The following is a 140,386-nucleotide window of genomic DNA, read 5'->3' as shown; positions in this document are numbered from 1 at the left end:
CCTCTGGTGCTTTCCACGTGGCTAGACTTAGACATTTTCATTCGTACAGTACTAGTTCGAGCGCTGTGTTCGAGCATTGAGTTGAATATAGCTGTCCCAGCGTTTTTTGGGTAAAGGCCTTCTCTTAACCTTTTCATTTATTCCCCCTAGAATTTCTAAATGGCTACTCTGGGCCCCCAGTGTTGGGATCAAGGGCTTGTGTAAGGACAGGGCGGCAGGGCAGTGATGCAGAGTCGTGTGGAGGAGTCCAGGGAGGGAAACCGGTGACACGCACCTCTGCTCCCAACTTGGTGCCCGTCACAGCTTCCTCCGATTTCACCTGTGACCCAGGGGAAAGGCAATCACAGAATGGGATTTCAAGAGTTCAGAGACAGTCCCCCTCATCCATCAGGACCTCAAAGTCATGAAGGACGGCGGCCTCCAGAACCCCTGATGGAATCACAGGATGTCAGAGCCAAAGGGCACCTCTACGATCCTCCCTTCCTCATCCTGCCAGGGAGGAAACTGAGGCAAGGGGGGATTACGACTTGCCCAAGGCCACCCAGGGGTGCCAGGAGAGAAGGCCAGGTTTTCCTGAAACAGCCTGGGATGGAGGTTCTGGAGACAGGGATGCTCAAGGGAAGAGACAGACCTCTGGATGCAGCCGAGGGGCTGTCTTGGTTTGAGGGCCGCCAGGCACTTCGGGCTCAGCTGAAGTGCATCTCGCCAGGTGTCCCAGTGCAAGGTGCTGCCCGAAACAGAGAGCCACACAGGTTGCGGGAGGCCTGGACAAAGGCACTGAAATGGCCGGGCACAGGGGAGGGTCAGGGAGGGAAAGGACCTGCCATGAGCCCTTGCCAGTGAATGAGCAGACAGGAGCATCCTGCCCTGGCTGTCAGGGCACCGTCCCAAGGGAGAGCCAGTGACCCCTGTGATGGGGACCTAGAGCTGGTGTATTAAATTAAGAACATGCAGATTGTGAACCATTGGCTGAGGGGGCATGAGCTACCCCCACAGTATCTGAGCTCCCACTTTGGGGAAGGGAGAACCCCGGGCTTGTTTGGATTGAAGGCACAGTTCCAATTCACTCACAAAGGAAGTCAAGTCACAGATTAATGACCTACGCATCCCAGAAACCGGGCGGGGTGCGTGGGCCACTCACAGCGGGAAGGCCAGTCCTCCGCCCCAGGTCAGCAGCAAGCAGGGGATGGAGAGCAGGGAAGCAAACACCTACTACTTAATGAGGGCGTTGGGGTGAAAGTCACTAACTTTTCATGGACTCACTCTGAGTGGTCATTGTAAAGGTGCCCCCAGAAAAGCAAAGGGGGAACCTGGGGTGAGAATCCTAAGTCCAGGTTCCTATCTAAATGCCCAGACTCTCGGGGCGCCTGGGTGGCTCAGTCAGTTAACTGTTGGACTCTTGGTTTCCGCTCAGGTCATGGTCTCCCAGGTTGGGGAGTCCCCTGCGTGGGATTCTCTCCCCTCCCTCCCCCTTCCCCTCTGCTCCTCACCCTGCTCGTGCTCTCTCTGTCCCTCTCCAAAATAAGTAAGTAAAATCTTAAAAAAAAATGTCCAGACTCTGCATGCTTGCAAAGTTGTCATACTGTCAAATGCCAAGGCGGCTCTCAAAATGGCTGTTTTCTCATCACACTGCCCAGGGATCAGCTCTGTGACTCCCTGAGCCTCAGCAAGTGGGAGCGCAGCTCATTGGGTCTCTCTCGTCCCGTCACTGCTAGGCCTTCAGCCTAATCCAGTGCCGGCATAAAACTCAGTCCATATTTGTTGAGTGAATGAACGAGACATGTCTCCGTACACACAATCACACATGGCCTCACAATGACAATCAGGTTCTGCGACCACAGGAGAACCCCCACCCTCTCCGGGCTTCAGCATCCTCATCTCTAAAACAAGAGGCTCTGCAAACTCCCTTCCACCTCAAATATTCTCAGATTCCGTGAAGTTGTGCACATTTAAAATCATTTCCCATCTAGTAAGACCAAATGCAGACATCCACAGAGATCCATATTTCAGCATGAAGAGCTTCAAATGTGTCTGAACTTAAGCTGTGGAGCGTTCTGTTTAACCTTTCAACATAGGTTTGATTTGGCGTCGAATCCAGCGCAAGGTGAAAGGCGCCCTGGAGTGACCAGGCAGCCCTGAGCGAGGACAGGAGTCCAGGCCAGGCCAGGCGGAGGGTGTGGGAAGCCAGCCACCTCCTCAAAGGCATTTCGGAGGAAAGGGAGCAGGCAGCAGAGTAGGGTGAAAAAAAGAGCAAAGCAACAAGAGGAAAAACACAAGTGAGAAGGAGCAGAAGGAAAGCAAAGTGAAGGGTAGGGCAGTTTTCGGGGCCAGAGAATGTGAGCGATTTCACCTGTAGAGGTCACTCCAGTCATACTCAGGGGCCTCCTGAGCCTACCTCAGGCACGGCCCCGGGCGGAGGGCATCTCGGTGGCACTGGGCACCCGCGCTCCAGGTGGCCTACTGAGCAGGAAAAACCTAGAGGCCACAGGAAAAAGTGAAAAGCGGTATGAGTTAGTCCAGACGCGTAACGAAATGTGGCCACACAGTGGAAAACTATGCAGCCCTTAAAAAGAAGGGGGCCACCCCAGGTAGTGCAATATGCATACAAGCTCCCCAAGATACAGTAAGTGAGATACAAGGATGATGAAGAACAGCACTGATGGGAGGCTTTCGCCTGGGTAATAAAACAAGGGAGTAGAGCTATTCGAGAGAGCCACGCAGAGAAAATGTCTGGAAAGACACAAGGGAATTCTTAACTAGGCTGCCCTCAGGGAAGGGAACAAGGAACTGGAGAGGAGGAAGGGGTTTAGCTTCTCATTGTCTGCACATCCTTTTATGCAGTTTTAATTCTTTAATGTGAGGATGTCTTACTATTAATTACTAGTTAATTGCTACGAAGCCCAGCATTCTTAGGCTCTTCTTTGGTTGCCTGGGTTTTCCCTGCACCTGTCTCCTGGAGTCTCAGTCATCTCCTGGCAGGACCTTGATGAAGGACTCATGTCGGTGCCAGTGTGAAGCTGGTCAAGACGGCTCTCTTTCTTTCTGGTTGTTCCGTATTTACCCTTCCTGTGAGCCTGTCGACGGCTTCCCAGCTCTTCTCCCGTCGGTCATTCAGCACTGCTCTGCCGGCTGGCAGACCCACCTTCCTGCTGGCACGTGGGTCCCCGGGACAGCCCCAGACCTGCCATCAGGGCAATCTCTCAGAAGACCTAGGAAGAAAAAATTGGTCCCAGCTCTCCTTTGTTGGTTCTTTCCTTTCTCACTCTCTCTTTTTTTAAGTTGTAATAACATATAGAACATAATTTTACCACGTTAAGCATTTTAATTTTACGGTGGCATCAAGTACACTCACGCCGTTGTGAAGCCATCCCCACCATCCATCTCCAGAACCTTGTCATCTTACCAAACTGAAATTCGGCACTCACTAAACACTAACTCTCCATTCCCCCCTCCTCCCAGCCCTTGCTGGTCTCCATTCTACTCTGTTTCTATGAATTGGACGACTCTAGGTTCCTCATAGGGGTGGAATCATACCATATTCATCCTTTTGCATCTGGCTGATTTCACCTTGCATAATGTCATCAAGTTTTATCCTAATTGTACCATGTCAAAATTCTCTTCCTTTTTAAGGCTGAACAATATCACGTTGTATGTACGTAACACACTTGTTTGTCCATTCACCCATCAGTGGACACTTGGGCGGCTTCCACTTTTTGCCTATTGTGAATAATGCTGCTATGAACAGAGGTGTACAGACAGCTCTTGTTTTGTTTTTAAATCAGATTTAATCAGATATAATCTATATACAACAAAATTTACCCATTTTACATATGCAGTTTGATCAGTATTGTCTAGATATGGAACATTTCCATCACCTAAAGTAGTCCCTTGTGACTCTGGGTGGTCAATTCCTCCCCCGCCCCACCCTGAGGCGACCACTGGTCTGCTTTCTGTCACTAGAGGTTAGTTTTTTACTTTTATGTGTACATAGAATGATACAAAAAGTACTCTTTTGAATCTGGCTTCTTTTGCTCGGCATCACGTTCTTGAGATTCATTTTGTTGTCAATAATATGTCAGGAGATTTTCTCTTTATTGCAAAACAAGTATCCCATTGTATGGTTATACCGCATTTGTTTATCCACCCAACAGTTGATGAACACTGGGTTCATTTGTGATTCAAGCTGCTATGAATAGTTATGTACAAATCTTTGGGTGGACAGATGTTTCCATTTCTCTTGGATACATAACTAGGAGTGGGCTCGCGGGGAAGTACGTGGTAAGTTTGTGTTTAACTTGATAAAAAACTGTCAAACTCTTTCTCAAAGTGGTTGTACCATTTTCCATTCCCACTAACAGTGTATGAGAGTTCAAATTGCTCCATGTCTTTATCAACATGCAGTAAGGTCAGTCTTTTCCATTCTAGTTGTGTGAGGTGGTATCTCAGTGTGGTTTCAATTTACATTTCCTCAATGACTAATAATGTTGAACATCTATTCACACTTTATATTGGTCATTTGTATATCTTCTTTGTTGAAGTGTCTGCTCAAGTCTCTTGCCTAGTTTTTAAAAATTGGGTTGTTTGTCTTATTGTGTTGTAAGCATTATTTATATATTCTGGGTACAAGTCCTTTGTCAGATTATGTATTGCAAATATGTATATCTCCTGGCCTGTGACCAAACTTTTCATGTTTTAATGGTGAAGAGAAGATTTTTATTTTGATAAAATCCAATTTATCAATTATTTTATGGTTCATGTCTTTGTGTCCTATGTATTTTTTTGTTTGCCTTCTTTGGCTCATCATTATTCCTAAAATTCATTCATTGCATGCAACTCTAGTCCTTTCATTTTCACTAGTGTATAGAATTCCTTTGTATGTACATACTGCAAATTATTTGTCCATTTTATTATTGAGGATATGTGGATTGTTTTCGGCCATTACAATGGGATACATATACAAGTATATGTATCCCAGGGCATATGTGCATGTACTTCTCTAGGTTTACAACACAGTGGAATTGCTGGGTGACAGGATAAATAAATAAATAAATATATATATATATATATATATATAGAGAGAGAGAGAGAGAGAGAGAGAGAGAAAGAGAATAAATAGAGAATATATATATATATATATATACATATAAATATAGAAATTCAACTGTACTAGAAAATACTGAGATGTTTCCAAAAGTAGTTGAACTAATTTACACTCCCATCAGTAGTTTATGAATTCCAGGTACTTCACATTCTTGCCAATAGTTTATATTTTTTTCATGTTTATTTATCTGGTGGGTGCATAGTGGCCATTCATTTTTCAGTCCTTTTAAAATATATGTATTTATTTATTATTATTATTTTAAAGATTTATTTATTTTAGAGAGAGAGCACAGGAGGGGGGAGGGGAGAAGAGGAGGAGAGAGAGAGAGAGAGAGAGAGAGAATCTCAAGCAGACTCCCTGTCAAGCATGGAGCCTGACACAGGGCTCAATCCAATGACCCTGAGATCATGACCTGAGCTGAAATCAGGAGTTGGACGCCCAAATGACTGAGCCACTCAAGTGCCCTAAAATATATGTATTTTAATTAAGGCCATACATTTTTTGCAAAATACTTCTTTGCATGTAGTGATTTTTAAAAACACTTTTATCTTGAAAAAATTTTAAATGTATTCAAATGTGTAGAGAATAGTATCATGAACTCCCGGGTACTCATTAGCCAGTTTCAACAATTGTCAACTCACTGCTAATATTATTTTATTTATATCAATGCTGGATTATTTTGAAGCAAACCCCAGACAGCATACCCTTTCATTTATACATATTTTAGCATTTAACTCTAAAAGAAAATGATCTTCTAAAAAAGAGGCACAATATATTATATCATAAAGCATAATATAACACACTTAAATAATACCAAATTCCTAGTATCATCAAATATGCAGTGTTCAAATTTCCAATTACCATAAGTAGATTTCTAAATTAATTGCTTAGAATCAGGATTCAAACAAGGTCCATACATTCCATTTCATTCACATGTCTCTTAAATCTCTTAATCTGTAAATTCCCAACACATTCTTGCTTCCCTTACCTCCTATCTTTTATTATTCCTTGCAATTTATCTGTAGAAAAAACTTGGGGCATTCATCTGGTAACATTTCTCATATCCTAGATTGTGTTGATTGCATCACTGTGGTGGTATTTAACATGTTCTATCTCTTGCATTTCCTGTTAACTGACAGATTGAGGTTTATTCAAAATCAGGTTGATCTTCTGGTAAGAATATTTTCATAGGTGATGTAAAAACACATGATGTCCTGGATGTCTCTTTTTGTGACGCTAGCAGCACTTGTTGATCTTTTTTTTAAATTAATTTATTTACTTGAGAGAGAGAGAGAAGGCGCACAAGGTTGGGGGGGAGGGGCAGAGGGAGAGAAGCAGACTCCCTGCTGAGCATTGAGCCCGACACGGGACTTGATCCCACGACCCGGAGATCATGAACTCCGTCCAAATCAAGAGTCAGATGCTTAACCCACTGAGCCACCCAGGTGCCCTGATCTTTGTTTAGATTCACTATTTCATATGAATTGCAAATAATCCCGCTCAAAATACTTTCCAATTTTTATTTTTCCCTGGCCCATGAATTACATAAAAGCATATTTTTAAATTTCTAAAAATATGTGGATTTTCTAGTTTGTTGTTGTTACAGATTTCTAGCATAATCACATAGTAGTCAGACTTACTTGGTGTGATTTCAGTCCTTTGGTATTTGTTGAAGCATGCTTTATTGCTTAGTATGTGCAATTTTTAAAGATAATGTATATTCTGCTATTTTTGCATGCTGTGTTTTATATGTGTTTATTAGGACAATTTTGTTAATCTTGTTCAATTATTTTATATCATGACTGGTAGATCTGTCTTTATAGTATGACTGGTAGAACTGCTTGCTAGTTCTGTCATTTACTTTATTTTTTTTTTAAGATTTTATTTATTTATTTGACAGAGAGAGAGACAGCGAGAGAGGGAACATAAGCAGGGGGGGAGTGGGAGAGGGAGAAGCAGGCTTCCCTCTGAGCAGGGAACCCGATGTGGGGTTCGATCCCAGGACCCTGGGATCATGACTGGAGCTGAAGGCAGACGATTAATGACTGAGCCACCCAGGCACCCCTCTGTCATTTACTTTAAAAAGTCTTTTAAAATCTACCACTCTGAGCTTTCCTATATACCAGCAAAGAACAAGTGGAATTTAAAATTAAAAACACACTACCATTTACATTAGCAACCCCCAAAATTAAATACTTGGGTATAAATTCAACAAAACATGTATAAGATCTGTATGAGGAAAACTACAAAACTCTGAGGAAAGATATGAAAGACAACTAAATAAATGAAGAGATAGCCCATGTTCATGGATAGAAGTCTCAATATAGTCAACATGTCCATTCTTCCCAACTTGATCTATAGAGTCAGTGCAATAAAAATAAAAATCTCAGCAAGCTATTTTGGGAATATCAACAAAATGATTTGAAAGTTTATATTGAGAGGCAAAAACCCAAACCAAAAATAACAAAAAAACCCAGAGAAGCCAACTTAATATTAAAGAACAGGGGTGCCTGGGTGGCTCAGTTGGTTAAGCGACTGCCTTCGGCTCAGGTCATGATCCTGGAGTACCGGGATCGAGTCCCACATCGGGCTCCCTGCTCGGTGGGGAGTCTGCTTCTCCCTCTGACCCTCCTCCCTCTCATGCTCTCTGTCTGTCATTCTTTCTCTCGCAAAAAAAAACAAAAAAAAAGAACAAAGTCAGAGGACTGACACTGCCTAGCTTCAAGACTTACTATAAAACTACAAAATAATCAAGACAATGTGTTATTGGCAAAAACAAAACCAAAAACAAACAAGCAAAAGAAATAGATTAGTGCAACAGAAATAGTACCACATAAATATAAACCACTGATCTTTGACAAAGAAGCAAAGGCAGTTATAATAAAGAAAAAAATCATCTTTTCAACAAATGATGTTGGAACAATTGGACATTCACATTCCAAAAAGATGAATCAGGACACAGATCTTATACCTTTCACAAAAGTTAACTCAAAATGGATCTTAAGCCTAAATGTAAGATGCAAAACTTTAAAACTCCCAGAAGATAACATAAAAGAAAACCAAGAAGATCTTGGGTATGGCTATGAGTTTTTAGATACAAAATCAAAGACACAATCCATGAAAGAAATAATCTATAAGCTTGGCTTCATTAAAAATTGAAAATTCTGTTTGTGAAAGACAATGTTAAGAGAATAATAAGGCAAGCAAGAATGGGAGATAATATTTGCAAAAGATGTATCTGAGAAAGGACTATTATCCAAAATATATAAAGAACTCTTAAAACTCAACAATAAGAAAATGAACAATAATTAAGAAATGAGTAAAAGAGTTGAACAGACATCTCACCAAAGAAAACATACAGATGGCAAATAAGCATATGAAAAGATGTTTAACATGTCATTAGGGAATTGCATATTAATACAAGATAGTATTGGAATATCCAGAATTCAAAATAGTGATCACACTAAATGCTGGTGAGGATGTGGAACAACAGGAATTCTCATTTTTTGTTGGTAGGAATGCAAAATGTACATTCACTTTGGAAGATAATTTGGCAGTTTCTTACAAAAACTAAACATTCTCTTAATGCAATCCCTATCAAAATACTACCAGCGTTTTTCACAGAGATAGAACATGGAACCACAAAAGACCCTGAAAAGCCAAAGCAATCCTGAAAAAGAAAAGAAAAGCTGGAGACATCACAATTCTGGACTTCAATAAACACATCATTTCTCATAGTTCCCAGAGTCAGGAACAAGTTCTGTTACAAAGCTGTCATCATCAAGACAGTATGGTACTGGCACAAAAACAGACACATAGATCAATGGAACAGAAGAGAGAGCCCAGATATGGACCCTCAACTCTATGGTCAACTAATCTTTGACAAAGCAGGAAAGAATATACAATGGAATAAAGACAGTTTTTTAAACAAATGGTGTTGGGAAAACTGGACAGCAGCATGCAGAAGAATGAAACTGGACCACTGTCTTACACCATACACAAAAATAAATTCAAAATAGATGAAAGATCTCAATGTGAGACAGGAATCCATCAAAATCCTAGAGGAGAATAACCTCTTTGACCTTGGCCACAGCAACTTCTTGCTAGACACATCTCCAAAGGCAAGGGGAACAAAAGCAAAAATGAACTATTGGGACTTCATCAAGATAAAAAGCTTCTGCACAGCGAAGGAAACAATCAACAAAACTAAAAGTCAGCCTACAGAAGGGAAGAAGATATTTGCAAATGATATATCAGATAAAGGATTAGTATCCAAATCTATAAAATTATCAAACTCAATGCCCAAAAAACAAATAATTAAGAAATGGGCAGAAGACATGAATAGACATTTTTCCAAAGAAGACATACAAATGGCTAACAGACACATGAAAAGATGCTCAACATCACTCATTATCAGGGAAATACAAATCAAAACAATGATGAGATACCACCTCACACCTGACAGGCCAAAATTAACAACTCAGGAAGCAGACGTTGGCAAGAATGTGGAGAAAGGGAAATTCTCTTTTACTGTTGGTGGGAATGCAGGCTGGTGCCGCCACTCTGGAGAACAGTATGGAGGTTCCTCAAAAAGTTAAAAATAGAACCACCCTGCAATCCAGCAACTACACTACTAGGTATTTACCCAAAGAACAATTGGGTACATGCACCCCAATGTTTATAGCAGCAATGTCCACAATAGCTAAACTATGGAAAGAGCCCAGATGTCCATCAACAGATGAATGGATAAAGAAGAGGTGATACACACACACACACACACACAGACACACACACACACATACACACACACTGGAATATTACTCGGCCATCAAAAAAATGAAATCTTGACACTTGCCACGAGGTGGATGGAGCTAGAGAGTACGATGCTAAACAAAATAAGTCAGTCAGAGAAAGACAGATACCATATGATCTCACTTGTATGTGGAATTTAGGAAACAAAACAGATGAACATATGTGAAGGGGAAAACAAAGCGAGAGGGAAACAAAGCATAGAGACTCTTAATGATAGAGAATAAACTGAGGGTTGATGGAGGGAGGTGGGTGGGGGATGGGCTAGATGAATGATGGGTATTAAGGAGGGCACTTGTGATGAGCACTGGGTGTTATACGTAAGTGATGAATCTCTAAATTCTACTCCTAAAACCGGTATTACACTATATGTTAACTAGAATTTAAATAAAAATTTGGAAAAAAAAACCCAAAACTAAACTAAACTTTCTCTTATTATATGAGCCAGCAATCACACTCCTTGGATTTACTCAAATGAATTAAAAACTTACGTCAAATCACTGTACTGTACACCTAAACTAATATTATACCGTATGTTAACTAACAGGAATTCAAGTAAAAACTCAAAAGAAAACCCAACTTACGTTGACACAAAAACCTACACATGGATGTTTATAATAGCTTTATTCATAATTGCCAAAACTTGGAAGCAACAGAGACGTCCTTCAGTAGAAGAATGGATAAACTGTGGTACATCCAGACAATGAAATATTATTCAACATTAAAAATAATTTTCAAGCCATGAAAAGACATGGAGGAAACTTAAATGTACATTATAAGTGAAAGGACCCCATATGAAATGGCTACAGATTGTATGATTCTAACTATATGGCATTCTGGAAAAGCAAAACTATGAAGACAGTAAAAATATCAGTGGTTGGCAGGAGTTAAGGGAGAGAGAAAATGAACAGGGAGAGCACAGAGGATTTTTAGGGCAGTGAATTATGTATACTACTACAAAGGTGGAACATGTCAAAACCCATAGGATGTATAACACTGAAAGGGAACCTTAATGTAAACTATGAAATGTGGGTGATTATGATGTGTCAGTGTAGGTTCATCAGTTGTAAAAAAATGTACCACTGTGGTAGAGAATGTCAGTAGTGGGGGGAGGTATGCATGTGTGGGGACAGGGATTGTATGGGAAATTTCTGTACCTTCTGCTCAATTTTACTGTGACCCTAAAACTGCTCTAATAAATAAAGTTGATTAATTTTCAAAAATCTGCCACTATGAAGAGTTTTTCAATTTATTATAGTTCTGCCCTTTTTTGCTTTACATATTTTGGAATTGTTAATAAGTGTATGTGAATTTAGAATTTTTATATCTTACTAGTCAATTAAAACTTTACCATTAAGTAACCCTCTTTATCTTACTAATCCCTCTTCTTAAATTCTATTTTGCCTCATATTAATATAGCTATAGTAGCTTTCTTTTGGTTAGTAATTTCCTGACATGTCTTTTTCTATTTTTTTATTTAAAAAATTTTTGGTACTCTTACATTTTTTTCTGTTTCTCTTATAAGAAATATTCATATTATGAAATTTTAGGGTTTTTTTCCAACAATCTTTGTCTTCCTAATGGAATATTTAGTCCATTTAGAAATCATTTGATTGTGGACACATTTGGGTTTTAAGTCTATTTGTTGTGAGTTTTCCACTTAATCTACTTGTCTGTATTTTTTCTCTCCTTTGTTCCCTTCTTGGGGATTTATTATTATTTTCTATCATCTCATTTTCCCCACATACTATTTTGGAAGTTACACACTCTGTTTCTATTCCTTTAGTGATTCCCCTGGAAATTAAAATACACATTCTAAATTTTCTGATAGCTAATATTAGGACAATGTAAGGACATTTGTTTAACCCAATTTATCCTCTTCTAACTCATATGAAATTGTCATCTTGTATTTTAATTATATACATATGTGTGTGTATAATTGCTTAGATTTACCCATATATTTCCCCAAATATTGGTTTAACATTAGAAAATCAATCAACATTTGGGCACATTGACAGATTATAGGAGAAAAAAATTGTAAGAATTCTCAAGAGATGTAGAAAAAGCATTTCATAAAATTCAGCATCCACTCATGATAAAACTATTTAAAAACTAGGAATTAAATGACTCTTCCTTCGTCTATGAAGAGTATGCCTGCTTTTACCACTTCTCTTCAACATTGTGCTGAAGATATAACCCAGTGCTGAAAAAGGAAAAAAAGTATAAAAATTGGAAAAGAAATAAAACATTTTTAAAGATGATGTGACAGTATAGATAAATAAGCCAAGAAACTGCAGGTAAATTATTAGAATTATTAAATGAGTTAATAAGGTTATAGGATACAAAGTCAAAATACAAAAATTACTGCTATTTCTGTACACCAATAAACAGAAAATAAATTTTTTAAAAGTTAATTTTTTAGGGGCACCTGGATGGCTCAGTCGGTTGAGCATCCTGCTCCTGGTTTTGGCTCAGGTCATGATCTCAAGGGTCGTGGGATTGAACCCCGAGTGGGACTCCGCACTCAGTGGGGAGTCTGCTTGAAGATTCTCTCCCTCTGCCCCTCCCCCTGCTCTCTCTCTCTTTCTCTCTCTAAAATAAATAAGTCTTTTTAAAAAGTTAATATTTTTAATAGTTTCAAAATATTCAAAAATATTAAATACCCAAGAATAAAGTAACAAAGCACAGAACCTCTGCACAGAAATTACTAAAAAATTTTGATAGAAATTGAAGAATTCTTATACAAATATATCATGTTCAATGAATGGGACTGTCAATACTTTTAAGATACGAATTTTTGCCAAATTGATTTTGAGGATCAATGCAATCACAATAAAATGTCAAAGGATCAGGCACCTGGGTGGCTCAGTTGGTTAAGCTTCTGCCTTCGGGCCTGAGCTTCTGCTCAGGTCATGATCCTGGAGTCCCGGGATTGAGCCCCATGTCAGAGTCTGCTTCTCCCTCTCATCCTCCCCAGCTTGTGCTCGCTCTTTCTCTCACTCTCTCTCAAATAGATGAATAAAATCTATTTAAAAAATGATCAATGATGATTTAAAGTGATTTAAATGATTTTAAAAATGTCAGTAGGATCTTTTTAGGAATCTGGCAAGGTGATTCTAACAAGATATGGACATACAAAAGGCCTGGAAGGGTTAATCACTCTTGAGGAAGAAAAGCAACTTGGGAGGATTTGTTGCATTTAATAGCAAGACATCTCATAAAGCTACAGTAATTAAGACAGGATAGATATACAGCCAGTGCATAAATATTTCAGGAGAGATACACAGACCAGAATAGTCCCAAGACAGATCTACGCATCTAGATGCATGATGTCGAGCAGGGGTGGAGGAATAAATGGTGTTGGAATTGTATATTTATACGAGAAGAAAATGACACTGTTCCCCTGACTCATGCTATAAATGCAAATCATTCCAGGTATAGTAAAGAATTAACTATGTAAGCAAAACAATGAAGCTGTTAAAAATTGCTCTACAGAGAATACTATGATAATCTCAGGGTAGGAAAAGACTTCTTAACCCAGGCAGAAAAAGCACTCCCCATAAAGGGAGATATTATTGAACTGGATCACATTAAGAACTCTGTTCATCAAAAGACACCATTAAGAAAGCAAAAGGGCAAGTTACAGAATGGGCGGAGATATGTGTAGTACATGTAACTGACAGAAGATGCATCCAAAATGCATAAAGTACTCCTACAAGTCGGTAAGAAAAAGACAACTCTGTAGTAATACAGGGAAAAGGCTTGAACAGACACTTTGCAAAAAGAGGAATTTCAGATAGCCAATAAACACATGAAAAGGTGCTCAACATAATTAATAATTCAGTAAAATGCAAAATAGAACCACAAAGAGATTCCACTACACATCCACTGGATTGACAAAAGTTTAAAATAATTGAAAATATCAAATACTGAGGAGAATGTGTATAAGAGGAGCTCCCATATACTGCTGATGGGAGAAAAAAATGGTATTTTTCTTTAAGATTTTATTTATTTATTTGACAGAGAGAGAGAGAGAGAGAGAGAGCTCACAAGTAGGCAGACAGGCAGGCAGAGGGAGAGGGAGAAGAAGGCTTCCTGCTGAGCAGAGAGCCTGATGCAGGGCTTGATCCCAGGATGCTGGGATCATGATCTGAGCCGAAGGCTTAACCGACTGAGCCACCCAGGCACCCCTAGTATGGTTATTTTTGAAAACTTTTTGGCAGTATTTAGTCAGTTGAATTTACATTCTATCATCTAGCACTTCCCCTTCTAGGAGTATACTAAGAGAAATGTCTGCAAATGTGTGCAGGAGACCTACGCAGGGTTAAATATAGCCACATTTCTAATAACCCCAACTAGAAACAACCTAAATCTATGTCAACTTTAGAAGGTATAAATACACTTTGTACAGTCCCATAATAGAATATTACACAGCCATGAAAATAAATGAATCATAGTGACATGCAACATCGGGAACAAACCTCACAAACATGTTGAGGGAAACCAGATGCAAAATGCAGAATTCCATTTTTTTTTAAGATTTAGTACATGTATTTTTAGGTTTGTAAAATTGTCAAATATTTTTAGACCATCTCAACTTCTAGAAAATTATTCCATTTGTGTTACAGGCTTTTTTAAAATTCATGATCCAATTTTATTCCTGAAATAGATTTTTAAACTTCAGGAGATAGCTATGAGGTCTTAAGTAAAATTTTAGGTACTGTAAACTTAGTGAAAATGCGTTCTTTAAAAAAAATTTATTATTGAAATATAGTTGACATACAATGTTATATTAGTTTCAGGGGTACTACATAGGGATTGGACAATTCTATACATTACACAGTGCTCACCATGGTAAGTGTGGTCACATCCGTCACCATACAGACATTATTACAATATTATTGACTATATTCCCGATGCTGTACATGATTCCATTTGTATAAAGTTCAAAACCAGGCAAAACGAAACTATGGTGTTTAAGAGTGCATACCAAAGTAGTAAAATATTTTTTAAAAATTTAAGAAAGTACCTATCACGAGTCTGGTGATTATCTTTGGTTGGGAGAGAGGATTGCAATCAGATTTCTGGGCTGCTGTACCATTTTCTGAACTGATTTAGTTGTACCGAGGTATTCACTTTAAACAGATGCATGAAGCTGTACATGTTTTATGGACTCTGTATATACTCTATTTTCACAATAAAAACAGGCATAAAAAGATGCTGAGAACCAAGTCTCTCTTCTTCTCTGGGCATATTCACATTTTCATGGGATGCCTGGAACGGCAGAGGAGGCTGCTTGGGGAGGAGCCAACTGAAGACTAAGCTGACGTATCAAGGAGGATGGAACAGACTGATGGAGCCGTCCCATAGCTAGGGAGCCCTAACGAAGTAACTCAACAAAGATAAGCTATAATGGCTTGGTTTGGCTCTGTATTGTTTTGTTTTCCTTTGTAATTTTAGTAGAATTACTTCCTTGGCCCTGTGAAGTTGTTCTTGAAATATTCCATGTTACTCAGTTTTCAGATTTACAACTTTCAATCAAGAGTCCTTTGAGGCTGTCAAGTTAGGGGTTCTAGTCAATTTTAGTTACTTTCCTTAAATAGGAGCTAGACAAACTTTTTAAAAACGGAGTAATTATTCTATTTTGCAAGAGGTCCTTGTGTTTAGTAAAGCCTCCATCACTGCCTCCTACTCAATATATAACTGTTTTCATTTTCTCTGGAAAACTATGATCAAATTCAATCATTTTGACATAACTGACTACAACTGCTGTTCTAACTTTCTTTTTTGTTGTTGTTCTTTCTTTTAAAAAGAACATTACACCAATCAACTCTATTAAAAGCAATACATCAATTAAACAATTAAACAATTAGAACTTGTACGTGGGGCAGAGCCTTAGTCCCAGCAAAGAAGTTTTACGTATGAATGTTTTTCTTTACTTTGTTCATAAGAAACTTCAAACTTAGGGTACCAATTTCAAGGTTTTATATGAAGTTTCCAAAAATAGGAGATTCTGGGACTCAAAAAGCTAAGGCCAACTCAAGTAACTTGAGAAGTGATCTGAATGGCACGTGTCTCCCAACGTTGTCCAGATGTCAGCTTTTCAATGCGAGTCGCAGAAACGCCGCCGTCCCAGCACTGCAGTGCCAGGCGCTAAGTACAGGCGACGAGTCGATGTCAGTCAGCCCCTTGTCTTAGTTTGCTCATCTTTGTACATGTACAAACTAAAAATGGTTGGTTAAAAATAAACATCTCAGAGAATGTTTAAATTTTTTTGAATGTCGCTTAAATGTGGCTTTCAGAGATGTCTGTGTAGTAGAGTTAAATGCTAGAACATTTTTTTCCTATGACAAGAATATATTCTCACACTTGAAGTTTATTCACAGAAATCACCGGAAAACAATTCGCTGAGACTTCTCTCTGCCTAGTGTTTTCAAAGATCTCAAAAAGCCAAAGCCCATCATACCCCAAGGGTTTTCCTTATTTCAGGCAGAAATTACACCTGCCACCTTTTTGAGGCTTTATATAATTGGCATACCGATATTTAGACTCCTCATTAATATAGCAAGGAATCTCATTAAGCCCAATTTGTAGCTGTCACTTTGGAAAGAAAATCCACGGGTCTGTGCTGCATTAGGTAACCACACCAACTTATATAACAAACCCATCCTGCCCCTTAACAGAAATGTATTAACAAATGAGTTGAGTTTTGTTGTGGGGATTGCCAGCTTTCAATTGGATGACCATGCTCAAGAATTCCAGACGTATGTCAACATAAGAAATGTTACTCTATGTGGTCTTCTGAGTTCATTGACAGAAATGTGTCACTTGAATTTTTAGTTTTCTTGAAAGCCACGTGTCATAATAACCTTGCTTCCTCTGTTCTGCCAAGCAGTTTTTGTTTTTCACTATGTATTTCCATTTTCATCGTTGACCTATGTCTTGCACATTAAGAGGAAGGACAAAAACCATCATACACTGCCCCAGCCCTAACAGCGAGAACCTGGAACAGCAGTGGTCACCCGCAGAGCTCCAGTCATCTAGCTGACAAGACTACGGCTCTCCCGGAGTACACATGGTCACCATGCTACAGGGGAAGCTGGGCACCACCTGAGATGCTCAGAGAGGCACAATAGGAATAGATGTCCTGGAACCCTAGTTACTGAGTGTGGGGCAATAGATTCTAACACCAAGGCTGAGGCCAAGGCTCTCAGCAACATACATGAATTAAGTGTATTATCATTTTCCTCCCACATCTACCTTCTGACATAGAGTGAAAATGTCAGAAGGTGGACCATAAAGAAAGGAGAGCACCTCCTCTACTGAGATCATTCATGAGTTGGCTATAAATGGAATTTCATTATTTATATTTTAAATGTAATTTAAATATAGTGGGGATGTTAACACTTTAAAAAGTCTATCATACATTCTTTGGGTCACATGTCCTTTGGAGAAAAATCAGAATTGGGGGCGCCGGGGTGGCTCAGTCAGTTAAGTGTCTGCCTTCAGCTCAGGTCATGATCTCGGAGTCCTGGGATTGAGCCCCGCATCGGGCTCCCCGCTCAGCGGGAAGCCTGCTTCTCCCTCTGCCTCTCCCCCTGGCTTGTGCTCTCTCTCTCAAATAAATAAAATCATAAAAAAAAAAATCAGAATTGCTTTATTTTGAATTCACTTAAAGCAGGTAGTGTGCAGTAGCAAAGACAAGAAGTTGTTTTGGAGTCAGCCCACTAATGATCGCATAGTACAAGCTGACAGTCTTCGGGTCCAAATCATGGTTACTTAAGCAAGCAAAAGACATCAAGGGAAACAAATCATTTCTTTTCTGGAGATGACCTGACCTGACTATATGGCCTAAAACCTGAATGGCATGAGACTGAGAACAAATATCTGCTATCGATACTATTCATGAACACTTCGTAAATTCCTAACTCAGGAAAGAGTGGCAGCTAAAACTTGTACCTACCTTACCTCCCCACCCCCAGCTGTCAGTTTCCCAAAGCTAAATCTAATTTTCTGGAGTCTGCCTCGTATCCAAAATTCTAAATGAAGAGAGGCCAAGTACAACTCAGAAAACATCAAAAAAGATCATTTATGTTCAGGACCTTGATTTCTGGCAAATCTTCCTCGATAACATAATCGGGTAAGCTGAGATGAGAAAACTGCTTTGTTCCAATTCTAGGAACTCCGTGTATTGCAACTGCATTTCCGTTTTTTGGTTGAGTGAGTCCCTTTAGGTTTTCAAATGGATTTCCCTCAGAAATCCAAAGTGAGGTTATGATACCAAAATTTTCATTGAAGAGGAAAAACTATCTACATTGTCAGCATTTAAACCCACGTATGAGTGAAGACTGGCACTTCAAAGTAAAGGCCACAAACTGATACTTGCTGTATAAAGAGGAATGTGAAAAAGGCTAATATTTATAAACAACTGGAGAGTGTGAAATATTTGGGAGAAAAATTCCACATGCAAGACAGACATCCAAAATGGCTCAACATAATTTATTTTTTTTATGTTAAAATGTACAGAGTTCTTTTGAAAGTACTTGCTAGAAAGGGGAAAAAAAAGTGATATTACATACAAGGAGAGGAAGGGAGACCAACTGGCCCAGGAGCGCATGACATGGAGAAATACAAAGGCATCTAGGCACCCCTTCCCCGTAGCTTACAAGTCACCATGAACAAAGTACAAAGAGGTTACAAAACAGGAAAAGCAAATATAAACAGACAGGAATAGACTTAGCTTCATTTGTACATGCGGCTTTTAGAGGCATCTGGAGCTCTATTCACACACTCTAGAGATCTCTTTAAAGAGAATTTTTATCTTTCTTAAAATAGTTTTTAATATTCTACAACAAAGATAAAAAATTTTAAAGATGGAATGAAATGAAAAAGCTCTTATTTTAAAAGGCATCAAAGTCACTAACAGTGAGTTTTTAAATTTCTTTTTTAGAAGATTACCCAAGTTATCTTGCTAAAAATACATTTTTTTTTAAACAGAAGTGAAAAAATGACAGGTACCAATATTACTGTGTTGGATAATTTCTTTTATAATATAGAAAAGAACATTTTCTCTACAATAGTTCTACAGTCACAAAAAGGCTTGTGGAAAAAGGGAGCTGCCCGATTGAATTTTTTTTTTTTTAAAGAAACAAATGAAACCAAACACAACCGCAAACCAACAGAAACTGAATTCACGGCCCTCATTTCAACAGCTTCTCCTTCTGCCTTGACCCACCCTCCACCCAAGATACCTCCCTCCCGACCCACCCCATCCCCACCCCAACCAGGAAGCAATGACATAGCTGAAGATGTAGGGAGAGGGCAGCACAGTGCACTTTCTACATAGATGATTGGGAACTGGAAGAGTATATACAGAGAAACTGGGTCCTACACAGCCTTGCACATGCTCAGAATTGATAGCGGTTAAGATGTGGAATTCTGCCGTTTTCTACCTAACACATTTAATTGAGAAAGTCAATTAAAGTGTATAAAAAAAACAACAAACCTGTGCATTTGAAAAAATTTAATGCCTAATTAGTACTTCAAAAATTTATCTATATAAAATGTACAAATAAAGGAGAGAATTTAATGCTTACAGGTATTTCTTTAAGCAGTTCTTCCCCCTTTTGGATATTTGACTGCACATACCAAGTGGTATAATAGTTTCCATCTTCTAATGATGGAACATATATATAGATATATATATAGATATATATATATTTTTTACCTATCCCTGGAGCAAGTAATAGGAAGAGAATGGGCGAACTGGCTGCACGAGAGAAAAGACAATGGGAGTTGGGAGCAACATAGGAACCTGCTAAAACCCTGCTGTCCAGATTTGCCCTACTATGCTGGTGGTTGGTTTATCCCTCTTCTCTTTTAACCACTCACAGGAGAGGGGCTGGTGCACTCTGATTCACAGGGAATGAACTCAGGATCTCAAGACAAATGAAAACTAGAGGTATGTATCATTTAAGTAGCTATAAAACTCAGACCATGATCTCCCTTACGTCATCTCTTCCAACATAAAATAAACAGTGTCAAATGTTTGTCAGGTATTTTTCAAATCACTGAAATGTACAGTCATCCATCAACACTTTATGTAAGAATGTAAGAGGCTAATCATTGGGGACTGCTGTTTGAGTTTAGTCAGAGTCAAAGGCTCGAGAATCAAGACCCTTAGCATCTCAAAGTACATACTAAAAACAAGAGGCTGTGTGGAGTATGTGCGTTATGGCTGATTCACCAGGTGGTAAAAAACAAGAGGTAAAACTCCTCTTTTCTGATTGTTAATTGACCATCTCTATTCCTCCAAGGCTGGATTAGGATTGCAAACAGCTTTCCTCTGAGATTCTGCTGTTAATTGAGACTTACAGTATTTTTGTGTCTCTGAGTGCTGAGTGGGAATAGTAAACAAAAAACAAAACAAAAAAAACAAACAGAAAAAAAGAAAAAAATTATATTACACTTGATTTAAAGAAAAACAAACATTTCAATGAAGTCCATCTTAAAGAAACATTCTTGGGGAAAGGTTTCAAGAGGTGTGTGTGTGTGTGTGTGTGTGTGTGTGTGTGTGTGTGTGTAGGGAGTGGAGGGGATTTTAAAAGGAGAAGCATTTTCCTGCCTCACTTTATTAATAATAATAATAATAATATTAACAATAATAATAAGTTTAAGGAGCTTGGGTTGTTCTCCATGTCCCCGTCCGAGTCTCCCGTAAGTGCCTCCTGCTGGAATGAAGTAGGAAATGAAAGGTTGGGTTTGGAGGAAAGGGTCTGGTTAACCCCAGAGATGTATATATAACATTTAAAAATGACAACACTGGGAGCTGCAAACAGTGAGGGGAAACATACATCTTAAAATAAAATAAAGATAGTTCACTTTTACACAAATTCTGTCCATGTGGTGTGTAAAGAAAGTAAGGCTCTTTTTAATTATGAAAAGGTTTTTGTGCATGTTTCCCCTATCCCCAAATCCATTTTTAGATGAGTTCTATTGTAAAATGTTCAAGATTGTGAAGAAAACCAAAACCCAGAACAAAATGAACCCAAAAAAAGAGACCAGGTTTTCTAAAAAATAAAATAAAACCAAAGAAAAATTCCTCTAAATCTACAGCAATATTTTAACTGGAAAAAGGTCCATTTTTCTCTGGTTTGTCAGTATAAAAGGTTCCTTTATTTATATATATTTAAGTTTTAATTGCAAGTTCATCTTGCTCATCTTCTCATGTAAGGTCCATTGAGTGACTGCTTGGGCACGCCAGCAGCATTCATGTAGCTGTGATGGGTGGGGCCAGTGTACATCATGTTTCCATGAGGGTTTGGCTGCATAGGCTGCTGGGTATAGGCCTGGCTCCCCATCATCCCCATCTGCATCTGCATAGGATACTGTGCTGTCTGGTTCATGTAGGCAGGGTTACTATGGTAACTGCTGTTCATCATGGGCTGGGTCATTCGATAGCTGTTCATGGCGTTCAAGGTGTTCATATTCATGGAATTGACATTATAGGCGGGGGTCGGCATCAAGTTGACCCCCATGTTCATGCCACGCTGCACAGCCAATGCGCGAGGGCCGGCCTGCATGGCAACCGCTGGTGGGCTGCGGCCGTACAGCTGCTGCTGGTGGGCAGCCGCGGAGGGCAGCGGCGCCGACTTGGAGCGGATGGAAATGTGCCCCTTGACCGGCATCTGCCCTTGCAACCTCTGCGTGTGAGGGATGCCAATGTTGGCGGCAGACATGTTGCACTGCAGCAGAGGGGACGTGAGGTTCATGGTGGTGGATGCCAGGTTCGGCGGCGGCGTCATGGTGGCTTGTGCTTGAGGGGTCCCAGCTAATGGATGAGACGGAGCTAGCTGAGCCAGTCCTGTGTTAGACAAAGAAACACTGGTTGCATAGGAAGTCACAGCAGGAGAATGGCTATAAGGCATGGCATGAGGGTCCATAATGGTGTTAGTCAGCTGCTGCAACTTGGCTAAGCTGAAGGTGGCCGACGGCTGCGAGTAGCTGCCGGCACCGAAGTCCCCTGGAATCCTCTCATAAATACTTATGTTCCCGGTGCCGCCCGATTCCGGGATCTCCATGATCATGGGCGCTGGAGTGAAACTGTTGTTCATGCTGCACTGCGACAGCGGGGGCTGCTGCTGCGGCGGCGGCGGCGGCGGGGGCGGGGGCGGGGGCTGCTGGGGCTGCGGCGGCGGCGGCGCGGGCGGCGGCGGCTGCGGCGGCGGCGGCTGCGGCTGCTGGGGCGGCGGTGGCGGCTGCGGGGCCGCTTGCGGCGGCGGCGGCGGCTGCGGCTGCGGGGGCGGCGGCTGCGGGGGTGGCGGCGGCGGCTGCTGAGGGGGCGGCGGCGGCGGCTGCTGCTGGTTACTCGGAGGCCTCTCCACCACACAACTCTGAGGTGACTTGATGCTGCAGTTGGCCGCGGCGGGCTGCACGCCGTTCTGCGGCAGCATGCTGCAGCTGTTGCCCATGCCGGCCATTTGCTGAGTGACAACACAGCTGTTCTGGGTGAGGCTGCTGGAGGATGACAGGCCGCCGTAGGAGCAGCTGCTCTGCGAAGAGCTGTTCCCACAGATGCTGCCGCCCATGGTAGAATCGTAACTGCTGGGGTTCTCGTAGTTCTCTGTGGTGCTCTCGATGCTGCCCAGGTCACTGAAGCCACTGTCCACCACCTGCTGAGAGTGGTCTGATACGGAAGGCACATCCATCATGGGGCTGGTCTCCATGTTCTGCATAGAGGGTGCGGACAGGGATCCTTGCTCCGGGCTGATCTGGGTGTAACCACTTTCGAGGGCAGGCACGGTGGGACTACTGACTGAACGGACCGACTGGCTGGGATGAGACTGAACAGAAGATATTGGACTATTATGTTCCGAAGCATGGCAGTCTTCAACCATTGACATCTGAGGGTCTTCATCAGCCTGGGTGTAACTCTGCAGGGTCTGACACGCTGCCAGAGTTTCTTCACAGTCCTGGTAGGCTCCCTCGTGCTCGTTACTTTCCTCTTGAGTCAAAGACTGCACTGCTTGCACGGTTTCCAGATCCAGTTCACTATGAGGAATCTCTTCTTCCTCTTTCAGCTCAATTAATTCTTCCTTAGAGTTTGAATCTTCTTCATGATCATCCTCAGACCCCGGCATATGCTCTGATACCATGGACGTTTCATGGGAAGTCTGTTCCTCTTCAGAATCTGGTTCCATTTCCTCTTTATCCTTTATATTCTCCCTACTGCTCTGCATATTAGTATCTAAAAAAGACTCCTGACCACCGGGCTCCTCCTTGACATCTTCTCCAACGAGCTGCTCCTCTAGCTCTTTTTTCTTGGTAGATTCCAGATGACCATCATCTTCATCATCTGCATCATGGTCTTCATTCTGGTTTGTCTCTATAGCCACTTCATCCTCTTCCTCTTGCTCCTGTTCTTCTAGTTCTTGTTGCTCCTCTTCTGATTGCCTCTGCTCTTCTAAGACACGGGGCTTCTCCTCCTCCTCTTCTATCTCGGGTTCTTTCGTTTCTGTCTCGGGACTGTTGCTATCCACTGGAGATGCTGCTCTAACTTCACTGCTGGTTGTGTCTTCTTCTTCTCCCTCTTCAACCTCTTCTGCTTCCACGTGCATCTCCTCCTCTTCCTTCCTTTCTTCAGTTAAAGGCAAGTCTTCTTTTGGTTCAACAGTTTCTTCGTTCTCCTGAAGTTTGGCTTTACGTCCCGCTTTAGGAATGGGGACAATGGGCTCAACAATGCATTCTTGAGTAGAAACGGGTATGATTTCCCGATTCAACTTAAATCCTGGTTTGCGACCAGGTCTTTTCTTCCAGTGGATTGGTTTGCGGCTTTTGCCTTTGGGCCATCCCTTCTTCTTTTTCATAGGTGTGGATGTATCTGGCTCAAGTTGAGAATCCTTCACATCACATTTTCTCAAGAGAGATACTGGCTTGAGGACAGGAGTGTCTATACAGGAGGGATAAAAACAAAACAAAACAACACATTAAAAAAAAGTTACAAGATTTTCTACTTGTACCAGTGCCTTTTTCTGAGACCACATGTGCAACAGAAATAGTTTTATTAATCATCACAAACTCCAGATTACCTTCACTTTCAAGTTAAGAATCTAAAGGAGAGACCTAATAATGACCTCTTCTAAAGTCACGCAGTGAGCTGGCAGAACAAGGAAAGAATCCTGGTCAATACTCTGCTGCCCCCCACTACTTAAAACCAGTTCAGGTTTATCATCACCAACTGCACGGCTTTAGGAAGTTAGTCTACAGGTCCGTTTTCTCCTCTAGAAAATGGAGCTAAGCCGCGTAAAGATGCAAATGCTCAGCAGTGATTACAACTACTTCAGACAAGCGGTCTTTACTGTGTAAGTCACAAATCAGCTCATTTCTTCTTTTTTCTTTTTCCTGTTTGCAATTTATATTCTCTCTCTGGTTTTCTTGGTTTCCATAAAATCATTACTTCAGGTAATATCATGAGTTAATTACCCCAGGCCATGACTGAGCAATCTTACATGAATAACTGCTCAATCGATGTTGTATTTGTATGGGAACAGCCGCAAGGCCTTTAGTCCTAGACAAATACTGACCTGAAGAAAAAGTGAAAGCACCAATGACAATGATTTATTAGAAATAAATTTGACATTAGCATTATTTTCTCCCCATTACTTTTTTCTATTTTTAAAGATTGTAGTAAACTATGCATAGCAGAAAATGTACCATTTCAACCATGTTTAGGTGTCCAGTGTGGTGCAGCATTAAGTACATTCATATCTCCCATTAATTTTTCTTTCATTAATCCCATTAGTTTTTAAAGGGAAGAACACCAAGGCAAGAACAGGATTTTGAGGGGGAAGCTACAAAGGCACAACTGGCAATAATACCGTGAAAATAAAGAAAGGAAATGGCCACATCACAGAAAATCTGTCCTAGTCAACAAGAATTTAAACAAGGGATATTATTTTAGTCTACAATGATCCAAGAGAGAATTTTACTGAAGGGCCAAATTTACACAATAAATCTCTGGTTTCCTAGTTATATACCTCAAAGCATAACACAACAAAACTGCAGAAAATCATTCACAGCAAAGCACTCAGTCATCTTGTCACTATATTAAAAGTATTTCTTATATAAAAATATGAGAATGGAGAAAATGCAAGTTTCTACTAGATATGAAATTGAGCAAATTTATTTTTTAAAGAATAAAAGCTCAATTAATAAATAAATGCTATAATTCCACCAAGAGTGGACAACTGGATTCCCCCAAATTCACCCAGCAAAGTAAAAAAAAAGCTGACTTTGACCACCACCACCCTCCCCCCCTTTTAGGCAAACACTGCAGACGCAGGCAGCATAATGCCCTGGCAGAAACTTTAGGGTAGGATGTAAATGACCTGGTCTGTGACCCAGCTCATATATGAGCCCCAGTTTCTTTACTTCTAAACAGCAAGGCTATTTTAAAAGTAAATCACTGGATTTTACACTATGCCATAAAATTTAACCTACCCTGAGGCATTGTTACCATTTTTATTAGAAATTCACTACTCACAGAGAAAGGCACATTAGAGATATGATTCAGAAGGATTCCTGAACAGATGTGAAGCAAGTCCAATTTACATGAATCTGATCTTATTTAAGAACCATCTTCCTAGCATGTATCCATTTAGCAATATTTACCGAGTGCCTATTTTAAGCACTCAGCATACAACAATTAGCAAAACAGGTAGGTCCACAGAGTGTACTTTCTAGTAAAGGGTTATTACTTCAATGTCTTCCTGATGCTAAGTCCAATCCACCCATTAACTAAAGATTCAGATAATGGCTGAGAAAGGATTAGGCAAAAAAGAACAATATCCTAATAGCAAGATATTTTCTGCAGAGGCAAAAATAGGTCCCCTGAAGGGGAAACTAGGAAAAAAAAAACTTTTTAAAAGGACAGAGAGCTCAATGAGAAAATAGGGATGAATATACTCGACGCAAATTTTGAGAGGTTACCAAGTTGGTCGTCCTTTACTGGCTTAGTGGGGAGTGTCGCTTTTTCAGCCTTTTGATGGAAGGGTTTGCAGCTATCACTTGCAGCCTGTTTCTTTAAAAACAAGAAAACTACCATAAGCAACAGTTCTCTAAAACATACCATCGGCATCATCTGACTCTTCATCGTCCTCTTCATCTTTAGATTTCCTCTTAGAAGAGGATCGACACCTGAGCACATCCTGTGAGGAGAGGCGATGGAAGTACCCTCTAGAGAAGAGTTCACTTTCATCCTCTTCCTCTTCCTCTTCATCAATCTCAAACGTGGGTTCTAATCTTGGCATTGGCCTCTCGGAGTCAGAGTCTTCAAAAGGTTCATCTAACACCTCTGTAGTCTCAGAAATAGTTTCTGTGACCACACTGCTATTGTGGTGTTTGCGCTTTCGAACTCTCCTCCTTCGGTGAAGAATTGGTTTCTATTTAAAAGAGGAAGGAAGTATTTTATTTACAGTAATGAATGCTATCACTTCTATTAATAACATAATGAACAGTGTCTGAACCTAATAGAATTAGCACATATAAAATGGGTACACTGTTTGCCAAGAGACATTTTGAGTATTATTTCAAAATACTACAGTAAGATACTACACATAAAGTTATCACAGAAAGATGTTGGATGATTGAATACAACTTTATAAAAGGCATGCCCAAAGAGCAGATATTATAATTCCCTTATTAATACTTCAGTTACATTTAACACTCTAGGGAAATGCCTATTTCAATACTGAAATGACAGAGAAGCTACTCCTTTAACATCTCTTTACCTGAAGAGAAAAAAAAAATAAAACACTTTGTTTGTCTCATAGCTCATAATAGAGACAACAAAATGATAAAGCGATGCACCAGAAATGATCTAATCCAATGCCCTCTATGGCGAGAAAGGTTACAGGGCTTGCTTAAGGTCACATACCCAGTCAGCACAGAAACGGTTGTAAAATATAGTCTCTTGACTACCAGTCAAGAGAATTTAAGAACTTCAAGTATTTTGTGCATGATCTCACTGCCTGTTATAATATTCTCTTGTTTACACAGGGAAATAGCATAATTTTATCTTATAAATAGGCAATATAAGCCTGGAATGGCAAAGATACATTCTTCATGATTGCATAATGAATGGCAGAGTTAGCTAGTGTTGAGTTTTTCTCCACTTCAAATTTAAATTTACTAGTCCTTTTAGTTGAGAGTACAATTTTCAAACCAGGTTCAACACATTTGGCTCTGCTCTTTGGAAAAATGGCGGACTCTAGGATTGGGACATGAAATATACAAGATGAACCTAGAATATCCTGTAGTACTAGAAAGTAAGGAAGTGCTCAAAACAAAACAAAAAACCTTACACTGATGACAGTACGTATTACGTTAAAGGGACGTGGGAGCAAAACTTAAAAACTCCTAATGGCCAAAGCTGGAACATTTGAGCAACAAATTAAATCAAGTGGTACTGCTGGGTTGTAACTCAAAGTGTAAAGTAAATATCCGAGTCTACGCCAGTATTAATAAATGCTTGAATAAGTAAACTACGCCGGTATTAGTAAATGCTTGAATACGAAAACAGATGGGTGGGAATGAATAAAACTCCAAGCAGAATTCCAAATAATTAACACAGATATTCTGCTCCTAAGGAACAGAGTATAACTCTCCATATCACTGCTGGCAGTAACTACCTTCCAAAGAGTACAGCATGGGGAAGGGGAAAAAAGGAGTGACTAATTTACAGTGGAGAAATCTGACAAACACAACCTCAAACCGGGTGATCTAGGGTGATATCAATAGTGAAAAGTCATACTGACAGTAATACTCTTGTGTTTGGTGTGTATGTGTGTGTACATACATATTTATCAGGTACCTTTTATATGATAAGAATGACACTTTACCTCTGTGGTCTTCTTCCCAAAAACATATTACCCCATTCTAGTATCATGAGGGACGTTCTAAAATACCTAGCCAGTACTCGTCAAACTGTCAAGGTCATCAAAAACAAGGAGTCTGAGAAACTGTCACAATCAAGAGGGGCCAAAGAGGCATGACTACTAAGTGTAATGTGGTGTGCTGGATGAGGTCCTGGAACAGAAAAAGGACATACAGGAAAACTGAGGAGATCTAAATAAAGTATGGAGTCTAGTTAATAAAATACTAGTTCACTATTTGTGACAAATGTACTATACCAACATAAGAGGTTAACAATAGGGGAAACTGCCTATAAGGAATACAGGAACTCTCTGTACTTTCTCTGCAATAATTGCATAAATCTAAAACTGTTCTAAAATTAAAAACTTATGTTTTTATATATTGCCCTGCCCCCCCCCATAAGGTTCTGCTAAGGAAAGGAACAATTTCACTGCTTTGGATGAAAGCTGTCACCCCACTACTACAGGGTGGCTCATCCAGGGGGCTGAGCTCAGTCTGGCTGGCTTGCGGCAATGCTTAAAGTTCACTGCACAGCCTGGGACAGTTCTGGTATACGGTTTGCCAGAATTCATTATCAGCATCACAACACATTTATAAACTGGCTGTCATTCAAACTTTGCAAGATGACGAGACAAAGTTGAGAAAATACTTTTAAAACCAGGTTAAGTCAAACCACTGAAAGAAAGAAGGGAGAGATGGAGATGGGAGAAGAGAGCACAGGGAAAAAGGCCCACCCCCACCTAAGACGAACGGCCTCTCTGAGCACCCCAACATAGGGCACCGCTGTCCATCAAGCCGTCCGATACTTTTCTCCTTTTCTAACATAAACATTTCTAATCTATACATACTTTTAAAATACTTGACAAATCCCTAAAAGTCATGATTACACCATCAAACCAGCAAGCTGAAAAACAGTTTGTCAGTCCTTAAATAAGCTTATGACATCTATGTTCATTCCCACGAACCACAGAAGCCATATCCACATTTCAAATGTTCACTGGGAAGATCATAAGCTACAATACACTGAGGCATAAAGTCTAAAAAAATAACACACTAACAATTTCTATATTTACTTTTTCAGAACTCTAGGACAGATGTATATAATAAGCTGCAATTCGGAAAAGAACAGACAAGTCAAAAGAAACAAGTCAAAAGAAAAGCCTTACTTTTCTCTTCAATGTGGGCTTTGTAAGAACTGGTGGGGAGCTGGACCGAGGACTTTCTGGCTCTTCTTCCTCCTCACTACTCTCACTGAAGCCTCTGAGGAGAGCCCTGTCACCATCACTATAGCGACGGGGCAGTCTATCAGTGCCTTCTGGTAATCTACACTTCAGTGCCTCGGGGCTCTTCTTTAGCTGTCCTCGCCAGAGCTCAACCCCCTCACTTAGTCTTCTTTTGGGGATGTCTGGCTTCCCATCCTGGCTTGGCTGCTCCTGAGAAGCTGCCAACTGCTCCTCACTTTCAGTATATTGTTCTTGGGAGGTTTCTGATTTTTCCTCACATTCTCCATATTGTTCCTGAGGAGCTGAAGTCTCTTCCAAGAGCAGTTTAGAATCTTTATCACCAAAACGTTCCTGGGTTTTTCTGTTCTTCCTCCCCCAGCGGCCTCTCCGGGATGGCTGGTTATTTGCAGGAAGACTATCACGGGAAAGGACTTGTTTGTGCAGACGCGTAGAACTGGCTGGTGCCGTAACTTCTGGTTTCTTTTCACTTTCTACTGAGGAGTAAGAATCTTGTTCTTTGTTCTCCCGAGATGCAGACTTTCCCACCTGATTTTGGAAAATAAAACCATGCTGATTAATTTTTCAGTCTTATTTTTATACCTCCTATCTGACCTCTTAAATAGAGATAAGAAAACAGAGCTTTAAAAAGAAAAGTATTATTTAATAGCTATGAGGAATATTTCTCATGTGTTAGGCACTGCTTTAAATGCTTAATAAGATTCATTTAATCCTTACAACAATTGTATGAAGTGTTATTATTATATCCTCATTTTACAAACGAGGTAACTGAGGCACAAAAAATACAAGTAACTCGCCCTAGGACATGCAAGAGCAAATGTGGAAGCTGGGATCTAAACCCAGGCAGTCTGACCCAAGAGCTAGTGCTCTTAGCCACTATGCAATCCCACCTTCAATAAACAAAGTGAACAGCATTGTTCTTATAAATGTTAAATGATATAATTTACCAAATTTCTCAGCAATAAAATTTATAAACAGAGAGGAGATGGGCTCTGGAGCATGGGCAAGAAAAAGGGGGTGTTTGAAAAAAATGAAAGAAAATGTCTGTAATTATTTTGATTTATTTTTATTCTGAATATTTAATTTCATTTTGAAAATTAAATTACATTAAATGGGCGTGAAACTGCTTACGTTTATCAAAGGAGGACATAGATTTTTAAAGGATGAAAGCACAGCTTAAAAAAAAAGAACAGAGAAAGATACGCATCACATGAAGAAAAATACTGAACACTATACAATGTTGTACAGTCCCTCATTAACCCTTTAATGGCTTAAAGACATTCGTGTACCCACTGAATTATTTAGTGCTCTATTAGAAAACATACACATGTTCACATTATTTCCTTAATGTTTTATTTTAAGGAAAAGGGATCTTCATTTCATTTTTAACAATGGTCAGAATTAAATTAAATTCAGATTCCTCAATTACTACCACACAGCTTAAACTTTAGCTGTTTATCAGGACCCTGGTAAGGAATTCTTAGTTCTAAGTAACACACTGTAACAAATCTGAAGGTCTCCTAATGATCCAAGGCTTAAAAATATACAAATAAGTAAACAAAACCCAGTCTTCCTAAAATTTCTATCACTGAAATCAACTCTGAAATGCTAATGTGAACTGTGTGGGCTTAAGATATCGTAACACGTATCACAATACTCATGAACCAAAAACAGAGCCTTCCGTCATCAAAAATAGAGACTAGTCATGCCCTTACACTCGTCTCTAATTCTCTTTCCTGGCACTGCGGCTCTTCGTTTTCGCCTTCCTCAGCCTCCTCTTCTTCCTCCTCTGAGACAACAGAATTGGAGACTATGACAGGAGTCCAGCGCAAACATTCTGGATCTACATCTACAGGTCGCAAATTCAGTTGAAGCTTTGCCATGTGATCCTGGATAAGTTTTTCCCGGCGGATTATCACAAATCTGGAACCAGAGCAAAGTTTATAGCAATCAACGATGTACAAGGAGTACCTAACAATGAATATGGAGCTACAACCCCCAGAAAACCATGGAGGTGATGACAAATGCTTCAAAAACTGCCCACTCGGGAGCATGAAATACAGAAATAACAACAGCCACCATATGAGATAGCTAAGAAATACGAAGTTGGACAGCTACTTCACACTCAATGAGAACAATGGATGAAGTGATTTTAACCATTCACTGTCCCACAGTTCCCACCTCTGGCATTGCTGCTACTCTCCTGTACCCTATCTCCTATCCTCCATCTTTCTAGCCCAATGCCTCCTTCCTTTCTCTGTGATCTCTTCCCAACCCCTCTAGATAAGGGTGAGCTGACCTTCCTTTGACCTACATTTTACTTTGTACCACTTAATATGGAAATAAATCATGGGAATATTTTATTAGACATTATTTCTAGAGTTGTTACCCCTTGTATTAAAGGTGCTGCCAACATTAGAAAAGAAAAGCTTCAATAGCTTAGGTCCGAAAGTTAGAAGGAAGACCAGAAAATACAGTTTAAAAAAAAAAATGCAGTCAATGGTATCAAATATCACAGAAACGAAAATGGTGTCTCAGGATCACCAATGTACTACTTGTATTAGTTTATGCCCTTTCACTGATAATCTGGCTGCCTCATCCAAACACTTCCACCTAATTGTCTTTGGAAAGTATACGAAGGGATGTGATACTCACTGGTCACTACGGAAGTCCAGCATTCGTAGGTGGTGGAGTGTGGAAGTAATGTCTTGAGGGCAGATTCCAGTCAACTTGCTTAACTTCTTAATGCTGATTTGCTTGTCATTTTGGTGATAAAGGCACTCCAATATTACACTTTTCCAGTAAGCCATGTAGGAAAGACGACCTAGATCGGATAATGGTTTCTCTGGAGACCCTGCTTGGCCTTCACGCTTTGATAACAAATAACCTGAAGAAACCCCCGAATCACAAATATGTCAGAGAGCCTAAAATAGGCTAATTCACCAAAATAACAATTCCCTCTTCCACAACCAATCTAAGTAGTATAGGCAATAATAATGTCAAGGGTAAATTCCTTCAAGAAAAAGAACAAAACTGAAAAATTACTTCAACACAGATTTGCACAAGATTATGTAATTTGTATACATTGAACCTTAGGTTAGTATTACTTTGTCTATACTTACTATAAATCACACTGTTAAAATAAATCAGAGGACTTCATATTAATAGGATGCATTAATAAGATTAAGGCAATAATGCTTTTTATTTTATGGGGGAAAACCTCCCTTGCATTTTTATTTGGACCACCAGATAGCAACAGCTATATCTGAATTGTTAAACAATACAAAAGAATGCCTTCATTTTTACGTAATCCTATCTGTTAAGATCGTGGTTCTTCTGTGAGTGAATCAGATGACAATTTCTCACTTCAGCCAAAGCTCTCCTCACAATAACCTCTTACCCTTAAACTCTTAGTGAGCAAGGATGTCAGCGTGAGGGTGTCCCTGTGAGTGTATGGTGGTATCTGTTCTCCTGTCTAGAGCAGGACTCTCAAGAACAGAAAAAGAAAGGCATAAATTGGGGCGCCTGGGTGGCTCAGTCGTTAAGTGTCTGCCTTCGACTCAGGTCATGATCCCAGAGTCCTGGGATCGAGCCCCACATCGGGCTCCCTGCTCCGCGGGGAGGCCTGCTTCTCCCTCTCCCACTCCCCTCGCTTGTGTTCCCTCTCTCTCGCTGTCTCTCTCTCTGTCAAATAAATAAATAAAATATTTGAAAAAAAAAAAAAAAAAAGAAAGGCATAAATTCTGAGAGCATCAACAATGGAGATGGCAGAAGAAATGCAGTTTTTTGTCATCAAAGGAAACTACTAAAAAGCAGTCTGTGAATGGTAATGTGGGAAAATAGATTACATTAGGAAAAGCAAATGAAAACAAATACTGTAATCATAGATTGCTGTTTGTGTATCTCAAAAGTATAACTAATTAGTATAATAAAATATTTTCCCCTAACTTTGCTACTTAATGGCATAACACATCCAAACATGAGTCCTACTTCAAAACAATATATTGATATTAAAGGAAATAATCTGAGTTGTACTCTCTACTACCAATCTAAGAAGGCCAAGAAAACGTACAAAATAATCAATGGCACATATTTCCAATAAAATATGGTCAGGAGTACAGTCTAAGGCCAACTAGAATAAGCTGAACTGGTCCATCTGAGAATTAACTTCTTAACACTGGTGATATAATCATCTGATATTTAGAAGAACTGCCTGTATCAAAATATTCCCTCCAAAATCACTTTGTTATAATCAATATAAAATTTACTATAAGCATATATTTACTTTCTAAGCAAGACTATCAACACGTAAAACAAAATTCAAATTCTACAATGACTTTTTAGAGCTGTTTGGCTTTCAATGTTTAAGTCAGATTAAATTATTTCCTATGCCATTTATTTTTAAGATTTTTTTTAAGGTGCACTGCATATTTTAACCACTAGGTAGAGCCCGTAGCTAAAAAATGATGTACGCATTTTCTCTGATAATTAGGTAACAAATAAGGTGAGTGCTGTACTTTACTGTACTAACTTACACAATGTATTGAGTATTGCTGTGAGTTAGAATTATCATGAAACTAAGTTCCACCTGTAAATTAAGAGTTGAAAATTCAAAGTATTTGCAACAGATCATAAAAAGTTGGTGTTTGGTATAAGCTAAATTTAAAAATATTTCATGTCCAATCAAAAGAAAATAATTCATGACTTTAGGTTTTAAAGTCCCATACTGTGACGAAAGATACTAGCAACCAATAAATCATCTGCAAATCTCTAAAAATATATATATACAGGAGGTCCACAAGAAGAGATAATGAAAAATTATTATAATCCTTACTGAAATCGATGAGAAACCTGCCATAGCCCTTACGCTGGTATTGGGGAAGAATCATTATACAGGAAACGTTGTACTTCTGTTGGCAGTGCTTTTCCTGGTAAAGAAAGTTTTAAAACAACATGCGAGTAAGACTGAATAGTAATGCTAATTATTAAGAAACAAAGACTAACAGTCAAAACCACAGCCCTGGTCCTTTGAGAATAGCATGCACATCAAGAAAAAAAATACCCCACTGGGAGGAGACAGGACAATGTTAAGTCATTGCCATTACCCACAAAGCAACCATCCCAGGAGAATAAAAATGTAAAATAAAATTATGCCATCTAATACCATCTGCAACTCAAAGACAGTAGGCCATTGCCTAAGATGAGCAGAGGAATCTGAGTCCCAATCAAACTGCAAAGCTATAAATGATGAGTCAGTGTGGCACTCCAGAAATGGGAAAACTCATCTACCACTTCAAAGACTCTCTTATTTCCTGGTCTGCTGCTACACAGGGCAGTCCCATCTCCCCATCGGTTGTATCTAACTTCACAAAAAACAATCTCAAAATGTTGGGTGCAGACCCTTTTAAAAATCAGGCAATATATACAAAATTATACTTAACTTCTGAAATAGACAACTAACAGAAAGCTGGTACTCCCACTTAACTATTTCATACACTCAGATTTTATCATAGGATAGCTTAAATAAAAGTACATCTTTTATGTTGTTTGACTACAAAAAACACCTTTTGTTCTCCCCAAGAGAATGGAAGATTATAGGAAGGAGAGAAAATACCCGTGAATAAAAATGGCTTCTTATTCTTATTTCTATTCTTCAAATTTAAACTAGGACAAGAAGATTTAAAATGAGAAAAAGCTCACAGAGGTATTGACTGTGTTTATTTCACAAGTTCTATGTATTATTACCATGGGACTAGAAGTCATTTAAAAACTTTTCCTCTTGAGTATAAACGGCAGCTCATGTTCCTAGGAGAGTACAGTCTGTTGAATGTTACTAAGCACCTTCGAGCACTTGGTACATTTCTGAATGTTCCTTCATTTTCCTTTCCAAAAAGCTAGATGGTACCCAGAAGGTGCTGCATTGTGTAGTGTCTCCTAGTGACAACTGACAAAGATTGTTTCAGATTCCCATGTGAATTCAAACAAATTTTTAGCTGATATACTTACTTTAGAAAAGTAGCCAACAAGGTGGCAGCCCTTGACATCATTCTGTGTTAGTACATAAAAAAGAAATGGCTCCACGTCGTAATAGAGTGTTTTGTGGTCAAGAAACAACTTTGCCAAGAGACACAGGTTCTGACAATAAATGGTACTCACATTCCCATCAACCTAGAGGAAAATAATAGAACAAAATGATGAGGAAAGTGGTTCTTTAGTTCTAGAATAATAATACACATCACTTACAGATACCTGTGAGTATCCATAGTCCAGCCTAAGAGAAGCTGTCAGTGATCAGAACCTGGAAGCTATCCTTTCAACAGCAGAATTAGGGTACCTGCTGTTTTAAGACAACTAAACATATAAAATACTCTACTTCAACAGAGTACGATTAGCTAGACAAGGAAATGATGACCCTTTTAAAAATTGCATTTTCTGCTTTTATAACAAGACTGGCTGCAGTAATACCTCAGATGGCAAGCTGACCTGATTCATTTTTTAAAGTAATTCAACAAAAGATCTAAAAGCAACCTCTTCTAAAATACATTTAAGTAAAACAAGGTGTAACTAAAGTCTCTATGCCAGCAGCCAGAAGCAATGTAGTCTGACTGCCATGATCAGATTTACCCCAAACAAAGCTATTTTCAGGAGTATGAACTATGCCAGAGGCACCAAGCAGGTTCCCTAGGTAGGAACCTGGCAAATGAGGTATTTCTTGGAACCGGGTTGGCCAAGATCAGGAGCACTGCAGTGTATTTCTCCTGACACACACCTGTGTTGTTGGAGTCGCCAGAGCTTGCTCTTTTATGCAAATGCCAATGGATGCCCACATTAAACCCTATGACATTGCTATTTCAGGACTGAAACCTCCTCAACAATTTCAGTAACTTAATAGTACTTCTTTTAAAATACAGAGCAACATATGCTTAAGGTGAGAAGCAGTCTGCTCTTGGGTATTCTGAAACAGTATTGTAAACCACACCCTTCCTCCTCCCCCCAAAGTGAAGAGCTCCACTAGTGCTCCCCTAAAATGAAGGTGTAGGGAAAATCAAGAAAGTTAGAGACTGAGCAGATCCCGACAATCTGAAATTCTATCATCACAGTCAGTAACAGAGATGGATACATGGCAGGTACTCAAATTAACACCTGGCGATGACACCACAGAACTGAGGCTCAAGAAACCCATGACTGACAACAGAATCACAGACATAGCCTAAGTCATATCATCATGATGAAGTGAAAAAAAAATATTTTTGTATCTTTACAAAGTAAGATTTACTACAGCTATTAAATATACCTCTACAGAATATTCCTTTAAGTAGAGCAAGAGAAATTTTTTCATTTAAATACCATTTCATAGATTCTAAGACGCAATTTTATCACATCTAAACATAAACAATCAGTTGGCATTTTATAATCAAATGGAATCCTGAGTTATAGAATAATTTATTCTGAGATCAAGCTGGTGTGACCCTGGTACCATTTGGGTTGGCCTAATTCTGCTTCTCATAACAGCTGAATTATCGGACTCAATCGTTGAGTACAACAGTAAAATAACATTTCAAAAAAATCCAAGTACAATTAGACACAGTATAGGTAGCACTACATTCGAAATGATAGGAAGACAACTATAAAAACATCTACTTTACCTCAAAGACAGAAATATTATTTTTTCTGTAAATCTCATTGGCAGGAGGATGGAACCAACCACATTTCTTCATGTGCTGCTGGAGAATAGTTCTACTTTTCATATATTTTAGACAGAATTCACAAAGATACAATTTAGGCAGCCTGTAAATAATAATTAAACAAAAAAAGACAGGGCTTTTTATAAGACTGTAAACTTTCACAACTATCCTTTTTTGACTCTCATTACTACTCAAGTAAAAAGGTGGAGAATGTATTGTCATCCCCATTAATCAAATGAAAGAGAGAAAACAAACTGAAGATAAAACTAATTTGGTTAACAGCATCCAACTAATTAACAAGGAGGGCAAGGGTGAGAAGTAAAGATATCCAATTCAGTGATCTTCCTATTAGACTAACACTTCCCAGGCTTTTTTAAAATTTACCCACTTGGCAGATAATGAAAATCTCATATTCTCCCCTCCTTGATAATCTCTACTAAGTAGAAAATAAAACCTACCTTCAGAACACCCAATAAGTGAAGAAGATTTTTGTCAAGGTATATATGCTGTCTTCCTTTATTTGATCATTTATCCATTTTTTTCAGAACAACATGGGTTTGGACATCCACTCATATGTGGATTTTTCTTGGTAAATACAGCACAGTAATATAAATGTAACTTCTTTATGATTTTCTTACTTTATCTTCTCTCTAGCTTACTTTATTGTAAGAATATAATATATAGTACATGTAACACAAAATATGTTGACTGTTTATGCTATTGGTAAGGCTTTTGGTCAATAGTAGACTATTAGTTAAGTTTTGGGGGAGTCAAAAGTTATACATGGATTTCTGACTGTGTGGGGAGTTGGTGTCCCTAACTGCAGTGTAGTTCAAGGGTCAACGGTACTACTGTGTGTCAGACCTTGTGCTAGGTGCACTAGGTATAGAGTGCTGAATAAAATGGATATAAAGTGGGTATTATAAAAGCAGACTTTATACATCTTTTTAAGTATAAAACTATAATAATACATCTTTTCAAGTTAGGGCATCCACTATACTACCTCCTTCCTTCGACCCCTGAAATTCTGGCTTTCCCTCTGGTTAAATATCCCATTAAATTCTGCAACTTAAAAGTCTATTATTCAACAAGTGAAATAAAAGTTCAAATTATTCTTTCAGATGTTCTGTTATGAATTTATATTTATACAATAGTCAAGCTATTTTAGCAGTAATTTAATAGGACTTCTTTACAATGTCTCGTTTATGAGGAGCTAGGCAAGAGTGACTGGATCAGTTCATAAAGTAATGGAAATAATATAACCTAAATTAAAAGTCAGTGGCTTTTATACCTATTTTAGTGTAATCCACAAGACCATGTGGCTCTTCTATTATAAAATACACAACTCATTTATCCTCAGCACAGACTTCCCTGCATCCTGAACTGTGTCTAGAACTGGACATGCCTTGGTAATCTGAGATCTGATACTATCATTAAAAGCTACATATACAAAAATACTAGATATGATGACAAAAACCATAATCCAAACAAATTACTGCATTTTCTCTCAAATAAAGAAGTATTGAAGCTGAAGGAAATTTTAATAAACCTCATTAGTTTAGTTGCTATCAGTGTGGATAGCTATACTTTAAAAAGATTACACTGGAATTAAAGAAAAAAGTAGATTAACACACAAAAATGTCTAATTTGTTAAAGTGTGAAGACTACACTATTTTTTCAAGTACTACTTTGGAGGCCACTTTTAAAACATAATTATATTTTATCTGAAAACATTTAACATTCAACTGAGGCCTTTGCCAAGGTGTATTCATGGAGCTCTAGTCCTGTATGCAATAAGTGTTTCATGCTCAAATAAGGGTGGAAAAAGGCATGTATGTGACTTTTTTCCTTCTCCCTTGGAGATTTACAATGTATATTCATTCTTCCTACACAACCTCACAGCTTACTTTTAAAACTGTCATTCACAGCACACTAAAAGCTTCCAGGGAACTGCTGAGGTATAATATTTCTAAGTGTCTACAATATCTAATACTGGTTTCCAAAATCTCTCATATTAGACAAACCAATACAACCTGAAATTATGGCATTAGTACAAAAGTCATTTCAAAACAAAGTACTGAGTAAAACAAATAATAACTGGCATTACAAATCGAAGTCAAGAAACAGGAGCCAAGAGCACTGAAAAGAAAGATTTCCTAGGTGACCCTTACTTCCTTTGCATGCTGCCTCAAATTCTACTACTCAGAGAAGGAATGGCAGTAAGATAGATAGTTTTACCACCAGAATTAAAAAATCTCAAAACGAAATGGCCCCAATTATAAACTTCATTATCTAATGTGGGCACTAGATATACTTAAGAGTCTCAGAGCCGACCCACAACTGCCAGACTATTTTCCTGAATATGTGGATTTTGAATAATTTCTTCTTCTGAAAAGAAAGGTAGAAGGAAGTTCTCCCTGGGTAATTAATGGCATCCTCCTTCTTCCAACTACCTTACCTTTATTTACCGCTGCTAAATTCTCAATGAGCAATTTTACCTTGTTGCAACATAAAGATATAGAAGAATCTGTGAATACGGTTTCGTTTTGAGAGCTAAATATTACAACTAAATATTCCCTACAATGTGAATCTGAGCAACATAAACAAAATCCTGGGAAAAAAGGAAGGGAGGGAAGAGTGACAGACCACTGAACTTTCCAGATTATGCTAAAGATAAATGCCAACGTTAAAAGCATCCAATTCAACTTTTAGGTCCTGGTACAGAGACATGAAAATAAAGTACAACTTATTTTGTAAGGTCTAAGAAAGAAGGTCTAATTTTTAAAGCTCTCGCAGTAAGCAAGTTGTTCAAGGAAATCTAAGAAGGAATGAAATCTATAAAAAAATTACTGCCAAGTCTTATCTGGTAAATTGTAAGTTCATGCTATTTCCCTGAATAGCAGGATGTGTGATAGTTTCTTGATTAAAAAAAAAAACAAACTTCAGCAAATCTTAGTATCTGAAAAATAACAAAGTAAAAGCAAGCATCATAATCTACTTGATTCCAAACTCAGTTCTTGCTGAAAACATTTTAAAATAAAGCCTCTTACTTTATTATAACCAAGCCCACTGGGATGACACTGTTAGTCTAAAGGGAATCATCTGATAAAACTCCTAGAAAAACAAAATGTTTTAGTACAGTACATATGGCTGAAGTTCTTTCACTGAAAAAACACATCATATAGAAAGAACATCAGATTACATGCAATGAAGTATAGTTATAGAGAGTATGAATATTCTTAGCCCTAAAGAATACTGCTGGGTGCTGCTTTTTGTCATTGTCTTTCTGACAGAGCACCTAGGCCTTGACTATCAAATAGGTGTATGGTCGCTCTGATCAATTGCATCATGAGGTGTAGCTTCTATACCTGAAATTGATTCTAGAGTCAGCCACTCTGCTGATACCCTAGCATGTGAAGGCAGGACTGGGCCAAAACTGTACGCACTTTAGAAGCATTGCTTCCCTTACTTCTAGGATGATGCAAATATTCTTCCCAGGAACTCCTATGACGTATCTTCTTGGCTTCTGAACATTGCCCAAGATAGTAGCAATTTGTGTAGTCTTTATAATATGTCTACTTGTAGTAAAATTTTAATACAACAAAAGAAACTCTATCAAATATTACTTAAATCAAAGATCACGGTAAAAGCCATGTGAGATCAATGTAGATACAGATGCTATATGGAGTAGTGCAAGCTTGATGGTTAAAGGTTATGGCTATGTGGTAAGAGAAAAGTGAAACTAAATCCTGGTCCTGCCACTTATAAACTGTATGGTCTTGAATATGTTTGCAGGGCCCTGGTCTGGAAAATGAAAATAGTAATATCTACCTCTCACAGAATTATTCCATAGATGTTTAGTCCAGTACCAAGCTCAATGATGGTAACTAAAGCTACTATTAATTTATGATTAATACTATGAATAGTTTTATTCTTTCATTCATTTTATTTCATCATTTAATGGTCACCCAAAGACCTTAAGGATGCTGGGCTTTAGTAACTGGGCCTGTAAGTAATCTATGCATCAAATCAAGTCAGGAACAGGATCAAAAGGGAGAGGAAACTTCCCAAGCTACTTAATTACAATCCTTTAGGATTTCAATATGATCTCCTTGCAAAAAGGTTATTATGAAATAAGTTCTAAACAGCTCAGGAGTAGGATATCCCACGATCACAGTCACTCCTGCCTTCAGCCCATCTATGTCATGTTTTAGGGGATTCTCTATGAAACCTGTTTGCCATATATGAGCATCACATGGCCCTGTTGGAGAAACTTAGGGTTAGAACTCTGGTTTATACTATTCAATGTCTAAGACTTAACCATACTGCCCCAAACAAAGCAGCATTATTGGCTTCATTGTTGTTGTTTCATTTTGTTTTGTTTTTTAGGTCAGAGATGCAAGATTACTTAAAATACAATGCACACACAAATATCTGGATATTATGGGATATAATGCACAATCTCACTTCCCTTTTAAAAGATTTTCCTTTTGGGATCTTTTCTATTTGCTGCAACTGTTCTGTTCTTGCATTCCCAAAAGATTTTCCTTTTGAGATCTTTTTTATTTGCTGCAACTGTTCTGTTCTTGCATGCTTTGGGATTTTGAGTTTTTTAAGAAGTGTTCAAAACCTTGAATATTAAGAAAATAACTTAGAAGTACTTTAGCACAGAGTAATAAATAGTCATTAACAAAGTAAGGCCCTAGGTTTTTTATTTGGAAAACATAAGGTCTCTAAGCATGTTAGCCAACTCAAGTTTAACAGAACAAGCCCAAACTCATTTAAAATTAGACATTTTTTTTTTAAATGTAACTAAGAGAATTATGAATGAAGAAAAAGTCATAATTACTTAAGAATCTATTAAAGTATAGAATATTTTTTGATGGAAAATTCAGGGAACACTCCACAATGGATAAAGAAATGTACTAAATGTCTAAAATTTTATTTAAGAAAATGTCTAAAATTTTATTCAAGAAAGTTGATAAATTTTACAGTTCCTATCCCATTGCTGCTTTCTACTATGATTCTTATTTATTTTTCTGTAGGCAATGTTTATTAAGAATAAACTGATAACCAATTCCCTCAAACCTGATAAAGAGATCAGGTTCTAGTGACAATCTTATCAGAATAAAAAACATTTTTAATGAAGCCTTTTCATATCTTAAAAGACAACAGCCTCATGGTTCCACTCTCATTCTCTTGAAAAGCAAGTGCTGAGGCTGACTCTCTAGTATCATCTCTGAGTAAATTTCCTCTCCTCCCCTTGAGTACAAGAGTCAAGGTGCCTATGGTTTCAATCTCTCTGTACCACAATCCCTGCACCAGCTGATAAGCACGCACACTGAACAAACTTTGTTGTCTAAGTCGAGCATGCTTTTTTGATTTGGACAGCTTGCAAAGAGTTCACTAAATAAATGATAATAATTATTTCTTTAAACCTAACGAAGAAATTAATTCCTCAGCATATTTCTTCTTGATCCTGTAATTATCTGAATATCCAGAACTCTTGAGGAATTGCCTTGAGTACCTGAGTTCTGTAAGTAGTTGAGGAATTTCCTGCCCTCTTTTTTAAAATATATAAATATATAATCACATATCATGTAATCTTCTTTTAACAACGTGTTAATTTTCGTTTTCCCATGATATAAACAGAGTGCTGCCTTACAGATCTAACACAGCGTTTAGGGCTAACTAACCCTACAATAACTGGCTCTCAATTGCTGTTTCATGAGCTTGTGTGTTAGCTTCCTGAAATTTTGCTTTCTCTTTTTTTTTTTTCCCCCAGTCACTGAGGTCTGTGTCCATAATAACATTCTCACTCCTGTTTTTTCTACGTCTGCTTACATCTGGAAACCAGTTATCAAATTATGTGGAAAGAAAAAGTAAAAACAATACTGAGTTTTAGTTTGTTTTTTTTAACAAATATACTAGCTTATTCCCAGCTTCTGGAAATAAACCATGTTAAAGCACTCTGTATACTGTAAAGCACTAAATAAATGTTATAATTACCTGTGCTAATATTTTGGACTAGCAATGTCACTAGATAGGTAAAAAGCCACATAATGAGAGTACTCTGAACATGTGTTTAACTCACAGAGCACTTATTATTCCTTACAACACTCTGCTAAATGGGAAACCTGAGGCATAAGTAGTTTACAAATTAAAGAGAACATTAATGTGACTGCTACACTTCAAAGTTTAATTTTTTGACCAAAACTTATTTTTCAACTCTTTTAAAAATTTCAACCCTAAAGGAAAAAAATACTATCTGACATTATTGAGCACTTATCTCCTAAGTGATTTACATGTTTTAACTCAATTTAATGTTCACAATAAACCCTATGAGGTGAATACTATTTTTACCCCCATTTTGCAGATGAGGATACTGAGGTACAGGCTAGTTGGATAACTTCTAAGGTTATACAGCTTATAAATGTCAGAATTGAGTCATGAAACCAATTTGGCTTTACTAAAAATGCTGCCTCATCCCAAAAAGCTGGTGACTGATTACTTTTTATGTCTTGAAACCCAAGCCATTTACATGTAATATTATTGCATACCATTTGTCCAATTATTCCTGGGAAAACAAACCATTCACTAAGTTTGTTAAATTATAAAAATTTAGACAAAAGGCTACTCAGTGGAACTTTATTTATACTTCAGTAGTGTGAAGTATGAAGGCAAATTTCTCTTAAAGAAAAAATGTTTCCCTGTCGTTCTGACCATGTGTCAGGTTTCCAATTTTAAGTAACAGCTTTTGGACAGGTTACAGAAAAGAAAATCTAAAGCCAACTGGGATTAAGTGGCTGCCAAAACATGCTGCTGCTATGGACATTTAAAAGCCACCAGTTTCCTCAAATGTATAAAGATGAGCGGACTAAAATGTCCCCAAGATCTAGTGTTGGGAGTTCTATGAATCTAAAAATAGAAGGTAAAGCGTTTCTCAAAACATACCTTGAGTATTCTTGAGGATATGGGGAGGAGTACCAGGTGTGAATTTCATACTTCCCAAACTCAATGACAGAGGGACAGCGGACTTGTGGATCAGGGGGACCAGTCACTCCAACTTTCTGTGCAGTCAAAAAATACATCACAAAAGTTAGCTAAATTAAATCTACTTAGGGGATAGATATTTTAAAAAGCTGAAATTAAATGTTGTCCTCTCAGGATTCCAAAGAACAAAAAAAAGCCAGGAACAAACTAACAAGTTGTGAAATAAGCTGTATTATTTTTTGTAAACAGGGTACTCGAATGGAGAACAAAAATGATTATACATCTTTTAGAACCAAATGCAACTGGTGTCATTCCATTTTCCATATTTAATAAGACTGCGAATATTTTCCGCAATTAAACTCACTCCCTTAATGACTTAGTTGTTAAAGAGCTGCTGGCATTTGGGGATAGAAGACAAAGAATAATTTTTAACAAGGAGGGAGAAGGAGCTCTGAACACTTGCCAATGTCATACAGACAGTGCCTTACCAGACAACAGAAACGACCCACTGAACATGTGAGCACATAGAGAGAAAAGAGTGACTATTTGGTTTGGGAAGGTAGGTAATATTAAAAGAATATGACAAAACAAGTACCAAAAGTCTTTAATTCATTTTACACTGCCCCTAAAATCCCCTTCATTAGTAGCTCTTCACAGATTTAACAACAAAAATACTTTTATACACATACTGTTAATCCCTTTTATCTACCTTCTGTTCATAACGAAAACAATCTCTATGCCCCTATCTCTGCAAAAACCTGAGCCACATTATCTAAAAGAAGAATAATTTGTAAAGCCTTTATGACTTCCACACCAGCAATTTAAATATAAGCCACTGCTGATGACTACAAAGATCAGGTTTTAAAACCTTAAATTCAAGAGCAATTTGATTTGCTCTATAACCAATAGAGGAATAGATGCATACATATATACATGTATATGGGTGAGTATATTATGTATATATTACATATTTATCATGGATACCCCATAAACATTCATTTAAGATTAAGCATTGGGGCGCCTGGGTGGCTCAGTTGGTTAAGTGTCCACTCTTGGTTTCGGCTCAGGTCATGATCTCGGGTTGTAGGATTGAGCCCCCCCTAGGGCTCCGTGCTCAGCTCACAGTCTGCTTGTCCCACTCCCTCCCCCTCTGCATCCTCCCCCACTCTCTCTGTCTCTCTCTAAAATAAGTAAATAAATAAAATCCTAAAAAAAAAAAAAAAAAAAGACAACAGTAACACTGACTTAAGAAAGAGTTAGAATTTAGCCCAAACACAGTATTAATAACCCTTCATCAAAAGAATAACAAACATTATCCTTCAACTTTATGCTTTAAAACCAGAGAAATTTATTAAAAGTCTCTTGTTGGAGCCCACAGACAGACACACCTCCACACACCCCTACACACTTTCTAACAAAACAGAAAAGATCAGATACTTTTATTCACTGTTCTATGTAAATACATTTAAGGAAGAAGGCTCTTCACTAATAGGAGAACTCTCCCTGGCCTTTCTAACCATTTTCTTTTATAAAAAGGCCAAGGGATTTATCTCAGGTTTCATACTGGAATACAGCCAAGTGAAACCTCAACCTCTTCCTTAGACATCTCAAAACAAAAGACAAACATCTATTAGTTCGATCAATTGTGTTATGACACCAAGGAGTACTGGGGCTCTTCCAAATGCAAAAATCATTAAAAACAAACACACAGGAGGGGAAGAATGAAGGGGGGGAATCGGAGGGGGAGACAAACCATGAGACTGTAGACTCTGAGAAACAAACTGAGGGTTCTAGAGGGGAGGGGGGTGGGGGGATGGGTTAGCCTGGTGATGGGTATTAAAGAGGGCACGTTCTGCATGGAGCACTGGGTGTTATGCACAAACAATGAATCATGGAACACTACATCTAAAACTAATGATGTAATGTATGGTGATTAACATAATAATTAAAAAAACAGACACACAAGACAGGATTAAAATAAGATTTTTTCATTTCTCAAAACCAAAATAAAACTTGTAAAAAGGCTTTAAAAACACTATTCTTTAAACTACATTCCAGAATCAAGTATTCTAATTCATAAAGTAGCATCTTTTTTTTTATTTATTTATTTATTTATTTATTTATTTGACAGAGAGAGACACAGAGAGAGAGGGAACGCAAGCAGGGGGAGTAGGAGAGGGAGAAGCAGGCCTCCCGCTGAGCAGGGAGCCCGATGCGGGGCTCGATCCCAGGACCCTGAGATCATGACCTGAGCCGAAGGCAGACACTTAACGACTGAGCCACCCAGGCGCCCCCATAAAGTAGCATCTTTTAACCTATCTTCACAGCTCAAAATAACAAGAACAATAGTATAGAAAGTATCAGAATAACAAAATATCAGAAAACAACTTCCTGAGCCAAGGATCAAATACAAAGCACAGAGGTTGAAAAGATGCACCTGCTGAGGCACTGCCTGTCCTTTGAGAGCTTTCCCATCAGCTGCCCGTGGCTCTTCTAGGCGGATGCCCGATGTAAAAGTGGATAGCCAGTTCCAGTATAACTGTTTGCACATCACCGCAACTCAGAGAGTCTGTGTAAAACTAGATTCACGGCAGACTTCCCCACCGCCTTTACCTATCCTCACCTTTCTACACTGTGAAATGGCTGGCACATGCGCTCATCCACCTCTGTCCTCCACCACCATCTCCAACTCCCTTATGAAAGCCTCAAGAGCCTGTGTACTTCCGTTTACTACGGTTTACAAGTTAACAAAGGCTCTCTGCAGTGAGGAAGCAACAGCTGCATCCAAACCACTCATTAACTCAGTCCTTGCCAAAATCAAACTGTCAAATCTGAAATGAAAAGCACCAGGGTGGCTCAGTCAGTTAAGCATCTGCGTTCGGCTCAGGTGGTGATCTCAAGGTCCTGGGATCCAGCCCCCCACCAATGGCAAGCTCCTTGCTTCACAGGGAGTCTGCTTCTCCCTCTCCCTCTGCAGTCCCCTCAGCCCCCCACTTGTGCACTCACAAGTGCGCTCTCGCTATCTGTCTCAAATAAATAAATGAAATTTTCTTTAAAAATCTGAATGACAAGGTTAGTTTTGCTAGGTTTTATTTTTAAATTTCAGCCAAAATACTCTCTCATTAAACATGCAGCTTTCTAAAGCAGCAGCTATCTAATATAATCAAGAACGTAGGGCCGCCTGGGTGGCTCAGTTGTTAAGCAGCTGCCTTCAGCTTAGGTCATGATCCCAGGGTCCCCCATGTCGGGCTCCCAGCTCAGTGGGAAGCCTGCTTCTCCCTCTCCCTCTGGCCCTCTCCTTCCCCCTCCCCCTGCTTGTTTTCTCTCTCTCTCAAATAAATAAAATCTTGAAAAAAAAGCACCAAAAAAATTTTTTAACTAGAATTCTGCCACTTTGTGCCTCCTTTTCATTTGAATATGCCAACATCTTGAAAAGATGACATATATTCCAAATCAGAATGGACCTTTCAATCTAAGAAAGGGTGGGGGGCACTAAACCAAAAGGTAACTTTAAATATGCCTATTCTAGATAATAAAACTTTTATTATTAGCAGTTTATGAGAAAAGATTATTACTCTTCTGCAAATACTCCACCTCCACCAAATGACTCTAATTCTAATTTCCAATACACAGAAGCAACTCTTGCAGTACCCTCCAAGTCCAGATCTGGTTCAAACATGAAAATTACAATTGATCTACAACTGATAACACAGTTCCGCTCCCTTCCTCTTGCCTTCCATCAGATAGCTCCCCCTCAACTTTCCCTTTCCATTCCCCATGGAAGAATGGCATTTTGAAGTGGGAGTGGAGGGCGGGAGTGTACCCTTATTATTAAGTATGAGAATGTGAAGTGTAGGGAAAGAGAGGTCTTTCTGCTATTTGAACATTTTCCTATAGAAACACTCCAATAAAAAATAATTCTGTTCATTAGGGATTAGAAGTTGCATGATGAAAGAGATACATAAGAATGAGTTCACATACTCCAAAATGGAGGGAGCATGAACTTAAAGAATAAAAAGAATCAGCATTTGTGGAGCCAATACTGTGCCAGACTGTTATCTCATTTAATCCCCACAGTTGGCTCCTCAAAGTAGAAAAGAATTTGCCCACTTCATAGATGGGAAAAAAGGCTCAGAGAAGTTAAGAGGCAAAAAACTTCAGGAAAGGAACATCAACAGTGAAGAATAAAGATAGAAAAGAACAAAATGGGAGGGCTGAGATACAAAGCACGCACTGCCCTTCATTAATTAGTTAATGTTTTGAATTCCAAAAGTTTTAAGTTTTTTTGAACTGGAGCTTAGTTTTCCAAAGAAGTGAAGCTACCAGTTCACAGACTCTTAGCTAAAACCCTTCACACAGAATGTGCTTTGGAATCTTGAATTTTTCTGATTTTAGCGAAGTATTACATATGTATCTGAAATCAACAGCCCCGGCAGGATTTGGGGCAACACTCCATAATCAGATACACTAATATTTCTTTAGCAGAGCATATGAATATTCATATTAAATGGGATCAGTAAAGAATATGTATGGTCTCATGTGAGTTCATACCATGTTTTGCCAACAATTCTGTTTAGTAAGTGAGATCTTACTGTAAAATGAGTTATATATATATTTTTTTCATTCTCCAAAGAAGATATACAGATGGTCAATAAGCACATGAAAAGAAATCACTAATCATTACGGAAATGCAAATGCAGACTACAATGAGCTATATCACTTCACACCTATTAAGATGGATACTATCAAAAAACAGAGAATAACAAGCGTTGGAGAGGATGTGCAAAAACTGGAATCCTTGAGCAGCGCTGGTGAAAATGTAAAATGGTGCAGGCACTGTGGAAAACAGTTTGGCAGTTCCTCAAAAAAACAGAATTTTCATATGAACCAGTAATATATAGAAGAATTGAAAGCAGAGACTCAAAACAGGTATTTGCCCACCCATTTTCATAGCAGCATTATTCACAATAGCCAGAAGGTAAAAGCAACTTAAGTGTCCATCAGATGAATGGATAAAACATTCATGGTATTATACCAAGTGATAAATATACATATAAATTCCGGTAAGGGAATTCTGAATAAACATGGATGAACCTTAAAGAAGTTATGCTAAGTAAAGTAAGCCAGACACAAAAGGGCAAATATTTTATGATTCCACTGAGGCCTACCTATAGGAGTTAAATTCAAAGACAAAAAGTAGAATAGTGATTGCCAGGGACTAGGGGAAGGAGAAAAGGGAAATTATGGTATAATGGGTACAGAGTTTCAGTTTGGGAAGACAAAAAAATTCTGGAGATGGATGGTGGTGATGGCTGCACAACAGTGTATACACATACTTCATGCCACTAGACTGTATTCTTAAAAATAGTTAAGATGGTAAACTTTATGTTATTTTTATTTTACCACAGTAATTTTTTGTTAAGTTTTCAGGAAGCTGGATCTCAGAATTGTAGATGTGATTACAGACTACTTCCTGTCTCTTTCTTCCCCAATGCCCTTTTTGTTCCTCTACACTCAGATATTTCCCTTGTTTTACCATTATATACTGATAAAGTCTAGGATTTTATCTTCAGCCCTATTATCCTTTCTCTCCATAAGACCTCTCTAATCCAATGACCCTACCAGTTTTTCACTCTCTGTATGCCCTCCTTATCCAGCTTAGATTCCAAGGTCTTTTACTGAACTTCATCTTTGCATATATCCTTATCTTCCCTGCTTTTCTCCCGATGCAACAATAAAATCCCAACTCTGGTTAAATTCACATCTCCACATAATCCAACATCTGAATATGGTTAGAGAAAAACACAGAATCACACTGACTGTTCTCAATTTATAATTCTTAACTAACCTCAAATGGGCCCTTTGATGCTTCTCTAACTCTATTCACTCTCCCATTTTCCTTAAAAATTACTTCATACTTTTTCCTATCTCCTCAAGCCTCCAACACCTCTTAGCGCATCTTCACTTTCAATCAATGCCTTTGCTTCCTACTACACTAGAAAACTAAGAAGCAGTCAAAAGAGAACTTCCACAGCTTTCCAAAGCCACATCTGCATGTCTACCCTCTGTGCCCACAAAGCCCATCGTTCCTTAATACTACAGCTCAACTGTCTGTGCTCCCATATAAAGTAAGTGCCTCTACTTGCATATTGGACAATTTTCCCTTCCCTCTTTTGCATCATCAGGTTTCTCTCCACTAGATCATTTCTATCAGCATATAAACAACAGTTATTTCTTCCATATTTAAAAAAATGGGTATATTCTTTTGCCTTCACATCTTCAACCAACTATTCTTTCTCTGTTCCCCTTCATTGCAAACTACATCAAAAGAGTAGCCCCATATTACTTCTATAACCAATTTCTCTTCTTCCATTCCTTTTTGAACGAGCTCCAATCACCTTCCCCTTCCCTCATGGAAACTGCTTCTCAAGTTCACTCCCATGTTACTAAATCTGATGTTCAATTTTCAGTCTTCAATTTACTTGATGTATCCACAGAATTTTCCATTCCTTCTTTCTTGAAGTAGTTTTTTCTCACTTCGTTTGTAAGGAACCAGTATCTCCAAGATTTTCCTCTTCCACTGGCCATTCCTTCTTTCTCCAATTTTTTTTTTAACTTTTTTTTTTTTTTAAGATTTTATTTATTTATTCATGAGAGACAGAGAAAAAGAGAGAGAGAAGCAGAGGGAGAAGCAGGCTCCCACGGAGCAGGGAGCCCGATGCAGGACTCGATCCCAGGACCCTGGGATCATGACCTGAGCCGAAGGCAGACGCTTAACCGTCTGAGCCACCCAGGCGCCCCTTTCTCCAATTTCTAAAAGTTGGAGTACCTCAGGACTCTGAGCTCAGAGCTCTGCCCTTTCCTTTGGTGACCTCATCTAGTCTCCTTCCTTTTAGTACCACCAACTTACTGACAAGTTCTACATTTAAATTTTTGGCCCAGACCTACGTTTTGAACTCCAGACACACATATCCCACTGTCTACTTGGTATCTTCTCTCCTGAATGCCTTATAGGAATCTTAAATTCAATGTGTTCAAAATCAAACTCCTGACCTTTTTTTCCTCAAACCTGCTCCTCTATAATTCCTTATGATCCCATAGTCATCAGCATATCCTAATGGTCTTCAAAACATAATTCAAAACCTTCAAAACATAATCAGAACTCCAATTCTACCTCTAACACTATGTTCCAAACCCCTGTATCTCCTACTTGGATAATTCTAATAGCCTCCTAAGTTTCCTTGTTTTTGTATTTCTGCCTCAATCTACATAGAAACCAGAGTAATCCTGTTCAAACTTAAGTTACTCTTCTACTCAAAATCCTCCAAGGGTTGGTATCTCACTCAGAGTAAAAGCCATAGTCCTTATAATGACCTAGAAAACCCTATCATATCTGACCTCCCAATACCTTTCTGTCCTCTCATCACCTAATTTCTATTCTACCTCGTACTTACTCGGTTCCAACCACACTGGCCTTCTTTGTGTTTCCTTGACCATGCCAAATACAAATCTCAATTCAGGGCCTTTGCATTTCTGCTCCCCTGTCTGGAATGTTATTCCCCCTGATACTCACATGGTTCATTCTCTTACCTCCTTCAGGTTTCTGTTAAATGTCAGACAGTCCCTAACCCAACAATTTAAAACTGCACAAATCCACCCTTTGCCTCTGAATTCTCTCTCCCTCCCTTGTTTTTTCTCCATAACACTACCACATGGTATACTATTTACTTTAACCTAGCCCCAACCCAACTGTAAGCTCCTAATGAGGATTAAAAAAAAAATCTGTTTTGTTCCCTGCTGTATCTCCAGCACCTGGCAGATGGTAACCTGTACTCAGTAATACTTATTGTTTTTTTTTTTTTTTTTTTTAAAGATTTTATTTATTTATTTGACAGAGAGAGACACAGCGAGAGAGGGAATACAAGCAGGGGGAGCGGGAGAGGGAGAAGCAGGCTTCCCGCGGAGCAGGGAGCCTGATGCGGGGCTCGATCCCAGGACACTGGGATCATGACCTGAGCCGAAGGCAGACGCTTAACGACTGAGCCACCCAGGCGCCCCAATACTTATTGTTAAATGTTATCTATGATAACAACCTCAGCTACTACCTACGTAGTTTCATCTATCACTTGTGTGCTGATAACCCGGCATATCTCCTACCTAAAACCCTCCTGATCTGCATATCTATATATACAACAGTCTACAGCAGTCCCCCATTTTAGATTTCATATAAGCCCCCAATTTATGTAAGCAAGGTCTCTTCTTCTATCAAAAAAGCTCCTCTTTCCACATTTAGTATCACCCACTCAAAACAGAAGAACACTGGGAGATTTATCTGGTTCTGCCCTCTCCTTCAACCCCAACTCCCAACATCCCATCTTTCCCATTCTATCCTAAATCTTTCTCAAAATCTCTGCCTACTAGATCTCCTCTACCTTCATTTGGGTCCTAGTCACTTTTCATTCTGATTACTGTAATCACTGGATTGGTAGATGTCCTTGTTCATGTCTTATTCAATCCACTGCTCACTGTATCACCAAAACTGAGTTTCTAAACACAAATACAATTATGTCACTCTTTTTAAAGTCTTCAATAGCTCCTCAAGAACTATTTAACTACTTGAAAGAACTCCTGTAACTAAAAAATAAAGTACAAACTCTTAACATGAACCATGGGACCTGTGTGATCTGGTCCATACTTACCATTTCAATCTCATCTCTCACTTGAACTCCAGCCAAACAAATTGCACACAACCCCAAGGGTTCAATAAGCTTTCTCAAACCCAAACTGTTCTTTTTGAAATGCCTTCCTCCTCTTGCCCAATAGTAAATTCTTACTCATTCCCTCAATAACCTGCTCAAATATCACCTCTTCTATGAAGACTCCCCTAACATCCCTAGACAGATACCTTCCTGTTCATTCTCATTTCATCTTATGTATATCTCCATGGCAGCATGATACCATGAACTAGATTAAGAGTTAAGGATCTGGAGTCGGACTGCATGGGTTCAAATATTGATTCTGATACTAACAACTATATGACTCTAGGTAAGACATCTTTCTAAGGCTTCATTTCTTCATCTGTAAAACAGGAACAAGTAACAAGGTTGTACTAAATGAAAAAAACTTATATATAATGCTGTATGTAGTACCTGGCACAGAGTAAAAGGGTATCTATTACTAACCACATAGCTTTGTTTATAAATGTCTCTTCAACTGGAGAACAGGGACACATTTTCTATTTATCTAAGAATTTCTAGCACCTAGCACCAACTAGCAGAAACTCACATTTATCTAGTGCTCATTATATGAATGATACACTAAGCACTTTGCAAATATCAACTCATTCAATCCTTTCAACAAATCTATTAAGTAAGATCACTCAGCAGAGGTAGGATTTGGACCTGTGCAGGCTGTTTCTAATACGTAGGCTCTTAACCACTATCTTAATAAATAATAAAATTGTGCTAAACTGTCAAAGGAATGAACTCAAAATACATTTAACTAGCCTTTAATATATGACTTGTAATTAATGGGCAAACGCCTAAGACACTAAAGCAAGCTCCCACTCCCCATCTCTAATTTCACCAGTACCAAAGAGAGATCATTCCAACAACAAAAAAGCAGTCACGGGTATACCTTTAAATCCTGGCATGCCAAGACTAATGTCCTCTTGCTAGCTTTTTTTTTTTTTTTTAAAGAGAGAGAGAAGGCCATCTGGTATGGAAAGGGAGAGAGCATCTTAAACAGGCTCCACACCCAGCTCAGAGCCTGATGTGGGGCTCAATCTCACAACCCTGAGATCATGACCTGAGCTGAAATCAAGAGGCAGATGCTTAACCAACTGAGCCACCCAGGTGACCCCCCCACTACTAGCCCTCCAAAATTCAGCCCTATACTAGTTATTCAATATATTTCTTACCATTGCCCAACAAAAATTCACTCTGTTTTATCTATCAAACTAAATACAAGCAGTTCTTGCTTTATATGGTGCCATGTTAACTCAAACTTATGAATATCTAAACTGAGATCAAATCTCAGTCACCACAGAAATGTATAAAGAATGGACACAATTCTACTCGGCACATGTTTCCATTAACACAGTACCATGCAAAGCAAGGACTATCTGTACCATGACACCTTTATGAGCAACTACTGTGTTTTCTACATCATCTCCACAATGTGACTTGCATATATTAGGCCCTCAAGTATTTGCTGATCTGATGGACCAATAATCACAATGTCTCTCATATTTATAGTTGTCATTTATTCCTGAAAGCTCAACTTAATATTGTTTATCCTACCTGGTAAGCCCTCATTCTCTCCATTATACCTAAATCTGAATCATCCCTGAAGTCTGCTTCTTTTGTAATCATCTCCAATCATACCAACTCTTACTAATCTTAGTATACTCTGACCATATGGAACATTCTGTATCATTTAATATAGCAATGACTTACATTAATTCCTATTCTTATGTCACTATTTGCTGTTTATCTTCTATGTACCTTTCCCTACTTGGATTTAGTACATGCCTTATGATTTTGATGCCTCTATAACTTTTTTTTTTATTTTAACAGCGTAATGCAGGATGTTATTGTGATTAAGGGCAGAAGATGTGAAGCCACACAGGCCTGAGTTCAAACTTCACTTCTGCCATTACTAGTTATATAACTTCAGGAAAGTCACTCAACTAAAAGTCTTGGTTTCCTCATATGTAAAATGGTAATAACAATCCTTACCTCACAGGATTAGGAGAGTTGCTGAATCTAATTTATTCCATTTCTAATAACTGTCTAATTCTTTATGCAAAGAAAACGATTATTTTAACAGCCCACACAGATTTCAAAAAATGCTGTTAACTTTCTACAGCCATACCAAAAAAAAAAAAAAAAAAAAAGGCAATCAAATTCTTCAAAATTAGTACAGAAATATAATGTGCTATTTGGTGATATCTTATGTAAAAATCATTGTATATATTCCAAAAAGGCTATTATGTTCCAATGGGATGAGCTGAATACAAATGCTTCTTTCTGGTGATGGAACTTTAAAGAAAAATCATTTCCTCCAGGCCCATAAGATTACTGTTGAAAAAAAAATTCCAAAACAAAAGACTATACTACTAATTTCTCATACTTTTTTCTTTTCAGAGGTGGCTCTTTTTTAGTGAATGTATTCATTGTATAGCTAATGAAGAAACATAGTACCAGATAAATGATATTCTTACTTCTCCTGAAATTAAAAATCAAAACCAATTAATAGATGGTCCTTTTTTATAAACATTTCAATAATTCTTGATTCAATTAGATAATGCACCATACAAAACTTCATTACTCAATAAAATCACGATGAGCAAATGTTGGATTTGCTTTTCTGGGCGTATTTCTTAAGATGGTAAGCTCTATAAGAATAAAAACTGTACCTTACTCATAGCTGCTAGACCGAGCACAGTTCCTAGAACCAAGATGGCATGCAATAAATGATAGGTTGTCGGTTGGATGAATTCAAAAATTAATTCCAGTATCACTTATCTTTTACTGGTGCAGCTGTGAGATCACCTAAGACCCTGTAATCTTCCTGCAATGTTTTTGAAACAAACTTTGAACGAGCTTCTACTAAGCCAGATCTAGTCTCTCAAAAATTACTTCATGTATTATTTTTGTAAATGTTTTCAAAACATCATATAATCTAAGCAATGGTAACTTTTTCCCAATTGGCTTCAATCCACTTTCTCTATTTCATGAAGTCAGAGAACCTGGGAGTCAACCCCGGTGTCCTCTTGCTCCTTCAAACAACACATCAAATCTATCACCAAGTTCTGCTGATTCCATCTCTAGAATATATTCTAAATCCATCCACTTCTCTCCCATTTCCACTGCCACCTCTCTAGTATAAGCTACTGTCTTATCACTGAAAAAGCCTCTAAATAGCGTTTCTGTATTCCACTCTTGCCTAATTCTAATCCATTCTTCATATAGTGGCCAGAAAAAAAAATTTTTAATGCAAATCTGATCCTGCTATTTCCTTGCTAAAAATCACTCAATGGTTTCCTACTACAATTACAATATAAACCCAAATCCTAACTAATGTCCTCAGCCTATCTCTCCAGCCTCATCTTGTGTGACTCTTTTATTCATTGTACTCAAGTTACACTGGTCTTCTTACAGTTCCTCAAATTTACGAAGTTCTTATATGCCTCAAAACATTTACACAGGCTGGAAAATTCTCCTCTCTAGCTCTTTGACTTGCTGACCTTCTACTCATCTTTTAGGTCTCTGTAAATTATTACTTCCTTAAAAGAGGAATCCCAACCTCCAGCAATCTAGATCAGGAAGCCCCTGTTATAATCTCTTGCTGCATTCTTATTTTCTTTCTATTACCTATCAGTTTGTAATTAAAGATTTATTTATATGACAGTTTATGTATACGACTGTTTATTGTTTTATTGTCTCGCTCATGAAACTGAAAGCTTCATGAAAGTTGAGTTTATGTCCAAAAAAGAAAAAGTAGAGTATGTCTTTTTGTTCACCCTACAGCTCTCATATCATGCCAGGCACATGAATACTAAATCAAAGAACCTCATGGAGAAATAACACCACCATAAGAATTTTAGTTCACTGCCAATGAAAATAAGCACAAATCAGAATTCAAAAATCTAGCTGTTTATTTCCTTGGTGCCAGATACACACATGGACAATCACAAGTTTAATAAAATGCTGGAAGAAACACACAGTTAGCTAGATTACTGTTGATACAAATTTATAGTGTCTCCACTGGGCCTCAGCAAGGCTCAGCATCCCTTTTAACTCTTTCTAGTCAATCTTTCTCCTCACACTGCTACTATTCCAACTCCTGCCAACCAGACATTTAGAAAAAAGGAAGAGCAATCCAGACAGAGGGAGGAGTAAGTACAAAGGCTCCAAGGCAGGAGGGTGCTTGGTTGTCTGAGAAAGAGGAGTCCTGTGGCTGGAGTCAAGTGAACAAGGGCCTGAACAAGGGGAGTAGCCAAAGAAAAAGGCAGCCATGAGATGCTACTGGGTCTTAAAGATAAGGATAAAAACTTTGTTAAAAATTCTAAGCAAGTGCTCGCTTCAGCAGCACATATACTAAAAATTCTAAACAAGACTGAAAGACATTAAAGGTTTTCTGTGCAGAGGAGTGGTATGATCTAACTTAAGTTTGAAAATATTTACTCTGGCCCCTGTATAAAGAATACAGACTGGATATTGGGGTGAGGGACAAAAGTAGAAGCAAGGGGATTAGTCTAGGGATATTACAACAGCCTAATCAAGAGATAATGGTGGCTTAGAATAAGGTAGTAAAGGTAGAAATAGATAGAAGTAGTCATATTCTGGATATATTTTGAAAGTGGAACCAGTAGGATTTGCTGATGGATTAAATATGGAGTATGAAACAGAGAGAGAGAGAGAGAGAAAATCAAGATACCTCTTTGGACCTGAGCAAGTAAAAAGACAAAACTGCCATTTACTCCCACTTTCCACTAAAAGAAACCAAGGATTCTTAGAGAAATGGCTGAATCTACAGCTAGAACAGTAAGAGCCAAGAACATATCATTGTGGTCAAAAGTAATGATGATATATACAAATATCGAATCATTATGTTGTACAATACCTGAAACTAACAGAATGCTATATGTCAATTACACCTCAATTTTAAAAAAGAGTTGAATAAACTGGACAGAGTTAAAAAAAAAAAAAAAAGACAGGGAGACATGTCAAAAGGACACAGCAGCTGGCTTGAAGAGGCTCCCCTGCCCAAATCTGGAACAATGTAAGCATCAAAATAAATATCGATAGCAACAAATTATAATTCATAAAATAAGAATCTTCGAGTCTAAATGGAATGAATAGATAAAGTGGAAGAAAAAAAGCCTCTTCCTTACGGTAGAATGCCAATTAATAAACTTCATAAAGAAATAATGGAATTAGAAAATCATCTGTTTAGCAACCAACAAAGTAATAGTTTCAGGCAAGAATCACCACTGGATGCTAAATCCAGTGGGTAAAAGTTTGATGAGAAACAGGATATTTACATGGTTTCAAAGTGTATTGCTAGAAGATACTTAGAGAAGGAAAATAATTTACAGAGAAGAAATTCCACCTTAACGAAGTGTTCAGAGTTAACATCACTTGTAACAGGACACATAAATACTACATACCTCCATATCATGCACAGAGGACATATCACCTCTATAGTATTTCTGCCCAAAGTGGATCACCTGAATCTCATCTTTTTTTTTTTTTTTTTTTTTAAAGATTTTTTATTTATTTATTTGACAGAGAGAAACACAGCGAGAGAGGGAACACAAGCAGGGGGAGTGGGAGAGGGAGAAGCAGGCTTCCCGCGGAGCAGGGAGCCCGATGTGGGACTCGATCCCAGGACCCTGGGATCATGACCTGAGCCGAAGGCAGACGCTTAACGACTGAGCCACCCAGGCACCCCACCTGAATCTCATCTTGATGAAACATAAAACAAGCTCAAAGTGATGGACAGTCTATGAAATAAAGGACCTATGCACTTCAAAAATGTCAAAATCATGGAAGATAAAGACTGAAGAATTGTTCTACATTAAAGGAAACTAAGGAGACATGACAATTAAATGAAACACATGATCCTAAACTGGGTAACAACCCAGGGCAAGTTGTTTTTTCCTTTTGCTATGAAAGAACATTAGTGGTACAACTGATAAAATTTGAATAAAATCTTCAGATTGGATAATATATTTTATCTGCGTTATATTCCCGATTTGATGATCATACTATGATCATGTGCAAGAACATCCTTATTTTTAGGAAATACGCACAGATGAGTAGGAATAAAAGGACATTACCATTATATCTGCAACTTAGAAAAAAAGTTCCTCAAAAAAGGAACCACCTCCTCCTTTGAATTTCCACTGAACTCCATGTAAATTTCTACTATAGCATCTATAACAATTTGTTTTTCTTATTGGTAGGAAAAGAAATGTGCCTTCAGTGGTTAAACAACCTGCCCAAAGTAGAAGTCAGTAAATGACAAACCACAAATTGAACCAAGATCTAGGTGACTCAAAGCCAATACTTTGTTAAATCATAAGATGGCAGAATGCTCAGCAAATGTTTGCTATTTATACTGTTTTTATTTTTCAAAAATACTCGCATAATGACCTACACAAACAATCTATTCACAAACGGGTTTCTTAATCCAAAGAGTGTCACCTATACAACAGGAATCCCCAGCATCAGCCTTATAAACTCTTACTTTCAAGACAAGAGACAGAACTCAACTTGGCCAACATAGTGAGTTGGTGGCAAAGAAAGAAAAGACACAGGATAAATGAACATAATCTAGAAGAGCCTTTATGATCTAGCCCTTGCGCTTTTCCAATCTCATCTCTTATCGTTATCTATACCTAATATTCTTTATCCTATGTGAAAATTTATTCCCACAATTAAGCACGTTTTCCCCCATTTTCAAGTCTTTGCGCTTCTTTTCCTTCTGATTATATGGGAACCCATTGCTTGTCATCATGATAAACTCGTACATATTCTTTAAGACCAGCTCATATAGTATTTTCCCTAAATGAATCCTCCTCTGACCTCCCCAGGCACAGGTAGATGCTATCCTCCCAAAACATTATGTACCCTACAATTAAACCTTCCACATGAATGAAATTATTTATTTACAAGTCTCTCCTAGACTATACTTGAGAGAAGGAATCCTGTCATTCACTTTGGCATCTTTAGCATCTGAAGCATAAGTAGGTTCTCTGTCTATACATTTATATCTTGCTACATGTCCCAAAGGATTAAGGCAAAAGCATTTAATAAATATTTCTAGCAGTAATGAATATGGGTGTTTTACCACTTGAAAAAAGCTTGGTTTTTGTTTTTCGTTGGTCAAATCCCAAACTCTTCTTCATTCATTGACAGAAAATAAATAAACCAAACTCATTTAATACTGGTAGTCAAGGGGTACCTGCGTGACTCAGTCAGTTAAGCGTCTGACTTCGGCTCAGTTCATGATCCCAGGATCGTGGGACCAAGCCCCGCATCGGGCTCCCTGCTAGGCGGGGGAGTCTGCTTCTCCCTCTACCTCTGCCCCTCCCTCGGCTCGTGCTCACACGCACGTGCGCTTTCTCTCTCTCTCAAAGAAAGAAATAAAATCTTTATTAAAAAAAAATACTGGTAGCCAAAAGAAACTTGTTTATCTGCAAAACCAAAGCAGTCATAATGGATTTAAAAGGAATATGTTAACAAGCAGACTATGTATATACACAAACCACATCTATTAGCAGATCAGACCGATAAATGAATCGCTGTTACTGCTTTACCCAGGATAATTAATCCTGTTTCTTGTCCATGACCAAATTATTTGTCCAATCTGAATATCCAACTTTACCTGCAGTGCTTGTTCTTGGATATCACGAAATAATTCCATGTCTTTCTCAGTCATGATTTCCTGGCTCCCAAAAAGCCGTTCTTCACTTTCTTGTTTGCCATCCCAGCCATCCTGATTGTCTGCACATAAAAAAAGGGCTCATATGTTATTAATATTATCCTTAGTTTAATAATTTCAGTTTGAAGACCTTAATATTATTTTTATAAGAGAAGAGGATAGCAATAAACTGACACCTATAAAGATGGGTCAGTAAATAATAAGTAAATATTGTATCTGCTTATAATGAAAACCTGACCTGTCCTAAAACTTCTTAAAATTATTACATAACTAAATTTCAACTTCATTAGTACGTTATATTTTAGTATACTATAATATATACATGTATATAATATATACATACATATATGTGAATATATAATACATACAATTATATATTGTAATATATACAAAAGTTTGATGAGCACCATGTGATGTATAGAAGTGTTGAAACACTATACTGTACACTTGACTAATACTACATAATATTATACTGTGTATGTTAACTAACTGTAATTTAAATAAAAACGTAAAAGAATAATAATATATACAAAAGCAGAACAGAAAAAAGGTCTAAGGAACATGAAACTTTGAAATAATATGAATAAAAAATTTTTAGTATGGATTTAATATATCAAAATTCAAATACTGCTGTTTTCATTCTTTGGTAGTATGGAAGAAGTTTATGTTACAGTAGGACATGATTTTCATCACATGGGACCAAAACACAGAAAATTTGTTCCTTTTATAAACCTTAATGATCCTGTGATCTTCATAAGGCCAGTACATTCTTATCTCAGCAAGAAGATAACCTTCGAAATAACTACCATACTCCCCTCACATTCTGGGTGCCCTTTTAAATAAGCAAAACTCCACAAATCTGAGGATCACAGATGATAATCCTCTGGGTAAGTATGACAAATTATAATAATCATTCAGTAAATGATGTATCTTCCTCACATGGGCAAGGAAATTCATGAAAGGAGTATTGGGGGATTATGTAGATCATTATCTTCTACACTTGAAGATGACACCGCCGATGGACTAATTTCCTATTTGTGTAAGTATGGCAGAAAAGACCAATTTGTGACAGTTCTTTTCAAATTAAATAGAATATAGGGCGTCTGTTATTCACTTAGTGTAAGAAGAATAAGGACAAGGACTCACTGCTGAAAATATTCCCAAACTGAAAAATATGTATCTGAAGATACTACGTGACTTTAATGCCCCCTAGTGCATGACACAGATGGATGCAGGCACAGATTTAGTACAGCGTTCAGTAGCATTCTATCAGATGGTGCAGACTGTTCCTTAAACTCTACAATTCATAAAGAAACTTACAAAGCCAATTACAGCAAAAACACCAATGCAAAAAGTCAATACTGATTCTCCATATACTTTACACATTTTCTCTATTAATTTCTATTTCTAAAACTTTCCAGGAGATTCTTGTAATAATCCATCTCCAGTGAAACAGTTAATTCAAAAATGCCTTTCACTAGGATCTGCTTTAGATTCCTTCCTCCTAGGTCCAACCTAAATGGCTTGCATATTTTCTTAGGTAAATGTACTCAGACTGGAACTACAGTGTACATGGCTGATAAAGACATGAAAAGTACTTAAGCACTTACAGAGTAATTAGTTGATTGCCATTCTGGTGAAAAGCCAATCAATACAGCATAAAAAGGGGGACCTGACAATGATGAGGATTTCCTCTCCTGTGCTGGACCAATCAACCATTTATATAAGCAGGAATGAAGAAGCAGTGAATATAATCACCAATGAGACATTCAGGGGAAGGAAATCAACGTTAAGAAATTCTCTTGCAGTATAAGAGATACTACATCTTTGGCCCTTGTGATCCAAAGGAGTCCATTCTCATTCTTCTACTTTCCTCAGACGCTTTTTTACTTCCTTCACAGGGTTAAGTCTGTAAACTCACGGCACTAAAGAGCAATGAGACTAGTTTGAACTTTAATTATCAAGACAGCTAATGACTTGAATTACCTGCTACACTATTAAGTCTTCTCTACAGATCTTTTCTACTTTGAAAACTAGGGAACTCAGCCTGATACACAAGTACGAAATGAATAAAAAGAGGGGATGCTACAACTGATATCACAGAAATACAAAAATCATAGAAGACTACTACGAACAATTATACCTCCAAAAACGTGACTATCTAGAAGAAATGGATAAATTCCTAGAAACATATAACCTACCAAGACTGAATCATGATGAAATAGAAAATCTGAACTGACCAATTACTGCTAAGGAGATTGAATCAATAATCAAAAACTTCCCAACAAACAAAAGCTTTACCGGTGAATTCCACCAAATATTCAAAAAACACTTAATACCATCCTTCTCAAACTCTTCCAAAAAATAAGAGAGGGAACTCTTTCAAGCTCATTTTATGAGGCCAGCATTACCTAAGCCAGTCAAAGAAAGAAAATTACAGGTCAATATCCCCAATGAACATAGATGCAACATAGATCCTCAACAAAATATTAGCAAACTGATCTCAACAATACAATAAAAGGGTCATCATACACCATGATCAAATAGGATTTACTCCAGAGATTTAAGGATGGTTTAATATCCACAAATCAGTCGATACACCACAATAACAAAATGACAGATAAAAATCAGATGATCATTTCAAGATATGCAGAAAAAGCATTTGACAAAATTCAACATCCATTTATGATAAAAACTCTCAACAAAGCAGGTATAGAGAGAACATACCTCAACATAATAAAGTCGTATATGACAAGCCCACAGCTAACCTACTCAATGGTGAAAAGCTGAGAGATTTTCCTCTCTTTAAGATCTCTCTAAGATCAGGAATAAGACAAGGCTACCTACTCTCACTACTTTTTTTCTTTTTTTTTTTAAGATTTTATTTATTTATTTGACAGAGAAAGACACAGTGAGAGAGGGAACACAAGCAGGGGGAGTGGGAGAGGGAGAAGCAGGCTTCCTGCTGAGCAGGGAGCCCGATGCAGGGCTCGATCCCAGAACCCTGAGATCATGACCCGAGCCGAAGGCAGACGCTTAACGACTGAGCCACCCAGGCGCCCCTACTCTCACTACTTTTATTCAACATAGGATTCAAAGTCCTAGCTAGAGCAATTAGGCAAGGAAAAAAATAAAAGGTATCCAAGTTGGAAAAGATTTGTAGATGACATAACAGAGAAAACCCTAAAGACTCCACCAAAAAACTCTTAGAACTAATAAATGAATTCAGTAAACCTGAAGGATACAAAATCAATACACAAAAATCTGAATTGTTTCTATACACTAACAATGAACTACCAGAAAAAGAAATTAAGAGAAAACAATCCCATTTACAATTGCACCAAAGAGAGTAAAATACCTAGGAATAAATTTAACCAAGCAGGTGAAAGACCTGTACATTGAAGACAAAACACTGTGTGTGTGTGTGTTGTGTGTACACACACATATATATGACATTAATGAAAGAAATTAAAGACACAAATAAATGGACAGATATTCCATGCTCATGGATTGGAAGAATACTGTTAAAATGTCCATGGTACCTAAAGCCATCTATAGACTCAATGCAATCCCCATCAAATTTCTAATAGCATTTTTCACAGAAATGGAAAAAAAAAATCCTAAAATTTGTATGCAACCACAAAAGAATCCAAATAGCCAAAGCAATCTTGAGAAAAAAGGACAAAGCACTAGAGCTCCCTGATTTTAAACTATATTACAAACCTACAGTTATTAAAACAGTATGGTGTTGGCATAAAAACAGACACAGAGATTAATGCAACAGAAGAGAGCACCTATAAATAAACCCATGTATATATGGTCAGTGAATTACAACAAAGGAGCCAAGAATATACAATGGAGGAAAAGACTGCCTTTTCAATAAATAGTGTTGGGAAAACTGGACAGCCACATGTGAAAGAATGAAACTACACAACTCTCTTACACCACACACAAAAAGTAACTCAAAATAGATTAAAGACTCGAATTTAAGACCTGAAACTGTAAAACTCCTGGAAGAAAACATAGGCGGTAATCTCCTTAACATAGTTTTTGACAATCATTTTTTAAATCTCATACCGAAAACCAAAAGCAAAACCAAACAAGCTGGACTACATCAAACTAAAAAGCTTCTGCACAGCAAAGGAAACCATCAACAAACTAAAAAGGCAACCTACTGAATGTAAAAAGATATTCGAAAATCATATATCCAATAAGGGGTCAACATCCAAAATATACAAAGAACTCATTCAACTCAATAGCAAAAAACAAACAACCCACAGGGCACCTGGGTGGCTCAATCGGTTAAGCGTCTGACTCTTAATTTCGGCTCAGATCAAGATCTCAGGGTCGTGAGATCGAGCCCTGTGTTGGGCTCTGTGCTGAGCATGGAGTCTGCTTAAGATTCTCTCTCCCTCTGCCTCCCCCCCTCTTCCATGCTCTCTCTCTCTCAAAAAACAAACAAAAAACCCCACAAAAACAATCCACTTAAAAATGGGCAGAAGATCTGAACAGACATTTTCCCAACAAACACATAAAAATGGGCCACAGGTACATGAAAAGATGCTCTACATCATTAATCAACAGTGAAATGGAAATCAAAAACACAAGGAGATACCACCTCACACCTGTCAGGATGGCTATTATAAAAAAGACTAGAAATTATAAATGCTGGTGAGAATGTGGAGAAAAGGGAACCTCTGTGCACTGTTGGTGAGAATGTATATTGGTGCAGCCACTATGGAAAACAGTACAGAGGTTCCTCAAAAGATTAAAAATAGAACTGCCATACAATCCAGCAATTCCACTTCTGGGTATGTAATCCAAAGAAAACAAAAACATTCATTTGAAAAGATATATACACCCCCGTGTTCACTGTAGAATTATCTACAATAGACAAGATATGTAAATAACCTAATGCATCATCAATGGATTAAGGAAACTGTGGTGTATGTGTATAACATTATTCAGCATAAATAAATAACATACATACATATATACATACATACATACCAAACTCACAGATAAAGAGAACAGATTGGTTGTTTGCCAGAAGAAAGGTGGGAGGTAGAGGGTAAGAGAAATGAGTGAATTATTTTTTTGTTTTTTAGTTTCAATAAACAGAATTTTAAATAAATAAATGAAAACTAGGAAAGTTAGCCTAATACATAAGTAAATGGTCTGAAGTTGTAGTTCTCTCCCTTTCTCTCTTTTAAAGTATAATTCATGAAATATTACAACTATATTTGCCAAGATTTGAAGTAGAAATATCAGTGACCTTATCATACTCCCATGTATTTTGGTCTTTTCTCTATGCTTAGATCAACAGCATTTTATCCACCCATACTCTTTCCAATTTCCTTCTGGAAATAATCATCATGATGCTCATCACATGATTTATTTTGTAATTTATGAAATGTAAAGATATCCTTGATTTAAGGTCATACCTTAAATTTCTATAAGATTCTTTGTGGTTCTACAAAAAAAAAAAAAGCACCATCTTCTGCCTAAGAGTTCCTGTTTGCCCACTCTTAAAATTTCACCTCCAGCCTCTCAATCCCTGCCACAGTCACCACCTTACTTTAATCTAAATATGTACCTTTAATATGTTCTTCTAGTCCATAACCATAGATAATAATCAACTGTAAATCTATTCTAGATAACGAGTGTTATTCCAAATAATACACTTTGGGAATACATTTTGCTTCTAAGTAAACTTTTACCTGTGGGCCAATCTGAAGTGCTCGATTTTCTGTTGCCCTTTTTCCTGATTCTATATTGCTCAGAGTAGTCTACCACTTCCCCTCGAGGTTTCCGCCCATCGGGGGAAGGGGTGAAGAATTTGGTAAGGCCATCAATGAGCCCTTTGGTTTTCTTGTTGAATTTCAAGGGGACACTGCTATCTCTGCAGAAGTCCAAGCCATCTATTCGCTCTAAATATCCTTCTTCTGATGACGATGCTGATTGGCTGGAAAGGGTGATTTTACGTTTCCGGCCCCTTCCCGGACCAGTTCGAACTTTGCTGAAGGGACCTTTTGATCTAAAAAAATCAAACAGGGAAAAGGGTAACTATTAAAAAAGAAATCCTTGTAAGGTTTCTATTTAATATATAACATGTAATGAGTAAATAACCTCTAGTTTTATTTAAAAAACTACATTGTTAAGACTATTCCATAAACATCATAGGAATGAGAAGTAATATTGTTATTAGAAATAATATTTTTGGAGAGTCTAGTATTTTATAGCAAAAAGAATCTTAAGGTTGGGAGTCAGAAGGAATGTTTAAGTCATAATTCTGCCACTTTCTAGCTATACGTCTTAGAGAAATCACATTCTGTCTAAACACCAATGTCTTCATCTATAAAATGAGAGTTGGACCAGAGAACAATTAAGACGCTTCCAGGTATAAAGTCCTATGATCTCTGTATCAACTCAGAGTTACACTTTTACCTCTAAACACAAGGATGCATTACTCTCTCAAAGTCAGGAATCAAAAGATCATCTTATAGGAAAATTAAAGCCTGATTTAAGATTTAAAATATGAACTACAATACTGGTGCTGTATATTTCACGCTGCTAATGCCCATTCCTTTCAGTTATTATCTTCAAGACAGTCTAAAGTGTAGGAAAGGTGGGTAAAATTTTTAAGAATACAGGTTTACAGGCTTAAAGATATCTTACATATCATCAAAAGGGAAGTACTATAGACACTCACACACACACACAAAAAAGAATTAGCTACTGAATCTTGCCCCACGTCCTCCAGATATAGCCCAGTTTCCTAGTCCACAAGGGATAATTATATCCCTGATTTCTGCTAACAGATGAAAAACACATTATTTTATTTTACATCAGGACACAGAAATGGGACTTGGCTATGACCTCAACAGCAAAAGTTATCCAGTGATTATTTGTACATATAATATAAATAAACTACTGAGACCACATCAGGAGAGGAATCTGGGAAATGCTATAATAACATAATTTTTTCTTTCTTGTTTACATACGAGCAATATAAGGCAGTGTTTAAGAGTTAGACTTTGGTGCCAAACTACTTGTGGGTTTCAATCCCAGTTCAACACTTACTATAAACTGTGCAAGTTAATCTACTGTGTTGTAGTTTCCGCCTTTGAAAAATAAGAGTAACAAAAATACTACTTCATTTGGTTGTTGGGAAAATTAAATGATCAACACATCGTAAGGCACTTAGGACTTTATTCTAACTTGGCACTTTATTAAGAGTTCAGTAAGTATAGCCATTATTATTACATAAAAGTGCCAGTTGTAACAACTGGAACTTTTTTTCACAAAGCAAACAAGTGACTCCTACACCAAGAGAAGACCCTATCCTTTTCTCCCCTCACCTTGCCACAAGTACAACTTACACCGTGTTTTGTTTCTTTAACCTGTTTTTCGGACGTCCAATTGGGTTAGCATAGCGCCGTTTTATCTGTGCTGCCTTCTTCTGTAGAAGTTTCCGTCCTTTTTTCCTAGGTCGACATATTTGACATATCCACATACCTATAAAAAAATAAAATTCCACATAAAGCACAACAGACAGAGATACATGGAAAGAGTTCAGATACTCTAGGAGTTCTTAACCTCTCTTAGGTCAAGGACTCCCATTTAAAAATCTGATGGAAGCCCCTTAGAAAAATAAACATGAAAACGTATACACACAAAATTCTACAAACAACTGGAAAAGACTCACAAATATCCTAAAGCCCACATATAGCTGAAGTCCACTGATCCTCGTTAAAAAGCCCTGCTCTACCCCTGGCACCCAGATTATTCGTTTCCAATTACCATTCTATAGGAAAAGAAGCCAGGTTTCCATAGAGTAATAACTGATTCCAGGACTGGAGCAAGGAAAACACTTGATAACCTGGAGCATCTTACGGTGCCAGAAAATGGAGAAGTGCTCAAAAGATGAGGAAAGCATGTCAAAAGGACCTAGAAGCCAACTTGAAAGAGCTCCCAATAGCCAAATCTGGGTAATTCTGAGCAAAGAAAGGGATAATCACATCAATGGATTATAACCTATTGAATAAAATATCCATGAGTCCATTAATAATATAATAATTGAACAAATAAATAGGAAGAGGGATAGCTCTTCCTTGTAGCAGAATTCCAATTAATAAAGGTAGAAGGATGATGGAAGCAAAAAAACCATCATCATGTAAACACCAAACTAAAATTAGGGCAAACAAGAATCACTGATGGGTGCTAAAGTTAGTACAAGAGGAAAAAGAGTAACTTTAAGGTCAGGTTTCTACTGTAATCAAGTGACCAGTTAACATTACCAGTAATAAGACATATTCGTATTATACACCCACACTACAATGCACTAAGAAGGGTACAGTATCACTTCTGTGGTGTTCTTATCAAACTTCATAATCTTAATTTAATCATGATAAAGAAAGAGACAAGCCTAAATTTAAGGACTTTCTACAAAATAGCTGGCCAGTTTCTTCAAAAGCGTCAAGGTCAGGAAAGACAAAGAATTAACACAGACTGGAAGAGACTAAGGAAATATGACAATTAAATGCATTGTGAAATCCAGGACTGGATTCTGGACCACAAATTCAAATACAGTCTACAGATTAGTTAATTGTATCATATCAATGTTAGTTTCCTGGTTTCAGTAATTGTACTACGGTTTTATAAGATGTTAACATTAGAAGCTGGTGGTGGCTGAAATAAGAAGTCTCTGTACTATTTTTGCCACTTCTCTGTAAGTCTGCAATTACTTCAAAATAAAATGATTCCTGCTTTAAGCTGCAATGAAACTTCTTTTGTAGGCACTATACACAGGAATGAAGTCCTAAGAAAATCTTTCTTATCTTGAAGGATTCTCAGAAGGCCTTCTGCCCAGACTTCAAATAAATGGAAGAGGTAGGAAAGGGGTATTTATTCTTCCAATACATATAAATCTAAGACTTTTCAAAAGGTAACAACCAACAGAATGACGTAAGAGGGACTCAAGTAGGATCCTAAGTGGAATAACCTGACTATACCTAAGGTTCAGTCCTTGCCATCCACAGGAAAATTTTTCCCAAGAAGAAATTATCAAATATCCTATAAGCATTTTACTTAAGAAACCTATTAAGTCACAAAATCAGAGTTAAAAATGGAATTTGTGATAAGGAAAAAGCAGGAGAGACTAACTGGACTTTTTTTTTTTTTTTAAGAAACTATAAGCATATAATAAGATGGATGCTCAACCAACAGGCAGTTATCTTCCAACCAAATACCTTTCAAGGAACAGGAGTCAAAAGAATAGAATAACATTAAGCTGTACTCTTATGAGTTAGGCACAAAAATTACTCGTTTGCAAATCATTTTATTAAAACATTTTTTTAAGTTTTGAATAAACCAGAGATGCTCTAGGCCTTTCAAAAGTGATGAACAGTTAAATAATCAATACTGATATAATCAACATGATCTAATACAATTTCATTTCTTCCTTTACAGGAAGAGATATTTCAAAATATTACACAAGGCAAGTATTTTGTCCTCTAGCTACAGGACTGGCAAATATTCATTCATGAATGAACCACTTCGCTCTCCACGGATACTTAAACATCAAAAATAGAGGAAAATAATAAATCCATACACATAAGAATGTTAGGATGCCTCAACAGACTATCCCCACCTTTAAGGAGACAGCTCTCTTCCTACTTATACAATCCCAAATAGAAAGATGCAAATTATTCTTTCATTTAACAAAGTAGATAAAAGGTGCTTTCACTAACATGCCCTTTATACTGCCAATCTGATTTCAGAATGTATTTCTCACCTTTTGGCATCCGGGTGAGTGGCGGATCACAACACTCCATGTGAAAACCTCGGTCACAGGAATCACAAAAGAGCATGTTATCCTAAAAAAGAGAAAGGACAGTTTTGCTTAACCTTATGAAACAAAAATATGTGAGGATTACAACTTCATAAAATCTAGGAAGCTTCAATGATCTCATAAAGGAGATGAACTACAATAATAGTAAAACCTTCCTTAATTTGTATTAACTGAGTAAATGGACAGTCTGAGTTAGCACAAGTTTTGCTTCAACCAACCTTTAATAAAGAACTACAGTTTCATAACTTTCAAGTTTATCCAGTAAACAGATATAAGCTAACTTTAGTTTTCTAATGGAAAAGAGAAAAGAACCATTTGTAGTTAATATACTAACTGACCATTCCTACTAAGTGAATGCCTCCATACTACTCAAATTTCAGGAGTATTTCTTTAGGGGAGGCTGCGTAGCTCAGTCGTTAAGCGTCTGCCTTCAGCTCAGGTCAAAATCCCAAGGTCCTGGGATCGAGCCCAACATCACATTGGGCTCCCTGCTCAGCAGGAAGCCTACTTCTCCCTCTCCCACTTCCCCTGCTTGTGTTCCCTCTCTCTCTCTCTGTCAAATAAGTAAATAAAATATTAAAAAAAAAAAAGGGGGGGGTTCTTTAAAGTAGCTTAGTCTCTCTGCAAACATGTAATTAAGGTGCTTTAGAAACCACCTAGAAAGAATTGAAGTCTCAAAGAGTAAGTATTCTAAACTAATGATGTGTAATTTAAAGAGACTCCTGTTTCAAATTCTGCTAGATCAAGTGACTAAAAACTAGCCAACAATACTTAAAGGAAATTACCAGTTGTACATTCTACTTCTAAGTGAAATATTCACATTGTAAGGCAAAGATACTCACTGCATTTTTGCCTTGATCTCGACAGGAGCTGCATGTTTTACACTCAATGCACTGCCACCGTAAGGCCTTCACTCTAACCGTTAGTTCAGGGGAAAACTTTAAACAGGATGGATGACCTAGTAAGAGGAGAAAATTCTCAAATGAAACAATCAAGGATCATTTTGTAATTGTATTAAAGGAATAATGTAGAAAAAGGCAATTACCTTAAATCAAAAAAGGTATCAAAAAAAAGATGCTCTTGGAAGCTTGCCACACATGTCTCATCAGGACTTGGCATTCCTATTCAGTTTTATTGATGCTAAACAGTACTTAGTACACCACCTCCCCCTACAATGTGATTATAAAAAACCTGACAAACTCCTAACTTTTATTAAGCCTGCATTAAAGCATTATGTGAGTACACATGCTTATATGTATACCAACACACAGCATGCCTAGGCCATTTCTGGAAGGATACACAAAAACTGTTTGCAACTGTAATGTCCTAGGATATGAAGCTATAACTATTTTGAAGGAGAAGGATTTTACCTTTCACTTCACACTTCTGTGCTCTCAATTTTTAAAACAGTAACATACTAATTTTATAACCAAAAATACATTTTTATTAAATCCCATCATTTAAAGTGAGTTATTTTAGCTAAAAACTAAAATCTAAGCAATATTTCTATTGTGATCAGAATTAACAGTAACAGGGAAAAAAAAGTCTCCTCTTCCAAGAGTTAGTATCCATTTGATTATCAAAATTTTAAGAAGTAAGTCTGCCCTCACTCTGAAAAGATCTGTCCCTTTCCTCTAAAAGTTGGTTACATTTATTTTTCTTTGGTGAGAGAAAGGGCTAGTTAAATTATTTTCTCTCCTCTCCTTTCTATTCCTAAATAAATTTCTCTTTTATGAGATGCTATGAAGTTTACTATCAAAACATCACTGACATCAAAGGAAAATGATAAAGTGTAAAAATCTCATTCATAATCTCTTCTTCCTAGATTAGCCATTCCCTGTTCTACTTTTCCTTTTTAGATTTGCTAAAAGCCCTTGCACAGTTTTAATTATAGGGTATGTACAGTTTTATTTTGCTTTTCTTCATCCTTTTAGTCAAGTAAACGTTATATTTATATTCCTTAAACTGAATAATTCCACTGAGTTGGTACCCTATAAACTACCTCGCCATTTCCCTATTGTTAACTATTTAAACTATTACCCATAATAGAACACTACAATGAATTATTTTATGTTTACAGATTCTTTCCTTCTTTTAGATTAATTCCTTAAAGTCCTGAAAGTGGGGTTGGTAAGTGAAATGAAAGAAACATTTCTGTAGCTTGAGAAGTAGATATGCACTGCCAAACCATGTTTCCAAATCCTCTGATATAATATCTAGTGCCACCAGCTATGTGCAAATGTTTTACCACGATTTCATCAGCTCTAGGTTTGGGTTCTTTTATTGTTCAAATTTTATTATTATAAAAGATATAAAATGACACTTCACTGCTGCACTGGTACGCATGCTTATTATTACTTGGGTAAAATGTTTTCTTAGTATGTTCAACAATTAACTTTCTCTCTTAGAAACTACCTGTTCATAGGCTCTGACCTTTGGACTTCATGCTAGAAATGTAAACATGCTCTTCACACTTTATAGCTTTTGGCCCTTTACCATATTTAATGCAATTATTTTCCCCAAACAATTCTTTAAAAATTTTCTTTTTAATTTTGGGTATTTTAGTTCTCAGTTTGGAAAGTATCAACTGTCATATATTTGACTATATCCATAGTTTTTTCCTTTGTTACTGTAATAGCCAGGTTCCAAGCTGCCTTCCAAACATTCTTGCCTTTTGGCAAGAATACCAATTGACACCTGTGTAGTTCCCTCCCACACTAAACAGGGCTGATCTGTGTGCTGAAATGACAGGCTAAGGCTAGGTAATAAAAGATATTGCACCTTGTTCTCTCTCTCAGATACCTGCTTGGGGGAATCCAGCTTCCATGCTGTGGGCATGCATGCAGCCCTCTGAAGAAGTCCACATGGCAAAGAGCTGAGGCTCCCTGGCAACAGGCAGCATTAACGTGCCCCCAGGTAAGTCAGTCAATGGAAGCCTTCAGATAACTGAGTACCAGTTAAAATCTTGACTGCAACCTCATGAAAGATCCTAAGTCAAAATCACTCAGGTAAGCCACTCCCAAATTCCTGACTAACAGGAACATGAATTAAAAAATACTGCTTTTAGCTGCTACATTTTGGGAGTAGTTTCTTTCTACAGCAATAGATAACCAATAGTTATTTATTCTAATAGTTCTTTAAAGTTCCCTCTATTGTTTTCAAATTGCAAAGAACTCAGAGACCATCTCAAATATAATGCGTCTTACAAGGCAGGGCTACCACACAACTCCCCGCCCCCCATTTTATTCCCATCTCACCTGAGCAGATCTATTTTTATCTGTTTTATAATACTTAGGGTCCCATATGATTTTTTAAGGGTTCTACTATGAAAATAGTTTGGAAATCACTGCAATGTAGGATATGTCACTATATTTTTGTCTAATATTTTATGATTTTATGGTTTATATTTTACTGTAAAATCCATCCAGACTTCATTTTGGTTTGTGATACTATGCTAGATATGATCACCTACTACTCGAGATCTCTTGCCACTGCCTTCAAAAGCCTTCTGTAAATAAAATCCGAAAAGCTGAAAGCTATACTTCCTAGACTCCTTTGCAGCTCGGCTCTAGATATGAATTAAATTCTACCAACTGGATGTGTTTGAGTGATTTTTTGAAAGGGAGAAATGAAACAAAGACCACTTTTCTCCTGGTACTGACTGTTTTCTAATGATAAAGTCATGAAAATGCCAGTACGCATCCACTCTTCACCTTCATGGCTATCCAGACGCAATTGTGGTAATGGCCAAATTCAGTCTTTCAATAATCCAAATTCAGCTACAGTCCTGTAGCAGCCTCCTGCTTCCACCTCTTCCAAATGGAGGCAGATATAAGTGATTCCCCTGGTGGATCAGTTCTGTGATATTCCAGAATCAGTCCTTAAAGCCCAGCTTAGAGCTTTCCTCTTTAGCCCTTCTAATAATTTCACAAACATCTGGTCCTGGTATTAAATTTCTTTCCACTTGAAGTATCTTAGTGGTTTCTGGTTTCTCAACTAAATAATGATTGTTACAGATATAAAACACTGAAAATTAAGCCAATGATCAAAGATAATATATAATGTTGGTTTACTAATATGGCCTTCCTACAAAAACTTGTAAGATCTGAAAATGTAGACCAAGAATATCTCTGGAATTGACAAACTAGGAGAGTCTTTGCAAAATCATTTTTAGAGCCCAGGATTTCACACAGCTCACTAAATTGCAGTGTCAACATTCCATTTCCCAGTGTGAATATGTAAGTTTCTATCAAGAAAAACAAATCTGTTATCATCCTGGTTCTATTCATAAAGCCTGAGGCATAAATCAAGAAAGATAAGTAGTGATTATTAAAGAAACTAGCAATAATTTCAAACTGATTGCTGTGATTTGAACAGATGTTTGATAGTCAAATATAAAGATCAACAGGAAAAAATAAGTCTATGGAAAGATTTAAAAAAAAAAAACTAAGACCTGATTTTAAATTAACTGAATAAAACATTTCAACTATACATTTAAATCCTTCCCTTGTCTAGAAGCTCGTCCCAGTTACCTTAAACCAGATCAAGGATACCATCTCAGTTAAATGCACCTCCCTCTTGGCTGACAGCATATGTCAGAAGGAATCCAGGGGATTACATACCACTGTTACCACAGTCGGCACAGGAGATGAGTTCCTCTGGCTTCTTTTCTCGGTTTTGTTCTTTTGTACCAAGACAGAAACTACAGATGGGGATTGGTTCAGCAACGGGCTATAAAGAAAAAACAATTCACTCAGGTACGAGTAGTTTTTTTTAGTATTAATACAAAGACATTAAAATTACAGTTTTAAATTCCTATGAAAGTCATATGTAACTTTAAGACAACTGTATCACTCTCCTAAATCTCCGACTAAGTAAGGGAATTTTTACAAAGCCTGCTTTGGCTGGACCTTTACAACCAGTCCTTGTAGTGACAACTTTGGTCCAAAAAATCATCTCTCAATTGGTCACTTAAAAACTAAATGACACAGTATGGATTAAACAAAGCAAATCCTTCACCGAAGATTGAAGAAATTCAACTGAACTAAGTGTAAGAAATCACAGTCTCAGTCCTTAAAAAGTTATGTCATGTGGGAGAAGTGACAAATGTACAGAAATAAGCACCACATAAGGTGGCAGACGTTAAGTGCTAGAAGAGACAAACAGTAAGTGCTCTGTACAAATGAGAAAGAGAAATTTCAGTTGCGGTTTGGAGGAGAAGGGTTGAAAGAAGAAGATAACATGTATTAAGTACTAGTACTATGCTATGGGATCTTAACAAGTTTGTCCAAGGACAATAGATAATAATTGTTAAAACTGGGTTTAAACCTAGGTTTCTATGTTCCTCTACAGCACTGCCCCTGCGCCTCTAGCCCACAGGATGGAGAGAAATGCAGTACAAGTGGTATAAACAAGATGAACTTAGGTGTGCAGACTGCTAAAGCCAGGACTTAAAGGGTCCAGTTTCTGTGATAAGTGTGGGGGTGCGGGTACGTCAGTTTGTGAAGATTGTCACTGAATGTCTTATAGAGAAGTTGGACTTCATCCCGCAGGAAGAGAAGAACAATAGAAGCCTACTGAATCAAGAGATAATCACCTATATTTGAGGGGAAAAAAAAAATCCAGTAGCAATATCAAAGACAAATGGGGGAAAAACCTAAAGATAACTAGAACATTTAAACAATAACTACAATAGTCTGGTGAAGACAAGATAAGAACCTGAACCAAGAAAAAAAAAAAGGAACAGAAAACAATAGCTATGGACTTAGAAATCAACTAGTTATGGAAGTTAACAGAAAAGGAAACGAGTTAAGTATGACTAACTTAATGAAAAGATGGTGTGAATGGTTAGGTCATTTTCAAGAAGAAAATCAGGAGAAAAAGAGATGCTGAGTTTGATGTTAGATGTGTTTAGCTGGAGGCACTCTCAGTCAAATCTCAACCATTTATATGGGACAGAGATATAAAGCCCTCAAGATTCTTTGAGTCTACTGGAGAGAACAGATTAAATGTCTGTCAGTACTATGACAGAAGTGTTACAATGAGAAACAACGGAGGAAGGGAATCAAGTAGGAGAAAGGGCTGTCAGGGGAAGGTTTCCCAGACTTAAGTTCTTCTGGAGTTCTTAAGTTCTTAAGTTCTTCAGGGAGACCACCTGATGGGGGCGTTCAAACAAAATACAGAATCAGTTTTAGGAGGAGCGGGATGAGCTTAGTTTGGGACTTACTGAGCATAATATGCCTATGGAGCATCCATGTAGCAATGCCCATGGACTTTATGATACAGGGATCTGAAGTTCAAGAGAAAGGTTAGTCTGGAAATAAAACTCTAGAAATCACGTACCTACAAAATGGCATTAAGACCTTCAAAGTTGATGAGTTCTCCCATGGAGAACAGGGAGAAAGAAGAAACCTAAAGTCAGAATACCAATATTAAAGTGGCTGTTAGAGGAAACAGCTTGGGAAGGAAATTGATTAGTGAGACAGTTGGATGGCACATTAGTAATGTCCAACACAAGCAAATCAATAGTATTCCTTAGCGAAGAGATTAAAGGAGAGATGAACAGCTGGAAGTTGTCTTAATAATTGTGACTCTGGTAAAGATGGCCACATCCTCGCCTTTTACTAACTAGAATTTAAATAAAAATTTGGGGGAAAAAAAGGAATATGAAAAAGAACGGGCGAGTAAAGTCAAGAAAGACTTCACTGTGAAGTAGAAACTGCAAGTAAGTAAGCTCTCAGTGAACAGTCAAGTCACTGAATGGAAGCTATTAATAGCATATTTAACTAACAAATAAATGGCTTATATCCAGAATATACAAAGAACTCTCACATGTCAGTATGGAGAAGACAGACAGTTCAATAGAAAGCTAGGCAAAAAACTTCAACAGGTACTTCAAAGCAGCAAATATGTGAATAATATATAAATGGCCAATGAACATAAGATACTCAACCTCATTAGCCAACAAGGAAGCAGATCTCCAAGAATGGGTAGAATTCGAAAGACTGGCAATAGTAAGTGTTGATAAGAAAGTAGGACAACAGGGCGCCTGGGTGGCTCAGTTGGTTAAGCGACTGCTTTCGGCTCAGGTCATGATCCTGGAGTCCCGGGATCGAGTCCCACATCGGGCTCCCTGCTCAGCAGGGGGTCTGCTTCTCCCTCTGCCCTCTTCCCTCTTGTGCTCTCTGTCTCTCATTCTCTCTCTCTCAAATAAATAAATAAAATCTTAAAAAAAAAAAAAAAGTAGGACAACAGAACTCTTACACTGCTGACAAGACCATAAATTGACAAAACTACTCTGAAAACTATTTGACATTATCTACTAAATTTAAACACAGGCATATCAAATGACCCAGCACTTCCACTCCTTGCTATATATCCACCAAATGAAGTACACACACATGTACAATAAAACATACACAAACATGATCAGAACAGTATTCATAAAATTTACTGAAACAAAAATTACCCAAATAACCAGCAATGGGTGCACAGATAAATTGTGCTATATCCATACAGGAGAGTATTAAACAGTAATGAAAATAAACAAATTACAGTCAACAACTTGTATTACTATCACAAACAATACTGAATGAGAGAATAGACATGGAAGAATAATACTGCATCATTTTATTTATATAAAGTTCAAAAACAGTTCTACATTGTTGTAAGTCAAGACAGCAGTTAACCTTTAGAGAGAAAAGAAGAGTAGTGAATTGGAAAGGGACTTCTGAGGTGCTGGTAATGCTCTTTTTCTTGACCTGGATGGTGGTTTCATGGAAGTTAATAATATTTAAGGTACATATTTACAATCTGTGTACTTTTCTGTATGTTTATTTTAATTAGAGAGTTATCAAACTTAAACTAATGAACATCTATAGAGTAGGACAATGTTACCTTTGGAATATTCTGAAAGAAATACCAATGGTGATTTGGACATTGGAGTTTGGAACTTAGAAGAATAGGCTAGAGAGATTTAAAAGACAGCAATATGCTAACTGACAGCACCCAGTGAGAAGAAGGAGTGAAGCTGTAGTAAAGGACAGAGAACAAGAGGAAGAGAGTGGAGAAGTGAGGTAAAGTCTAAGAAGAATATCAACATTTAGAAGCGTGGGTGGGTGGGTGGGGAGAGACAAGAAAGGACCAGTCTGAGGGAAAACAGAACCAAGAGGAAGTGATGGCACAAGAATTACAAGAAGCAGAGAGCGGGCGCCTGGGTGGCTCAGACGGTTAAGCGTCTGCCTTCGGCTCAGGTCATGATCCCAGCGTCCTGGGATCGAGTCCCGCATCGGGCTCCCTGCTCCTTGGGAGCCTGCTTCTCCCTCTGCCTCTCTCTCTCTCTCATGAATAAATAAAATCTTTATTAAAAAAAAAAAAAAAGCAGAGAGCAACCAACGATCAATGTTGGGAAAATAAAATACCTACTGGATTGTACAACTAAGAAATAGTTGGAAATGTCACTAATAGTCTTTTTCAGTGACAGGATAAGAACTAAATTCACAGGAACCAACAAACTGCCATAAAGGGACAGAGAGCAGACAGGAGATAGCTTTAAAAAATGGCAACGGATTTTGATGTGTTGTAGGTATTTAAGATGAGAAAGACTAAACCTAATTAAATGTGGAAGAGAAGACACACATGGTCAAAGAGATTCAAGAAACAAGAAGTAACAGGAACATATTATATAATAAGGCTTAAAGCTGCACTGTTCAATATAGTGAACACTAAAATATGTGGCTCTTTAAGTCTGAAATAAAACAAATGTAATTCCTCAGTCGCACTAGCTACATTTCAAGTACTCAACATTCACATGTGGCCAGTGATTATGATATTGGACAGCACAAATATAGAACAATTCCATCATTACAGAAAGTTCTACTGGATAACACTGGTTTTGGAAAAAAGGATGAATTTTAAAGCAAGGATAAAGGGACTTTATAGTATAGGATGGTGTAGTTGCATATTGTTTGTAGGTGAGATGGTGGGAAAAGGGAAATGTTGAGGGTGCTCATTTCTGACAGCCTCACTATTTCTGGAAAATAGGAAATTAAAAATCGCCTGCCAGAGTGGGGCAGGAATTGGACAGATACAGCAGGAGACAGTGAAAGCTGACTGAGAAAACTGACAGGTGAGATTGGCTGGGTCCAAGAACAAAGATAATGAAAACAACCCTCCTATCAAAATGGAAGGTGGACAAACATTTTTCAGGCAAGAAAGAATCAGAAAAATATGTATTAACAGAGAATAAATTCAAAATAGAAGAGAGAAAAGGCGATGGAGTCCCTGCAAAAAGGCCTCCATCTCTTCACTAAAATAGAAGACAATCTCACTTGCTTAAACAGAATTAGATAGGTATGGGTTTGGGCATTTACAGAGAGCAAAAAAAGTTTGGAAGTCTCTGTGTGGAAGATGAAAGAGAATCAATTAGTGATGGAAAATAAAACTGTCAATAAGCCCTAACCACACAGCTAAGATAGGAAAGTTCAATTTGTAGTATTTCCAACCAAAATGATTATACAACTTTCCTTAACACCTCGAAGCCTTGGACTGACAAAATCAGAGAGCTGTAGATTAAGGAGACAAGCCAAAGTGTAAAGTCTACTACAATGCAAATACAAACATAGCTGACCTTTGAACAACACAGGTTTGAACTACCCAGGTCCACTTATAAGCAGATTTTTTTTTTACAGTATACTACTGCAAGTGTATTTTATCTTCCCTATGGTTTTCTTATAAGATCTGTTTCTCTAGTTTATTATAAGAATACAGTATATAATACATATAACATATAAAATATGTATTAATTGACTGTGTTATTAGTAAGGTTTCAGGTCAACAACGGTAGGCTATTTAGTGAAGTTCTGCGGAGCCTACTACACAGAGGTCAGAGTGCTGCGTTGTTCAAGAAGGGTCAACTAAAATGGTTGGCCACAAAGTTGAGGCTGAACATCATAAGCACAAGGGGGCTTACAAAAAGTATTTGAAGTTAAGGTACCAAGGGAATCCTGATGAACTGAAAATAAAGGTCCCGTAGGAAGTAAAAGGATTGAAGACTGGGGTCTACAGGGAAACTTTAGAATTTGTGATTTCCTAAGTATAAAGTCCTAGCTAATAAAGGAAACTTCAAATCGCAAACGTGCATGAATTCTTTAATATTTAGTAGGCACTATTCTAGACATTTGAGGGAAGAGTGGTGAAAAGGCAGCTAAAACCCCAATTTTCATAGAGTTTACACTCTAGCTGACTATAGAAAAAAGTAAAATTAAAGATAATTAAAATTAGGAAGTCAAGAAGCTGGGAAAGCATTATTTTAGAAGAATCATATAAATGTGTTCAAGTCAGTAAAAATGATGATTGAGCCCCAAAATAGGAAAGTTTTACAAAAACTCTTCCAAAGAGTGGTAAATGACAGATACCTACCCCCCAAGCACGTACTTTTAAAAAAAGTAGAGATCATGGTATTAGTAGATGGGAAGAAATTGATGTCAGAAGAATTTGTTCAGTAAAGGAACAAAAATCATCTTAGAGGCAGTGAAGACCAAGGAATGTGTTAATTCTTCTTCTTGGGTCTCTCCCCACCCCACCCTCTTTTTAAAATAGGGTATGAAAATGGAAAAGTAGCTCTACTAGTAGGATATGGACATAATTCAATGTAATGACCTACTAATGCTAAACTAGTGGTACCACTTTCACAAATAAGTACATTATATTACTTCAGCATTCTGGTTAAAAAAGGAACAAGTTGGGGGGTGCCTTGATGGCTCAGTTAAGCATCTGGTCATGATCTCAGGGTCATGGGACAGAGCCCCACACTGGGCTCCACACTCAGCGGGGAGTCCGCTTAAGATTCTCTCTCTCCTTCTCCCTCTGCCCCTCCCCCCGCAAATAAATAAATCTTTAAAAAAAAAAAAAAGGAACAAGTTGTGTTCAGATAAAGAATCCCGTGTAGGGTGTTATATGCAAACAATGAATCATGGAACACTACATCAAAAACTAATGATGTAATGTATGGTGATTAACATAATAATAATAATAATAAAAAGAATCCCGTGTAACCTGCAGCTGTGGTGGAGATGGAGAAGCCTACATTATAATAAGAAGCTAAAGAGCAGGGGTGCCTGGGTGGCTCAGTCGGTTAAGCATCTGCCCTCCACTCAGGTCATTATCCCAGGATCATGGATGAGCCCCGCATCGGGCTCCCTGCTGGGTGGGAGCCTGCTTCTCCCTCTCCCTCTGCCCTTGGCTCCCCTTGCTTGTGCTCTGTTAAATAAATAAATAAAATCTTTAAAAAACAAAAACTAGTATCTTGAAAAAAAAAAAAAGCTAAAGGGCAGAGCAGGAACAGTAGTATACTTCAAACTCAGTTACCATATATAACATACATTAGTAAAAGCAAAGTGCTTGCTTAATCCGCTGCTACTTTCAGGGATAGATTAGATCACACTTGAGGGGGGGACGCCTGGGTGGCTCAATCGTTAAGCATCTGCCTTCGGCTCAGGTCATGATCCCAGTGTCCTGGGACTGAGCCCTGCATCAGGCTCCCTGCTCCACAGGAAGCCTGCTTCTCCCTCTCCCACTCCCCTTGAGTGTGTTCCCTCTCTCACTGTGTCTCTCCCTGTTAAATAAATAAATCTTAAAAAAAAAAAAAAAAAAAAGGAGATCACACTTAAGGGAGCAAACATACAGGATGAAGAGAAAGTCTGAAAAACAAATTGTTGTTATTCTCCAGCATAGGAAATCCAGTCTTCAAAAATTAAAACTATGTAGCAATCTGTCTTCAAATATGTGCCTTTATCACCTAGAACTAAAATAAAGTTCCCAATGGCAGAAAATGTTATTTAAAATCATACCTAAGAAATCCTTAGCAAAACTGTCGCTATATGTTCCTGTATATTCCCTGTAACATTACTGCTGTTAATATTTTTACATATGATCAGTGCTTCATATTACTAGATTTTTTCTATCCCAAAACAAAATAACTAAGGTCATTTAAATCTGTTCATTAAAGTTGGTGAGGGTAGCAATTTAGAAAAACTGGCTGCCTCCTTACCTTAGAGCTGAGCTGTGCAGAGAGTCTAACTCAATTACTCTAATACTTATCAAATGACCACAGTCTTAGTCCTTGCCTACTTACTATACAAACAATTTGCTGACTGTTCTCAGTAATGACAACCTTACCCAAGTTTAAACAGTATTGATATATTTTTAAGTTTTTATTTAAATTTCAGATAGTTAACATACAGTGTAATATTAGTTTCAGGTGTACAATTTAGTGATTCAGTATTGATAGTTACAGTGTGAAAATCAGACAGGCTGAAAAGATATTGTTAAGTCAAATACAGACTTTGGTCCAAACAGACTCCAATTACATAGAGTTAAGTTTTTAGTAACACAGGGCACTGCAGGTATAATTTCCCTAACCTAAACATTTCACACTGAAGATATTTACTCTTTGGCATCATAGAACCAAGCACAAAAATGATAAAATTTTCAGCTAACAAAACAAAAATGAATCCACAGAGAAATACTACTACTGGCAATGATTATATCTTGATAATTTCAGGGTATTTTTTAAAGTGTAATTTGGGAAGGAATAGTAATACTTTGAGGATTAGTCATTTTAGCAGATAAGATTACAAGCCCAAAAAAGTGACTTAAATAAATCATCTAGCTTACAATATAAATCTACAAGTTTTTCTTTGATCAAACAGCACCACTAACCAATAATTCTGTGATTTGTTTTAGAATATGCCTAAATATTGTTAAGTGCATAAAAAATTACAACTCCAGATCATTCTCATTCCCAAAATACTAATGAGCAGGAAAGTAAGTCAGAAAGAGCTAAAACGACATTGGGTTCACTGTAAGGTTTGAACCTGAAATGTACTGGGGTGATTTTAGGACAGTGAAGAGACATTCGTAACATTTTCCAAGTGAAACTCTACAAGCTGGTTTCAATTTTTCTGTATCACAAAGATATAATAACAACTGATAACTTATGAATACAGTTTTTAAAAACCTGTGTAGAGATATGCAACATGCCATACAATCACTGTTCCCGGACCTGTCCAAGCATAGTCTTATAGCTTACTGTTTTCCTATCTATATAAAGTGAACCTGTTCCTACAGCTAATAAAACTTTTAAAGTTTGTAGTAAATGACTTTACACACCATTAAACACAGCAGCCAGAGTGAACCTGTTAAAAGGTAAATCAGAGCACGTCACTCAGCTGCCCCAAACCCTCCATCCAGACCAGTGGTTTTCACCCTAGATTAAATGCCAAATGAACTACAAGGCCCCATGTGATCTGCACCCCTACATAAAAATACACAATTACCTCTCTGACCCATCTTCTGTTGCTCTCTCCCTCTTACATTCTACTCTAGCTTCCTTGCTTCTTCTTTAAAGGCAGACGTTCCAATCACAGGGCCTTTGCATTTGCTTTCCCTCTCTCTGCAATGCTCTTCCCTAGACCCTTCCAATCTTTAATCAAAAGTCCCCTTCTCAGTAAGGCTTCCCTTGACCACTGCACCAAACATTTCAAAACAACTCACCAACGACAATAATTTATATCCCCCCTTCCTTGCTTTATTTCTTCCCCTTAACCCTTCTCACTAATTAACATATTGTGTGTGTATATATATATCTTATTTGTCCCCCACTAAATATAAACTCTATGAAGATTCTGCTTTCCATCTGTTTGTTCAGGACTGTATTCCTAGTACCGTGAACAGTATTAGGACCTTGTAAGAATAGTGCATAAGATATAGTATGCATCCAATAAGTGTTCAATACCTTAATTAAATTACCTTGTAGAATAGAAAAATACTATCTTAGAACAATGAGTTCACAGAAGCCTGATAAAGATGTGTGTGCATCTTAATAATATATAAATGCTCTACTGTTTACAAAGCAATCTCACACAGTAATTTCATGGACTCAATAACTAAATTAAGATTTCTGCCATAGCAACCCACTTCCATTCAATTTCTCCAAAGTAGGGGGGAGACTTGTGGTAGCAAGCACTTAAACTGTACCTTGTGTCATCTGTTGCCTTTAGGGTGCCTTAAGCACCATGCTGAGAGCTCCATAATAATCACCAGATGGCAGCATTGAGGCAAATACATAGTAAATGCTGTGATAAGTAAACAGTTCAGTAGCATTTGACTTGGGCTTTTGGAAATAACTTTTAAAACCAAAACAGCAAAAATTTTGCCAATGATCTCTGCTATAAGATTTATACTATGAAAGGAAAGAATTTTTAGACATAATCATTTAGAATATCTTAAATATTTCTGTAGAATCTGAGACATTCCAATCTGAAAGTCCAAATTTTCCCCCAAAGACTTGTCTTTAATTTTTTGGAAACCATTATCCACTTGTCATTGTCTCCATTTTCTAATATCTTCTGAGGAACTCAAATCCATCTTCTTGTCTCTGTTCTTAAACACTGACATAAAGAATAGTCAAGAATCTGTTTGTTAAAAAAAAAAAAAAAGTTTTGTTCTGTATAATTATTTCTAGTTCTCTCAAGACTGAACTGAATGATAAGTTCTAGAATTTATGACCACCAGAATTTTCAAAGGAAAAAACTGCACATTTAAACTTAGATTAGATTTATGACTTCAGAAACCTCTAAGAAATCATTTCATAAACTATCAGGCAATAAAGATGTGTGATTTTTTAAAAGCTACAAATTTTCTCAAGTTTTATGGCCACTGGAAATTACTGAGACAAATTAACATAGCTAATAAGAGTATGAAAGTACATAATTCATATAAGACTCTCTAACACCCAAAGATGCACTAAGCAATAACGGTCATTCATTCTTCCTTAGACTTAAATACAAAGTATCCATAAAGAATTATAAAAACATATTAAGAGCTTATGTTCATCTATAATTACTGCAACTCATTTTTTAAAAAATCAAGTAGTATAACACAAAGGACAAATATATATAATTCCACTTATATGAGGAACCTAGAGTAGTTAAATGCATACAGGCTGAATGCAGAATAGAGGTTACCAGAAGCTGGAAGAAAGGGAAGAATGGGGAAGTTATTCCTTAATGAGTACATACTTTGAGATGATGAAAAAGTTCTTGAAATGGATAGTGGTAATGGTTTCAAAGCACTGTGAATACACTTAATGCCAATGAATTACACACTAAAAAAAAATGTTTAGCATGGTAAATTCTGTTATTGTTACAATAAAAAACTGAACTAAAAAATTAAGTGGTATAAAAAAATTAAGTGGTATGTTTCAGTCTCACAGATCACATGACTTAAGTAATAGGTCAAAACTCACAGAGTGAGAAGCAACTACTTCTAATTTGTCTTCATTTTTTTTTTTTTTAAGATTTTATTTATTTGAGAGAGAGAGCACAAGCAGCGGAGAGGGAGAAGCAGGCTCCCTGCAAAGCAGGGAGCCCCAATGCGGGGCTCGATCCTAGGACCCTGGGATCATGACCTGAGCCGAAGGCAGCCGCTTAACCAACTGAGCCACCCAGGCACCCCTAATTTGTCTTCATCTTAAAAACCTGTATCTTTTAACTGTTCCTGTGGAACCCTTTATTATGTTAATCTTGACTGTAGTAATTAATTAGACTTAGAAATACAGTTTCAATCCCCCTCAAATGAAAGAAGTTTTAATTACTAATCACAAATTCTGGCTACTGAAATTAAATGTTAGCCATTTTATTCTCACTGTACCCACATCAAAGTTGGTTTCATCTTTTAATCTCATTACATAAAAATAGCTCACCCTTATACCTTAATATATTTCTTGTAAGACAAGTCTAACAATTAAAATCTATATCTATCAAGCACTGGTCAGTCACAAACTAAAACCTTTCTGACTGGTAAGTATCTGATCCAACCAGGTTACCCTGCATGAAACACCATAAGTTCCTATCAAATCTACCCATCTAACTCACTTCCTTACTTTTCTTCCAGCTACCTCCTTGCCTACCTTTGAATTCTTCTAGTGGTTCCAAAGTATTTGTTTATCCTCCCCCTTTCTTCTCACGCCATTACAATCGAGTAAAGTAAATTTAACTGCAAGTTCATCTTCCTCAATGGATATTTATTTCATAGAACCTGTAACCTAAATAATTTTCAGCTGAGATATCATTTACTAGTTGATAATATCTACTGCTGAAATACTCTATTATGTATAATAAAGCTAAAATAATGGCTCTATTGTACATAATAAATACCTAAAGGACAAAGAGTTTCAGCTTAGGAAGGAAAAAATTATTCTTAGGCATGGTATAGTGAAAGAAATCAAAATGATGCTCAATGGCTGAGCACAAGGAAAACAAATATTAGGTTATCAAAATACCCTCCAAAGCATAAGAAGTCTGGTAGATATTACTAGTTTGTTAATAAGCATTGTAACAGAACATAAAAATGTGATAAGATAAAAAAGCAGCAGTACTGACATTTTCAAAGCACTTATAAATGTCAGTAAATACAAAACAAAACCCACACAAAATAATTAGAAAACAATTAAATACTATTCACATTATCCACTTACACACCAAAAAATTCAAAAGTTAAGTCTTTTGCGAGGATATCTACACAATTAATTATTTCTGATATAATAAGGGAAACAAACGGGCGCACAGAACTCACTTTAGGAAACTAATGGTTTGTTGGAACGTACTTGTACTTTGTTGAGAAAGCTGAACATTCTAATACAGTGTTATCTTCTCGTCAGGCAAGCCCTCCTTTCGGTTTTACCCAGTTCTTCATGCCTTCACTACTAACGGCCTTGGATGAATTCCTCCTCCTCCCAAATCCTTTCTGACAGTTTAGAATTTAGTTTTTCTTGATCTTTTCCAAAAGACGGAGCTAGGTAAGCAGAAATTACCCTCAACCTCTTACTTCTTAAGTGCACCTTGCACACTGTATGTACTAAATAAGCATTTATTGAAATTAAAATACAATAAAATCATGCTTAGCTCTAAAAAGGTTTATCAATTCTTACTCAAAGCTTCTCCTCCGAGATTCAATAATCTTCAGACGCACTGGCCTTGGGTAGGATTTAATCTCTTTAAATTTGTCAGCACCCCATGCACTATCAAGCACTCCATGGTTGCTTATTAAACATTTTTTAGATCATCTTTTCCTCAAAAGTATATAGTAAAAAATACATATAATAATAAAACAATATGAATGGCCTGGAAAAGAGTCTATTTTCTGTTATTAATAGTCTACAATAAGGTAACCTTGTATAATTTTAATCAGTTCCAACATAACCCAGTAGCCATTACAAAGTTTTAATAGGTACTAAAGTGAATTTTTATTCTGATGAGTTCATTCAATGACTTGTACAATTAGACACAACAAGATTACTGGTGAAATAAGTTAATGATATAATTAGATCAGTAATGATCAATTTCAGCTTTTACCATGTATGCAGACTACTGTAAATTTAAATGAGAAAGCAATCATCTGTCAAGATACTGTAACAATTTCCTCTTTCCTAATCAGAGGTAACATCAAAAATAACAATGTGCATATCTGCTGAGCTTAAATTCTATGCTAAGAAACTGTAGAGTTATCTTTCTCTCACATATTCATCAGTTCTTTGAAAGCTCCACTTTCTGTTTGTCAGTGATATATCATTCTCTTCATTCATCTAAATAAGATAACTGCCAAGTTATTACTGCTTCTCCTTTCCTTTGCGGTCCTTTACTTTCTATTTTAGTTTGTTTTATATCCCTATGGCTGTTCCCTAATTCAGAGTCACATCACCATATACAATCTTCTACAAGGACTGACTCTTTGTAGTCTTTCTTTGATTTTTTTTTTCCTGCACATTGCTTCCAGACTAATCCCCATAAAACACTGCTTTTAAAATCTAGTTACCATCCTGGCTCAAAACTTACACCACATACTCCAAATGCCAACTCCTATAGCTTGGTATTCAATTATTTCCACCATATATATATATATATATATACACCCCAAACTACTTTTCTCACACTATCTTTCACTACTCCCAATCTATTCACTTATCTTCAGAGATCACACTTTATGCTTTTTCTCCAGGTAACTGTACCCTGTCCCTCAAAGTCCTTTGTATCCCTGCCACTAGGAATCAGCTCAGCAGAGCTCAGAGACAGACTGAGCTCTGCCACTTATGGCTTCACTTTGCCCAAGTTAGTTAGCCTCTTTGGTGTAGAACGAGACAACATACCTACCTTTCAAGTTACCAATAAAGATTAAATAGGATAGTTATGGGAGTATAACTCAAACGTAAGAGGCATCTCATAAATGCCAATTTCTTATATCCCCTTTCAAAATTCTATCTATCCTTCAAAGCTTATCTTTGTTAAGGAACCACTGCCACTTTTTAAGTCAGGACAAGATTTTGTTTTAACATCCCAAAAAAGGCAAGGGGATGAAAATTTTGTGTGGACTAATATATTTTCTATATATGGTATTTATCTACATGACTGCATTAAGACACATTTACCACACTGCATATTACCCACTTATAAAAAAGTCTTTAGTAGTACTTGAGTTGAGGAGTATTAGCATGGGAATATTTTTTTACGCTAAAAATATATAAAAGTGATGGTTTAGAAGGAGCAAGATGTTCAATAAGACTTTCCTGTTCATTGCATTTTTAAGAAACTGCAATTGCAGGCATTTATTTTGGCCAAACTATGGTCTAAAATAAGTAACTGTTTGAACAAATTGGCAAATAGCATTATTTTCTTCAAGACCTACAAAAATAATAACTGATACATATCTGATAGTATGTGCAGTGTTCTGCTACTATCAGAATCATGGTGTTTGGAAATAGAAGGGATCTTCAAAAAACATTATACATTTGACCCTTGAATGCAGGGCTTAGGGGCACCGACCCCCTGCACAGTCAAAAATCTGTGTGTAATTTTCAATTCCCGAAAACCTTAATTACTAAATAGCCCACTGTTGACTGGAAGCCTCACCAATAACATGAACAGTCAATTAACACATATTTTGTATATATAAGATATACTGTATTCTTATAATAAAATAAAGAAAAGAAAATCTTTTTTTTTTTAAGATTTTATATACTTAACACAAGCAGGGGGAGTGGGAGAGGGAGAAGCAGGCTTCCCGCCCAGCAGGGAGCCCAATGTGGGGCTCGATCCCAGGATCCCGGGATTAGGACCTGAGCCGAAGGCAGACGCTTAACGACTGAGCCACCCAGGTGCCCCGAAAAGAAAATCTTTTTAAGAAAACCATTAAGGGGGGGCTGGGTGGTTCAGTCATTAAGTGTCTGCCTTTGGCTCGGGTCATGATCCCAGGGTCCTGTGATCGAGCCCCGCATCTGGCTCCCTCCTCCACGGGAAGCCTACTTCTCCCTCTCCCCCTGCTTGTGTTCCCTCTTTCGCTGTGTCTCTCTCTGTCAGATAAATAAAATCTTGAATGAATGAATGAATGAATGAATGAAAGAAAGAAAGAAAGAAAAAAGGAAAGAAAGGAAAGGAAAGGAAAGGAAGGAAGGAAGGAAGGAAGGAAGAAAGAAAGAAAAAAAGAAAGAAAGAAAGAAAGAAAAGAAAGAAAGAAAGAAAGAAAACAAAACAAAACAAAACCATAAGGGGGGAATGCCTGGCTGGCTCAGTCAGTGGAGCATGGGACTCTTGATCTCAGGGTTGTGAGTTCGAGCCCCACGCTGGGTGTAGAGATTACTTAAAAATAAAATCTTAAAAAGTTAAGAAAAATCATAAGGAAGAGAAAATATGGTTATACTACCATACTGCATTTGTCAAAAAATTCACATATAAGTGCACCTGCACAGTTCAAACTTGTGGTGTTCAATAGTCAACTGTATACTCATTTTACCAAAGATAAAAATCATTGCCAAAAGCTATAATGAGGGGCGCTCAGGTGTCTCAGTCGGTTAAGTGTCTGCCTTCAGCTCAGGTCATGATCCCAGGGTCCTAGGATTGAGCCCTGCATTGGGGTTCCTTACTCAGCAGGGAGCCTGCTTCTCCCTCTCACTCTGCCTGCCACTTCCCCTGTCTGGGCTGTCTCTCTCTCTCTCTGTCAAATAAATAAATAAAATTAAAAAAAAAAAAAAAGCGGGGGGGCTATAATGACTAGTAAAAGTGATTGAAGTTATTCAAAGTCAGGTACTCTAATACACTAAATAGTTTCAACTCAGTCACTCAAGTAAACAACCTACAGATAAATTCATTTTTTGAAAGAAAGAAAGACTTTATAGATGGAAAGTGTTGAGTTTCCATTACTGGTAAATAGTGATACTATTTATTAACAATACGGTGTGGCAGGATTTAAACTTATATATATAAAACTGACCAGAGGTTCTCCTGCCTTCTTCAAAGAGCAGCATTATTCACAGCAATAAGTTTGGTTCTAAGCAGAACAGAAAAAACCTACCCAAGGAACCAAGGCAAAAGTAAGATGGAGGCCTCAGGAACCTAGTCAGAAGCACCATAGTAATGCAAGTCCCTGAACATTTGTAGGGACATGAGAAAGAATGAAGTTTCCCCACAAGAAATAAGGAGCTTGTCAAAAGACAAGCCTCAGCTGTCAGCTGCATCCAGACTGCAGCGGGAAGTGCTATTCTACCTATAAAGCATCCTGGAGTTATAGGACTTCCAGAAGTGCGAAGAACACTTAATGCATCTTTGCCAGCTTCATCATTTTCAGTTACGATAGAAAAGCTTTACTGGTTATCCTAATCATAAACTCATGATATTCTCTCTTTAAAAATTAGATAATTAGGGGTGCCTGTGTGGCTCAGTCAGTTGAGTTCTAACTCTTGATCTCAGCTCAGGTCTCGATCTCAGGATCATGAGTTCTGGCCCCACACTGGGCTCCATGCTGGGTGTGGAGCCCACTTAAAAAAAAAAAAAAGATAATAAAGGGAAAAAAGACAGTAAACTTCTCTCCTAAGCTTTCTATTCCTCCCCTATAATATACCTAACATTAATGAGCACTTGAAGCAGTGACACATGCTTCACAAATATTAACACTTTTAGACTTAACAATTGCCCTATGGGGTATGTACTATTATCACCATTTTCCAGATGAGAAAACAGATGCCCAGAAAGACTAATTTACCTAAGATCATAAAAAGTGGCAGAGCCCACATACAAACCCCTAGGCTGTCTGACTCCAGAGCCTGCCCTCTTCAACTTGGCACTGTGCTCTCTATGTATATTGTTCTCAGCTTTTCTTTTTTTTAAGATTTTTATTTATTTACTTATTTAACAGAGAGAGAGAGACCGCGAGAGAAGGAACACAAGCAGGGGAGAGCGGCAGGCGGAGGAAGAGGGAGAAGCAGGCTTCCCGCCGAGCAGGGAGCCTGATCCCAGGACCCTGGGATCATGACCTGAGCCGAAGGCAGACACTGAACAACTGAGCCCCTCAGGTGCCCTTGTTCTCAGCTTTTCTTATATATAGTTTTTAAAAAAATAAATACGTAAATAGGTCCATACTACACATAGCGTATAATCTGGTTTGTTAAATTTATTTCCACATCAATAAGTCCAAATCAGCATCATCTTTCTAATGGCCATATAACATCTCACTACATGTTGTAAGATATTTAGCCAGTCCCATATTGATAAACATTCAATACCTCTAATTTTTTATCACATTCAATACTGTAATCAAGCATCCCTTACATACATCTTTGCTCACTTTTTGGGTTATTTCCTTAGGATATATTTCTTGAACTGGAATTGCTGGGTCAAAAGATTTGCACATTCCTAAGATTTTTGACACATATCGCCAAATTGGATTTTAGAAAAGCTGTATTCCCACCAATAATATCTGTGCCAGCTATGAAGCTGTTGTCTCTCAATTCCAAGCTCGCCCTTACTCTGCTTTACAGTGCTAGGCTCAGAGTGCATATGTCATTTCTTCTCTGTCAGCCACCTTCCCATTAGGCTACACCAGTAGGGAACACTAGAGGGATACAAGAAAGTAAAGATGGCAAAAGAATGGACTTGCTCCTTCCAGACCCTTGTGCTCTTCCTGCCAGTGCCACCCTGGCATGGGTCCTTTCTCCCAGCAACAGCAGTAGTTGGCAGTCTTCAGCTTCCTACAGAAGACTGATCTCTCTCAGAAGCAGCCTCATCATGCTCCCTCAGAAGTACCAGCAGCAGGGGAGCAACATACCCTCTCGGAGGCCTGCATCCCAACCTTTGTGGGGTCCCTCTCTAAGGTTTTTAAAAGCAACCAAGCAGTGAGACCTCCTCAAAGATGGGAATCCAAGTTCCATGGGGCCCCTCCTCTAAGCCTCTAGGTTCTTATAACCCCAAACTCCTTTTTTCCTCCAGCTCTAAGGGTGGTAGCTGCTTAAGGAAGTTATTACCTCTGTGTCACTTCAATGTTCCCATTTTGCTTGTCACTTCTCCCAACATCTGCTTTATCAATTCCCTGGACTACACTCTCTCATAGTTTCTGTTGTCCTTACTATAACATGACTGATATGTTATCTGATAGCTCAGTAATTTGGCATCTCTATCTTCAGGCCAGTGTTATGGACTGAACTTGTATCCCTCCCCACCCCAAATTCACATGTGAAGCCCTAACCCTTAATGTGACTGTATTTGGAGATAGGGCTTTTAAGGAATAATTAAGTTTAATGAGGGTGGCACAAGGGTGGGGGCCCTAATCCTACAGGCCTGGTGTATTACAAGAGGAGGAAGAGACACGGGGACAGGGGTGGGGGCAGTGGGGGAGGCCCGCTTGTGTGCCCAGAGAAAAGGTCCTATGAAACACAGCAAGAAGGCAGCCATTTGCAAAACAGGGAGAGATGGCTCAGGAGACATCAATTGTGCGAGCACCCTGATCTTGGACCTCCAGCCTCCAGAACTGTGAGAAGAAAAAAATTTTTATTTTTTAAGCCATCCAGTCTATGGTATTCTGTTTTGAGAGCCCTAGATGACTAAGTCAGCTAGTGAAATCACCTCACCCTATTCTCATCCTCAGTATTATCTCCACATACCATTATCCATACTATCTCTTATGTATAAGGACACTGAGTTAGATGCTAGAGAAACAAGATGTAACAAAACTGGTTCCCTGCTGGTAGGTCTTACAACCTAATTGTAAAAATAAAACATATGCATTAAAAATACATTGCAATACAGAGTAGCACATGATAAGGAACAAATGCAATGAGAATACTGTAGTTAAAGGCGCCCAAATGAACCTATTCAAATTTATGCTTTGCTAAACTATAATAAGTCTAAAGGATTCAGAAAAAAAGGAACTAGGACCCCATCTTATTTTTTTAAGGGCGATAGAAAGCTTTAATTAATAGCCAAAACCTTTTCTTTAGACCTGGATTTAAGCAGTCTCACCAAATCGAAGAATAAAAAGTAATTTTTTTCTCTGAAATCACTGACACTGTCTAGATACTCAACTTTATCAGCAGTCTTGAAAATAAGAACCCCAAATTTAAAGATCTCATATTATCTTCTTTAATTCAACATACATCAAATAAATGAAATCACTTTTGTTCTAGAAATGTCTATTTGCAATGCTGATCAACAGTTAAAAATCAATACCTCTCTAAGCTGTCTTCAAAGTCCTTTGAGAAAATGTCTCTTCCTGAAGGACAGAAAGATTTTTTAAAAGCAATGTAGTAATTTCAGGTAGTTACCAGTACGTTATCTTCTCCACACTATCCTAATATTGCCCAGAAACACATGTGAGCACATGTATACACACATACCCTAAGTCGATATTACATCAAATTAAGTATATTTCATCTTCAATACTACCACCATAACAGTATAAATAAAGCCTTAAGTGTTTAACAAATTTGAAGCCTGAGGACAGTAGCTTTTCAAAAGAAAAGACAGTATAATGAGGGTGGAGAACATAGTGACGTAACGCTAAACTAGGAAAGCCCTGACAAGTGTAGACTGCACACACACAATAAAAGATCAGGAAAGGGAGGCTGAAGCAGCCAGTTTGGTTTCATGCTGGAAATTTTTGGCAGACATTCAATTCCTTCTGCTGTTTTCCTAGCCAGCACATTTATCTATGTAATGTCACCAGATCTAGGGAGGGAGTGAGGTTGAGAGGAGGGGGAAGAGGAGAAAAAACTGTTTTACAGGCTGCCAGCCCCTCCGCACATGCTGTTACTATACAAAGGATGTCTAGAAAGCCAACGTGCTGCACAGATCCAAATGCTACAAGCAGACACACGCACACACATACACACACGCGCGTGCGTACATGCACTCCACCCAAAGAACAACTGCAGAAAAAGGAAACTGCCTTTCAAAAGAAGAAAGCCTATAATTAAAGTCTTGATTCACAAGCAAAGACTCCCTTCTGAAATTGATTTCAGTTCTTGGGGGAAGGAAGGAAGCAGGAAGGTATTCTAACCCCGTGGGGAAACCAGTGTTCTGCAAAAAAGCCTGAGTTGGTCTGGTCCATCCCAAATACAAGCATATGCTACCACAGAAACAAACCAGTAATATTCCTGAGAAGCAAAAGTATCCTGTCAAATAACAATTACCTTATGAATACCTGATGACACTTTGCCAATGACTATAAGGAACGAAAATGAATTTTAAGAAACAGTTCAGGTACCTCAGAAATGTAAATCTTGCCTGTAGTAGGAGAGTTTGCTATTCTTAGCACTCCTGTGAGTGTGTACACACACAATAGTAATACTGAAACCGAAACTGTAACTGGAATATAAAAACAGAGATTAAAATTCATAGCTCATAGAAACAGTCAAGACTAGTAGTTTCTATAAATGGACCCTCCAACCCCATGACATATTATATAAGTTACTATTTCCAAATGCAATACACGAAAATACAGACCCTGAGCATTTATTTAACCTGAGAAACCACTCAATCTATTCCTCAATCTATTCTAGTCTAAAAACCAAAAATGCTTTTCAAGATCAAAATGCTGCATCTCCAAAAATAGCATACAATCTGCCCCTAAGAATGTGTCATAAGAAACAAACAGGAAATATGTGTTGAAATCAGGAGTTATAAATAACTTTGTTCTACACTGACATAGTTTATACACACAAAATATATTCTTCAATCAACAGTAGTGCTTAGGACTTCCTTGAAATTAAATTTAACAATCAACTAATTAAGGAGGTGGCTTGATAGAAGGCTATCCAGATTCTCTAGTCCTAGTTCCCCAACGATGGGCAAGTAACTTAAGCTATCATGGTTCTTCATTGGTAAAACGAAAATATTTAACATGATTATCTCTAAAGTCTCTTTTTTTCTTAATTTCTACAACTACGGGTATTTTAAATTAAAAAAGGGGGGGTTCCTACTTTCAAGGAGCTCATAATCTATTTAAGGGTAGTCATAAATGAATTAGCAAACAATGTTAACACAGTGACTGGCCCAGAGTAGCTACTTAACAAGTGTGTAGACTGCTCCATGAGGCACTAAACTCAGAGCCCTGACTTTAAGGGCTGAGTCTAAAGAAGGAGAGTTGAAATTGAGATGACTTCAAACAGAGCAGAGTTCTGCTGGGACTAGAAGGTTCATTAGGATTCAACTTTTTAACTTCATAAACCCCAATCAATTAATCCAAATTCCATATAGTCATTATCTCATTATCTCCATTCTATTGATAAGGAAAATGATATTAAGCATTAAGGCTTAAAAGATATTAAGCACTAACAACCTAAAACACATATTTGCAAATTTTGTATTCTTAGTCCAAATTACCCCTCAGCCCAGTATGACTGATTTATTCAGAGCCAGAAAGACTAATAAAAGATTAGGCTGAGTTTGAACACCACAAGCTTGATCCACAGAGAGTAAATCACAAAGCTCCTCTCATTAGGATATATAATCTAAAGCTAACATTTTTAACTACAAGAATCCTAAAGCCTAATAAAAATAAAACCTGTCCTCAAGTGGTATTTTCTTTAATACTGTCCTTAAGAACTGTGCTATTTTAACAGAACTTTCTGTGGGGATAAAAATGTTCTGTATCTGTGCTGTCCAATATGGTAACCACTAGCCACATGTGAGCTACCAGGTACTCGAAATACTGGCTATCAATTTTTCTTAAATTGTAATTTATTTAAATAGCTACATGTGGCTAATGGCAACTGTATTGCTACAATTCTAGAAAATCTATATAAAGGGAAGATATTTTAAAGCTGATTAATATGGTTTTAAAGTTGATGAATAGGGGCGCCTGGGTGGCTCAGTCATTAAGCGTCTGCCTTCGGCTCATGTCATGATCCCAGGGTCCTGGGATCAAGCCCTGCATCGGGCTCCCTGCTCAGCTGGGAGCCTGCTTCTCCCTCTCCCACTCCCCCTGCTTGTGTTTCCTCTAGCTGTCTCGCTGTCAAATAAATAAATTAAAAATCGAAAAAAAAAATTAAAAACATTAAAAAAAATAAAGTTCATGAATAAAGCAACATGAAAAATGAATATAGCAATACCTACACAGCAATTTTTTACCTTGAAAAACAACTTTTCACATGAACTCTATAGTGTATGACTCTGCATGCATACTACCCTGTGCATGACTGCTTTTTATACCAAGTGCCTGAAGTCATGTATCACCCCTCACCTTTAATATAATGCTCTCTGGGTTTACTTTAATTGGTTTACTGGTTCCTTCCTCCTCCATAAAACAGAGATAACAGTAACTAGATCTGTCTGAATTGATTAAATGAAATAAAATGGAAACCATAATTAAAACATAAAAAAGCATTATTACTTTACATAGGAATAAAATTTTTATTTAATGCTATTATCTCAGTAAACTTCACAGTAACTGTGATTCTTACCAAACAACTATATATAGCACTATTCTAGGTGTATATAACCTAGCAAGGGAGTTAAAAAAATATTAAAAAAATACAGAAAAGGCATAACAAATATGTGTTCATAGAAAAGGTAACATGAGGTGGCCCTAAGATGACTAACACGTACGTATGTGTTTTACATTCTTTGTAAAACCTTTAAGGTTTTTTTCTGGTTTTCCTCAAAACATTTGAAATTAGCATCCTTGCCAAAAGCAAGGAAGTCTCATTAAAAAAAAAAAAGAATACGTTTACCTAACAAAAAATTAATAAACCCAATTCTGCAGTGATAAGTTTATCTTTATGGAATTAGTCTTGCTACATACTGTCACAGCTATTAATCTCAATCACAATGCTATTAACAATCCCAGATTGGAATTTTAAAAACGAGAAGAAAATTCTATGGTGTATACTTAACTATAAAATTCTGCTATCTCCCTAATGTAAGAGTTCAAGTGTGCGTTCCATAAAAAAGATTTAAAAAACTAATCTTAAAGCCCATCTTTCCAACCTATTCTCAAATATGTACTACAACTATCTATGGGGCAAAATGGCAAGACAGTACGAATTTATCTGGGACAATTTTTCAATACGGGCACAAAAAAAACAATCTTCTACTGACAGTAGGCCAGCAGCTTGCAGATCAGACAACCCATACATTCTTTGAGTGAACATGACAGCTAAACACAATACTAGTTTCCTATGGGAAAGTAAAAGAGAATTAGGTTCTGATTCTAGGATCTCAACCTTATCCATAAGGCAATTATATTTGCTAATTAGGACAGATCTACAGAACCCTTGGCTTTGTTTACATTCAGTTCCCAAAAGGATTTCGAAAGCACAGAGCTGTACCTGGCTTCCTCCTACACACTTTTAGGCAAGTCTCTTCCCAATTCAAAAGCCCTCAGACTCAGAGCACCCTATCCTGCAACAACTGATTATCACCTCCCCCTCAAAGGGATTCGTGGGGGCAGTCCAGGTTTACACCTGTTCCTGGCACACCCTCTCAAAAATGACCTGGTTTGGATGACAAATTATATAATCACCCTAACCTTCACTAACTCAGCAGTCATTCTTTATTATTATTAAGGTTTATTAAGCTTTTTGTACTCTACTATGTATCCAAACATTCTTAACTCCAGACCCCTCTCTGTCTCTGTCTTGAATTTCCCACAGCTGGTTAAGAGAATAACACAGAAACAATCAACAGGAAAATGTTAGAAAGGGACAATACAAGAAGCTGAACAGAAGTCCCCAAGGGTAAGCATAATCGAGCAACGTGAAAACTGAATGTCATTACTGATGCTTTAAAACATCTGATTGGCCCGTAACATGTCACTCAGTCCACTGCATTAAGTAGCTAGAAAAAGAGTGCTAATCAGACTCTACTGGCTATTGTTTTCAATAAAAATCTTTTTTTTTTTATTTTTTTTATTTTTTTTAAAGATTTTATTTATTTATTTGAGAGAGAGAGAATGAGAGAGAGCACATGAGAGGGGGGAGGGTCAGAGGGAGAAGCAGACTCCCCGCCGAGCAGGGAGCCCGATGCGGGACTCGATCCAGGGACTCCAGGATCATGACCTGAGCCGAAGGCAGTCGCTTAACCAACTGAGCCATCCAGGCGCCCTCAATAAAAATCTTAAACTGAGTTTAGACCTATGCCTACAGATAACTCTTAGAAATTATTTCTATTCAAATAAAAATATTAACAAGCATAATGATTAATACCAGAATTAATCATTATTATTTCCAAAGAGTAAAAAAAGCATTAGGTGTGGCATATTAATGTAGGTTCACTTGGAGCCTTTAACAGTGGCTATTGTGTTTCTGTCCATCCACCAAGCCCCACCCCACAAGGCCAGTAAATCTAAACTGGGCCAACTGCAGAAATGCATTCTGATTCATTCATTCAAAAACCTTTACACAGGCCTACCATTTGCCCCATACTGTATTATAACTGTAGATACAAAGGTAAACAAGATAATGTCCCTACATTAAAGCAGTTTATATAGTCTAGTGGTAAAAAGACAAAATTCAAGTAAGGAGATGGATAAAATGACTCTCAGTTATTTTAAGCAGTACTGTGAAGCAAATAAGTAAGAAGCTTGTAAAGAGATGGAAATGAAGGAGCTACCTGTTGTAGAAGAAGAACCTCTGTGAAGTGACACTGAAGCCAAGACCTAATATAAGAGAAGCTTTGCCTCTAGAGGGGAAAATCACTGCATGCAGAAGGAACAGCATGTGCAAAGGTCTCAAGAAGAGAAAAGAGCATGGTATATTAAGAAATTAAGAGAAGCAGTGTGGTTACAATACAGTAAGCAGGGGTGATGGTCTGGATATGGAAAAGGTCTGGCTATTCCTTAAAGGATATCAAGGAAGAATCAAAAAGGACTCCTTGTTTTCTGGCTTTGATAAGGGGTAGATTTACTGGTATGGGGGAAAAAAGAAGAGGAATCAAGAGTTTGTTTTGTTCACATCAAATTTGAATTAAGATGTTCAACTAGGTCAGAGTGACTGCTTAGTGATATGCATGTGACTTCAACTGAAAACCCCAGGGGTTTTCTGAACAAAATTTGAAAAGATCCCTTTTGCGGCCTGGATGGCTCAGTCATTTGGGCATCTGACTTCGGCTCGGGTCGTAGTCTCAGGGTCCTGGGATAGAGCCCCATGTCTGGCTCCCTGCTTGGTGGGGAGTCTGCTTCTCCCTTTCCCACTGCCCTTCCCCCTACTCATGCTCTCTCTCCCCCCCAAATAAATAAATTAAATATTAAAAAGAAAAGAAAAGATCCCTTTTTTCCTCTAGGGTCAGGAAGTTGGAAGGATCTGAGTCCTAAGGCACCTGCAACCATAAACCCAACCATTTGGAGAAAATCCGTCTGAAATAAGAGACATTGTAACCAATTCAAAGAGAGAAGCAGAAATGAGAAGAGAGAAACCAAGCAATAATCTAACCCTTTGTCCAGCTGTCCCTAAAGCCAACTCCATCCGTGTCCTTCCTTGCAGTTTGGTAACATGCACTATTAATAAATCACTTTTTAAGACAGTCTCTTCAACAAATGGTGTTGGGAAAATTGGACAGCCACATGCAGAAGAATGAAACTGGACCATTTCCTTACCCCCCACACAAAAATAGACTCAAAATGGATGAAAGACCTAAATGTGAGACAGGAGTCTATCAAAATCCTTGAGGAGAACACAGGCAGCAACCTCTTCGACCTCAGCCAAGGCAACTTCTTCCTAGGAACATTGCCAAAGGCAAGGGAAACAAGGGCAAAAATGAACTATTGGGACTTCATCAAGATAAGAAGCTTTTGCACAGCAAAGGAAACAGTCAACAAAACCAAAAGACAACCAACAGAATGGGAGAAGATATTTGCAAATGACGTATCAGATAAAGGGCTAGTATCCAAAATCTATAAAGAACTCATCAAACTCAACACCCAAAGAACAAATAATCCAATCAAGAAATGGGCAGAAGACATGAACAGACATTTCTGCAAAGAAGACATCCAAATGGCCAACAGACACATGAAAAAGTGCTCAACATCTCTCGCATCAGGGAAATCCAAATCAAAACCTCAATGAGATACCACCTCACACCAGTCAGAATGGCTAAAATTAACAAGTCAGGAAACGACAGATGGTGAGGATGCAGAGAAAGGGGAACCCTCCTACACTGTTGGTGGGAATGCAAGCTCTTGCAGCCACTCTGGAAAACAGTATGGAGGTTCCTCAACAAGTTGAAAATAGAGCTTCCCTATGATCCAGCAATTGCACTACTGGGTATCTACCCCAAAGATACAAATGTAGTGATCCAAAGGGGCACATGCACTCCAGTGTTTATAGCAGCAATGTCTACAAATAGCCAAACTATGGAAAGAGCCTAGATGTCCATCAACTGATGAATGGATAAAGAAGACGTGGTATATATATACAATGGAATATTATGCAGCCATCAAAAAAATGAAATCTTGCCATTTGCAACAATGTGGATGGAACTAGAGGGTATTATGCTAAGCGAAATAAGTCAATCAGAGAAAGACAAGTATCATATATCTCACTGATATGAGGAATTTGAGAAACAAGACAGAGGATCATAGGGGAAGGGAGGGAAAAATGAAACAAGATGAAACCAGAGAGGGAGACAAACCATAAGAGCCTCTTAATCTCAGGAAACAAACTGAGGGTTTCTGGAGTGGAGGGTGGGAGGGACGGGGTGGCTGGGTGATGGACATTGGGGAGGGTATGTACTATGGTGAGCGCTGTGAATTGTGTAAGACTGATGAATCACAGACCTGTACCCCTGAAACAAGTAACACATTATATGTTAATAAAAAAATAAATAAATCACTTTTTACTCAAGGGTTTCAGTTGCTTGCAACCCCAGACCTGACTAACAACACACCCACTACATGCTGATTTAAATTCTATTTCCTTTATTGAGGAAATCTATTAGGAGCCAGAAAGGAATTCAAGTCTAATTTATTCAGTTTCTGAGATTCAAAAAGGAAACGAGTTTGAAGCAAGAAAATATAAGAAGCAACAAGATTACAAAAGAACCAACATCTTCCTAATTCCCCTAAGGCCCTGGACTAACTTTGAGGAGAACAGAGGTGTTAAAAAAACAAGCAAACTCAAGAAAGAAAATAACCCAATTTTAAAAATGAAAAAATACATGGGCAACTCACCAAAGAAGATATAAAAAAGCACATTTGAAAAGATGCTTAACATGACTAATCATTAGGGAAATGCAAATTAAATCATAATTAAATACCACTATATACCTGTTAGAATAATTTTTAGAAATGACAATACCAAGTGCTAGTAAGGATGCAGAGCAAATTAAACTTTCATATGTTGCTGGTAAGAGTGCAAAATAGTATAGCCACTACGGAAACAGTCTGGCACTTTCTTATAAAATTAAATATACCCTTACCATATATAACCCAGCAATCCCCCTCCTGGGTGTTTACCCAAGTGAAATGAAAACCTATTGTAGTAGGCTGAATAATGGCCCTCAAAGATATCAGCTCCTAATCCTTAGAACATGTAAATGTTAATTTGTTTGGAAAAGGGCCTCTGCAGATGTGATTAAATTAAGGATCTTGAGATTAGAGATTAGCCCGTATTATCAGGTGGGCCCTAAATGCCATCACAGTATCCTTGTAAGACAAAGGGAGGTTTGACACACAGATACAGCGGGAGAAAGCATGATGGGAAGTTGGAGGCAGAGACTTAAGTGACCCAGCAACAAGTCAAGGGATGCCAGGAGCCACCAGTAGCTCCAAGAGCCTCTGAAGGATCACGCCCCTGACAACACCTTGATTCCAGGAATACGGATTTTGGACTTCTGGCCTCCAGCAGTGGGAGAGGATAAATGTCTGTTATTTTAAGGCACCTAGGCTGACAATTTATTACAGCAGTCACAAGAAATTAACACATTATGTTCACACAAAAACCTGTATATGAATGTTTATGGCAGCCTTATTCATAATTGCCAAAAACTGAAATCAACCCAAATATCCCTCAACAGAGGAACAGATAAACCAAACTCTGGTTCGTTCATGAAATGGAATAGTACTCAGCCACGAAAAGGAAAAAAATATTGATACACAAGACAAGGATGAATCTCAAATACATTATGCTAAATGAAAGAAACCAGATTCCAAAGGCTATTATATATGTATATATATATAAATAATTTCATTTATAGGATAGTTCGGAAAATGCAAAACTATAGGAACCACAGTGGCTCAACAGTTTGCCAGCTTGGGGGGAAGCGGGGGAGTTGGATTTGACTTCAAAAGGTTAGCATGAAGGAAGGTTTTGGGAAGAGATAATGGAATTTTTCTGTATCTTAATTGTGGTGGTTATAAAACCCTATGCAGTTGTCAAAACTCATTATACTATACATCAAAAAGAATACATCACTGGGGCGCCTGGCTGGCTCAGTCAGTAGAGCATGCAGCTCTTATCTTGGGCTTGTGAGTTTGAGCCCCGAGTTGGGTGTAGAGATTACTTAAATAAATAAACTTTAAAAAAAAAAAAAAGAAGAATCCATCACTGTGTGTAAACTTATAAATAAATGTAGCATTATAAAGGGAAATAAACTGCCATTTACTGTTTTTTAATTTTTTTTTTTTTAAGACTTTATCCATTCATTTGAGAGAGGAGAGCACAGAGGGAGAGTGAAAGGGAGAAGCAGGCTCCCCGCGGAGCAGAGAGCCAGATGCAGGGCTCCATCCCAGGACCCTGAGATCATGATTTGAGCCGAAGGCAGATGCTTAACTGACTGAGCCACCTGGGCGCCCCATTTACTGTTTTTTTAAATGCTCATGTACACACACACATAATCACTCTTTTATTCAATAAGCATTTAAACAACAGATATGTGACCCTTTGTTCCTATTTTAACCAAGGGTGCTAGTCCTTTTGTGACTTTCTTTCAAAATTGTCCTTGATACTAATTTATGAACCCTATTTCATCTAGACAGGTGGGAGGGGAGACAGTTGGACATTAAGATGGCCTTCCCAATCTCCTAACACACTTACCCCTCACAGACCAAGTAAACTTTGAAACAACACTAATCCATGCATAAGTGACATTCTGAACAATTTAATAACCACCCAGCATTTTTGTCAACATGCCCTAGAAACAAGACTGCCTTGGAACACTAGACTGAATTCCCAGAGGGGCTCCATTTTCTTCCCTCGGTCTTTCCCTTTCCTCTTCCCCACAATTTCAGTCACTAAAAATGCATAGAACAAAATGACCAAAAATCTCTTCTGCCTAACCTCTTTAGGAAAATAATCTTCAATCTGTGATCCAATTTTGTTCCAAAGTCTGTTTGTAAATCAATTGTTTACAACTTGGAACAAAGTGTCCCATTTTAATGATGTTCTAAAAACTGGTTAAAAGCCCCCCAAAAATCAATGAAGTACAATGTTACTGAAATAGATCTCTACTTTTCAAGACACAAAGGATGTCCGAATTAAAATTCTAAATGACAGAAACCCGTTCCTTCTCTGACCCTAAAATATATGTGTGGGGGGGGGAGGAGCAGTGATTCCTAGGTAGCAGAAATCTTTTCACTACACCATGACAAAATAGAACTATGATCTGTGAAGCATTTTTAACTATATACTAGTACGTTATAAGCATTGGTTCATTTAATCATTACAGAAACCCTATACTATCAATTTCTGTTTTACAGATAAAAAAAAAATTAAGGCTTAGAGAAGATAGTTTGCCTACTAAGATATCACAGAAGAAGGGAATACCACTCATCACTGATGTGAAAAAAAGTACATAAAAAATAATGGGCTAGAGATTCAGGATCTATACCTAGAAAGCTGTATGACCCCAAAAAGTTAATGTACATTGTTTTCTAGTCTCAATGAAACCTATAAAATAAGTGAGATGGATTACATGTTCCAAATGTAAAGTTCTATTATTTATGAAGACCACCACAGAGAAGTATCTTTCTCCCCTAGAAACAACCAAGAAGATACCTGTAAGTCAGAGGCTGGCAAACTGTTTCTGTAGAAGGTCAAAAAGAAATGTTTTAGGTTTTGCAGACCACATCAGGTCCATATCAGCTAGAGCATATTATCTATTTTGGGTTTTTTTTTTTTTTAAATATAATCCTCCAAAAATATAAAACTGGCTGCAGGTCCATATAAAAATAGGTCTTGGGCAGGATTTGGCCCCCAGGCTGGGTCAAGTTTGCTGCTCTAAGTCAATTGTTTTGAGAATTTTTTTTTTAAGTTTTTATTTATTTATTTGACACAGAGAGAGAGAGCACAAGTAAACAGAGCAGCAGGCAGAGGGAGAGGGAGAAGCAGGCTCCCCGCTGAGCAAGGAGCCCGACACAGGGCTCAATCGCAGTATACTGGGATCATGACCAGAGCCGAAGGCAGCCGCTTAACCCACTGAGCCACCCAGGCGCCCCAGTTTTGAGAATATTTTTAATTGGGAAACAGAGAAGAGTGACAGATGAGGGAAGGAACATTTGCGTAGATTCCCTACGGGTCAAAGAAGTTGGACATCCATGTCATTGACTAGATGTATATTTGAGTACAGCCTATGTTTTTCTTCTCTCCCATTCAATCACTTCCCAACATCACTTTTCTTCCTGGCTATCTTCCTAAATATGGATTAAGTATCCATTTGGTCTGAGTAGAAACGAAATCATCTTGAAGAGTACTTAGTAATCCTGAACTTCCTCCTTTGCTTCCAAATTTATTGTCCAATAACCTACTTCTTGTTAAGAAGCAATAAATAAATGTGGTGATAAGCATGTTATAAATACACTAGTAAAGATTAAGTCTAGGGATTAGCACTTCACCTAGATTGATTCATTTCATAAATACTTACTGAATACTCACTATGTGCCAGCCACTAAGATAAACAAGTCATGCAAATATTTACTTTGGAGACACCGCCCCCCCACCTCTTTGCATACATACAATTTTATCCAAGAGACCCCTCTCAGCACACACTATTTTTTCCATTGCACATATCTCATAAAATACTGTACCTTCTATTTGTTTGTTTTTTTTTTTTTACTGTCTACATATACACCAAAAGGAATGTAAACTACATGTAATATGGGATTTTAGGTTTTGTTCACAGATATATTACAAGAGTTGAGGACAGCACCTGCTACATAAGAGGTACTCAACAGATACCAACTATCTGGGGGAAAAGTGTTCCAAGTAGAAGGAACAGCAAATGCAAAATGCCCTGAGGCAGGGATGTTCCTACAAATCAATCTAGCTGGTGGATAGTAGAGGAGAGACAGAATAGTAGGAAGTAAAACCAGGAAGTACATATACATGGGAAGGAAAGGGTTTGGAGAGGATCTGGTACTATCTAGAGCAGAAGTCAGAAAACTACTACCTACAGGACAAGTCTAACCTACCACCTATTTTTTTTTTTTGAAGATTTTATTTATTTATTTGAAAGAGACAGTGAATGTGAGAGAGAGAGAGATCACAAGCAGGGAGGAAGGGTAGAGGGAGAAGCAGACTCCCCGCTGAGCAGGGAGCCCGATGTGGGACTCAATTCCAGGACCCTGAGATCATGACCTGAGCCGAAAGCAGACGCTTAACCAACTGAGCCACCCAGGTACCCTACACCTGTTTTTGTAAATAAAGTTTTACTGGAACACAGCCATGTCAATTTGTTTTCATACTGCTTATCTGCTTTCACACAACAGCATAGTTGTGTTGTTGCAACAGAAAACTGTACAGAAAAAGTTTTCCAATCCCTGATCTAGAGCTTTGTATGCCATTATAGTCTTTTACTTTTCACACTTAACTCTGAACAAGACAGCAAACTGTTAAAATGGTTTTGAGCAAAGCAGTGACAAGATTTGGCTTACCTGTTATAAAGACCACTCCTCTGGCTGTGTAGATGTAGGGGGACACAGACAAAAGCAAGGAGATAATTAGAAGGCAATAGCAATAGTTTAGTCAAGAAGTTTAAACCAGATTGTAGCAGTAGAGGAAATGAGAAGTGGATAGATTCTGCATTTCCTCTACAGCAGGGTTTGGCCAACTTTTTCTGCAAAGGGTCAGGCAGTAAATATTTCAGGCTTCACAGGCCATAAAGCCTCTGTTGCAACTATTCAACTTTGCTGTAAAGCATGAAAGAAGCCGTGAACAAGCGTGGCTGTGCTCCAGTAAAACTTTACATGAATACTGGAATTTGAGTTACATGTAATTTTCACATATATGGAATATTCTTTTGAATTTTTTCAATCATTTAAAAATGTAAAAATACATACTTAGCTCACAGGCAGTACCAAAAAAGGTGGGGACCAGATTTGGCTGGGGGCCATAAATTACCAAAGGAAGAGCCATAAGGATTTGCTACTGGACTACATGTAATGTGAAAAAAAAAAAAAAGAGAGAGATGTCAGATATGCTAATATAGTCTCTTTGCTGTAGTTAGTTTTCCTACCAAACTGTTCCATATATAATACTGGACCATTACTGGGTAATCAGCTAATACAGACTATTCACAATCACCTATACCCAGGCTATAGGTATCCAAGGCGAAACCCCACAGAAAAATCAGTTGAAGGCAATATACCAGTAAAAAGAACCACATTTTTTGGCTTGAGATTTATGGGCTATGCTCTTTCTTAAAACACACACAGAAAAAGTCTCAAGCTACCAGTTTTCTAAGAAATACAAAGTTAAATCAACAAATATACCTTAAATCCATAGCATAATCAGTTTTTGGTTTTGTTTGGGTGGGGCAGAAATCACAGCAATAAGACAAGGACAGGTGGGAGGATAAGAGAAGCAAAGAAAGAAAGAAGAAAAGGATAAAGTGGGACGGGGAGGACAAAAGATTAGCAAATCTATCTATCAATCTATCTATATACATTAAAAAAAAGAAAAAGAAAAAGAAATCCACAGATGTTATTCAATTAGGACTGGCAACCTCACACACCAGGGAGATGGAAACTGAAGCAGAAGCTGGAACAGTGTGTGATCCAATAATGTATTTTGGTATGTGCAGTGATTCACTTTTAGTTACCGGTTCAGGATTAGGTTAGACTACAGGTTTAGGTCTCTTTAATTAGCTGAGGAATCACTGTTCATAATTCTTCCACTACTCCTCATCCTTAAGCCTTGAGATTCTATTTCAAATGGTTTAACCACTGCATGAGCGAACACATTAATATATATACATAATATAACAGAGTAGGCTAGAAAATGTAAAGTCAAAGTTAGGGGTGCTCCACCAATGTCATCCACAAAGATATACCAAAACCTTTTGATGTATCACTTACATATCAAAACCTACAAATAATCTGTCCAATGAGGTCAGGGCCATGGCCTTGTATCTCTGCTGTACTAATGAGAATCCTGACTCTCAAGCTGGCAGCCTGTGTACTCCCTAAGCAGGACTGTAATCCACAGCCTCTGTGTGCCGGGGGAAAGCAGAGCTGGGAAGCAAGGACAGATGAATCAGGAGGCAACTACACAAACAACTTTCCAGATACCACAATAGCATTTAATGGCCAATTACAGATGATTAACAATGTCAGATACATAGGAGGCACTCTGTAAGTGAACATAAAGCCCCCCCTTGCCTTAAATTCAGACACAGATTACTGTCACTCATAAAACAGTATTTGCCTGTGAGCAATATAAAGACAAACACTTTATCTTCAAGGTCCTTATAAATTAGTAGATCTAGGAAGCTTTCAATGCCTATCCACAACTTCCTATACAGTTTTACAGACACATTTCAATTCCTAGAATATGTATTATCCTACCTTCTCAGCAGAAAAACAGGTAATAAAAGGCTGAGCAAAACAATGCTTACGAGCATTTTGCTTCGTTTCTAAGTTTTTCTTTAAAAAAAGGGGGGGGGGCATTTTAATTTAATCATACTTTTAAACAACCTATCCCTTCCAATGCCATGAACAATTGATGTATCTGTTCCTACTCCAATAATCCAAACAGCCAACAAGTCTGATGTTCAAACAGGAATTAAAAAATACCAAAGGGGTGCCTGGGTGGCTCAGTCAGTTGAGCATCTGACTCTTGATTTCGGGTCATGATCTCAGAGTCATGAGATCAAGCACTGCATCAGGCTCCAAGCTCAGTCTGCTTGTCCCTCTCTCTCTCTGCTCCTCCCCCCACTTGCTCACTCTTTCTCTCTCTAAAGTAAATGAATGAATGAATGAATGAATAAAATCTTTAAAGAAAATAGCAAAGAAGTTTGCTCATGGATATACACTGTCAAAAGACAGGTTTTTCCAATTGAAATAGACTGGCTCCTTTTTTCCTCTTGAAGTTAACTCCCACAGATATTTTACTGCAAATGCAGAAAAGCACAAAGACGCTAATTGCCAGTGACAACCAAAAGGCTAAGAGTTCTGAAAGAATATTAGAGCCCCAGAAAAAGCGTATCAGTGCTTCTGCAACAGGTCCTAGGATGTTAAGAGGTGGAAGAAGGTGGTGAGGGTCTTCCCTTATACAAATAAGTTCAGTTAGCAAAATTAAAAAAGTACAGAGCTGGGGATTCCACAGTTCTTTTAATATGCTTATGTGAACTATGAATATGCACTGTTTCCTTAATTTACTCTGACAGGGATTCCTCTGTTCTTTGAATGCATATTCAGGAACTGGTGTACCAAGAAAGCAATTTAGGAAACAACTCTCTCCTACTTACTGTTTTAAAATTAGTATTAAAAGTGAGCAATAAAAATTAATATCAAGGATCGTTAGCCAAAGATTAATTAAAACTTCTCCTTTTAACAAATATACACACATGGTATATTTTAACAATCCTTTTTACATATGCATACCCTTGAACTGAAAACACCAGCATGAATACACAAAACACGTTTAACATTTCTATAAACAGAACACAACAGATTGAGATTAATGGTTACAAATACAATTTTAAAGTATAACATCCATAAAATAAGAGTCAAAGAGAACTGCAATATGATAATGTACTATTTTAAAAAAGAGGAGTGTTAGTGAAATAGGAGATATACAAGTAGATAGCTCTACTAAAAAGGTGGGGGTAAGGAGACAAAAAAATTTTCTGCAAGAGTTAGCATTAAAAGGTCAAAACTTTAGGGGCGCCTGGGTGGCTCAGTCGTTAAGCGTCTGCCTTCGGCTCAGGTCATGATCCCGGGGTCCTGGGATCGAGCCCCGCATCGAGCCCCACATCAGGCTCCCTGCTCGGCGGGAAGCCTGCTTCTCCCTCTCCCAATCCCCCTGCTTGTGTTCCTTCTCTCGCTGTCTCTCTGTCAAATAAATAAAAACTAAAAAAAAAAGTCAAAACTTTTAACAGGAGAAGAAAACATTTACAAGTCTTCAAAAAAAATTTTTGTTAGTGTGAACATTTTTTTTTAAGTTTTTACTTAAATTCCAATTAGTTAACATACAGTATAATATTAGTTTCAGGTTTACGATACACTGATTTAATACCTCCATATACAAACCTTCACATTTTTAAAGACAGTAAATACAATGATGTAATGAACAAACACAGTTGTTTAAAATATATTTTGTATGTAACTAAACCATCCAAATGACTTTGTATCTCTGGGATGTGCAAAAAAATACTAGCATTGCTTATACTTTTTTTTTTTTAAGAATTTATTTATTTGAGAGAGAGAGAGACCACGTGAGCAGGAGGGACGAGCAGAAGTAGAGGGAGAAGCAGGCTCCCAGCTAAGCAGGGAGCCCAACGGAGATCTCGATCCCAGCACCCTGGGATCATGACCTGAGCCAAAGGCAGACGGACATTTAACCAACAGAGCCACCCAGGCGCCCCTATACTTTCATTCTCCCCCAGTTTTTTCCCCAAACTCTTATTACTTAAATTTTTAAAGTAAACTTATTGAAAGTGCTCTGGGACATTTTTATCATATATCAATCTTGTGCATACAAAGAAGAAAAATGTAAGCAAAATTAATTAAGTATCCTCAAAGCTCCTCTTAATTCAGAGTTCATCTCTTCCGAATCACTTTCTATTCAAAGTTGTCAGTGCTTATTTTTTGTTTTTTTCCCTTGTTTTTAGAGTGTCATTTTTTGAACCACCTAGGGTATCAGTGATGCAGTAATTCTTAAAGACTATTTCCCTCTGGTCTCCAGAATTTTCTTCCAAGTTATTGACCCTACTCTGCAAGTCTGGGTGCTGACAACTTCTTGATGTACCAGAAGGTGACCACAGAAGGTTTTCTGACAAACCAGGACTCATATTCCTTGCTCATGTGATCCTAAAATGGTTTGCAGATCCCCACATTTTTACGTCTGTCTTCAATAGTTTAAAACACTGCTTCATTAAAAAGATAACAACAGCACTGTTTGGATACTTGATAGAGACTACTTATTTATTCGTAATATGTGTGCACACACTCGTGTGTATGCGTGTGTAATAAAAAGGAGGGTCTGTTGTGAAAATAAGCTGTAAGCCTTACTATTGACTAATCTGAGAACAGGTTATCTATTTATCTCCATTATCTGGCACAAAGTAAACACTCCACAAATTCAAAGGTTTATTGAATGAACCCCCAACATTCTTCAGTCAGCTTCATAGTGCTGAGATAGAAGTTCAGGCATTTCATTCATTTGTTCAATGAATATTTCAAACTAAGAGCCAGGCCCCTTGACAGACACTGAGAAAGAAATAAAAAGCAGCCCTTGCCTTTAATGCCAGTAGGAGAGGCAGATAAATAGACTATCAGAGTAGAGAGGAATTAAATGTCATAGCATCAGCATGCCTAACATGCCATGAGAATATGTTTGTTACATTCATAAAGAAAGTCATCTCACCAAGCCAGTAATGGTAGTGGAGGCTTAAGAGATGAGCATCAGCTATTTTTTTTTGTTTGGAGGAGCATCTAAAAGAAAGACATTCCAAGCAGAAATACATACATATAAAAACTGAAAAGCAAGAGTGTGATGCCTATAAGGAACTGCAATATTTTGGAAGGCAGAGGGTTAAGAAGTGTGGCAACAGATGACAATGCATAACAGCAAGGAGCCTGAACTTCATCCAGAAGGGAACAGAAATCCATGAGACTTGAGGATTCTAAACAAAGGGAGGACACGATATTTTAGAGAGAGTAATCAGATAAAAGTATAAAGGTGAGCTCCAGAAGTCAAGACTGGAGTCTGCTAGATAATCTAAGCTCCATAAGGACAGACACTTCTTTCCATTTGGTTCCCTAAATCCTTAAACTTACAACAGTACCTACCACATGTCATGTATCATTAAATATTTACTGGATGAATGAAAGGAAACCAGCCTAAAGACAACTGCAGTAGCCGAAAAAAGAAGTGAACTAAATTAAGGCAATGGGAGACAGACATAGGTGGCATAACTAAAGCTGCTAAACAGCAATTACTTTATATATACAAAAATTTTATTTTTTAAGTAATCTCTACACCCAACGTGGTGCTTGAACCCACAACCCTGACATCAAGAGCTCCACGCTCTACTACCTGAGCCATCCAGGCGCCCCTACTTTATATATATATATATATATATATATATATATATGGCTTGTCAGTAGTGAATGTCACCTTTTCCTTCTACTGATGCAGCTCAAAGATACTAACAATATTTTAAATTCTAAGCTCTGTAAAAAATCCAAGTTAGTTTACTAAAGATACAATAATGTCATAGAAAATTGTTCCTGGTAGCAATCTTAAAGAAATCTAAATTATTTACTTTACAGTCAGGACTATAGTTACTCTCCAGCTCTGTCGAGCTCAGAAAATTACTTGAGTCTACATACCAAGGGCTTACTATGTACCAGTGCTGTACTAGGTGCTATCAGATACAGGTGTTTATCATGTCCTAAAGTGTGTGCAGTATCACGATCCCATGAAGAAATGGAGTGGCAAAGAATTAAATACTTTGCCCAGGACCACACAACTAATTAAGTAGTGAAACCAGAAATCAAACTCCAGATCCCAAATTCTATTTACTACTCTAAATGATGGTAACTGATTAGAGTGTCCAAGGATGTCAGTCTTCTTCTGGGCCTGTATTATACATTTTTCAATACTGACCAGAAAAAGCAATTTACAAAAATGCTTCATTGCATAGTTATGTTGAGATCCCCTAACCCCCTCTACTAGTCACAGCTCTTTTCCCCATACAGTAAAAGGAGAAAATAGGCATTTGTGCTGCTCTTTAGGAGTATGAACTAAAATTCTCGAGCAAGGGACACCTGGGTGGCTCAGTCAGTTAAGCATCTGCCTTCAGCTCCGGTCATGATCCCAGGGTCCTGGGACTGAGTCCCACATCGGGATCCTTGCTTGGCAGGGAGCCTGCTTCTCCCTCTGCCTGCCGCTCCCCCTGCTTGTGTGCTCTCTCTCTCTGACAAATAAATAAAATATTTAAAAATAAATAAAATTCTCAAGCAATAGCTCTTTACCTTTTTTCCCAGTGATACACATGACAAATGACAATCACATGTACAATACAGTCTCCTGGTATACAGGCATACCTCATTTTATTGGGCTTTTGCTTTGTATGCTTTGCAGATACTGCTTTTTTTTACAAATTGAAAATCTGTGACAACCCTGCATTAAGAAAGTCTATTGGTGCCATTTTTCCAACAGTATCTGCTCACTTCATTTCTGTGTGTCACATGTTGGTAATTCTCACAATATTTCAAGCTTTTTCATTATTATTCTATTTATTATGATGATCTGTGATCAGTGATTACAACTCAAGCTCAGATGACAGCATTTTTACCAACTATTTTTTAATTAAGATAAGTAGTTTTTCTAGACAGAATACAATCACAAACTTAAAAGACCACAGTATAGTGTAAACATATCTTTTATATGCACTGGGAAACCAAAAAATTCATTTGACCCATTTTATTGCAATATCTCCTTTATTGCAATGGTCTGCAACTGAACCTGCAGTATCTCCAAGATATGCCTGTATAAACAACTCATGTTCCCAGTCAGCATATTTGAATGCAAATAAATCAGTGATGTTATTATAGAGGTAACCACCTTAATTTTTCAATTAAATCATTTCTTACTTGAAATTATTTTCAACATGTCTCACAAATGAACATAAAACACTACTATTCTAGAGCAGGGGTGGGCAAACCATGGTCTACAGACCAAATCCAGCCCACACCACCTGTTAGGTAAGTAAAGTCTATAGGAACACACACTAGTTTGTTTACATATTGCTTATACTTGATCCTCACAGAGTTGAGAAGCGAGATCAGAGACTATATGGCCCGCAGAGCCTAAAATACCTACCCTCTGGCACTTTACAGAAAATGTCTGCCAACATCTTTCTTAGACTAACAATTCAATCAAAGCTCCACTATTTTGGGAACTTACAGGTCAATACATCAGACAAATCAGTTTCCTTATCTTTAAAAAAAAAAAAAAACAGTTTTTGTACTTAAATTCTCAGAGCTCCCTGGACTTAGGCATCACTTCATATAATTTATTGCTATTTCCTTAGCTCCCTTACTTGACTGAGAGCAGAGTATCTAGCATCCCTCTCATATATAATCCCAGTACCTAGCATAGCACCTGGGAAATAGAAATTCTGTGGAAATCTGCTGAGTACATGTCTGAAAATAAGAATATGATTTAAGACAATCAGTCAAGAGTAAAAGATACTCAATCCTACAGAAACTTGTTACTCAAAGTGTATTCTGTTCAGCAGTAGAATACTCAGGAGCTTGTTAGAAATGCAAAATCTCAGGCCTCACCAAAGACCTGAAACTATTTTAACAAGATCCCCAGATGAAAATTTGAGGAACAGTACTATACAAGGGGGTAATTATATATTAATTATAATTTTATTAAATTTGTAGTAATTATATTAAAGTTGTTAGTTTCCCAATATGAGCCAGGCCACTTTGCATGGGGAAAAACAACCGCTTCAAGGCTTCATCCCTACCTTAATTCTGAGCTTCAAGATACAAAATAAAGACCTATTTGACAACTTCGACAAAGGGGGTACTTTCTTTTTTTGTTCTTTTATGGGGTGGGGGGAGAAACGTTGTTACTAAAAAATAGGACCAAATGTGGGACTGTTCAAATATTTTGCCTATTCCAAAGCACTATGACCAGAGGACCATGTCCATCCTAATCTAAGTGATTATAAAGTATATGAAAAACACTTTTTAAACTACCTAGATGTCTGTTTTTATGTCCTGTTAAAATTGAGATGTGTTCATGAAAACTTCAAATACTTTTCAAAATATGATGGCAATATTTTGTGGGTTAATAAATTGATTTGTTTTGTTGTTTCATAGGAGAAAAGAGAGGAAAGTCAACACTACTTCTTGCTGTTTAGTTTTGAAAGTAAAGGCTAAAAACCATTGCAGCTATGACCTGCTCAGGCTAAAAATAATCTTCAAAAAGGCTGATGCTTGATGAATTTGGTAATTTCAGTACTATTACTATCCCACTTACAGAAAAGGAAACTGACACTCATGGAAGATAAAGTAACTTGAAGATCAAACAAGTGATGAGGCTGAGATCTGTGGCTCTTAAATATTCTTATATAAGCCCCAAACTAATCAGAATTAGTTTTGTAATAATTCACAAAGAACTTTAAACTACTGCGCCAACTTACCAGAATTTCAGTTTATTTCAACTCTGAATTCATAGTGTTTTTTTTTCTTTTGACTACCACTAGCCTCTACATTCTAGCACATATATTTTAGCTCTATAACCTTGGGCAAATCACTTGACCTCTATGAGCCTTTAGTTCATCTATAATATAGCCAAACTTCCTTAAAGGGTTATTGTGACCTAAATACCTAGCACATAATATTTACTCAAAATTATTTAAGTTTTCAAATATAAGTACTACATAACATGCATTTAAAAAGACTGACAAGCAAGAACATACTAAATCATCTATTAAATAGGGTTTCCCCACCATCAGTACAAAAGCAACAAACTTAAGATTTGGGGGAGTGGGTGAAAGGTCATTCTACAGGATAGAAATCTAACAGTATAGGCCACTACAAGAGCGAGGTCATTATAAGCTTACAAGGGAGACCCAGCAAAAAAAGACCTAGATATTTCTCAAGCAACATCATAACAGTTAAAAAGAAACTCAACAAATTTCTGATTACCTTAAGAATTGTATGTTTTTAAGTAATCAGGCTTAAGAGAGACTAATAGAATACAGATCAGAGGTTGTCTCTGGGCACTAGGATAGAAGAACAAACTCCAGTGAGAATCAAAAAAATGGAGTCAAAAATGGATAATGACTTTTCATTTATCAGACTGCCAAACATCAAAAAGTTTGATAATACTGTGTTGCAAAGGGTGTAGGCAAAAAATACACTGCTGGTAAATCTCTACGGAGAGAAATTTAGAAATACCCAAATTACAAAGGCATATACATTCTCTGACCCAATTATTCCACTTCTAGTAACTTACAAATCTAAAATAATGCACAAAGGAGGTTATTGAGTGCAGATAAAAACAAGTGGGGAGAAAAACAAGGCAAGGTGCAGAAGAGTATGTGAAAGTATGCTATCAACTGTGGGGAAAAAATGCATATATAAAAGTGATTACTTAATATACACAGAGAATCTCTCTGGAAGGTAGAAACCAAGCGCATTGGCTGCCTCCAGGAGGGGAACTGATTAGCTGGGGAACAGGAGTTAGAAGAATACTTTTAATGGAACTCTTTTGTACTTTTTGAATTTTACATACTAATGAATATATTATTATCTATTGGGCAAACACAATTTCTTAAAAGTTTTAAAAATATTTTATGGGTAACAGAGAACAAGTATTACCTTGAAGGAATAGCAAATGGTACTTTTTAGCTGAGGTATCAAACATTTGCTGAAAACATCTGAAACTCTATCTCTCCTTTTAATCTACAGAGGCTATAAATTTTGAGGATAAATGGTTTAGCCTCTAAGTTTAAAGAGAGTTAATAGTTTAAAAAAAAAACAAAACCTGATTTCTATCACTTCCCCTTGCAGTTTAAACCTGACAGTTTCAATTCAACAAACATTTTCTGAGCATCTTACAAAGTGTCAGGACCTGGATACAAAGATTAATAACATGTATGACCTGATAAATGGTTGAACAGATGCACATGATAAATGGTAAAGGACACCACTTTTTTTAATGCCTGTCATTTTCATGAACAAGAGGCAGCCTGATGTGGCAGAAGGAGTATTGGGCTTGAAAGAGACCAGGACTGTAATTCCATTTATTCCCTTTATTCCCTTAACCAATCATATAATTCTGCATACGTAAAATCTAGCAATCGTAACACCTGGACTGCCTACCTTACTACAAAAGTGTTAAAGCAAAAGAAGATATACGTGAAAGCAAAATTCTTTATAATCTGTGAAACACTTCGTAAACATAATTATTACCACCAAAATGAAGTTTTAGAGAAAAATATTTTATTTACCTTTTTCTTTCTCTAGCTTTCTTTGCTGAAGTTGAGTTCTCTGCTTAACTGAAGTTACCAGAAACAAAACTGTGTATTGTTATTATCCTTTCAAAGTTAATAGATGACAAAGCCAACCCACTTGTAAAGCATTCAAAGAAAGTAAAGGTAATTTTTTATTGAAAGTTACATATGTAGGGACACCTGGATGGCTCAGTCTGTTAAGCAGCTGCCTTCAGCTCAGGTCATGATCCCAGCATCCCACATCAAGCTCCTTGCTCAGCGGGGAGCCTGCTTCGCCCTCTGCCTGCCACTGACCCCTGCTTGTGCATTCTCTCTCGCTGACAAATAAATAAAATCTTAAAAAAAAAAAAAGAAAGGAAGGAAGGAAGGAAGAAAGTTACACAAGTAAAATCCAAACAGACAAAAGCAGGTATTCAAGTACAACTCAAAGTTGGGAGCTTACACAGCACATTAACCAAGGCCTTGGGGATACTCTTACAACGGAGAGTTAATAAGAACAACAGGAAGCCTAGGACTGCAGCTATAAGGGCAAAAAGGGCCAATACAAAGAGGGACTACAAAAGTACCAACAGGAGCACCTGGGTGGCTCAGTCGTTAAGCATCTGCCTTCGGCTCAGGTCATGATCCCAGGGTCCTGGGATCGAGCCCCACATCGGGCTCCCTGCTCCACGGGAAGCCTGCCTCTCCCTCTCCCACTCCCCCTGCTTGTGTTCCCTCTCTCACTGTGTCTCTCTCTGTCAAATAAATAAATAAAATCTTTAAAAAAAAAAAAAAAGTACCAACAATTGTGGTTGTAATGCTGGCAGATTGTCAGCTTTCTTAATGATATGCTTTGTCAACACTCCAAGTTTGAAGTTGCTTTTTTAAAAATCTTGGCCTATTCTTAAGCAATAAGAGGAATGTGTTTACCTCTGTACCACCAATGTATACTCACCCTGCAGAGTAATTCAGATAAAACCAATCCTATCTTCTACCATTGAAAGGCAAGCAAATAGATATACATTCAAATGTATCCTGCTGGCTTGGAGGTTACCCTATCACAAATTACCATCAGTTCAAAGAAAGCATGATATCAAGAATAAAAGCTGCTGGGGCACTAGGGTGGCTCAGTCGGTTAAGCGCCTGCCTTCGGCTCAGGTCATGATCCTGGGGTCCTGGGATAGAGCCCCATATCAGGCTCCCTGCTCAGCGGGGAGCCTGCTTCTCCCTCTTCCTTTGCCGCTCCCCCTGCTCATGTGCTCTCTCACTCGCCCTCTCCCTCAAATAAATAAATAAAATCTTAAAAAAAATAGGGGCGCCTGGGTGGCTCAGTGGGTTAAACGTCTGACCTAAGCGCTCCCCCTGCTCATGTGCTCTCTCTCTCACTCGCCCTCTCCCTGTTTGTGCACTCTCTCAAATAAATAAAATCTTAAAAAAAAAAAAAAGCTGCTAACAAAATGCAGAAACATAAAATGCTAACTAATGTTTGCTGGGGAGGGTAGTGACTCTAAAACCAAGATCTAAAAGTTAGACATGTGATTTGGTTCTTTATTCATATTCAATTAAGCATTTATTATGGGCCTACAATGTTTTGCTTCTAGGCCTTTGTACGTGCTGCTCCCTCTGCAGGAACTACTCTCTTTCCCACCCCACCCATTTGCTTCCCCACCTCACTAACCTCTCACATGTGACTTCCTCTGAGAAGACTTCCCTAACTTTCCCCACACCCTCCTCTGCGTTTCTACAGCACTAGGTTTTAGCCCATCAGAGCACTTATCACTACGTGTGTTAATTACAGAGACTGTATCTCCTTTACTCAGGACTTAATCACTGTGTTGGCACCTGAAAATGTTCCATAAATACTTGCAAAGCATACCAGACACTGTGCCAGGTAGACAGGGATATAAAGATGAAAAACAAGAACCTAAATTCACTGTCTAGTGGGAAACAGGCTAAAGCAACAATACAGTGTAAAATGGGCTATGAAGGAGGCATGTACAGGATATCAGGGGCATGAAGAGAGCTAAGTCAACCTGGAACCAGGATGAATAATAATGAAGAAAGAAATAGAAAGAGGATATGCCTAAACTAAGCCTGCAAAGTTTTGTTTTTTTTTTTTTTTTTTTTTTTTTTTTTTTAAAGATTTTATTTATTTATTTGACAGAGAGAGACACAGCGAGAGAGGGAATGTAAGCAGGGGGAGTGGGAGAGGGAGAAGCAGGCCTCCCGCCGAGCAGGGAGCCCGATGTGGGACTCGATCCCAGGACCCCGGGATCATGACCTGAGCCGAAGGCAGACGCTTAACGACTGAGCCACCCAGGCGCCCAAGCCTGCAAAGTTTTATAAATAAGAGCTAATTAGTAAAGAAAAGAGAAAGGATAATCATTCCAGATAGGAGAAAAACAGAAGCAAGAGAAACAAGGTGGATCTGAGGAACTACAAGTAGTTTGGAATGTGCAGTGGGTCTCAAACCTTAGCATGCATCAGAATCACCTGGAGGGCTTATAAACATACAAGTTGCTGGACCCCACCCCCCAGTTTGTGATTCAGTAGGCCTGGAATACGGCCCAAGAATTTGCATTTCAAACATTTTCAGGTGACACTACTCCTACTTCTGGTCCCCTAGGGCAACACTTTGAAAACCACTAGTATAGCAGAACACAGAGGGCATATGAAGGAGCAGTAGATAAGTTTGGGGCAACACGATGGGGCAAAGGGGGTTAAAAGTTATATACATTATGCCAAAGAATTTGGCACTGAAGGATTTTGAGCAGAGGAGTAAGTTTAATTTTAGAAAGATGATAATAATAGTTAACATTTATAGAGCACTGGACTTTTATGTATTCTGTACCATCCAGTAATTATTAGCCATATGTGGCTATTTCAATTAAATTACAATTATATTAAATTCAGTTCTTCATCAACCAGCCACATTTCAAGAGCTCAATAGCCACATTATGGCCACTGGCTACTGTACTGAGCACAGATATAGAATATTCATTCCATCATCACACAAAGCACTATTAGACAAAACTGATGTATATTAACTCATTAAATCTTCGAAACTTCATTTTGAGATAGACACTGTATTATCTCCATTTTATAGAAAGAAATGTGGCTAAGAAACATTAAGCAAATTACCCAAGGTCATAAAGCAAGTGGTGCCTACATGGGATGCAAACCCAGATGGTCTGGTTCTTGAGCCTGTGTTCGTAATCACTTCTTTTTTTTTTTTTTTTTTTAAGATTTTATTTATTTGCGAGAGAGAGGATGAGAGACAGAGAGCATGAGAGGGAGGAGGGTCAGAGGGAGAAGCAGACTCCCTGCTGAGCAGGGAGCCCGATGTGGGACTCGATCCCGGGACTCCAGGATCATGACCTGAGCCGAAGGCAGTCGCCCAACCAACTGAGCCACCCAGGCGCCCTTTTTTTTTTTTTTTTTAAAGATTTTATTTATTCATTTGACAGAGAGAGACATAGCGAGAGAGGGAACACAAGCAGGGGGAATAGGAGAGGGAGAAGCAGGCTTCCCCGCGGAGCAGGGAGCCCGATGTGGGGCTCGATCCCAGGGTCCTGGGATTACGACCTGAGCCGAAGGCAGACGCTTAACGACTGAGCCACCCAGGCGCCCCTCGTAATCACTTCTTAATAGGATCAGTCTTGGCAATAATATGAACTGGAGGGAGATGATATTGAAGGAAGGAACACCAGTGAGGGAACTACTAAGGTAAATCAGGAGAGAAATGGCAAGGACCTGCACTAAGAGTAGCAGTTGGAATGGAGAAGTTAATTAAAAGAGATGTTAAAGAAGTAGAAAAGATTGGGGATGGACTAGAAGTGAATCCAAAAGAAGTGCAAGTGTAGAAGATAACACCAAAGTTTCTTTTAGGAATCAAAGTCAATGGCAATGTCTCATACCACAGTAAGAAATCAAAAGAGCAAGTTAGAAGGTGATGAATTCCATCTGGGTCATCATGAATTTGAAGTGACTAAGAAAAGACACTACACTGTGGGATATACAAGCCCAGAGCTCAAAGGAGAGATCTGGATTATGAATTTAGTCATTAGTACAGCGAAGGTTAAGTCTAGAGATAACTCAGAAGGTTGAAACAAAAAGAAGCAAGCAAAGAACAGGATTTAGGGGGGCACCTGAGTGGCTCAGTCAGTTGAGCATCTGACTCTTGGTTTCAGCTCAGGTCATGAACTGGGTGGGGTTGGTGGGATCAAGCCCCACATGAGGCTCCACACTCAGCTCCGAACCTTCTTGAGAGATTCTCTTTCTCCCTCTCCCTCCCCCTCTGCCCCTCCCCCTGCAAATGCTAGTGATCTCTCTTTCCCTCAAATAATTTTTTAAAAAAGATTCTCCCTCTGCCCCTCCCTCTCAAAAAACAAAAACAAAAAAACAGGACCCTAAGGAATTCAACACACAAGATTCAGGCAAAAGATAAAAAGTCAGCAAACTGAAAATGAATTACCAGAGAGATGGAGAACAGGAAAGACACCTAGCAAAGAATTATCCCAAAGGTCAAGGGAGGAGAGAATGGTCAACAAGCACAAATGCTGCTGAAAAGTCAGGTAACATAAAGACTGAAAACTGTACACAAGAACTGTTTCAAATGGTGCTCTAAGACCAAAGGGCAGATTGCAACAGATACGGAATGAATACAGACTTTTTTTCAAGAAGTTTCAAAATGAAGGAAAGGAGACAGGGTGTAGATGTACAGAAGGATCTCGAGCAGTGTTTTTGTTTTTATTCTAACTTGATGGGAGAGACTTCCCCATGTTAAGGGGGCAAAGAGTGGAAAGACTAGGAATATTACTGATGTGTGGACAAGGCCCCTGAGACAGGAGAGAACATAGAGAGATGAGTTCTAGACAAGACACTTCTTTCATATCCTCTGAAAAGGTAGCAAAGAGGGTAAAAATAAGTACAGACGTATTTAGATTAGTGTAGGAGGGGTATAAACTGAATGAGCTCATATGGCCAGAGAGATTCCATTCTGTGAAGTAGAATATGGGAGTGTCTGCAGACAATGAGAAATGCAAAAGGGCTAGAGGAAATACTGAACTGCTGCAGAGAGAACAGACGAAAAACACAGACATACATCCCAAAGCAGAACTGATTAAAGGCCACAAATTTGTAAGTGGCATCCCACCACATGGTTTGTGCAACTTTCTTCAAAATGATAAACAGTCCCATATAGGAGCAGGGAGAGAAAAACTGTTGGCTTAATGTCAAAGTTGGGGTTTGCCAATTAGAGGAGTAAAGCAAGTAACTGAGGTGATAAACCATAAGGCCAGAAAAACATCATAGTGGTGGGAGGGGCACACCCATCAAACTCACACATGGTACCTTCTCCAAAATATATACCATATGAGACCCTGATGAGATAAAAGAACAGGTATAGTAGGAGAGAAAGGTGGAAGATTAGGGCAGTTATGGTCAGGAAGTAAGATAAAACAAAATTTAGGTTTCCATGGGTACACTGTCCTGGGTTCATTCAAAGTATGTTCATGGGAGTGGATGTGAAGTATGTTGTTTCATGTATTTGTCTGAATTGCAACGATTAGACAAAAAGTAGCTGCTTCTGTCCTCTGATTCCCTCAGCCAGTTCTGTTAGAGCAGTGGTTCTCATCCCTGGCTATACATTCAATGCACATGGAGACTTCAAAACAAAACAACTTGAAATCTGGGCCCCCTAGATCTGCTAGAGTCTAATTTAACTGGTTTGGTGTTTATTTTTTGAGGCTCCTTGGGCTGTTCTAAAGTGGATATAGTGTCAAGAACCACTGCTTTAGAAAGAACAGGGCTTTAGATTTATGTTATGAATTTAAAGAAAAATTGACTGGCATAAGAAGAAATGAAAAACTAAAGCAGGAAAATGATAAAAGAGGATCTAAATCCTAAATCACATTAAAGATGTCCTCAACAGAAAAGTTGAAAAGCCATCTTAAAGCACAGCATCACACTTAACACACACAAAAAAATGTAATGTTTCTAAGGATTCTGTTACAGGTTCTAGAAAACTCAGGACTTAAATGCTTCACTGTAGCCAATGAAGAAAAAAGAAAAACCTGCACTCTACTAAGCAGAAAGAATTGAAAACCAACACTTAACGGCAGCTCTCCAGGTCAACTACAGTTCACAACTCCCTGGAGGAAAAAGCAGCCTATAATATAAGCATGATAACCCCCCTTCCCCCGCCCCAACACACACACAAGGAATCTACCTCTTCACAAAAGGTAAATGGCAAAGGAATCAGCTGTCTTCTTTCACACAAAGATTTTAAGTTTTTTAGCTACCAGATTTTCTTTCTACATCATTTACCAATAATCTTAAAACCACCCAATTATTTTATAAATAACTGTCCCCAATCTTAACCTTTATTTGCCATTATTCTAATGTATCTGCTAAATTTTACCACAGTAAAAGTAATGTAGAAATGAACTGACACAATGACCAAAAAAAGACAAAAATCTGTTGTCTGCTGCCTTCTCTTAAGGTTTACTATTACAAATCACCCAGAACCAAGACTATATATACATAACAATGAGGGTAGACTCTACATTCCTAATCTCCCCATACCCGATGCCTTTGATAAGAATTACTTCATTATTTAATAGAAAGGCTGGTACCTTTCTATCTCAGTCCTAAATTTTTTAAGTTCTAACCAATTATCCAAGGCCCTCAGAGGTCTATGTTACAGACTTTCTGAAAATCAGACTTAACTATAAGCAGACTTTTTTTTTTTTTTTCAAAATTCAAAGAGTACTTTCCCTTCCAGCGTTAAGGTAGCTCAACATGTTCTTCTAATATTTAGCTAAAAAAAAGACAACTTTCTAACTCCTCTAATTTGAGCCATAAGAAAGCAGTCTTTTCCAAAAAAATTAAAAATTGTTTCAACTTTCAAGAATGTATAGCTATCTTCAAACACTGAAACAAGCTGATTTACATATTTGTGGTTATAAAAACCACCAAAATTCTCTAGACCAGGGTTTATTCTATGGTTTCCATTAAGCAATACATTATTTTATACTCATTGCTCTGTAATGCTTTAAAGCAGTACTACAGCTTAATAAAAAAAAAAAAAGCAAAGAATTGAGAAGTTTCTCCCAGATTAACTTGCTGTGCAGCACTGAACAAGACACTTAAATCTCTTGGGCTCTCAATTTCTCTATTTGAAATAAGATTAGAAACATTGTTATCCAAGATTGGTACTTGCTCAAAATTCTACAAAATGCAAAAGATTCTATTCTTTTTCTTTTCAAATAATTTATCTATACTTTGTAAGCATAATATAATCCAAATATAAAATATACCTTACTCAACACCACAGCCAAATTTATTTTTCCTTAGATTTTTTTTTTTTTTTTAATTGCTGGCAGTTAAAAACCATTTTGACCCAGAATGGCATCCTGCAAATCTAAATGCTACACTACTATAATCCCCATGCTTAATTTCAACCCTTAACCAAATAGTGCCATACTACAAACTGTTTCTTCACCTGTTCCCTAATGAAGTTGAAAGTAATTCTTTGGGCTTGGATTTACAGAGTTATGTACAGTGCTGACGAAAGCCATCTGTTGGGAACTATTGGAAAACACCAAAAGAAATAGCCTAGATTTTCCTGGGAACCAGCTGCAGCTCATTGAGTCCTAATCCTGCTCCAGCTGGGAAAAGCAGAAGGGTGAAGTCGCTACAGGTCTAATTCATCTGCCGCAGATTCTTTGTGAACTGACTCCACCCATGAGCAGCCAATTGGTAAACAACTTTATCAGAGGAGGCTCTTAATAATTCCTATACACAACATTCATTTGTTTCTTTAAAAATGTTTAAATCAGAACACCAAAAGTATTCATTATTGTAATTTTAACACTTCCCAGTTCACTAAAAACAAAAAACTTCTCAATTCTATTTTAACCAACCAACCTGGCAACCAGACTCAGTCCTCTTATATAGCTAAGATCCAAGTCAGTGTAGAAAATATACTTTCTCCAATGTTCTACATAGGAAGAGAAAAAGTCCTATTATCTGCTTTCATAGTATTAAAGGTAAATGTAATGTAAAAAAATACTGGCCCATGTATCAGGATGAACTAAATAAAAAACAGGCAGCATGGATAAGATAATGCATTTTGCATACATTCATTTTCTATTTGGTGTTTTATGAGAAGCCATAATGAAAACCTTTATTATTAAATGTTATTAAACAGCTATTATATAAATATACTACACCTATAAAATTTAACCATGTAAAATTCTCTGAGACTTCAATAAGAAAACATGTTAAAGCACTCAGAACAGTACTCAACGCATTGTTAGCCCTTAACAAATGTTAGCTATTAATAGGTTTCTATAAGCAACTGCTTACATTCCCTTGGCCTACTGATACAGGGCAAAGAAAGGTCAAGATGGTTAGATCCTCTAGATCCCTATTCCCGAAACAATTTATAGTATCTGACGTCTTCATTAATGTCTTCCCTTTATTTCATCAATTTATTAGAAGTTAGTCCAAGAAAGAGTAAAGTGGTACTGTCAAAAGTACAGGAAAAATATCTAGGTTGCGTGCATTGGCTGGGTATAGAAGTTTTGATTAGCAATGGCTAAAACCAAAGATTGCTTTAGTAGATCAAATTTTCTTTCAGGGTGTGTCATGGGCTGAAAATTGCCCAAAACACACACAGTTCACAGGCTAACTAGAAGACCCAAAATTGCCCGTACAGCTGATTGTACTGTATTACAAAGATATCTCTGCCTGAGTTATTTTTAAAATTCTGGGTTTTTAATAAGACTAAGTCTGCTGAGACAAAGGCAATTCCTAACCACATTTATATTTAACCTACCTCAATAACTTGTAGTTAACAAATTTTTATTTCTAGCCAGCTTTTCCTCAGGGCCCACAACATTTAGAGTCACCAAAAAATGACGTAGCATCAATTTTACTATAAAGGCCATTTCCAAATAGCTAAATCAAAGCTTTATTATTCTTAACTCAGTAACTTGAAAACATATTCCCAAATTCACATCTCTACATCAGAGCCCCACTTACTCTGTGAATTTAAAATGTCAAATTCCAGTAACAAAAATAATTTGGATTCTACTAAGGGTTTACTGTATTGAGATAGAACTTATTTTAAAAAGGCTATAAATTTATCACTTGATCTTTCTCCTCCAGGTTACTAACCTAGCTGGGTAATAACCTAAACAATAACATTAGTTGACAATACTTTCTCTACCCTTTCCAACTAATGCTTCAGCAAATGTTCCACAACACTATTCAACAGAATAACACTTTAATGATGTGGCTGATTATCACAAGAGTACAGTTTTCTGGACAAGTAATATGGAACATAAGCAATATATATTCAAGTACATTTTTCTGTGTTAAAATGAACCCAAAAGTTTGAAATCAAGGTGAAAATTATTCCTGAAAAGGTTCCTTCCAAGACTCAGTGTCTAAAGATACAAACCATCACAGTCTCAAATAATACAGCCTCCCCCAAGAAACATCTCATTATTTCTCAGGGATTCACAACACTTAATTGTTATAAACACAATGACTGTAAAAAACTAAAAGTTGTATTTTATACACTAAAAAAGAATCCCAAAAACATTTATTTCACCTCTCTTAGCCTTAATCCTCAACAAGACCTAAATCCTAAATTCATTGTTATGGTAAACATCTAAATGTTTGCTGAATATGAATAAATGAAACAAATGAACAAATTATTTACAGTAAAATCTGTATTTCAAAAGGAACGAAATTTGCAAGGGGCCAATTGTTATTTAAGCCAGTTTCACACTATCACCCTCATCTCTATGCCACAATTCAAGGAAAAGCAACATTCTGAATTCCCCAATGAAAGCACGCTATTACAGCCATGCAACAAATCCCAGATTGCAAATCAGAAAACTTCAGTAACAGATAAAATGAAAATTAATAAGCACAGACATTATCTTCAAGAAAAAAAAATAAAACAAAATGTCATGTAGACAAAACCATTTTTTTGGGCGCCTGGGTGGCTCAGTCGTTAAGCGTCCGCCTTTGGCTCAGGTCATGATCCCAGGGTCCTGGGATCGAGTCCCACATCGGGCTCCCTGCTCGGCAGGAAGCCTGCTTCTCCCTCTCCCACTCCCCCTGCTTGTGTTCCTGCTCTCGCTATCTCTCTGTCAAATGAATAAATAAAATCTTTAAAAAAAAAAAACCATTTTTTTATGGACCTCAGGTATACAAAACTAGATTTTTCATAATCTCTGGTTTCTGATACATTCTTATCACTGGTTCAAGGCCAGTTTTAGAATCCAGTCTATCAGAGAAAAAGACACAAACCGTGAAGGGGTGGAGGTACGGGGAAATGTGTCCTTTCATAATTAGAGAATGTGCTATGAAGTTAACACCAAGAACATTCACAATTGTGTACTTGACTGCAGTGACAGGCATTATATGTAACAACTCCCAAGAGGCAGTAGGTATAGCTGTTATAAAGACTGGAGCCAGACTGCCCAAGTTCAAATCCTAGCTTTGCCACTTAGTATATCTCTGTGACTCAGGAGAAATTACTAAACCTCTTTATGCCTCAATTTCTTCACCTGTAAGATAACAGGACCTACTTCATTGAGTTGTATGAGAATTAAATAAGTTAGTACATGTATAGCTTTAAAGCAATGCCTGGCACATGGTAAACATATCAAGTTAAACAAAGTCACCATAAACTACCACAACCCTAAAGCTAGCTCAGAAATTTCCCTTACAACGTGGATAAAACTTTTAAATCATAGTATCCCACGGATTTTCCTCACTATTTACCAATGTGAAAACACACTTAACTTCAAGTGTGTTCACAAAAACTCTTAAAAATACAGTATTTCTACACAGCTGATCCCACCAAAAGTAGCAAAAACCACTCAGTTGCTGAAAATCTAACAGTTCTACAGTTCCTTCCAAAAGTTGATATCCCAAAGAAATAAAAGTTAAAATTGATATAGAAAAAAATAAAGAGGAACTTGAAATAATGCCATTTCAGTTCTAAGGAGAGTGCCTGGCCCACAACAGGTGCTCAATAACCTTTTGCTGAATTAATTAAGGCCTAAAAGTGAAACTACTTCTGGCCTACACTTTCCTTTCTCCATCACTGTCGAATACACCCTAGATAATTTTTTTGAGAATATCTAGGTTCATAACAGCAAACCAATCAATTTTAAAAAGAGGAAAGAAAGTAAATAAAATACAATATAAAGAGCAAAACTATATAATCTGTTCAGAGAAGGAATAATTCCTCACTGTATTATGATTTCGAATGTGAGCTTTTCCTATCTTTGGGGGAAGCACTCAGGAAAATCACTACTGAAAATAAGACTATTTAAAAATATATAACAGATCTCATCAACTCTAATTTCATAGATATCATAAAATTAGTTCTCAATTCAGACCAGTACACATATATAGAAGTCTCAATTCAATGAAACTCAATTTTCCTAAATGTATACTCCAAATTTAGTTACTTTGGTTAATAACAGTATATATTACAGTTATGTAACCAAAAAGATATTTCTAACCAAAAAGATATTTCTAACCAAAGTAAACCAGCAAATCTCTACTGGATTAAACTTTTTTTTTTTAATGTAGAGGTCTCAGCTCAGCTGTAAAGTAGGAATTGTTGGATTAGATGGTTCTCAAGATCCCTTTCAAAAGTAAAATCCTAGGGTGACAGGACTCAGATACATCCCATAGTGTACTATATTGGCTACCTTTTAAAAATATGCACAACCGACGTCTTATGTATGGCTAATATTTTTAAAAATTAAAATATCTAATTCAAGCAAGGGAAACTATAATAAAAGCAAGCACCCAGGTGTTCTAACAAGAATTTATAATACTCAATTCACAGAACACTGAATTCATTGTAAACTATAAATTATTTCCTGTTTCCAGTAGTTAACCTGTAGATCATTTGGTAACAATTTCAGGAATCAATCATACTTCTTTTAACTTCAGCCATATGTGATCAAGAAACAGTTCTTACAGTAAGAGTTCTACAACAGCACTGAACTACAGAATAAAGCATTTTAGTTACCTGTCCACCTTGAATTTTTAATACCACACTTTTAATAAATGCTCAAATGACAAAGAACCATTCTATCAGAATCATTTCAAGGTTAATAACAGTAAGATAATGTTTCTATTTCAAAGTTCACAGGGAAAATTGAACCCTAAAATAGATCTCTAAAAACTTCATCAAAGAAAAATACTGTTAATTTTCAATTGTTATTTAAACAAAAATCTATAGGTGGGTTATTAACTGCAATAAATTTAGACTGAATCTCAAATACTTTAAAATACAACTCAATGTTAACTTTACAATCTTCTCAACCTAGAAGTAGCTTCCATGATCTTAGGCAAGATAAAGATTATTTTACTATCGTATACTAAAGTGTCCATCTGTACTACCACTCTCCCCAGAACTACAATTCAGAACACTTGAAATAAATTTACAGCTAAGACACTAGGTCAATGTAAAAAACTGCTACTAACAAAATTCTCCTCATCCCCCAGTATCTATTTAAGGGCCACATTTTGCTGTTTCTTAGTGTACTTTCAACTGCACAAAATAACAGCATGAAACACAGAGTACAGTAAGGTATACCACTGTGTATCAAAACTCACAACTCCACAGAACTTTAGGAATACAGGATACTTTATTCCTGACCCATGTAGTTACCCCTGTCATAAACAATAACACTTAGGACTTCATCCTATGAAAAGAATACATGACAGAAAGTTAGAATACAACAGAAATAAGAACTGATAAATTTGCTTAGCTATTACTATGGGTCAGGAGAATCAGTCTCACTCCTGCCTAATGATAATGTAAAACAAAAAGAAAAAAAGGAAAAAGAGAGGTTCTTAGAGTCACCTGCTTATTTCAAATCCAAGCCTCCAACATTTAGCAGTGCTCATCAACTTCCAGCAGTAAGATGTTGTAAGAACTTACAACAGCCTTCAAGTTGAATGCTACTTTTAAATTCTAACCTAAATATGTTCTTCTAGGTGCATCAATACACTCTGAAACTCAGGTATCAAATATTTCAAAGTATAAGGACAACTGGTATCTATTGAATTCTAACAACTCATCAATAAAATACCAGAGGTGATCATTCCATAAGTCCCCAAACACAAAACCTGAATGTAACTTCTATGTAACTTCTTAGAAATGTGACTTTGTAGCACGCTGTATCATCAGCTCTATGAACACTGATGCATATGCCACTCTTACCTTATCCTTTTCATGTGGAAGGAGTGACACTGGAGGTAAAGAGGAAAGAGACTCACAACTCTCTTTCCCATCCACAGTGGTTGCTTTAGTGTTGAGCCGATAAAGAGGTCCATCTTTAAGGAGTCTGCCGTGGCCAACGGCTCGTTTAATAGCCAATCGTAATTGCTGGTGAAAGCCAGAGGCAGCACCGCCTCCAAATAATGCAGACACATCCTTCTGACCTTTCAAAAAACGTTCAATGCTTTTCAAAGTCGAGCCACTGGACTCTGCCAAGCCCTCAACTGCCCGCTTGATCAGTTTATTCCAATCTACATTTTGTTTATTATCCAATTTTCCATGGTTTCGGGGTTTAGGAAGTGCTATTCGCCCAGGATTATCAGGATCTTTATAGGAATTGAGTCCTTTATTGGAGACTTTTAAAATTGTTCCATCTTTAACACTCAACTCCAATTGTTCTAAAACAGTTTTACGATCCAAGCCATGGGATGAAGACACTGCATTGCATATCCTTTCTTCTGAAGGACGCTGTTTTTGCTTCTTCACTTTTTTGATGGCCTCCAAAATCCACTCCGTATACAGCGGGTTAGCGAGTTTTACCATGGTGAAGGATTCTGTATATCCATAGAGTCGTTATCCCTTATCCTGATGCTGAGTAAGTTTTACACCATGGAAAACAACATTCTCGGAGGCTGGGAACCAGTTAACCATAGCATACAAGTTTTCTGGCCTGAGTCCTTTCTGCCTTCACAGAGTGCCTCCTCACTTTTACTTTAGAAACCAAAACAACCTGTTATTTGAAATGTCTTTAAATTTCCCAATAAACTTCTCAATAGCACCACACATGGGTCTCTTCATAAAGTTGTAACTCAAGAACATCTCCTTCCCAGCAGAAAAATGTGCATCTTATGCCTGAAAAACAAACAAGGTCAGTTTTCTATCAAGTCCCATTTTGTAAATAAGCTAATAACTGAAACATCCTAGTCTTTAAAGATAATCAAATATCAAGTGTTTACTAAGCACCTGTAGAGTTTTAACAAGTTTCTACCACATTCCAAAAACAGTTATGTATGTAAACCACTGGGGTAAAAAGGAAAAAAAAGATGAATAATTAGGGATACAATGAGGAAACAAGATGAGACATACTATGAATGACCTTAGGCTACAACTAAGCAGAGGGGTGCTGACTATTTTGTACTCCACAATCTCTGCTCACCAGTCTATGAACTGAAACTCTTCCTTGACATCTTTCCCCAAGAACCTATTCAGCACTTCAACAAGTATCTGGATTAGTAGAAAGAATCCTGCAATGAAAGTAAGAGTGAATCTTTCATCTTTCAAAACTCCAGACATTCAAACTGCATAAAAACAGTCAAAAAAAAAAAAAAAAAAGTCAATAAGGCAAAAAACCATTGAGAAAATTTTAACTATTTCATATATTAAAAGAAACAAAGAATACAATTTACACAGATCAAGTTCATATTTTAAATACATTACTGTAAACATTCCAAATGGAAACAAAAATAATATTGAAAATCAAGTGAGAAAAGTCCTTAAAGAATTTTAAAATCCAAATTCAAATTTTAAGAATTACATGCTGATAGCTTCTCCTAAACCAAACTAAAATACTAATATTCGATATACTAGAGGGAGAAACAACTGTCAAAATGTTCACAACCAAGCTACAGATAAACTAGAAGTAAGAAAGGTCCAGAATCACTGGGTTCAAAAATGCACACACTACGTATCAAATGTACTATATTGCCTGTTGGCAGGTTTAAAGAAATCTCACAGATTCAAGATTGCTGACCTGAAATGTACACTAATGAGTAAAACACAAGCACATAAATATATTCCCTCTTCAGGATCAAAGTCAATAGTCTTCTTTGAAACAAAAGGATCTGGCAGATACACATCTTTTTGAAAATCACCAAAATAATGAATTCTGAATCAAATTAACTTCTTTGCTTCCAAAAAATAAATATAACTTGACTTATTTTTTTTAGAACGTCTGCTCTTGTTCTGAGGAGCATTTACATTACAACATAAACAATGATAGAAAAATGGCTCCCGCAGCAAGTATTAGCACTGACATTAAAATCAAAAGGAAACCTAACAGACATTAGGAAAGCTACAGTCCTATTAACTCTAATAGGAAAGAAAAGGCTGAAGTAAACACTCAAACCTGAGCCAAGATTTATTTTTAAATTAGCTGACTAAAAAGAAGCCCCCCTGAGAGAGCTATGCTTCATTTTGGTGAGAGTCTCGAGAGGATAGAAATCATAGTCTTATTACTCCAAGAACGTTCATTATATAGACATTAACGCTAAACTAAATGAGAGGCTACAATCTGAGTTTAAGAAGCTGGGAACGTCCTAATTGATTATGCTCGCAGGTAAACGAATGAATGACAGCTACTCATTGTCTCTCTGGCCAGGGTTTTCACCAGTCTCCAGGTCTTCCGAAAGTAAAGCGCCTGCAGACTTGAACTTTAACTCTCTGAAAGTACACCAGCGGCTAGAGAGAAAGTACAACTTGCTTCCGACAGTCCTTCCCCGGTCTCCATTCCCCACCCCCAGACACATCTTCGCGCTCTCTTTTTAAAGAGCGAGAAACTTTAAAAACTTGGAACTGCACAACCCTGCAGCTTGCCAACGGGTAGCTTCGCCGTTCCCATTAGATGGAAACAGAACCCGAGGACTAAGTTAACAATGAAATCACGTGAAAGAGTTAAGAGCAATGTATCTCCCATTCCCGGCTCCTCCAAATCCTAAGCTCCACAGAGGCCGGTTCAAAGGAGGCGTTTGGGGCACGCAGGCTGCCCAAGGAGCCTGACAGGTCCCGCAGCTCCCGTCCAAACCGGCCGAAGGTTGACAGGCAGCCCGCCGCCTCCCCTCCCAGCACAGGGGCTGACAGCCCGACAGACACAACACCACACGTGCTGCCTCCTCCGCACCACAACACCCGCCAGCCTGTCACCCCCACTTGCCGCCTCAGCCCCGCTCAGATCTCAGCGAACCCGGCCGGAGCCGGAGAGCGAGCGCCCGGGAGCGCGGGCAGAAGGGGCCGCGCCCGGCCTGGGGCGGCGAGCGGCCGGGCGCAGGTGGGGCCGGGGCTGTGGGCGCGCCCCCGAGGGAGAGCGGGCTCGCCGACACAGCCCAGCCCGAGGCTCCGCGGCCTGGGCCGCTCGCCGCCCGCCCACCCGCCGGCTCCCCGGGGCTGGGCCCGGCGGGCGGGCAGGCAGGCGGGCGGGCGGCGGGGGCGTTGGGCCCGCGAGAGCCGGGCCGGCGGGCGGCGCGCGGGCCGCGGGGCGGGGGGAGCCGGGCGCCGGCCGGGCGCGAGGGGGCGGCCTCGGCGCCCCAGCCCGAGGCCTGGCGCAGAGCAGCGGGAGGCGGCGCAGGCCGCGGCGGGGCCTGCAGCGGCCCGCCGACCCCGCGAGGCGGCGGAGCGGGCCCCGGAGGGGCTCAGCCTCGGGCTCGACGGCCAGGGGCGGTCGCCGGTGGCTCCTCGGCTACTTACCGCGGGGGAAGAGAGCCGGGATCCCGGGGCCCCGGGCCGGACCGCGGAGATGCCCCAAACTGACACGGCCGCCATCTTGGAGACAGTGAGCTCCGGTCGGGGGGAGGGGAGGCGAGGCGGCGGAACAGCCGCGGGGGGAGGGGAAGCGTCGCGAGGGAACGGCTGCCTGGGGGAGGGAGCGGGAACAGCCTGGGAGGGAGGCGAGGGGGAGGGAGAAGGGGAGGCACGAAGGGGGGCCGGCGAGGAGCGGGAAGAGCTGCGCCGAGAGCCGGGAAAGGCCGGAGGGCGGGGCGGGACAGGAGAGAAGAGCCGGCCGGGCAGGTCACGTGGGGCCGGTACAAAAGGCCAAAGCCAAAGTGGGAGGAGGACCTGATGGGCCTGGAGGCCAACAACTGGGGGTTCCTTCTCTTCTTTCTCACGCTGTTAGGTCAGGCGGATAGCGGGAGGAGGAGATGGTGTATCCCCATTACACAGCTGGGGAAGCTGAGGACAGGCGCATGGGTGGGGTGGCTTCAGTATGGCACGGAAATCCGGTGGCCAGACGATCTGAACTCCTGATGATGTCTGTTTACAGTTAGCAGATCCTCCCCACTTCTGTGCCCTCACCCCACTTCCACAGTGACTCTCCCGGAACCCGAGGTTGAGAGCTGGGGGAGTGGGGAGGGGACAAAGGGCGGGAGGAAGTTGCCTCCCTTTATTATTCCCTTTTTGCTCTCACTAGCACCCCACATATCTCACCCTACTGTAGGAAAAAGAGTAGGTGCAGTGAGCAAGGGAGAAAGGGTGGAAACTTAGACACCTATAGCAAGCCCTTTCACCATAATGACTTCATCCTCCCCACAACGGAGAGTCTTGTCGGACCTTACCAAGCCATTTGTATAGGAAACAGAAAGGCTTGGGTCCGGTGACTTGCACAAGGTCACACAGCTCTTGTGTGGCACACATCTAAGTTTGAAGCCTTGATCTCTTTTGTTCCACTGTCTGTCTTCTACCCATGCCCTATGCAGAATTGCTTTTTTCCGAATTGATAGCTGAACCATGAACTGGCACTTCTCATGGCCTGTTTTCTACTGGCGACATGTATGTTTCTTTGTCTTGTCTCTCGTCTAGTTTAATCTCCTTAAGGCAGAGATTGAGTCATACTTTTTTTTTTCCTGCAGTAAGTGACAAACGAATAGACATATTAAATGCTTAATAATTTTTAGTGGAAGTGTTTTCCTGCTACTGGACCTTCAACTGCTTTGTGCCCCGCCCCCATGTAGACTGTCCTCCCTAGCACCTCCTAATTTTATCTCAGCTTTACCTTTTAAAGACCACCCCTTCACTCACTGCCTTAACTTTGATTTGTATTTTCTTTCTGAACTTTCGTAGTATTGACCATTTGCCCTATTCCTTTGGCAGTTGATATGTTGCTCTTGTATACATTTTATGAATATATTCCCAGACATATGCTCTTTGGGAATGCCTCTGTATCTCCAGTGGCATAGGATTGTACAAGCAGTACAGACTCAAAAAAAAAAAAATGTTCCTAGTGAGTGAACATTTCTTCAGTCACTAAGAAAAAGATGGAATTTTTATCCCCAAAACCAGCCCTGCCTCATTTATCTCTTTAGCTTTTGTCCATTCTAATCCTTAGCCTTATTGTTCTATACCACAGGCCGTCTAGATCATTCAGTAATAACATAGGAATTTATATCTTCAGATGATAGTCCAGCCAACTCTATATTCTAGTACTGACGCTGATAACATAAGTGTGGTGTGGTGAGATTTACTGAATCACTCTTCATCACTTACTTCCAAGCCACATCCCCAAATGAGAGAAATTTGGGAATACAAAATAATGTGTTAGAAAGGATATTTTCCATCCTAGATGAATTAGACAGATGAAGTCTTAGGTAAAATGGGAGCTCTTTGTAATGGAAATCATCCAGAAGGAAAAAAAAAATGTGGTGGGAGAGTGGGGATTCTCTTAGAAGAATAAAATAAGGTTTTATTTCCCAAAAAGGACAGATGAAGTCATATTAATAGAAAATGAGTTCTTCGTATGAGACTAGTATGTGGTCTTCACAAGAAAAATAATGCAGAGATGAGTCGTGTTTGCTTTTTGATAATTTGGAAGAAAACTAACCATAGCCATTCCTGTGAAAAGAACAAGCTGGAGTTTAAGCACATAGTAGCAAAAATTTAAAACAATTTACAACTGGGGCGCCTGGGTGGCTCAGTCGTTAAGCGTCTGCCTTCGGCTCCGGTCATGATTCCGGGGTCCTGGGATTGAGCCCCACATTGGGCTCCCTGCTCGGCAGGAAGCCTGCTTCTCCCTCTCCCACTCCCCCTGCTTGTGTTCCCTCTCTTGCTGTGTCCTCTCTGTCAAATAAATAAAATCTTTAAAAATAAATAAATAAACAAATAAATAAATAAAACAATTTACAACAACAAAGCACAGTTTAGCTTTTCAAACAACTTCCATACTCCAAAGACTCCAAAGAGTCTTTGCTTTACATTTGCATATTTAATGGCACATTCCAGAGGTCGTCTCAAAATAAAAGGTTTGCCACAAAGATCAAAGCTCTCATCTTTTGCATGTTAAAAACAATCCCTAGCACTGAAAGGACAGCTTTTCTTGGTTCAAATTTTAGTCAGAATTCAGCTCTGGGGGACTGGCAGCTCAAAGTTACTTACCCCTTCCACATTTTGCTCTAGAAAGCCCTGCCTTTTCAGTTATATTTGTTAACTACATTTTATACAGAGTTCAGCTAAGCCGAAAATAGGAAGGCTGTTGTATCCTTGTTTCAACAGGAAAAGTTTTAGTCCATTTATATTTAGTATAATTACTGCTGTATTTGGATTTATACATGCCCTCTTACTATTTATTTCTTTTTGCCCACTTATTCATATCCCTTATTCTGTTCTTTGTTGCCTTCTTTTGAATTAAAATATTTTCATTATGCCATTAACCTCCTCTATTAGCTTATTAATTACACATTCTTTTAGAAGTCAGAGATTACAACATGACTCTTTGACTTATTACACTCTGATATAAATGATTACTTTTACCACTTCCCCAAGAATGCCAAAACCTTAAAATACAATGCTCCCACTTACCCCTTCCCCTTTTGTGTTTATTTTTGTCATAGATTCTAATTGTGCATATATTTTAAGCCGTACAAGATTTATAATCATTTTCTGTACAGTCAATACTCATTATATTTACCTACACATTTATCCTTTAAGGTACACCTTGTTCCAATACGCATTTATGTGCTTCTGACTGGAATTTTTTCCTTCTGTTTGAATAATTCCTTCTATTAAGAGCAGGTCAACTGGTGACAAGTTCTCTCCATTTCTGTTTGCCTAAAAACTTCATTTTTGTCCTTAATATTTTTGCTGGGTGTAGAAATTCTAGTTTAGTAACTTTTTTTCCCCCTCAGCATTTTAAAGATGTCACATGGGGCTCCCTGCTCAGTGGAGAGTCTGCTTTTCCCTCTCCCTCTGTCCCTCCCCCTGCTTGTGCTTGCTCTCGCTCTCTCAAATAAATAAATAAATAAAATCTTTAAAAAAAAAAGATGACCCCTAGTTTCCATCATTCCTTTGTCACTCTTGAAAAATAATGTATTTTTTCTCCTAGCTCCTCTTAGTATTTTTTTTCTTTAGTTCTCAACAGTTTTCCTGTGATATGTCTAGATGTGGTTTTCTTTGTACTTATCCCACTTGGGTTCTGAGGTGGGATGAGTGCCTCTCAAGGAGTTCCTTGAATCTGTAGCTTGATAACTTCTATCTGTTTTAGAATACTCTTGGTCACTATCTCTTCTTATCTCTCTTTTCCTTTTAGGACTTCAGTTATACATATGTCAGAATTTTTCACTCTTTACCATCTGCATTTCCTGTCATCTTTTTTGCCTCTTTGTGCATGAGTCTGTATATTTTGTACCTATCTATCTAAATCTTCTCTTCAATCTGTTTGTTGAGTTCTTTAAAAAAAAAAGATTTTATTTATTTATTTGACAGAGAGAGACACAGTGAGAGAGGGAACATGAGCAGAGGGAGTGGGAGAGGGAGAAGCAGGACTCCCGCTGAGCAGGTAACCCAACGCGGGGCTCGATCCCAGGACCCTGGGATCATGACCTGAGCCAAAGGCAGACGCTTAACCGACTGAGCCCCCCAGGTGCCCCTGTTTGTTGAGCTCTTAATATTGGTCATTTTATTTTTAAGTTCTAGAATTTTCATATGGTTTTTTAAAAAAAATAAAATCCAATGCATTTGGAGAAATTCTCTTTTTATTTATTTTCTCCACCTTTGCCTATACTTTCTTGATATATCAATCCTAGCAATTTTAAATCTTTCTGATCATTATAATAGCTAGATCTTCTGTGGGTCTATTTCTATTGTATATTCTTTCCATTGGTTTTTGGCATTTCGTTTTTACCGGCTCTTGGCCTGCCTGGTAATTTTTAACAGAATGTCACACATTAAGTATGAAAAATTACAGAGGCTCTGGATAAAATTATCTTCATTTAGAGGCTCTGTCCTCTACAAAGTAGTTAAAATGAGAGCTGAATACCTTAATCAGAAACTGAACTAACTTGAGGTTGGGTTTTGGCAAGGTTTAATCCACCTCTTTTTTGCTTCTGTTCCTATAGCTCAGCCCTCCAGGTGTTCCAACTGAGAATCTTGTGTGTTCCCTGGGGCCCTTGACACTCATGGATACTGAAGTCTAATCTTCATTTCCTCAGAACCATGAGACTGCAAAAAAAACTCCACTCTGCTTTTCAGAGGTTTTCTGCTTGGTAGCTTAGCTTTCTTTCCCATTCATCTTCAGAATTTGGCAAGTGACCTGTGGGAAACTAGCAGAGTACTGGGCTCATTCACCTTTCCCTTCTCACTGAGAATCTGGCCCTTTTGGTCTTTATGTTTTTCTCTCCAACCTTGGTTAACTGCCAAAATCCCTGCGGGCGTTTTTGCCTCTTAGCGCCACTTTCTTGCTTCTGTTCCAAAACTCGGACTGGTCTTATGCCCAGAGTTTTCCTGAGGGACAAAGGTGCTGGAGAATATCATGTCAACTCTGGCTGTAGTTTCCCATTCTTTAATATTGTGTCCTCTTAAGTCCTGGTTGCCTCAGTTGTTCGCTGATGTCTCCAAATAGATGTCTTATATTATATCTACTCACTTAATTGTTTTAAATCGGATCGTTGGTTGGCTGTAACTACCCCATCATATTCAGAACCAGGAAAAGTTTTAAAAATGAAAAGGTCTGGCCTGCCTTCTAATTAGAAGAATGTCTGAACAAGCCTTTGCCTCAGGTATCAAGATATAGTTTCCAACACTGTGTGTATATCAAAATCACCTGAGTACTTTTAATAAGTAAAGATTCCAGGATTCCACACTAAACCTACTAAATCTGAGTTTCTGAGAGAGAGATGAATTTGGCTCTATATTTTTAAAAACTCTCCAGGTAAAACTTCTGTTCTAGCCATGATTGAGTAATAGGGACTGGATTTGTCCTCCCCTCATAAACAACTAGAAAACCTGGCAAAAAGTGTGAAACAATGGTTTTCAGACATTGGACAATAGACAGTATAAGATAGTAATCACTGGGGTGCCTGGGTGGCTCAGTTGGTTAAGCATCCAACTCTTGATTTTGGCTCAGGTTATGATTTCAGGGTTGTGGGATTGTTGGGCTCCATGTTCAGCATAAGTCTGCTTGAGATTCACTCTCTCCCTCTCCCTTTGCCCCTCTCCCTGCTTGTGCATGGGTGCACACGCTCTCTCTCTCAAATAAGTAAATAAATAAAATCTTGGGGAAAAAAGGAAGACGGGGCACCTGGGTGGATTAGTCAGTTAAGTGTCTGACTTTGACTCAGGTATGATCTCAGGGTCCTGAGATCAAGCCCTGCTTCTGGCTCTGCTTCTCCCTCTCCCCCTACTTCTCCCCACCCCCCTCCACTCATGCTCTCTCTGTCTCAAATAAATAAAATCTTAAAAATAGAAAAAAAGACAGTGATCACTAAAACAAGAGAAGTGAATAAGTTGAGCCATATAATTGCTCCAGCCTACTGCTTTGAGAAGGTTTCTAGACCATAGGACCGAGAATGGGGAGCCCAGAGCTCAGCAATATTGCTGAGTTGAGGAGGCTAATGTCAGAACTAAGGGAGAAAAAGACAGCTAACATTTGCAAGACAGAGAACCAGAAAGGAAAAAGATGCATATGTACAGAACTCAATATCTACAGAAGAGTCCTTTTGATTTGTGAATGAATATTGATTTGCACATTTTTGAGAAGAAACAAATTGGGGAAAAGAATCATTCAAAAAGGGTAGGTAAAACAATTCCCAGGATATCCATATGGATGGAAATAGTGCCTGTTTCCAGAAGCCAGGATAGAAAAACTTCTATTTTTTTTAAAGATTTTATTTATTTTATTTGAGAGAGAAAGAGAGAGCAAGAGGGGGGAGGGGCAGAGGGAGAGGGAAAGAATCTTAAGCAGACCCCAACACTGGGCTCGATCTCACGACCCTAAGACCACGACCCAAACTGAAACCAAGAGTCGGACATTCAACGGACTGAGCCACCCAGGCACCCCTAGAAAAACTTTTAAACATTTAAGGCCTTAGAAAGAGTCCTTAGGAGGACTTAATATTATTCTTCAGGATGAATTTATCCTATATTAGGGATTAGGGGAGAGATTTGAAGAAATAATGGCCGCAATATTGCCAAATTGAATAAAAACTATAAATCCACAAGTTCAAGGAGTTCAGTGAACACTGAGCAGAATAAACAAAGTCATAGCCACACCAAGGCATATTTTAGTAAAATTGCTGAA

At 38.1% G+C, this 140,386-nt stretch overlaps 1 protein-coding gene across 2 annotated transcripts; it reads right to left on the bottom strand.

Annotated features, from left to right (window-relative positions):
* Window positions 1-20,355: 20,355 nt before the first annotated feature.
* On the bottom strand, window positions 20,356-133,682 carry KAT6A (lysine acetyltransferase 6A). 2 transcript variants are annotated; one of them, XM_078069577.1, is made up of 17 exons: window positions 133,570-133,682; window positions 130,054-130,962; window positions 74,691-74,799; window positions 70,911-71,026; window positions 70,012-70,093; window positions 67,598-67,733; window positions 65,936-66,252; window positions 60,159-60,277; window positions 43,722-43,837; window positions 36,729-36,870; window positions 35,089-35,250; window positions 33,917-34,010; window positions 31,738-31,969; window positions 30,798-31,005; window positions 29,008-29,610; window positions 26,037-26,349; window positions 20,356-23,858 (listed from the first exon to the last, which is right to left on the bottom strand). In XM_078069577.1, the coding sequence occupies exons 2-17, from the start codon at window positions 130,651-130,653 to the stop codon at window positions 21,127-21,129; spliced, it is 6,081 nt and encodes a 2,026-aa protein (XP_077925703.1). In that variant the 5' UTR covers window positions 130,654-130,962; window positions 133,570-133,682; the 3' UTR covers window positions 20,356-21,126. The 2 variants fall into 2 exon arrangements, with proteins under 2 accessions (XP_077925703.1, XP_077925704.1); XM_078069578.1 differs by having other exon boundaries at window positions 67,619-67,733.
* Between the last annotated feature and the right edge of the window lie 6,704 nt (window positions 133,683-140,386).

The sequence above is a fragment of the Halichoerus grypus genome, chromosome 3 (assembly GCF_964656455.1).
Source record: "Halichoerus grypus chromosome 3, mHalGry1.hap1.1, whole genome shotgun sequence".
In the NCBI taxonomy this organism is placed as follows: domain Eukaryota; kingdom Metazoa; phylum Chordata; class Mammalia; order Carnivora; family Phocidae; genus Halichoerus; species Halichoerus grypus.
The sequence above is the reverse complement of the archived record's forward strand: the minus strand, read 5'-3'. Positions and strand labels throughout refer to the sequence as shown.

Coding starts and splice junctions, on each gene's coding strand:
- KAT6A (XM_078069577.1), bottom strand. CDS start 130,653: ATGGTAAAACTCGCTAACCCGCTGTATACGGAGTGGATTTTGGAGGCC. Junction 71,027..74,690: donor TGCCGACTGTGGTAACAGTG/GTATGTAATCCC, acceptor TCCTCTTACTAG/GTCATCCATCCTGTTTAAAG. Junction 60,278..65,935: donor CACTTCAGATTGGCCCACAG/GTAAAAGTTTAC, acceptor TTTTATGTGCAG/ACAATCAGGATGGCTGGGAT.